Source organism: Gracilinanus agilis, chromosome 6, assembly GCF_016433145.1.
Source record: "Gracilinanus agilis isolate LMUSP501 chromosome 6, AgileGrace, whole genome shotgun sequence".
In the NCBI taxonomy this organism is placed as follows: domain Eukaryota; kingdom Metazoa; phylum Chordata; class Mammalia; order Didelphimorphia; family Didelphidae; genus Gracilinanus; species Gracilinanus agilis.
This window is the reverse complement of record NC_058135.1, coordinates 139476142-139620320: the sequence shown is the minus strand read 5'-3', so window position 1 is coordinate 139620320 and position 144179 is coordinate 139476142. Positions and strand designations below refer to the sequence as shown.

The window sequence follows — 144179 nt, the reverse complement described above, 5'->3', positions numbered from 1 at the left end:
CCCATTTGAAACATTTAAATAGACAGTGCTATAGGATTGGAGTTCAGGAGAAATACTATTGCTGGCATAAATAACTGTTAGTTGTATTTACTAATTTGATATTCATATTAATCATATTAAAATGGAATTAGATGTTTATTTATTTATTAACTTTTTAATATTATTATATTAAAATGGAATTAGATGTTTATTTATTTATTAACTTTTTTCCTTGTCATTTATCTCATTCTTTTAAAGACATTGTTCCTGAGTGAAGCCCTTCCCCCCCACACACACACACACACAAAGCTTCTATTATTATCCTTCCTATTTTTTTTGAATCATTTCTAAGTTACCATTTATATACTGCAGTTTAGGCTACAATCAATACTTTCTTCATGCCCACATACTGAGCTAGAGATGTAAAATTACAAATGAAAAATTCCCTGCCTTCAAAGATGTTCTATTTTATCATAGTGGGGGAAAAGAGGGTAGGGTTTGAACAGGAAAAACAAATGAATCAAATCTATAAAAAATAATGAAAAGAGATGGGCACTATCAATTAGGTGCAGCACAAAAGTCCTTATGGAGGAGATGTCCTTGACAGGAACCCTGAAGGAAATTAGGTATTCCAGGAGCTAGAATAAAGGAAGGACAATCTAGCCTGAGGGACAGTCTGGGCAAAGGCACAGAGCCTAGAGACAGAATGCTGTCTTAGGAGCAGCAGGAAGATCAGTCAGCTGAAATTTGTTAAACACCTACTATATTCCCGGTACTAAAAAGTAAAGAAAAAACAAAACAACAACTTCAACAAAAACTGTCCTTTCTTTCAAGTAGCTATTGTCAAGACACAATGTACAGAGAACTACATATAGACATAGCATATACAAGATAAATTGATCATAATGTACAAATGAAGTTTTATTAAGATTAAGTAGAAATGGGAAAGACTTCTTGCAGAAAGTGGGATTTTAGCCAAAATTTGAAGACAGCCAACCAAGGCAGGAGCTGGAAAAAAAAAAGGAAAGTGCTCTAGGATAGAGGAACAGAGTGGAAAAAACTCTCTGTCAGGAGTTATAATGTCTTGTTTAGGGAACAGGAAGGAAGCCAGTGTCACTGGATCATACAGTACATCCAGGGGAAGAAGGCATCAGAAAAAAAATGAGCAAGATAGTTGGTCCAGTTTATAAAGTATTTTGAAAATTATTTTATATTTTATTCTGAATATAATAGGGAGCCATAGGAATTGATTGAATGGGGCTAATAGAGTGAAACTTAGAGTTTAGGAACATCAATTTGACAGTTGAGAAGAGGATGGATTAAAATGGGGTAAGATTTAAGGCAGAGATCAGATTTAAGGCAATTTTCTATCGAAATATTCTAGGAATGAGGTGATAAAGGCCTTCACTAGGGTCTTTTGGTGTTAGAGGGGGAAAAAGTAGTTGTATATGAGAGATTTTACAAAGATAGAAATGACAGGACTTGTCAAATGATTGGATATGAAGTTGAGAGTCCAGTTTCATTGAACTAATGAGGTGGAGGAAAATCAGATATGCTAGACTTGGAAAGTTAATGTGGACCTAGGGTGTGAATGGATTTTCAAAGTCAAATGAAGGAATATGTATCTCTTTCCAGAGGAAATAGGGCCACTGGAGTTTATTGATCAGGCAAGTGGCAGGTCAGACCTGAGCTTCAGGTATTTGACTTTGGCAACTGTATGGAGAAGAGATTGAAAAGTAGAGGTATTCAGAGCAAAAAAGTCCATTAGCAAAGTCCATTAGTAAAGAGGAGAAGAGAGGTTAGACCAAGTTGGTGGCCACATGAATGGAGAGAAGATGGACAAATGCAAAAGACTTTTAGAGGTAGAATAAATAGGAAATAGAATATCCAAATCTATGATGGGGTTGGATTAGTTTCCAGCTCCTCATCAATGGCAATATTTAGTAAATGATTTGGTATATGGGGTGCTATTATGAATTAAGTGACTACACCTCAAAAAATGGGACATTTGGAGCAATGGATTCCATATAAAAGAAAAGGAGTTTTATTACAGTCATATCAATTTGAGATGACTATGGGATATCATTTTTGAAATGTCCAATAGGCGAGTTGGTATTGTGGGAATAAAGTTCCAGAGAAAGAACCTGGCTGGCATATGGGTAGCATGATGTAAAGAGTATGGGATCTCCAATGAGGAAGATAGAAATTAAAATCCAGCCTGGTTGACTAGCTGTGCGATCCTGGGCAAGTCACTTAACCTTGGATATCAGTTTCCTCATTTGTGAGATGGGGATCATGAGAGCACCTACCTCCCAGAGTTGTTGTAAGAATCAAATGACATAATAACTGTAAAATACTTATCACAGTACCTGGCACATAGTAAGTGCTATATAAATATTTACATAATTAGAGATTATAGGTGTAGAGCTTATTGAATCTTGACTCTAGAAGAGCTAACGAGGTTACAAAGAGAGAGAATGCAAACTATAGAAAAGGTTTAGTAGACCATCTCATTTGACTTTTATAAGAAAACTGAGTCATTATCAAGGAAGCTGAGGCACAGAGAAGTGATGTGATCCGATCAAAGTCAAATAGTCAGCTAATGGGAGAGCCAAGATGTCAAAGTAGATCTTCTAACTTCCACTCCAGCACTGCATCTCTATACCAAAGCAGTCATTCATTTGAAGCAAATAGTTTGGCTCCTAATCTCCTTATTGGAATCCAATAATCATGAAGAAATCATAGACCCTAGAATAGTAGATTATGAGTTAAGTAATTCATTTGCTCTAAAAATTCCAAATTCAAGATTTGTTTAGCTAAAGAAATCTTCAGATTTTGAATTTTCCTTAACTTACATTAGGATTAAGGCTTGATAGAATTAAAAGAAAAAAGAACCTTTTAAATGTGTCTAGTTCCAAACCCTCATTTACTAACATGAGCTAAAAATGAGTTGTTGTTTTTTTTTTCAAAAAGATAGTCATAGAAAAATTATGAGTATCCTGCATCCAGTTTATCAGGAATTTTGAATGACACAAATCTAAATTAATGAGTTTATATATGTGTTAATTAATAGACATATAACTACATGCACTCAACTAATTTTCATGGAGACGATGTCAAGTCTAGGATGTTTGGGATTTCTGGGTTACAGTGACCATATGGTATAGTGTGGCGTGGTATAGATTTAAAGGAAAGAAAAAGGATTTTTTGAGAATCTTTGATAAGAGAATATATGTATACCTATTCTAATTTTTCCATTAAGTATATACATCCAGCCTCTGCATCATTCTCAGTATTCTACTTGTTGTTCAAATACATTGACAAAAGGAAGAACAACAATTCAGCTATTTCCTATTCAGCCATGCCCTTCCCCCAAGTTATTTAAAACTTGAAGTCCATTAATTCAGAGAGATATTTCTAAAGTGACAGACTGTTTGAATAATTTCTCATATTTATGAAAATATTTCCAAGTACAAAATTTATGAATGACCAGTTGTTTTAAAGGCCAAAATCTTTAAAAAAGACATTGCATAAATTTTACTTGAGATATTTCACAGGATGTCTGTCCACAAGTGGACCACTATCATTAAACATTTAGTGAGAAGATTGAGAAGATTCATTTTTAAAATGCCATTAGTTGGTCACCACTTCATTTAATTACCATTGATTCTGAGAACATAATATAAATTTCACTGTTCTTTTTAATCACACTTTCTCTTCATATTGCAGTTGTAGTGAATCCACAGCTTAAATAATTAGAATCAAAATGTTCCAAGCAAAGCACCCCCTCCCCCAGTACTGTCTTTTCTCTTGTCTTCAAGTCTAAATTGTTTTAGATTTCCCTGGAGGAAGATACTGCACAAGAAGATGATGATAAAGTTTTTAAGGTAATTATGTTTCTTTAGCAGGAAAGTAAAATGAATGTTTTTGAAGGTTACTCTCTCTAGGGGTTTGCAAAGAGAAGCTGGGACTCTACTGCCTTCTATTCAATGTGATCAGAACATTTGTCCTGAGGAAACTAGACTAGTGTTTCTCTTAAAGAACCACAACTCAATTTTTTCATTTAATATATTTACCCTGGGCTGACTAGAAGATGCCTATTACAGGGCATTAACAAACAGTGTAATTTGCTGAGGTCAGCCAGGTCAGTTTCTCTGTGACTGCTGGAGCCCTCACAGATGATGTGATCAGCTTTCTAAACCTTAAAAGACTTAACCCATTTTGGCGCCACTGGTTTCTCGGAATCACCAATAGAACTCCAATCAGAAAACCACAGAGCAGCCAATCTGCTGCTATCAGAAACCTCAGGACAATTTTGTGTATTAATATTTCAGAAAGCATGTAGGAACACAAACTCCCTGCTGAGCATTACAAGTCAAGATGCAGGAACAGGGGATCTGGCTCGACAGTAAGCCTGGTCATAGTGGCCAAGGCTGTCTCTTGTCTAGTTCTGGTCTTGGCAGCTCAGAAGAGGAAAATGAAATGAATGGCTGAATTGGATTGATGATTAATAAATTCCCATAATTGGAAAGTTGGGTGACCACTAAGAAAGGGAATTTAAGGTTATAGGAAAAGAAGAATTAAATTCTGTAAATCTAGTCGAAGGTCAGCCTCCTCTGACCTGTCTTTGGTTTGGTATTCTTTCCTTAGGAGAGCGGCTTTGTGAACACTTTCTTTCCTTTCACTAACAGTCTTCTTCAGCTTTCAAAATGTTTTATCTACTGTTAACAATATGTCTTCTGAAAATATGACCTAGGAAAAAACCCACAGAGGGATGTACCTCATGAAAGTGTTTTATAGCTTATGGCACAAAAGGGTATTAACAAGGACCAAGTATTTGTAGGAAGGAACATGATTCCATGTGGGTTATTTAATGCCTTTCACAAATATGTTTACAACAGATAGAAATGTAATTGCTATGGTGAGAAAAACAGAAAATAGTAAATGTTAGAAAAGAAAGAAATGGAAACCAAAAGACAAATGCAATGTTATTTGAAGATATGATTATTGTAAACATGCAGAGAATTTTTTAAAGTGCTGCTGAACACCACTTTCCCAAAAGACAATATACAATGGAAGGGATCTCATTCCAGTGGAGATTTAATATGAACCCTCAGTGGAAATAATATATACCTCAGATGAGGAATATTTATTGGGACATTTAATCTCTTGCATCTAAAGTATTAAAATCAAATCAATAAACAATGATTAAGCAACAAGATTATATATCCTTAGACACTGGAGTTAAAAAGACAGAATCAAAAAAATCCTTACCCTAAAGTATCTTATAGTCTCCTGACTTGATACAAAACCTACAAAGGTAAGTATAATGGATATAAGCAGATATATAAGCCATTGTGTCAATGAACATATAGAAGTTGTAATATTTTTTTTAGATTTTTAGATTGCTTGGTTCTAAGAATTTCAACATATAGCTGATTTATTTTGAATGATTCAAATATTAAAAATTTAAAGACCTATAGTCTATTTTTAATGGCATTTTTTCTTATATTTTAAAAGATTGGGTCTCCTCACCTTACTAGACTAGATGTGCCTGTTTATTTTATTTTTAATCTTTATTTTTATTCCAATAAGTAATTTACACATAAGTATTCCATAATTATATGATCCATGTTCTCTTCCTTCCCTCTTCTCTCATCCCTCCTGGCACTGACAAGCAATTTCACTAGGTTAGATGTGTATTATCACTAAAAACTTATTTCCATATTATTCATTTTAAAAGAATAATCTTATAAAAGCAAAAATCCAAATGCTATACCTATAAGTAAGTGATAAATTATATGTTTTCTTTGTCATTTCTACTCCAACAGTTCTTTCTCTAGAGGTGGATAGCATTCTTTTTCCTAAGTCCCTCAGAATTGTCCTGGATCATCAAATTCCTGTTAGTAGCTAAGTATATCACATTAGATTACAGTTCTTTTTAGTTCTTTCTGAAATCATCCTGTTCATCATTCCTTATAGCATAATAGTATTTCACCATCATCATATTCCACAATTTGTTCAGCCATTCCATTATTTTCCAATTCTTTGCCACCATAAAAAGTGCAACCATAAAAATTTTTGTACAAACATGTCAACATGCCCTTTCCCACTTTCTTTTCTATTTAGGATACAGACGTAGTAATGGTATTGCTGGATCAAAAGGTATATATTCTTTTAAAGTCTTTTAAGCATAATTCCAAATCACTTTCCAAAAAGGTTAAATCAATTCACAACTCTACCAACAATGTCATTAGATTGGCATTTTGCCACATCCCCTCCGACATTTAGTGTTTTCCTTTAAAGTCATATTGGCCAATCTGCTAGGAATGGGGTGGAACCTCAGAGTTATTTTCATTCACATTTCTTTAATCAAGAGAGACTTAGAACAATTTTCATATGATTGATAGCTTTGATTTCTTCATCTGAAAACTGCCTATTCATATCCTTTGACTATTTCTAAATTGGGAAATGATTTGGTTTCTTCTAAATTTGACTTAGTTCTTTATCTATCAGATAAATTTGTCATTAAAGTTTTCACCACTTTGTTGTTTCCCTTCTAATCTTGGTTACACGAGTTTTCACTGTACAAAAGCTTTTAAATTTAATATAATCAAAATTATTCATTTTTCCTCTAATGATACTCTATCTTGTTTGTTCATAAATTCTTCCCTTCCCCAAAGATCTGCTAGGCAAACCATTCTATGTTCCCCTAATTTAATTACATTATCACTCTTTATGTTAAAATCATATACCCATTTTGACCTTATCTTGGTATAGGGCATGAGATATTGATCTAAACCTAATTTTTGTCATACTATTTTCCAATTTTCCCAGCAGTTTTTGGCAAATAGTGAGTTCTTATTCCAAAAGCTAGGATCTTTTTGTTGAGGTTGTTTATTGTTGAGGTCATTTATCCATAGTCTATTCCATCGATCCACTTTTCTATTTCATAGCCAGTGCCAGAATGTTTTGATGATTGCTTCTTTATAATACAGTTTAATATCTGGAACTACTAAACCATCCATCTTTTTTTTTTCATTAGTTCTCTTGATATTCTTGGCCTTTTGTTTTCCAGATTAATTTTGTTATTATTTTTTTCATTTTAGAGAATAGTTTTTGGTGGTTTAATAGGTATGACACTGAATAAAAAAATAATTTAGGTTGGATTGTAATTTTTATTATATTAGCTCTGCCTAACCATGAGCTATTAATGATTTTTTTCCAATTGTTTAGATCTAATTTTATTTGTGAGAAAAGTGTTTTGTAAATGTGTTCAGATGATTCCTGAGTTTCTTCTTGGCAAATAGATTCCCAAATATTTTATATTGTCTAGAGTGATTTTGAATGGAATTTCTCTTTCTAACTCTTGCTTCTAAATTATGTTAACAATATATAGAAATGCTGATGATTTATGTGGATTTATTTTGTATCCTGCAACTTCGCTAAAGTTATTAATTGTTTCAATTAGTTTTTAATTGATTTTCTAGGATTCTCTAAGTATCCCATCATATCATCCTCAAAGAGTGCTAGTCTAGTTTCCTTGCTGATTACTTAAATTTCTTCAATTTATTTTTCTTCTCTAATTTCCACAACTAGTATTTTTAGTACAGTATTAAATAATAGTGGTGATAATGGGCATTCTTGCTTCACTCCTGATCTTACTGGGAAGGCTTCTAACTTATTCTCATTGCATGATACTTGCTGATGGTTTTAAATAGAGACTACTTATTTTTAGGAAAGGCCCTTTTGTTCATGTAGTTTCCAGTGTTTTCAAAAGGAACAGGTGTTGCATTCTGTCAAAGGATTTTTCTGCATCTTTTGAAATTATGTGATTTCTTTTATTTTGATTATTGATATGGTCAATTATGCTGATCATTTTCTTAATATTAAAACAGTCTTGAATTCCTGCTATACATCCCACCTGGTCATAATGAGTAATCCTTGTCATATATTGCTATAGTCTCTTTGCTAGTATTTTATTTAAGATTTTTGCATCTATGTTCATTATGGAAACTGGTCTGTAGTTTTCTTACTCTGGTTTTGCCCTTCCTGACTTAAGCATAAGTAGCATATTTTTGTGATAAAAAATAATTTGGTAGGACTCCTTCTTTGCTTATTTTGCCAAAGAGAATATATAATATTGTTTTATAAATGTTTGATAGAATTCATTTGTGAATCCATTTGGTCCTGGGGATTTTTTCTTAGGTAGTTCATTGATGGCTAGTTCAATTTATTTCTCCAAGTTGGGATTATTTAAGCATTCTATTTCCTATTTTGTTAATCTAGGTAATTTATAATTTTGTAAATATTCAACCATTTCACTTGGATTGTCAGATTTATTTTCATATAATTGAGCAAAACAACTCCTAATAGTTGCCTTAATTTCTCTTCATTAGAGGTGAAATCACTTTTTTTCATTTTTGATACTGGAAATTTGATTCTATTCTCTTTTTTAAATCAAATTGACCAATTATCTATTTTATGTGTTTTGTTTTGTATTATCATAGAATCAGCTCCTAGTCTTATTTGTTAGTAGCATAGTACGTTTACTTTCAATTTTATTAATTTCTTTTTGATTTTTAGGATTTCCAATTTAGCCTTTAAAAAAAGAATAAATTAGAAATCTCCAAAATTGGGGATTTCTAATTTATTCATTTTTTTAGTTGCATGCCCAATTCATTGATCTTTTTCCCCCTCTATTTTATTGATATAAGTTTTTAGAGATTCATATTTTCCCTTAAGTACCTCTTTGGCTATATCCCATTAATTTTGAAATATCTTCTCATTATCATTCTGTTTAATGAAATCAGTGATTATTTCTATCATTTGTTCTTTGGCCCACCAGTTTTAAGATTTGAATTATCTAATTTCCAATTAATTTTTAATTTGCCTCTCCATGAACACTTATTGATTATGATTTTTATTTCATTTTGATCTGGAAAGTTTTCATTTATTATTTCTACTTTTCTGCATTTGCTTGTGATGATTTTATGTTGCAAAACATGTTCAGTATTTGTATACATAACATATGCTGCTGAAAAGAAGGTATATTCTTTTTTTCCCTATTCAATTTTCTCCAGATAGTTAACTTTAACTTTTTAAAGATTTCATTGACTCCCTTACTTCTTTCTTATTTATTTTTGTTTAGATTTATCTAGTTCTAATAGGGAAGGGTTCAGGTCAATCACTAATATAGTTTTACTATGTATTTCCTCCATAACCTCCCTTAATTTATAACTTAAAAATCTGGATGCTATACGATTTATTGCATATAAGTTGAGTATTGATATTTCTTTATAGCTTATACTGCCTTTTATCAAGATGTAATTACCTTCCTTATCTCTTTTAATCAAACCCATTTTTGCTTTAGCCTTATCAGAGATCATTATTGCTACACCAGCTTTGTCTCAGTTGACGCCCTATAGATTGTGTTCTAGCCTCTTACCTTTACTCTGTTTGTGTCTACCTGCCTCAAGTGTGTTTCTTAAAAACAATATATGGTAGAATTCTGATTTTTAATCCATTGTGCTATCTGGTTCCATTGTATGGGTGAGTTCATCCCATTTGCATTGACAGTTCTGATTACTATCTGTGTATTCCAATCCTTCTTGATTTCCTCTTTAAATTCTGACCTTTCTCCTTACATTCTTCCCCTCCACACCAGTGTTTCATTTTTAAACACTCTCCCATTTCCTTCTTCTTTATATTATTCCCCTACCCACCACCCCCTTTATTATTCCCCTTCTACTTCTCTAAAGGGTAATGTAAGAGGGAAATTAGGGTATTTTATAGATATGTATTTAAAGTGTGGCCACCAGGAATCAACAATTCATTGAGGGAGAGGCTAGTCCAGGCCTGTGAATGCCTGGACTAGAGAGAAGGTTAAAAGGCTAAATAAATGAAGCTGCAATCCTCAAGGCCTAGCAACCAGATAGGCTAGTGCCTACTTAAGGCAGAGTTTTGGAAGCAGCCTAGGTAGGCCAAGGAAGTCAGCCTAACTTACCCACATGACAATACAGAGTGTAAGCTGTCTGTGGTCTCAGGAAAGGTTCTTCAGCACCAAGTTCAGAGAGGGAACTGCCTCCACAGGAAGTAACCAACTTACTTAAAGAGATAGTGTCTTTCGTCACTTCCCGTGGGTCCATCTCTAATTCAAGTGGACAAATGGCAGTCTCTACATTGATTTGGACTGCCCAAAGGGCAGTCCCTTGTTCTTGATTTGTTACTTATTGTCACGTGTGTGTAACTTGTCTCCCCTCCCCACTAAGGAAAGTTGAGGGTGACATCATTTCTATGCCTAGGTTGAGTAGGGTTTTGACTATGAATGGGCTAGAGCTAATTCTATTTACAGAGTAAGATAGGATTCTGTATCTCAATGAATCTGATTGTTCTTTCCTCTCTTAGACAAATCCAATGAGAGTAATTTTTAAGTATTAAAGGTCACCACCCTCATTCTCTTTTCCATTATAATAGTATTCCCCAACCCTACCCCCATGCCTCTTTATGTGATATAATTTACTCCATTTTACTTCTCTCTTCCCATTTCTGTTAATACAATCCTCATTTTCACCTCTAATTATATATATATACATATATATATATATATAATCTTAAACAGCTTATAACCATGTTCTTCTGTCTATGTGTACTTTATCTAATTACTATGATAATGATAATGATAGCAATTTTTAAGAGTTATAGACATCATCTTTCCAAGTAGGAATATATATAATTTGACCTTATCAAATCCCTTGAATTTTTTTCTCTTTCTTATTTACCTTTTTTATGCTTCTCTTGAATTTTGTATTTGGCGATAAAATTGTCTATTTAAGTCTGGTCTTTTCTTTAGGAAATCTTGGAAGTCTGTTTTATTAAATGACCATATTTTCCTTGAAAGAATATAATCAGTTTTGAAGGGTAGATAATTCTTGGTTGTAGACCCAGTTCCCTTGCCTTCCAGAATATCATATTCCAAGTCTTTCGGTACTTTAATTTAGAAGCTGACAGACCTGTGTAATACTGACTAGAGCTCCATAATAGCTGAATTGCTTCTCTCTGGCTGCTTACAGTATTTTCTCCTTGACCCAAGAGTTCTTGAACTTAGCTATAACATTCCTGGGAGTTGGCATTTGAGGATTTATTGCAGAAGGTGATATGAGGATTCCTTCAATGTTTATTTTACTCTCTTGTTCAATAATATCAGGGAAGTTTTCTTGGATAACTTTTGTAATATGATATCTCGGATATTTTTTTTGGTCATGAGTTTCAAAGAGTCCTATAATTCTCAAATTGTCTCTCCTGGATCTATGGTATTTCATATTTTCTTCTATTTTTTTCAATCTTTTGATTTTGTTTTATTGTTTCTTTACGTCTTGTGAAGTCATTAGTTTCTATTCTAAATTTTAAAGACTTAATTTATTGCATAACCTTTTAACCCTCTTTTTCCATTTGGTCCATTCTACTTTTCATGGTACTCTTTTCTTCTTTGGATTTTTTAACTTCTTTTTCCATTTGACCAGTTTTGCTTTTTTAAGCTATTATTTTCTATTTGCACTACTTTCATTTCTTTTCCCCATTTTTCTTCAAATTGTCTTATTTGATTTTTGAATGCCTTTTTGAGTCCTTCCATATCATGGTTCTATTTTTTTCTCTTTTTACCTGTAGAAGTTTTCAAGGGTTACATCATGTTTTTTTCTGTTGTTTGCTCATTTTCCCAGCCTTTATTTTTTTTTCTTTTTGCCTGTGGACTGAGAATTCTGCAAGCTGCTTGCTGATTCCATCTCTCTTCTTCTGGTTTGCAGAATTAGGGACTGTGAGAAAATTGCCCTGGGTCTAAGTCTTCATTGCAGTTGGCCAAGGAGGTTTGAAATGGTCCAGGTAGATGTACACTTGGACCTCATTTCAAACTGGTGCCAGGACCTAGGATTTCAAATGTTCAGCCTAAGGTGCTCTATTTCTTAAAATTATTATAAATTTACTTATTTATTTAGAATATTTTTCAATTGTTACATGATTCATGTTCTTTCCCTCCCCTTTTCCATACCCCTTCCCTGGGCTGATGAGCAATTCCACTGAGTTATACATGTATCATTGTTCAAAACCTATTTCCATATTATTAATATTTGCAATAAAGTGATCATTCAAAGTAAATATCCCTAGTCATATCCCCTTTGAACCATGCAATCATATGTTTTTCTTTTGTGTTTATAGAACTTCCACAGTTCTTTCTCTGGATGTGGATAGCATTCTTTCTCATAAGTTCCTCTGGATTATGCTGGGTTATTGCATTCCTGCTAGTAGAAAAGTCTATTACATTCAATTGTTCCACAGTGTATCAGTCTCTGTGTACAATGTTCTCCTGGTTCTGTTCTTTTTGCTCCACATCAATTCCTGAAGGTCTTTCCAGTTCATATGGAATTCTTCCAGTTCATTATTCTTTCTGGCACAATAATATTCCATCACCATCAGATACCACAATTTGTTCAGTCATTCCCCAATCCATATATCCCCCTAATTTTCTAGGGATATTTTGTTTTTGTTTTTGTTTTTTGTTTTGTTTTGTTTTCTGCCACTATAAAGAGCCTGGCTATAAATATTTTTGTAGAAATATTTTCCCTTATTATCTCTTTGGGATACAAACCCAATAGTGGCACGGCTGGATCAAGAAGAAAGTATTCTTTTAAAACCCTTTGAGCATAGTTCCAAATTGTCCTCCAGAATAGCTAGATCAATTAACAACTCCACCAGGATTGCATAAGTGTTCCAATTTTCCCATATCCCCTCAAACATTTATTACGTTCCTTTGCTGTCATATCAGCCAGGCTGCTAGGTGTGAGGTGGTACCTCTTTGTTATTTTGATTTGCATTTCTCTAATTATGAGAGATTTAGAAAACTTTTTTATGTGCTTATTGATAGTTATGATTTCTTTATCTGAAAACTGCCTATTCATGTCCCTTGCCCATCTGTCAATTGGGGAATGACCTGATACTTTATACAATTTACTTAATTCCTTATAAATTTTAGAAATTAGACTTTTGTCAGAGGTTTCTTTTCAATAGAATTTTTCCCCAGTTTGTTGCTTCCCTTCTAATATTGCTTGCATTAGTTTTGTTTGTACAGAAACTTTAAAATTTAAAATCATCGAAATTATTCATTTTACATTTTGTATTGTTCTCTATCTCCTGCTTGGCCTTTAAATTCTTCTTTCCCATAGATTCTGACAGGTATGCTATTCTATGTTCACCTAATTTACTTATAATTTCCCTCTTTATTTTTAATAATTTATCCATTCTGAATTTATCTTGATAAAGGATATGAGATTTGATCTAAACCTAATCTCTCCCATACTGTTTTCCAATTTTCCCAGCAGTTTTTGTAAATTAGTGGGTTCTTGTCCCCAAAACTGGGATCTTTATGTTTATCGAATACTAGCTTGCTGACATCATTTACTCCAAGTCTATTCCATTGATCCTCCCTTCTGTTTCTTAGCCATTATCATATTGTTTTGATGATCATTGCTTTATAGTACAGTTTAAGATCCGGCATTACTCCATACTTCACATTTTTTATTAGTTTCCTTGACATTCTTGATCTTTTGTCCTTCCATGTGAACTTTGTTTGAATTTATTCTAATTCTATAAAAAAGTTTCTTCTTAGTTTGATAGCTATAACATTAAATAAGTAAATTAATTTGGGTAGCATTGTTATTTCAATTATATTAGCTCATCCTACCCATGAGCAATTAATGTTTTTCCAATTATTTAGATCTAGTTTTAATTATGCGGAAAGGGTTTTGAAGTTGTGTTCATATAATTACTGTTTTTATCTTGGCAAATAGATTCCTAAATATTTTATATTGGCTAGGGTGGTTTTCAATAGAATTTGTCTAACTCTTGCTGTTGATTTGCTTTGGAAATATATAGAAATGCTGATGATTTATGTGGGTTTATTTTGTATTCAGCAATTTTGCTAAAGTTGTTGATTATTTCCACTAGCTTTTTAGTTGATTTTCTAGGATTCCCTTAGTAGACCATTATATCATATGCAAAGAGTGATAGTTTAGTCTCTTCATTGCCTATCTTAATCCCTTCAATTTCTTTTTCTTCTCTATTTGCTACTGCTAGTGTTTCTAGTACAATGTTAAATAATAGAAGTGATAATGGGCATCCTTCCTTCACTCCTGATCTTATTGGGAAATTTTCTAACTTATCCCCATTGCAGAAGATGTTTGCTGATGTTTTAAAATATAAAATCCATCTTGCATTTGCTAAAAAATGAGAGGAAGATCAATGAAACATACTAGCTAAAGTACAATCAGAAACAAATGTAACTCAATATACATAAAGAGAAAATAATTTACTTACTTAGGATAGATTTTCCTATTTGATTTAAAAAATACTCTTGGAAAAACAAAAATTACACTTAAAAAAGCATCTTATATTAGACGGGTCAAAATTCATGGTTGTAAAACTTCACCTATGAGGGAACTGAATTAAAATGTCATTGGGAAATATTGAACAAAAGTAAAATTCTAAGTAGTTAATATTATTTTGTAGTGTCATAAGTCAATATACAGCAGAGATGTATTTCTATATCGTTTTATATCATTGCCATACCCGTTTTCTATATCAGAATACCTGATTTTTTTAAAATTTTAAACCCTTAACTTCTGTGTATTGACCTATAGGTGGAAGAGTTGGCAAGGATAGGCAATGGGGGTCAAGTGACTTGCCCAGGGTCACACAGCTGGGAAGTGTCTGAGGCCAGAATTGAACTAGGACCTCCCGTCTCTAGGCCTGACTCTCAATCCACTGAGCTACCCAGCTGCCCCCAGAATACCTGATTTTAATATCAAAGATGATATTATTATTAAAAATAGAACAGCAGGTAACATATCTATGAGTAAAAGATCTAGTCTTAACCAAATTATATAGTCAATTACAGAAGATAAATATCATTAACTGATTACATGAAACTAAAAAGTTTCTTCAGAAACAAAATTAATGTGCCTGTGACAGAAAATGAAGTATTTGAATGGGAATAATCTTTGTATAAATTTCCTCCTCTCATGTTTGGTATGTGAAATATGTAAACAATGGACAATATATAAATACATAAAAACATATAATATACACATTTACAATGACTATAGTGAAGTAAATGTAAAGACTCACAAAAATTAAAAATCAGATGTTTCAAAATTGGCTAAACAAAGTATGACATATCATTGTAATGGAATATCATTATTCTGTAAGAAATGACAAATTCATGCATAAAGAAAGGCATAGAAATACATATATGAACTTATAGAGGGTAAACAAAGTTCAGAAAACAATATGCACAATGATTATACAATGCCAATGGAACGAGTCACAATAAAATAAAAATTAGATGTTGCAAAATTGAAAATATTAGATGTGAAAAGAAGCCCATACTCTGCTCTTTTGTAGAGGTTTACAAATGTTTTACATTGCAATTATCTTTAGATTTTATGGATGTATTGATGTATGAATGATTAGTTATGCTACTTTATTCTCTTTTTAAATTTTTTCATCTTTTAAAAATACTATTTATTGCTTGAGATGTCTCTTTGGGAGAGTTTGATTAAGAATACTAGGATAGGGGGCAGCTGGGTAGCTCAGTGGATTGAGAGCCAGGCCTAGAGATGGGAGGTCCTGGGTTCAAATCTGGCCTCAGACATTTCCTAGCTGTGTGACCCTGGACAAGTCACTTGACCCCCATTGCCTAGCCCTTACCACTCTTCTGCCTTGGAACCAACACGCAGTATTGACTCCAAGATGGAAGGTAAGGGTTTAAAAAAAATTTTTTTTAAAGAATACAGGATAACTTAAGATAATGTAAAAATACTTCGATAAATATTTATTTAAGAAATTACACCATTTATGTTCATGTTTTTCCATAGGCTCTTCTCCATGTCTAAAATGTACTTTCTCCTCATTATTTCTTCTCAGAATTCTAAGTTTCTTTTAATTTCTAGCTAAAGTAATCTACTACATGAGTCTTTCTCTAACTTTATTAGTTTCTCAGTAAGGCTTTGTATTTACTTGATATATAGTTTTATTAAATGATTCCATATAAGGATGTAATCATAAAGAGAATATGATTTCCTTGAAGCCAAGGACTACTTCTTTGTCTCTCTATAATCACCTCTAAGCACTGGAATATATTAGGTATTAAATGAATGTTTTTTGAATCATGAGCAATAGTTATAATAAACATGTGCACATTTAGATAGATAGACAGATAGATGGATAAGTGTACATACATACAGGAATTTCCATTGCTAATCACATAATTACCTAATCTATATCTATTCAATAATGTGAAGTTTTGAAAAGACTAAAAATGAAGACCTTATGAGAGACAAAGGAAAAAGCTAACTCTAAATGAGTGATCTTAAAAAAAAAGCACACTCAAACTAAAATATAAATGCTTAGTTAAAATTACAGTGCAGAACAGAGCTTGAATCTAATCAATTATGGGAATTATCAAATTAAAGCCCATATCCATATAATTTTAGAATGATGTAGCTGAAATAAGAATAGAGAACAGTAATTTCCAGTTAACATAAAAGCAATTATAAAAGATCCATTTCAAAATTACTTTAAGTATCCCCCATGTCAATGCTGCTTAGAACATTATAGACAGATGTGAAAAACTGTTACTTGCTTCCTACCCTGCATGCCATGGTCTTCTGCTCATCTTTGGACTACGTGTCAGTCATATAGTAAATGAACAGTGGGAGTAAAATATCCATTACACAGGAAGATGAATGTCATTTAAATATGAATGTCATCTAAATATAAGTGCACAGTCTTAATTTACCTATTTTCCTCTGTGAAGTGCATTTATATGTATATATATATATATATATATGTGTGTGTGTGTGTGTGTGTGTGTGTGTGTGTGTATACATATATATGTATATATCTGTCAATCACATTTTAGATTTTAAGTTGCTCTTTTTGGCTTATTTTATATAGGAAGTAGGACATGATTAAAACAATAGATGCTTTGTTAAGTTCTTTATTTCTTGACCCAGCAAAATCTGGTTGTCTTCTCTGCAAAAAGAGATTCTTTTTGAGTAGTGTTTGAAGCAAACATAAAGTTATAAAGATGTTGTAGTTAAAACAAACAAACAAACAAACAATGACTTTATGTCCACAGGTAGTTAATTAATATGTTGAGGGTCCTGGAAATCATACTTTAAGACAATCACTTGTGAAAACAAAATATATAATTTTGGGAAAGAAATAGGGAGAATAGAACACCTTCCTATATTAATTTGAACCACAAAAATAATAATGACATTTAAAGAAACCTTAACATCTGCAAAATGTTTACTTAATTTCACTTTGTTTCTTACAACCACCCTGTTAGGTGGGTAAATTTTTATTCTAATTTTTAAGATGGAAAATATGAGAGGAGAGAAGATAAGTGGATTTTCCAGGGCCACACACTTATTAAGAGTCTGAGGTCGTGTTTAAACTATTTTTCATTGTTTCAAGTTCAACATTTTTGACTGACATTTATCTCTTAAGAAAGGAATAGGACTATTCCGCTTTGGAAGAGATGTAACAGGTTTAATGGGGTAAACACTGGAGTTGGTGTTGAAAATATCTGGATCCTAACACTGAAGGTAAAGTGTACAAATATAAGTAGGAAAAAATTGAAGACATTTTTATCTTAATAACAAATTTCCACATAAGTTTTCAAAAGTTATATGATCCAAATTGTCTCCCTTCCTATTTCCCTCCCCAGTATTGGAGCTGGCAAGCAATTAAATTTGGGTTATACATGCATTATCAGCCAAACATATTTCTGTATTATTCATTTCTGCAAGTAAATAATCTTATAAAGCCAAAACCCCAAAACATACTCAGAGAAACAAGTGGGTTTATATACTTTCATCTGCATTCCTACTCCAAAAGTTCTTTCTCTAGAGGTGGATAGCATTCTTTTTCATAAGTCCCTCAGAATTATTCTGGATCATTGTATTGCTGTTAGTAGCTAAATCTATCACATTTGATCATTCCACAATATTGCTCTTACTGTGTACAATGCTTCCTGGTTTTGCTTATTTCACTATTTATCAGTTCATGTAGGCCTTTCCAGTACTTTCTGAAATTATCCTGTTCATCATTCTTTATCACACAATAGCATTCCACCACCATCATGTACCACAATTTGTTCAGTCATTCCCAATTTGTTTCCAATTTTTTGCCACCACAAAAAGAGTACAAGCAGGTCCTTTGCCATTTTAAAAAATCTCTTTGGAATACGGTCCTTTTATTGGTATTACTGGATCAAGGGTTTGCATTATTTTATAGCTCTTTGGACATAATTCTAAATTGCACTCCAGGATAGTTGAATCTACTCTACCAGCATTGTATTAGTGTCTCAAATTTGCTACATCCTCTCCAACTTTATCATTTTCCTTTATTCTCATATTGGGCCATCTGAGAGGTGTGAGGTGGTAGCTCAGAGTTGCTTTAACTTGCATTTCTCTAATCAAAAATGATTTAAACATTTTTCATATGACTTTTGATAGCTTTGATTACTTCATCTGAAAACTTCCTATTTATATCCTTTGATCATTTATCAATTGGGAAATGACTTTTATTCTTATAAATTTGACAGTTTTTTTACATTTAAGAAATGACACCTTTATCAGAGATATTTGTTATAATTTTCCCCCCAGTTTGTTGCTTCCCTTCTAATCTTTTTTGGATAGATTTGTACTTGAAGGCTTTAGTTTTCAGTTTCTTCCTCCATAAAATGCAGCTACTGGTTCTTTAGCACATACCAGTTATTTGCTCCCAGCTAGCAAAACATGAAGCAGGGAGAGAAATTTCTTAGGTTAGGAAAATTAGGTTCAGAATAAGGAAAAAAAAGATTTTTTTCCCCAAGATATGAAATGGATTAGTTAAGCCAAGATCTCCCCTATGAACTCTAGAATACATTCATTAAGATGAATGTAAAAATTCAGACAAATGAAAATCTTCATCCATTTCATCTTTTATGTTTGGATGGATAGCTCAAATTCCATTGAGTGGTTTGATTTCTCTTCCAATAAGCTATGCTTATTATTATTCCAATAATCTTGGGGCTTGATAAGCAACCATCACCATCCTAACCTTGAACCAGAGCATCTGCTGTACTACGCCATGCAGAAGAAATCATTCTTTAACCTTGATTCTGAATTCTATACCATTCATCATAATAGCAAATATTCTTGGTGAACATACTTCTCCTATGCCTTACTTGGCATGCATTATTAAGAATTTTAAATAGTGTAATTTCTTCATTAACTCCCACATAGATCTCATATGATCTCGATATATGGAAGAGAGATATTTTTTCTGTAATCAATATAAATGATTATTACATTAGGCTCTAATGTTCCCTATATCTTCAAATAAATTATGAGATGATAAAGACTTAGTCGGTCACCAGCCAGATTGTTTCTTCTAATTTTCTCATTAAAAAATTCTTCAATACATGCATAGATAATCCTCATAGAGATTTTGTGCAGATGTGAAAGTAGATATATAAATAGTTCTTGAGGTTTATTTGTAAATAATATGGTCCAAAATGTTTTTCATGCCTTCGATACTGTCTTTTCCTTTTATGTTGTGACTTATACTTTTAATGTTCTCTTAAATATACTGCCCAAGAATCAAGCTATCTTCTCTATATTTCATCTAATCTGGTTGTTTTCATAATGTTGTTTTTTAAATGCCATTTCTGACTCCATGTAAGCATCTAAGGGAGTAATGTTAGGGACCAAGCATTCACTATCCTTTATTGTGAAAAACTATTTGTGTATACACACACACATACACACACACACACACACACACACACACACACACACACAAACTATTGAGTGAGCCCTAAACCAGATTAAAATGTAATAGGGAAATATTTAACAAAATAACAAAAATTATGATAAACCATAAGAAAGATTTCATTTTAAAATGAACTCAATATGAGACCTACAGGGATGCTTGTGTGTGTATGTATAATATATATATAATATGTATATGTATATATATAATAATTTTTAAAACAAATATATCTTTATGTTTTTGTTTATAATCTTTAGTATTTCATATTTGAATAGCCCTTGGTATGACTTTGTATAATTGGTTAGCTTGACAAACATCCTTTAGACTAGATTTATCCTCAACTTCTGAATATTTTATAGAATCATACTGCCTATAAGCATCAATGTTTCTTCTTTTGAAAATTTACAGTTTTCATCTAATAATATAAAATGAATGTTAGATGGTGTAAGAGGGAAAATTTAGGTATTTTATAGATATATATTTTAAAGTGTGGCCACCAGGAATCAACAATTCAGGTTGATTCCATAATTAAATCAGACCTAGGTCAGCATCCAGTTAAGGCACTTTATTTACAATTAGGAAGGTAAAAGTATAGGAATAAAGAGAAAGGGAGAGGCTAGTCCAGGCCTGTGAATGCCTGGACTAGAGAGAAGGTTAAAAGGCTAAATAAATGAAGCTGCAAGCCTCAAGGCCTAGCAACCAGATAAGCTAGTGCCTGCTTAAGGCAGAGTTTTGGAAGCAGCCTAGGTAGGCCAAGGAAGTCAGCCTAACTTACCCACATGACAATACAGAGTGTAAGCGTTCTGTGGTCTCAGGAGAGGTTCTTCAGCACCAAGTTCAGAGCGGGAACTGCCTCCACAGGAAGTAACCAACATACTTAAAGAGAAAGTGTCTTTCATCACTTCCCGTGGGTCCACCTCTAATTCAAGCAGACAAATGGCAGCCTCTTACACTGATTTGGACTCCCCAAAGGGCAGTCCCTTATTCTTGATTTGTTACTTATTGTCACGTGTGGGTAACTTGTTTCCCCTCCCCACTAAGGAAGGTGAGGGAGACATCATTTCTATGCCTAGGTTGAGTAGGGTTTTGACTATGAATGGGCTAGAGCTAATTCTATTTACACAATGGTAATGTTAAATATATTTGTTATTCCCTCATTTATATATATGCATATATATATATATATAAATTTTCCCTTTTCTGTAAAGAAATATATAATTGATATTCTTAACTAAATTCACATATAAAATAGAAAAGAGAGAAATAACCATACTTATTTTCAAATTCATTAACAGTTAATATCTATTATACTATTCATGGTGCTGACCTATTGTACTGAATCCATTTTACTGATTCTACCCTGACCTTTCTTCTTCAAAGGACCTATAAAGCATTACTTTTGGATGCTTTGCTTGAAATTTCAATTTGCTCTCTGATCTCATTATTTCTATTTCCTTCTTTTCCACTGTCTATTTGAATAAAAAAAAAAGGAAAGAAAATAGCTGGCAAATTTTAAAAATTCAACAAATTTCTGCAAATATGATTAAATTCTTAATATTTACAAGAAATTCTGGTAGGTACTGAGACACACACAAAATGGTCTACTTTGAAACATAGCTAGAGGGACAAACAGATAAACGCTTATTTAGTACTGATTGTGTTCCAGAGACTGTCCTAAGTTTGGCAAATACAATTACAAATAAAAGTTAGAGAGAGTCAGTCTACAACCTCAAGGAGCTTACATTTCAAGAGGGAAAGATAATATATAAAATTCAACCGAAAGGAGGTGTTGAGAGGGTCACAAGAGGGAGAGGTGTTGTGAGATATCAAAAAAATATTTCCAGTTTGTAAGACATGATGGCTTGCATGGATGCTTCCTCAAAGGAACTTATGTTCCACTGAAAACATGTGGTTTTTTTTTCTTCTAAATCTATATTCAGTAACTAGGTGATGTAGCGGATACAGTGCCAGGCCTGAAATCAGGAAGACATCTTCCTGAGTTTAAATAGGACCCCAGACACTTACTCACAGTGTTAACCTAGACAAGTAATTTAACATTGTTTGCCTCAATTCCTCATATATGAAATGTGCTCTAAAAGAAAATGGTAAATGACTCCAGTATCTTTGACAAAAATAAAACCTCAGATGGGATCATGGAGAATTAGTCAGAGATGACAAACAGTTAAATAACGATAGCACCAAAAGTCCATGCTTTCCTCCCCCATTTTCTCTCTCTCTCTCTCTCTCTCTCTCTCTCTCTCTCTCTCTCTCTCTCTCTCTCTCTCTCTCTCTCTCTCATTATGTTGGAAAGATAAATACACAATCAGAAGATACCGACTCCAGGGAAGAGAACATTGTTACCTTGCCCCAAAACAGATCATCTCCAACCTCTCTAACATGTTTAAGAGACTATGGAGAAACAGATTTCTTAGGAAATTTAATAGGACTTTTTGCACAATAACCTTTGAAAGCTTTGGGAAGTCGTGGTTCCTTCACTGACCAAATCTAATGAAGTCAGAATCAAAATCTTACAATTCCATTGGATTATATGAACATGAAGTATCATCTGGAATGGCAGTATAAAAGGAAATGTAGTTATGGGAAGAGTATAAGAACCAGAGTCATGAGAAATCAGGTTTTTAACCCAGCTTAGTAATTTATTAGCTGTGTGTGATCAAGGCCATTTAAATGTATAATTCCACTCCAAAAATTTGATGTATACATCATATTATTAATAACTGTGAATATTAATGTAGAACTTCATCAAAGGTTACAAAGTGTTTTTTTTTCCACACTGCACAAAGTAACTAATATAATGTTACCAATTATTTCAATGATTAAGAAGTTGAGATTTAAAGAGGAAATAATGACCTATCCATAGGTAAGAAAGGTTGAGGTCAAGATTTTAATTCACATTCTGCCAAATCCAGCACTGTCCTCACTATGTTGCACAATTTCCACATACAACCAATGTTTTGCAAGTCTTAGTTTAAATCCTTAACATTTCCTGCTTATAAAGAGATTTGAACTCATTTACTAAACATAGTATTGGTTTTAAATTTTATATTCAAAACCCAGAAATTATAATTTATGTGAGGATTGGTTCTTCTGACATGATTAGCAATATATATATAATATTTGTTTTCATGTGATAAACTAAGTTTGACTGTCTTGTGTAGCTAGATACTTATACTCTTTCTCACAGCACATATTTATAAAAAATTCTTTCTCAATAATGAATACAAATGGTGTTTCTCTCTCTACCTCTTGCTGCTGTGATGTGTTGGAAATATATAGAAATGCTGATTTATGTGGGTTTATTTTGTATCCTGCAACTTTGCTAGTTGTTGATTATTTCTACAAGCTTCTTAGTTGATTCTCTAGGATTTTTTAAGTAGACCATCATATCATCTGCAAAGAGTGATAGCTTAGTCTCCTCATTGCCTATTTTTACGCCTTCAATTTCTTTTTATTCTCTAATTGCTACTGATAGTGTTTCTAGTACAATGTTAAATAATAGAGGTGATAATGGGCATCCTTGTTTCACACCTGATCTTATTGGAAAGGCTTCTAATTTATCCCCATTACATATGATGCTTGTTGATGGTTTAAGATATATACTGTTTATTATTTTTAGGAAAGGACCTTCCATTCCTATACCTTCTAGTGTTTTCAGTAGGAATGGGTGTTGTATTTTGTCAAAGGCTTTTTCAGCATCTATTGAGATAATCATGTGGTTTTTCTTGGTTTGCTTGGTAATATGGTCAATTATGTACATGGTTTTCCTAATGTTGAACCTTCCTTGCATTCCTGATATAAATCCCACCTGATCATGATGGATAACCCTCTTGATCACTTGTTGGAGTCTTTTTGCTACTATTCTATTTAAGATTTTGGCATCTATGTTCATTAAGGAGATTGGTCTGTAATTTTCTTTCTCTGTTTTTGATCTACCCGGCTTTGGAATCAGAACCATATTTGTGTCATAAAAGGAATTTGGTAGGACTCCTTCTTTGCTTATTATATCAAATAATTTGTATAGTATTGGATTAAACATCCAGGAATATTATTGCCAAATTCCAAGCTACTAAAAAAAAATCATTCAGATATCAGGGAACCACAGTTAGGATAATAAAGGATTTGGCTACATCTGCATTGAAGGACAGGAAAGCATGGAACACAATATTCCGGAAAGCAAAAGAACTGGGTCTACAACCAAGAATCAATTATCCAACAAAAGTAACTATATTATTGCAGGGGAAAATGTGGTCATTCAATAAAATTGAGGACTTCAAAACATTCATCAAGAAAAAACCAGACTTAAACAGAGAGTTTGCTGTCTAAACCCAGAACTCAAGAGAATCAACATAAGGTAATTAAGAGAATGGGTGGAGGAGAAAAAAATTCTTTTCTTTAAGGGACACAACAAGTTCAGTCAATTTGTATCCCAAGAAGAAAAGAAGATATTGGGAAATATTAAAAATTGTTATTACCAACATGGTAACTAGAAGAAGTTTACATAGAGGGAACAGCAACAAACTGTATAGGATGAAATGTCAAGTGATACATACATACATACATACATACATACATACATATATATATGTATATATATATATAAAACTATGGGGGGAAGAAGGTAATAATAAGAAAAATAGGAAAATAAACAAAAAGGAATAAATTTATATTCCATAAAGCAGCACGTGGGTCCAACAGGAAAAAATAGCAATACACTGTACGGGTAAAGAGATTAGAGAAAAGAAATATTCAATACTTAATTGCATTGAAATCAACTTAAAAAGAGAAGAACAATCAGATCCACTGGGGCAGAGAATTGATTCATGCCCTATAGAGAAGTAGAAGGGTAACAAACAGACTGATAGGGAGGGAAGCAATACAAGGGAGGGAGAGGGCTTGGTGGGGAGCCTGGCATAGCTTTGAAGAACAATGAGAGGAATAAGAAAGGAGGGGGGAGAAAGGGAAGTACAACAAGGGAGGGGATTATAGGAACTGATTAAAAACAAAACACTGGTATAGAAGGAAACAGTGAAAGAAGAAAGAACAAGACTAGGAGAGAGAATCAAAATGTCTGGGAATGCACAGTTGATAATTATAATCTGAATGTGAATGGGATGAACTCACCCATAAAATGGAAGCAAATAGCAGGGTGGATTAGAAACCAAAATCCTACCATATGTTGTCTACAAGAAACACACGTGAGACAGACAGATAAGGAGTGAAAATGAGAGGATGGTACAAAATCTATTGTGCTTCAAATGAGAAAAAGAAGCCAGAGGTTGTTATGATCTCTGACAGAGTCAAAGTAAAAATAGATAAGCTTTAAAGAGATAGAGAAGGTAACTACATCTTAATAAAAGGCAGTATAAACAATGAAGAAATATCAGTACTCAAAATGTATGCACCAAATGATATAGCTTCCAAATTTCTAAAGGAGAAGCTAGTGGAGCTCAAGGATGAAATAGATAGCAAAACCATACTAGTGGGAGAACTCAACCTTCCCCTATCAGATCTAGATAAATCAACCAAAAAATAAATAAGAAAGAGATAAGAGAGGTGAATGAAACCCTAGAAAAATTAGAGTTAATAGATATATGGAGAAAAATAAATGGGGACAAAAAGGAATACACCTTTTTTTCAGCAGCACATGGAACATTCAAAAAGATAGACCATTTAATAAGGCATAGAAACATGGCAAACAAATGCAAAAAAGCAGAAATAATAAATGTAACCTTCTCAGATCATAATGTAATAAAAATCACTATTAGTAAGACTACATGGAGAGGCAAACCAAAAACTAATTGGAAATTAAATAATATGTTTTTCCATAATAATTTAGTGTAAGAACAAATCATAGGAACAATGAATAATTTCATTGAAGACAATGACAATGATGAAACATCTTACCCAAACCTATGGGATGCAGCCAAAGCAGTTCTAAGGGGAAAATTTATATCACTATGTGCATATATTAACAAATTAGGGAAGGCAGAGGTTAATGAATTGGGCATGCAACTTAAAAAACTAGAAAATGAACAAATTAAAAATCCTCAGATGAAAACTAAAATAGAAATACTAAAAATCAAAGGAGAAATTAGTAAAATTGAAAGTAAAAGAATTATTGAATTAATAAATAAGACTAGGAGCTGGTATTTTGAAAAAAAACAGATAAAATAGACAAAGTACTGGTAAATCTAATAAAAAAAGGAAAGAAGAAAACCAAATTAACAGTATCAAAGATGAAAAGGGAGACCTCACCTCTAATGAAGAGGAAATTAAGGCAATCATTAAAAACTATTTTGCCCAATTATATGGCAATAAATATAGCAATCTAGGTGATATGGATGAACATTTACAAAAATATAAATTGCCTAGATTAACACAGAAGAAGTAGAATACTTAAATAACCCAACATCAGAAAAAGAAATTGAATAAGCCATCAAAGAACTCCGTAAGAAAAAATCTCCAGGGCCTGATGGATTCACAAGTGAATTCTATCAAACATTCAAACCTGGGGTGGAGGGGAGCTTGAGGGAGTGAAGGGGAAAGTAAAAACATGAATCATGTAACCATGGAAAAGTTTTCTAAAAATAAAAAATTAATAAATTTTACAAAATGAAAAAAATTAATGAATACAAATACAGAAAGAACTCAATTACCTTCCTGTCTTCTTCACTGATAAATAACTTTTTAATAGTCATTTTTTTCATTATTAACTTTCTCACCCATTGACATTACTGAGATAACCCCTTCAGTCTTATTGCTCTATCTACAAATAATTATCTTAATTGAATTTCTTCCACAAAGATTTTTTTCTCCGTAGATAGAGTTATTCTTGATACCACTCTCACTACTAATTAGATTCACCAATAGTCACTCCATGACCAAGCTGCCAAAGATTCTATTTTGTTCTTATACTTCATTTATTACTCTAATTGCCTTTGACCATTTCTAATTTTCTCATGTCATTATGCTTCCTCAATTCTCTTTTCTCAATTCATTTGTTTAGAGAAATCTTACATTCACTGATATTTCAAAGATTGTTTTTTTATCCTGAGAAGGTAAAAAAAAATTATTATACAGTAGTAAATGCCAAAAGGGGGTTGCCATTAATTCAGAATACTCTCCATGTCCAACCCATCTTAGAAGTGTGATTTATGCCATCAGAATTTTTTGGTAACATGTAGTTTCAGAGATATAAATACATTGATTAGGTGAGCCAGCCAGTGTAAAGGTTCATTTTTTCCCTTTTTGTTTAAGTGACTTTAGGCTAGATATGTAGGCTTTTCTTTTCCAGAACCTGAATGGTTCCTGATTAGAAAAGTTGCATACATTTTCCCACATCAATTTGATATGTGTTTTTTTTTAGAATGGTTCAAAAGACCTGCTAAAAAAGGAAAACTTTATACTCATGATTAGGAATTTTATTTAGACTTAGAAAGAAAATGTTCTCTGGTAGCAATATAACCTTTATGCTACTCTGCTAAGTATTTAAATAATATTTATCCAATTAAACAAAGTATCCCTGAAAGAGCCATTTGAATCTAAAGAAAAAAATTTTTAAAGTGGTAATGTTTTTGCATTAAATCCCTTCCATATTTACCTGAACAACACAAATATTCATCTTTAGGAATGGTTTCTCTTTATATACTTTTATATTCTATGAATCCTAGCAATGCCTTATATTTAGCCAAGTCACTAAAAAGTAGAGACATAGAGATAGACTATATTTCTCATCTTACTTTTGTGTCTGGAAAAAATTATTAGAACAATGATCTAGTTTCATATCCAAGAAAACGTCCATCATTAGATCAAATCTACTAAATTCAAAATCATAGAGCACAATGGCTGAAAGGCAACTTAGGAATAATACAGCCAACTCTCTAATTTTATAGATAATGAAACTAAGGATCATTTAGTTGAAGGGAAAAAGAACAGTAAGAAATAATTTCCAAGAAAAAAATTAGAAATCAAGAGATGGGAAAGAGGAAGAATTTGAATAAAATTCCTTATTTTAGAATCTAACAATAATTTGGTGGTATGGTAGATATAATAGTTGACTTGGTATCAGGATGATTATTTTGAATCTCATTACTGAATAGAAATCAGCTGATTTCTATGCCTCATTTTTCCCATGTGAAAATGAAAAAAAAATCTATTTCAATGAGTTATTGTGACAATTAAATGAGATTTTTTTTTACATTTGTATAGTACCTGATGGTACTGTACCAGTGGTATCTCATTATTATTAGATACTTGACTTCTAGCTAGGGAAACTATCAAGAACTGAAACAGATATTTGAATCACTGATTGGTGGTATGTGGTTAATTAACAATTGTCTCTCAGTGGAAAAGGCATATATGACTCCTTTTTTTTTTTTATTATGACATACAATTAATCTGTATTATTAACATTTATTCCATCATTTTCTTCTGTTTAGTCAATCACTAGAATATTAAAACAAGCCCTGATTTATAGTATGTGAATATTTCCAAAGTATAAATGGTCATTTTGAAAATGTATAATTTCATTCAACTATGTTGAAAAATTCTAGAAGTATCCAGGACATCCTTGCTATGAATTTACATGAAATCTTCAATTACCTGGATTAACAGCTACATGATTTTAAACTTTTGAAAAATATACTTTGTGCATCTTTTAAAGCTAATAAAGAGAAATATTCATAACTTTTCTGCAACAAACAAAACAATATATTTTTCAAAATAATTAATTAATCATGTCCATGTTTTCAGAAAAATAGGGTTCAAAACCTGACTTTGCCATTTAGTACTGAAATTTCTTTTGAGAAGTTAGTCAACAATACCTGAAAGTTAGACAGAATTAGTTTAGGCTATTGTTAAGAGTTTCAAAGATAATTTACTACCTATGACCTTAACCTCATTAAGAGGGTTCTCTAAATAAATTCCTCAATTATGTGTCCTATATTTAAAACTAAACAATCAGGGAATTGATATCACCAAATATATTTACTCAAAAAAGAAATAGCACAACAATTCAATTACTCAGGAATAAAATTCATAAAATTGTAGCTTTATAAGGGATCTGATTCCATTTTTCCAAATATCTGATTCTAAACCTTATCTTTACAGAAACCCTTTTAAAAAATCCATTAAAAGTTAAATACTGTCAGTGATAAGGAAATTATCCAGTTCCCCAAAACTGTGGATTTTGATTAGTTCTAAATGTTATAAAGTTATTTTTTTTCTTAGAATTGAGTTAAACTTTTTTCTGTGACTATTCTAAGCATCCCTCTTATTTTTGTTTTCTAAGGACAAACAAAGCAAGTCTAATCTCTTTCTTGTTAGACAGTCTGTCAATAATTCATGATTTTGTTACTGTCAGGTATTCCTTCCATCAACAAAATTGCAAAAAGTATCTGTTTTTGTAGCCTTGAAGAGCCTTTTTGGATCAAAACTGGTTATGAAGCTTACTAGCTATGGTTTTCAGACACTCTTACTCTATAAGCAGATTGATCATCTAAAACTTTAGAACTTGATAAAAGGAGCTATCGCTTATACTGCAATGATACAACTTTGGAAACTCCAATATCACCACCAAGTCACAAGTATTTATCAAGAGTATTTTAGAATAGCACAATCTGAGGGGCAGCTGGGTGGCTAAGTGAATTGAGAAGTTCTTGGTTCAAATTTGGCCTCAGACACTTCTTAGTTGTGGGACCCTGGGCAAGTCATTTAACCCCTCTTTCCTAGCACTTATTGCTCTTCTGTCTTGAACCAATATACAGTATTGATTCTAAGATAGAAAGTAATGGTTAAAAAGAAAAAGAATAGCACAAATTAATAGGAAAAAAAGCTTCTGTTAATTAAGCTTATATTCATCTCTCGGATTTCTAATTTGCTTAAAAGAAGCAAATTTTTACATGATATTCAAATGTAGGAAAACATAAATCAATGATATATTTATAAAAAATGTGAGATTATATGAGAAAATGATTCCTGAGAACATTAAACACATTATATGGCAGATATTTTAATGAACTATTAGTTAATCTATTACCTAGATATTTATGTGAATAAAGTTTGCAAGGTAATAATTTTGTGCTTATTTCTTATTTTCCATTTGTAATAACTATCCCTCTAAAATTCTGGAATAAATATATTTCTGAATAAGTTTTAGCATTATCACCAAATCTAACCCTGACTCCACCCTAGGAACTCATAACTTTTCTGATGTAAGGCATAAAAAAAGTAAAAAAATTAAATTAAAAATCTAATACACCTCAAATTCCACAACAGTTTAAGCAAGTATATGTAAATACAAATTTGTTTTCCTCTTATTCTTATGACACCATTAAAAAATTCTTACTGGAAGGAAAAATAGGCTGGACCCCTGAGAATGAGGGTAACTGAGATACAATGCATCTTCTTCATTGGTATTCATTATTCATTTAATGTTGAAAGAATATAAGAAACCATTACTCCCACTCATCCTATATACTGTGTACAATCTCTGTGCTTTAAGGTTTACAAAACACTTTAGAAATATCTTATTTTATCCTTACAAAAACTCTAAGAGACAGGTGATATTATCATTTCCAACTCACGGAAGATGAAACTAAGGCAGAAAAAGATGCAATGACTTGCCTAGTTTCACAGATAATAAGTGTCTGACATTGGATTAGAATTTGTCTTCCTTACTCCAGGGCAAAACTCATTCTTTGAGCCTCCTGATCAGTGGTGGACAACCTAATAATTTATGTTCCTTTCTTCTCTCTCCCAGCTTCCTCGGGAAGTACCCAAGAGTGTGTAAACTGAACAAAAAAATACAATTACTATTTAAAGAATTATTTAAATAATTTTATTCTGCATCAGTAAATCAGTATTCAATGCAATTTTAATTCAACAAGATTCTACTAAAAGTCTGTTATGTGCCAGACACTGTGCTAATCTAGAAAGAGGAGGACAAGAATTAAAGTTTATCAGTCTGTGAAATTCACTAAATTTCAAATTCTCTTATGTAAGATTAGATTTCCAAATGGTTTCTAAAAAAGATTTCACATGCATTGAATTCTTTTATAATGTGGGTTGTGCTAAAATACCTGTAAAATAAAAAAAAAAGATTTAAATATCTGTATGTGATAATTCTGGTCATTTAATTATGCCAATTAAAAAATAATTACAAGAATAAAAACCATCTGTTATATTTTCCATGACAGCCCCAGCATTTCCTTAAGAACCTTTTGAAAAGGAAAAACACAACCCACATAGAAAAGGCTCCTCATGATATCATTAATCTATCTTATTTAGAACTTTACAAATACTTTTTTAAATAAACATGTAGTACTTGGTGAAACAAGTATTAGTGATAAGAATTCATTTCTTTCAAAGTAAGCTCCTATGTGGCTAAATGTCTTTATTATCCTAATATCTATGTAATGATTTTAGATTATTTCTCTTATCATCATACATATTTTCATGAGGATCCACATATTAATGTAAAGGTATAATTATGCTCTAGAATTCTAGATATAAAAGATTATAATTTTTTCACATTTCAATCCATATTCAAATAGGTATTGAATACTCCTACAGTATGTTCCTGATATTTATCTGAAAACATTTATTTTTTTAAAATTTCTATAGAAGGATAATTGATCCTACTAAGCATCAACTTCATATTTAACAAAATTGTCCAAAACACGAAATAGATCTTTCAGTTGTATCATTTCTAGTTTGAAATTAGGAGAAAATTTGTTGAAAGGGTAGTCCTCATAGTCACAGAATTTCCAAGTTGTAAGAAATTTAGTGGTTATCCACTCATTCATATTTGGAAAACAAAACAAAACAAAAGAAAAGATCTTTTCTGCAACATATCTGACAAATGATCACTCAAATCTTATTTAACATTGTCCTTTTCACTTTGGGATAGTTCTAATTTTTAGAATATTTATCCCTGACATTAAGCTAACTTGAATTTTTGCAACTGAATTCCTGTTCCAGAATAGCTTAATCTCTTTATAAAATTAAAACAAAAATAAAACAAAAAATATGTATAGGGGTTAATGGATTTACAACCTGAAGACAGACTGAACTGTTGCTGGTGTTTATCCCTCCCATCACACATCAGCACCATGTCTAACAGAAGTCATGAATATGCTAAGAAAAAAGATAAAACTAAGATAAGACAAGAAGATAAGAATAAACCACTGAGAAGAAAAATAGAATAACCCCAGGACTTAAGAAGTTCAGCTTAGCCAAGCCTCTGCCTCTACAACAGTGCCCAAACTAAGAATCTAATGGGAGTTGTATATGTGTTTAACAACTCCTCTAGCCCCTGGCTTGGGGTTGGATTCTATGGTAAAGGGCTGATTTGGGCTGGTATAGGTGTGCTCAATGGATAAAGGCTGTTCTGACTGCTATTTGAAAAATCCCTTCCCTAATTAGCTGTAGATGTTCACCAATTAGGAAAGGAACACTGGTCTTCTTAGGATTGAACTGCAAAAGGATGTATTTGCTTATCTAAAGGGTTAGGAACAAGGAAATAAGGATAGAGGTTTGGGAATGCTAAGCTAAATCTAAATGAATAAAGGTGATATAAATCAAATGGATGATGAGTTTGATAATAGATAGGCTGGAGATTTTCTTCTCCCTCTCTCAATTCCTGGCTTGACCAGGCAGTGGTACAAACCAAAGGATAAGGAAGTCTAGTGGTGTTCTTCTTGTTGGCTATGGTGTGTTTCTCTCAGCTCTATGAGTAGCAGGTATAATAACTTCCATGCACTCAGGTATGGATGCTGGATTGCAGGTCTAATGCCTACCCTCCCTTCAATCCACCCTCCTCCTAAGATTCTCAAAAATGAGACCCAGTGTGCTGAAGTCCAAGGATATTTATAGGGCTGGTTCCAACTGTGTTTTGGCCCTGGCTCACACCACCTGGGCACATTCCAAAGTCTTTAACCAACCTTCCTGTCACTCAAGATGTTCTCCATTTTGTCCCAGAAGTTCCTTATTACATCTACTTTCCTATAGGGTAAGATAAATTTCTATGCTCAATTGATTCTTTATGTTCTTCCCTTATGAAACCAATTTCAATGAGAGTACCATTTATTCATGTACTTCCCTGTCCAACTACCCCATCGTCACCTCCATTATAAAAATTCTTTAATGCTTTTTTTATGTGTAATAATTTATTGCATTCTCCCCCCCCTTCTCCCTTGTCCCAAACCCTCCTCTTTTTCATGCTTTAATTTAAATTGAATTTCTCCTTGACCTGGGAGTTCTGAAATTTGGCTACAATATTATCCCTGAGAGTTATCCTTTTGGTATCTCCTTCAGGAACTAATCAGTGGATTTTTTTTCAATTTCTATTTTTCCCTCTGTCTCTAGAATAACAGGCCAGTGTTCTTTGATAATTTCTTGAAATATGATGTCTAGGCGCTATTTTAAAATGGTCCTGGAGGAAACTCAGCAGCAGAAAGTGGAGTTACTGTGAAGCGACCCCGAAAGAGTTAACTGTTTGGCCAATGGTGAAGCCATCATAGCCCAGCAGGACCAAATTCAGCTAGAGATTGCTGTCCAGAACCTGCTGGTCTCCAAGCGCCTGGAGCTCTGTGTGCTATACAAGGATTATATGGAAAATGACAACATCTACCAATAGAAGATCAAAGACCTACACAAAAAATACTTTTACATCTGAAAGTCCAAGCCTAATGGCAACTGCTTCTACCAAGTCTTCAGGTTCTCCTACTTAGAGACCTTTCTGGAAGACAGCAAGGAGCTGCAGAGGTTCAGTCATCTCTGCCAAGAGCAAGGAGGACCTGATGTCTCAGGGCTTCACCGAATTCACAATTGAAGATTGCCACAACACGTTCATGGACCTGATGGAGCAGGTAGAGAAGCAGCCTCCGGTGGCCGAACTGCTGGTTTCCTTCAATGACCAGAGCACCTCGGACTCTCTGGTGGTCTACCTGCCGCAGCTCACCTCGGGCTACTTGCAGCGAGCAAGTAAGTTCTTTAAGCACTTCATCGAGGTGGAGTATGGAGTTCTGCCAGCAGGAAGTGGAACCCACGTGCAAGGGGAGTGACCACATCCACATCATCCCGCTGGCACAGGTCCTCAGCTTCTTCATCAAGGTGGAGTACGTGGAAGGCAGGGAGGGAGGCACCACCAACCCCCACGTGCTCCCAGAGGGCTCAGAGCCTCAGGTGTATCTCCTCTGTAGGTCCGGACACACGCACACACCCGCCCTATGGCCAGCGCCTCCTCCTTTCCCCCGCTCACTGGCGTTAGACATGGACAGAGTTTTCTTGTGGCTGTAAATGGTATGTTTCACTGTCCCTTCCTCTCCCTGTCACTCGTGACCCTGCGTGTTTTATTAAAGGAGATGCTGGTGGTGAGGCCGTGTGCGCGTGCCCTGAGCTGGCTGCTCGATGCCTGGGGGAGGACATCTGGAGACCTGCCCAATTCCTGATCTCTCATCCCCTTCCCAGTCCCAGGGGAAGGGGGTAAGAGGAGTTCTTGGCACATCCTTTCCCAGCCTCAGGTCAGTATCTGGACTCCCCTCCCCCGAGGAGCCCAACTGTGCTTCCACACTATGACTGCTCTGCCCACTTGGCCGCTGACCAGTCTGTGCCCAGAATCGAGTCCTGTGGACTAAGGGTGGGCAATGCCTTTGGCCCCTGTGGCAAACCCCTCCTTCCCCCCCAAACCCCCACCTTTGCTTCTACCATCCTGGTGCCTGCCCTGCTTTCACTTCTTAGAAAGAAAGGCTTGGTCTTAGCTCTGTCCCCAGCAGAGGGCAGTGCCACCCAGCAGCAGCATGGTGCAATCCCTTTCCTCTCTGCCCTGTGGCCCCTTGTGGCTTCTCTGTGCCTTGCCCTGGGGCTTCCCATCATGGAGGGGAGGGGCATTGCACCACTGCTGGTGTTTCTCTGCTCTCTTCCTATGTGTCCATTGCTTCCAACAAGGGTAAAGGCAGGCGGGTCTCCCTCCCACCAGAGTCATCCATGCCACAGAACAGCACCCCACAACCTCCACTTCCCCCACCCCACCCTGCCAATTACTGGTCTCCTCTCAAACTGTAAGCCCCTCATGAGCAGGGAGCACAGCTCCCTGTAGTCTGTGTTCTGTTCAACTTTATTGCCTCAATAAATATGTAGGTAATCCCATAATTATTAGGTTATCTCTCCTGGATTTACTAATAAGGTAGTTTTTTCCAATGAGATATTTCACATTTCTTGTATTTTTTCATTGTTTTTATTTTGTTTGATTGTTTCTTAGTGTCTCATGGAGGCATTATCTTCCACTTTCCCAATTCTAATTCATGATTTTCTTCCATGAGCATTTGTCCCTCCTTTTTTTTTTCCATTTGGCCAATTCCACTTAGTAAAAAGTTCATTATCTCAGGAAATTTTTATATCTTTTTTCCACATGGCAAATTTTAAGAACTTCTTCCCTTCAATGATTTTTTGTATAGCTTTTCTCATTTTGTCAATTCTGCTTTTAAAGGACTCTTCTTTTAAGGAGTTTTATGCCTCTTTTACTCATTTTACTACTTTCTTTTTAAAGATACAATAATTACCTAGCTATTTGTGATTAACATATTCCAGAAGGCAGGTGAAGTATCAAAAAGGTCAAATAGCAATGAATTTTTTTCCCATGAGGAATAATGTGAATTGAATTAATCCATTTAAGATACCAAAAAAACAAAAAAACAGAATATTTTAAGGCATTATATACTTCAATGGAGTTGTAGTTTAATTAAAAAAAATAATAAATGGACATAAAAACAGTAATTAGATTAAATGAAATAATTTTAACCTAACTTTTTTTTTCTTTTAAATTTCAGGTTTTTCACTATGGTTAAATAAGAGGGTCTTCAGTTTCAAGCTTCCACTTGCATTCCTACATAACTATATAGTTAATCTGGTCTTCATCAGTTTGTGCCCTGGCAATGCACTCTCCTCTCAAGTGATGTAGGTTCTTTTTGGCATTTTTCCCTCCAAAATAAGCCACTCATCTCAGTTAAACACTTTGATGGTTAATGATCCCACAGCTTCTCTATAATCTTTAAAATCATTTACAAATTCCTCAGAAACTTTTATTTTACCACTGGCTATCTCTCCAAACTTTACCACAGTCATTTCAGTTTTTAATATGCGACTTTAAGTATTTCACCATGATCAGGATTCTTCCCAGGCTTGTTTTTTTAATATAGGGTCATGCAGTAGTTTTGCCTTTTCATAAATTATACCCTTGGAAATCCTATCATCTGATGTTTTTCATTTACAAATCAATAACAATTTCTTTACTTCCTCTAAAATATCTGAGATATCTATTCCTTTACATCTTTCATTAGCAAAATCAGCTTCTTTGATGGCCTCCATTTTTGTTTGAAAGGTAGAAATTGTTATTCTTCTCATATGAAACTCTAATACAAGATCAGAAACATGTACTCCACTCATATTTCTTGATGATTTCATTTTTTAAACTATATCATGGTTCCAATTAATTATCTTTTCTCATGTGTGCTACCACTAACTTTAAGAGGACCTCTAGTAACTTATTTGCAAAAAAATATATATTTAAAATGTCACAAAACCCACAAAAAGTAAACACAAGATCAAGGAGTGTTCTACATAGTGAGAGAAAAACAAACTGAGACTAACACATCATCCTTTTGTTTCAACTGGAGTGAGCATATGCTTCCCAAGATCATGACACCAACAAGTTCTAGCAAGCACTTTGAGTGCCAAACCAACACCAAATACTGCCCTGAATTCAAACAGATATCATTCTGTCATTATGCCAATACTGATTTTATCACCCTCTTATTTACTATGAGGGCTAGTCCATTTCTACTATAGTATTCTTGCACATAGTCGTTTATATAATGATAACTTTTAATAATTTTAACCATTTCCATCCATTTAAGTTCACTGACATGCAAGATGTTGATGTTCAATCTTTCCATCTCCTATTTGAATACACTCAGTTTATCTTAGTTCATAGATCTTATAATCCAAGTTTCTATGCAATATTTATCTTTACAGCATTAGACTTTTCTTTTATCGGCAGATACATCTGCAGATGAGCTTCTTTTTTAGCTTTGGCACAATTGCTTTCTTCTTTCTACATATTCTTGCAGTTGTCCTCTGTACTTCCTTTGGAATGTGTGGGCCCTTTCTAACGTGGGGGTATCATCTTCCAGTGTTATACCTTTTACTACTTTAATATTGTCCCTGGGTTTTCTTCACAAAGATACTAAAATGGTTTGCCATTTCCTTTTCCAGTGGATTACTTTTTGTCTAAACTACCTTCTATAAACTGTCCATCTTAGATAATCCTCCACGGGATAACACATAATTTAATTGACCTATGCAGACTCTTCCACCATGTTCAAAGCATTTTTTCCCCTTTACCTTTCCTTGTTAAAATCCCTAGAGTAGGGTAGATTAAGGTAGTGATAGATAAGATAGAGTTAGTGTAGGTTGTTTTGTTTTGGGGGGTTAGAATTTTAGTTTAGCTTGTAGTGCACAAATACCCTGACCCTGTGGTTTGCCCTTAGTCTGGAAGTATAGAAACCCCTATTCCCATCCTTTAGACTATAGTTTTCTTTAATTAAACCTGTGTTTATAAACCCTCTTGTCCATATCATTCACTTGATAGTTTCTCAGACTCCCTGACTAGGTGGACCTGTGTTGGCAGTTAGGCCTTCTAACTGCCAAAACCCTTTCTGTTTCCCCAACCTGTTAAGCTGAACCCAGTGTATATATAAGTCCTTCCTGCCTCTTACACATCCTTCTACAGAACCCAGTTAATTAGTTATTTTAATTAAGTTTAATTAGTAAAACCCTTAACTGTTTTCCCTACTTACTTCAATTCATTTGCAAAATAAGAAGTGTTTAACTTGACAACTTCTTTGTCTTCTAGTTCTATGTTCCAGAATATTTTTGTATAGATCTGATCAATAAGTATTGATCATTTTTATGATCAATTAATCCAGTAAATTCAGTCTTCTAGTGAAATTGAATGGTTGCAAATCATGGAACATGAATATCTGTTAACAATCTAAAATGATAAATAAATCCAATGTCTGTGAAAAGATTCATGATTAGAGGTTGTATAAGTTTCAAAAGACAAGAAGCTGCAGAAAAAGTCATAATTGAGAATACATAGTATAAGAAAAGGGATGGTATGAGGACAGCTTATTTAGTTCATTAGTTACCCTTAAATATAAGATAACCAAAAGGTATCCAGCATATTAGATCTTTGGTAGGAAGTATTGAAAAAATATAGACAAAAATTATTATATTGTGAACTTGGATAATGCTCCTCTTAGGCATCATTTAATTAAAAAAAAAAAGGTTTTTCCCCATAACCCCATAACCCTTAAACCTTTAAATATCTAATCCTATGACTACCCACATTCACAATATGCCACATTATTTTTAAAACAACACAAGTTTTAATCTTTTACAATAATATGGTTTCCTCATAAAGTATGACAAAATTGGCTAATTTTAAAAAATTGACTCCTAATACATAGTTTGACTTTTTACCTAATATCAATCTTTGTCATGGGAAACACAATAGAATGAAAGGATAAATAATTTTCTGGTTTAGTTTTCTCCGACTGCTTTTAAGGATTTCAGTCATGAACTATACATACTAAACACACCCTTGTAATCATCACACTAACAAGTGGCAGACATCAAGCCTTTGAATGCTGATGTAATTTGTTCTCTATAAATAACCAACTGAATTATATCAGCACTGGCAAGCCCTGATACTAATGATGAATTGAGAAAATGAAAAGCTGAAAGAAATAGATGAACTTCATTGGGTCCATTGGGTTTAACTATCATCTCTATGCAAATAACACCCTGAATCAGGCATGGAATCTCTGTTGAGTTTTAGTTCTGTATCAAGAACTGTTTATTGGTCATTTCAAGCTGTATGTCCCACAGACATCATAAACTCAAAATGTTAAAAATGAAATAATTCTTTCTCCCTAAATGCTTCATTCTTCTGTTTTTTTTTTTATTTATTTTTGCCAAAGCACTATCAACCATCATTCCAATGTTTCAGGCTTAAAATCTTGGAATCACCCTGGACTCCTCACTTTCTCCATACCCACACTTCATATCCCACCAGTTGTCAAATATTTTCATTTTTACCTTCCAGTAGCTTTCCCATCAGTCCCCTTTTCCACTTTTTTCCCAGGCTCTCATAATTTCTTGACTAGAAAAGTATAATAGTCTCTTAATTGTTTTCCCTTACTTTTTTCTCACCTTTGCCAGCCATTTTACACATTGATACCAAAGTAATTTTCTTTAAGCACAAATCTAATTTTGTAACCCCCCCCCCTCCACCAAACTCTAGTCATCCAGTTGGTTTTACATTTAAACTTCTATTACCAATAAGGTATTGGCACTGTATATGTCAAAGTGTTTCTTATGTCACTGAATTCAGCTGAGATTTTTCTTTAAATAGTGTCAAAAAGAACAGGACTCGGAATTAGGAATCTTAGGCTAAAGTTCCAAATCTGACACTTTCTGGCTCTGCTGATATGGACAAGACACCTTGATATTGTTCGACCTATATCCTCTTTCATGAGAATACATGTACAAATTATGTAAAGTTTATCATGAGGAAAATATTCTGTAAATCTTGAAGTTCAATAATAAGATGAATTATTACCATTATGAGCCTTTTATACTTTTAACTCCTCAGAAACTCATAAAATTCAAAAATTATTCTAGAAATTCTCTCAACTACACTCTAACCCATTTTGTTACTGCATAAAAGAGAGTTAAGATCTACATGATGCTGCTAAGTTTCCAAATGATAGCTATTTAGCTGCAATAAAAAGATAGATTTGCCAGAGGAGTCAAAAAGTTTCTAACTCTCTGTTCCTACTCAAATTTATGTGGGAATGACTGTGTATGGGTGCATGCATGCATGTGCATGTGTATACTAACACCCCTTTACATACACAGTTGACTAAGTAAGCTTCTCAGAAAATAAATTTCTTCCTCATCTGCAGGGGCTATCTGTTTTCATTTTTAACAAATTTAATTAGTAGTTTATCTGAGTGGGGCTGGAGAAACCTATTTTTTTTCTGAAACTATTTAAAATATTTATGAGCTCTGTGGAACACTGTACAAAGATGTTCTGCTATGTGTGTAGGCCCTGGTGCACTAAAGGTAATCACACTTGCTTCCTCTAAAAGCCACATCTGTTTATCTAAGTCCCACTGCATCAGGTGCGCTAACTAAATCTGTCTAATTAAGAAAGCCCAGAACACAATTTAAGGCACATTGACTGGATATATGTATACAGTTCCATTTAAAGTGAAAAATAAAATGAAGTGGAGGGAAGTTTTCTGGTTGGCCTTAAGCAGAGGAGCTAATAGTTCTTTCAGCTCTTTGGGGGCAGGAAAGCAAAATGGTATCGAAATGTGAGATGTTTAAAAAGTCTGGGATAGTAAGCTAGAAATACTGCAGAGAAACATTTCCAAATGTAATCTTGTGACTCCATTAAGAATCTGGAATTAATCTTAGTTTTGGTTGTAAATACCAAGATTAACTGAACATTGCTGTAATTAAGTCAACATTTATTCTAGATACCTGCTTAACAGGATATCATCCCTTATATTGAATGGAAGTATGATAGGGAATAACACCTCTTCATCAGACATGCTTTTCCAGGAATTCCTGACCCTTTTGGACATATTCAGTCCCATTTCAGTTGCTACAGGTCAATTACCATTTTCTTTGATTTACTTAGAAATTTTTAAAAGTTTATAAAATTTTCTCTAAGTATCTGTGATGTTCAATCTTAACAATAATTACCCCAGGATAGGAAAGGAGAGAATTCTTCTCTAGGTTTAGGGATAGAGAATTTTCAGTGCCTGGAAATTTAGCCTCACATACACTGGTGAGATATTAGTTCTTTAAACATAACATAATTATATTAGCACACTTGAAGCATTAGCACTAAAGAATAGAGAAAAACAAAACAGAAAAAAATAACCAAAAGAACCCAAATACAATGGGTTTTATTATATTTTAAAGGAATCCCAAAAGATAATATTGTAAAATATGTCATAAATAAAATTTTTTAAAGAGACCATGTAAACTCAACCTAAACGAGTCTGAAAACCTATAATTTGTCTACAATACAGTAAACAAAATGTTACAGGCATCCAGGTCCCATTAAAGAGGCTTTTATCACTAAATCTTAAAGTGAAACACATTTCCACCTCGTTTTTTTCCTAGAGACATTTCATCAACATTTTCTTCTAACCAAACTTTGATCTGACATAAACAGACATCAAAAAGTTAATTTATTTTATTTTACTTTTTTCATTTAAATTTGTGTGTCTATGTATATTTTACTTGTATAAAGATGAATTATTTTTCATTAAAATTGTACTTCACCAGCTTCTCTCATTTTTATATGTTCTCACAGAGGCGAGACACTGTCTCAATGTCCATAATTTTTACAAATTTCAAAGTTAAGTCCCACAGATATCTCTAAAATAGAAGCCAAAGTCATTGGTGCTCTTGTTCAAAGAAAAGTTTCAGATTTTCAAGCATTACCCTAAGCCCAATAGGTCATTTCAAGTTATTTATTTAATGACAATTTGAAAAATAACCTAAAAGCTGATCTTTGCTTCTAGTTTCCATTAAGCAAGGTCTCACTTTTTTTATTCCAAGTCCATTCTCACAACTGGTTGGAATTCTCCATTGGTGCTATAATTCATTCACAGTAATATAATATTTTAAGGTTTATAGAATATTTTCCTTAAAACCAACATGTAGGTAAAGTAGCATAAGTATTGCTATCCTCATTTTATAGATGACCAAGTAATGAGCTTCAGAGAGAAGTGAAGACATATACCACACCGAAAAACCACCATATAATCAAATAACCAATTCACATCTTAGCCACAATCTAAAGCCAGTTCTCCTGACTCTCACTTGTATCATCTTTCCAATATATAATATCACCTTGATACCAGAAGTCAGCAGAAAAGCTAGAGGGAAGAGAGTAGGGAAAGGTACTCATTAGGAAATATGTTGTCATAGTCTATAAAGTCATAAGTAGGGCCAGAGAGGGTAGGTAGTTTGTCTGGTCTAGATTCCTCCCCAAACTGGACACCGGGAGCAACTCACTGAGAGAAGGCTCCTGGGATAATAGAGTAACATACTAGGGTGAATAAACAAATCTTCACCAAAATAATTCCTGATTTGAAAGCTAAACTTCTATGCCTAAACTGTCTGTATGTGTGTATACATTTATTTCAACTATACTTTATATATTTTTTCCTTGTTTATGTTGTTTCTCTCAGCAAAATCTAAGCTCCTAGAGGACTGTGTGAATTACATTTTTGCTTTTATCTTCTTATTCCCAGTGTCTAACAATGTGTCTGGCTCATGGAGGACACTTAAAATATGCTAGTGAATTGAATTCATTTAATTGAGTAGTTAGGTGAAAAGGCGATAGATCTATGGATCTGGAGTCAGGTATACTTGAGTTCAAATCCTTCCACAGACACATTAATTATGTATGTAACCATGGAAAGGTCAGTTTAAACTCACTATGCCATATTTTCATGACCCATAAAAAGAGAGATTTGTATTTAGGGATACTCAAAATTCCTTTCAGTTCCAAATCTATGATATCATTCTATATTTTAAATCCACTCTCTCAGATAGGGTTTTAATTGCCTACTCAAATCAATGAGTATGCTATTCATTAAAATTATCTGTTTAACAAGTTTTCCTTAAAGCAAATTTTATTAGCTCCCAATTGTTGTATTATACATAGGATGTGATAGCACAGATGGGTTGCCCTCTTACTACTGTAAGGAATAATTATATCCATAATATCATGAGTCACTTGATTTAGTAGTCTTACTGTCTATACATTAAAAATGTTCTCTTTTTTCTTTCCTTTCCTTTCATGAAAGAGATTTTAAGAATCAATTGTCCTTAAGTAAATGGCCAAACTACTCGGCCAAGTAATATGATGAAACAAATAGCAACTATCTTCTATTTAGGTTTTTCTTTTCTTTTCTTTTTTAAAATATGTTATAATGTAATCCTTCCAGGATATTAATCTAGAAAAATTCCAAGGAAGTCTAGTAGACAAGTTTAAAGAATGGAAAGTACATTCTTAAGCAAACAGTCCCCATGAGACAGGAAAGTCAGACTATCACCACCCTAAGGGAGTTGTCAGCATGGAGATAAAATTAGAAAAGAATGTCTCTTCCATTTCTTCTTGCAGGTGGCCATCTCTATTTTAAAGGACAATTATTTTTTTCTTCTTACCTCTCTGGGCTTTAGGGTGTTTAAATTGAATGCAGAAAGCAAAGAGGATGTAGTTGAAGAAAAAGATGGAAAGGAGGTTGGAGAGAAATGAGAATCATGGCCAAAGGCCTATCTATGAGATAGTCTCATTACACTGGTTCCTCCAAGAGATATTAAAACATGGCAAGAATAGTAAATTAATTAATTAATTAAAAAGTTAAGTAAATAAATTTCCTAAATTGAAACAAAAGAATTCTGAGAAATGAATTAAATTTTCTAGGAAAACTTTTATCTGGGAATCAGAAACGAATCCCTTTTACACTCACAGATTTGGGAAGACAGGAATATATTACTAGCATGAAAATAATATCTAGCGTTGTAAATAAATAGGGGCCTCAGATAAATTTTGTCCCTCTCATGAGTACCAATGGATCATTCATTTTTTAGTTTCAATTCTACTTCTCTGATCATCTCCCCAGCTCTTTTCTCTTGCCTATCCTTTCTAGTATACTGGAGGAAAGGGGGAGGTTTTGCTTGTGCAGACTCTTATCAGTTTACTCAAAGGATGCATCTCCTCCACATTGAGGAATTTAGTAAGTTTGTTTCTGTGAAATTCATGATGATATGTAGCACCTTACAGAGACCAAAGAGCTTGCATAGATTTCATATAATGGTTCTTTGTCAGCTAATGTTAAACTAAATGATTAGTGGACAGAAAGCTGGGCCTCGGAAGATTCATCTTCCAGAGTTCAAATCCAGCCTCAGACACTTACTAGCACTGTGATCCTGGGCAAGTCACTTAACCGTGTTTGTCTCAGTTTCCACATCTATAAAATGAGCTAGAGAAAGAAATGACAAACCATTATAGGATCTTTATAAAAAATAAAGTCCAAATGAAGTCATGAAGATACAACTGAAAAATGACTATTGTGTGGGTGAAAGTGAAGGGATGGAGGTAGGATGGTAGGAGAAAGGAGAGAGGAAGGTAGAGGAAGGGAAAGGAAGAGGTAGAGGTCCCCAGCCCCAGCAGAGAAATCCACCAGAGCCCGCAAATGAATGATCAGAGAGCAACTTTAGGGTTTGAATAGCTAGGTTTTATTTTAATTAGAAAGGGAAAGGTATAGGGAAAACTAGGAGGTAGGAAGAAAGGGAAAAAAGCACTGAGAGAGATCAGGGTTCAGGGTAGAGAGCGCTGCTTCCAGGGTGGAGAATAGACCCTCCTGTGTAGAGAGGGATCAGAGCTCAGGGTTGAGAGAGCCCTGCCAGCCTCCAAGGTCTGGAGAGAGAAAAAGCACCAAACTTTCCCTTGTATACTTTCCCTGACACCTCCCCCAAAGGAAGTGGGAGTTGTCAGGGGAAGTGGTAGCAGAGAGAGTCCTTGGAGGCATAGTCTTCCAGGGCTTACAATAATTTCAAATGACACACTATTCAATGAAAAAGGGCATAGTTTGAGATGTTTAGATTAGCCTCAAAAGGTTGCATTGCATTAGGCACCTCTTTTATCTTAGTCACTTTAAGGTATATCAATGATGCTTTTACTCAGAGCATAGAGCAAGAACCAGGCTGTAAGGAAATAGACCTTACTCTATATTCCTCTCTCAAACCACATGACCCCAAGAACGATGTCTTGGGCTTTTCTTTGCCTCTTTTACATTGTAGGTTTAAAGAGAACCATAGACCTTTTGAGTTTAAGGCATCTGGAGGTCACTTCAATGGCCCAGAATTTCAGGGTGGGTTTGTAGCCAAACCAGCATCAATGTTTCAAGGACTTTTTTGACCCATGTGTGTGAAAGGTGAACTTCTTGATGTGAACATAATAGAACAAATTCTATGTAACAACTAAACTAAATTTTGAGCTGCTTCTACTAGAGTCCTAATTTTTGAAGGATAAAGAATAGCAGAAAGTATTTTGAGATTATGATCAACTTTTTTTCTTTTTACTTTCAATTCAAGTTGATAAATATTTATTAAGCAATTACATTGGTCCAGTTGCAATGCCATTTTCAGAAAATGTAAAAATAAAAACAAAATAGTCCCTGCCTTCTAAGACTTTATATTGTACTCCAAGAGGATCTTGGTCTTTCCCAGAGGAACATCTATTTTATTTTTTCCTAAAGTTTGAAGATCATCATTTCCAAAGCTAGGCAACTGAGTAAAAGTGGGAAGGTATGTAAGTCATTCTGATAAGCTTTACAGAATAGCCAATTAGATATTATTAGTGTTGGAAATCTATTGTTTTTGGTTTGAAAGACTTGGTCTTCACTATATACCTTTCAGTCCAAAAACAATAGATTTGTCTGTGTGAAACAAAAAATGATTTCTCAATTAGAGTATCAAAAGTAATAACTGGATAAAATAGTGAAACTCTAGATCTGAAGTTCCAAAAGAGCAATTGTCATATTTTATTCCTTTTTATATCCTTCACTAATAATTAGTCAATCCACTTTTTATTAAGCATTTATTATGTTGCAAAAATCATGCTAAGGCCTGTGATTACAAAGGTCAGAATCAGTCCCTGTCATATAAAAAATTACAACCCAATGGAGGAGATAACATGTGGATTTAATAGGTACAAGCCAACTATATACAAGAGGACAAAATGAAAATAATTACCAGAAGGAGAGCATTAGACTTAATACTTATTAGGAAAGATATCCAGTAGAAGGAGAGATTTCATCAGGAAAATAAAAAAAAAAAAAAAAGCCAGAGAAGCCAGGAGGCAGAGATGAGGACAGAGAGAATTCTGAACATGGGGGACAGTCACTTAAAATGCCTTGAGATGAAATGTCTTGTTTGAAGAGAAGTGAGCAGTCTAACCTTACTACTATTTGGAATAAATTAAGCATTTGGGGATGATTAGGGTCAGATTAACTTTAAGGCACAGCTAGAATCTTGGAGAAGATTCTTGCAGAGAATCTTGAGGAGCTTGGAGTCTGTTGGGATCCAACTGCCAACTCACTCTAGGAGGTATGTTTGCCTTGGGAGGATGCTAATGGATCTGCTCACTGGTAAACTGGAAAACTGAGTGATAGTTGAAAGAGGAAGCAGGTTGGAGTGTCGGGAATAAGGTTGTGGAGAAGATCAACAGAAAGAAGAAAGACAGAATGTGTTTCCTGTGTGTGACTGCAGACAGAGGCAGGCCATTTTTGAGGCCTCTCTTAGGCCCACCTAGGCTGGAAGAGTGGCACTTGGCAGAGAGAGAGAACTATCAATCTGATTAAAAGCTAGAAGAAATTTACAGAGACATTAAAAACTTAATTATAACTAAGAGGATTATTAATTAGCATAGTGTATTTAGAAAAGACAATGGGAATTAGACTAGATTAAGGAATGTTAAGGAGGCTCCTGGAAACTTGAACAAGAAGAAAGTTCTCATAAAATAGAGGGAGTGGGTAAAGTTTAGATCCCCTTTTAGATTAGAGAATCAATCCTAATCCTCAAACCTTTGTTTACCTTTCCTTTCCTACCTTAAACCTTTTCAATACTTATTAAGTAGGTTTGTTTTATTTAATAAATAAATAAATTCAATAAACAAATTTAATAAATAAGGCAATAAACACACCTAATAAATAAATGTGACAGATAAATTAATTTATTTAATAAATGAATTTAATTTTATTTAAATTTAATAAATAGATAAAGTAGACTGTCTCCAAGTAGTTTATTTGGCCATTTTTAACTAGGCCCAACAACTACACAGAGCCTCTGCTCAAACTCAGCTGGCAACTAATTGCCTTTAACAACAATAACAACAAACAGAGATAAAAAGATACTGTGTCCCAATTTACAACTAACACTACATCAGTGTAACTGAGTTTGTAGTAGGATATAAGAATAGAAAGTTCAAGAAGGAGAGATAGTATAGGAAGGCTTTGAATGTTAGAAGATTTTGTATTTAATTCAGAAGTTAATAAGAGCTACTACAGTTTATTGAGCAAGGAAGTGACAGGATAGGACCTGTTCTTTCAGAAAATCCATGAATAGAGGATGGACTCCAGTGTAGAGACATTTGTGGCAGGAAGACCAACAAGCAGCTTATTGTCATCATCCAGGTATGAGGAAATGAGGGTTTATACAAGAGTGGCAGCAGTCGTATTTGGGAGGTGTTGCAAAGGTGAAATTGACAGGTCTTAGCAAAGTATTGGGAATGAGGAATAAGAGATAGTAGGTCATGAATCTGGGAGTGTAATGAGTAAAAGGTGATGTGACCAGAGTTATAATCATTTATTAATAAAAAGAAAGAGAGAGAGAGCAAAGAGACAGAGGGAGAGATTCAGCTTTACTGATTTAAGATAAGATCAAATCCTAGATTTCAGCCCATTGTGGTTATGCTGGCTAGCTGTTTGCCAAGCAACAGCCCAGGGAGTTACTGTGTTCAAGAGTGGAAGTAAAAAAGACTTTCTCCTTCCTACACTTGTCTTTTAAACCCTACTAGATCCTCCCTTGGTAGTGCCTTTTTGTACACTGATGCCAGGGGATGCCAGGCCATCAGATATGACATTACTCTGTAACACCAATTGTTGCACTGCTGTGGGATGGAGTTATTTTACTTCACAAAGAAGACTAGGAGGATTATGGTGCTTTAAGCAGTAATAGGGAAGTATGAAATTATGAAGAGTGTGTAGGGGAAAAATGCAATGAATTATATTTTGGACACATTGAGTTTAATATCTAGAGGATAAGTCAGAGTTTGAAATGTCTACTAAATAATTTTACATATGAGACTAGAGGCTAGTAGGAAGTAAAGGGGTAAATAAAGAGATTTTAGTATTATTACCATAGAAATGATAATTTAATTAATGGAAGATAGATATGATTAACGATTAAAGAAGTATAAAGAGAGAGAGGGAGAAAAGGGACCAAGATAGAGCCCTATGAGATAACCAGTGGTTACTGGACATGATCTATATCTGTGTTGGCAAACCTATGACAGTTGTGCAGGAAGGAGCTGTTCCCTTTCCCCTCTCCTCAAGTACCTGAGGATATTTCTCACATGACTGACCCCTCTGCCCAGCAGTTCAATGGGAATGCTTCCACCCTCCACTCTCTGGGGTAAGGTAGGGGGCTTACATAAGGCAGTTTAGGCACTTGGTCTTTTGAAGATGGAATTAATCCTACCCTGCCTATTTCAAGATTTAATCATCAAAAGTGTAAACACCACCACTTAATTCTCAAGTGGAGAGGTCTGTGACCCGTGTGTGCAAGAGTGGGTGACAAATCAGAATAGACTGACTACCCTCTGGGCAGTCCTAAGCAAAGTCTTTGTTATGATTGGTACACGTAAAATGAGAGGAATGCACAGGAAATAATGCAAAAGAAGAGCCTTTAAAAGGGAGTTAAAACTGTCTCTGAGGCAGTTTTTCTTGACTCTTCAGTCTGGAACTGGACCTGGAGGGGCTCTGACTGAGACTTTGGACTTTATGAGACTGTTCTTAAATCTCTCCCTTAGAACTACTCCATGGTGAATGAAAAAAGACTGACTCCCTTCCTTAGCTTCCCTGGAGCTGCTAGCCTCTGGAGGGGCCCTTTATTGAGAGGAGGCCTTATGGCTAAAACCCTTGTTAATTGACTTTTAGGCTCTCTGGCTAGGGCCTCTGGAGCCCTGCTGGAGAAAAGCCAAGACTTGAACACATAATCTAGTTCTTTAAGCTAGATGTCTTACTCTACCCTCTTCTCATTTCTCTACTTTCACTCTCTCCTATATTTTATAAATAAATTGCTAAAAGTCATTTTTGAAATTGATATTTATTCAATTCTTGGCAAACATACCTTTTAGTTCAACCAAAACCATAATTTTACCTTTTACAGTCTCTAAAAGGTTTTCCATCACTGATGTATATGAAGATGCAGCAAAAGAAGCTAAAAAGGAGCTGTCAAATAAGTAGGAGGAAAACCAGGAGAGTAATGACATGGAAATCTAGAGAGAGCAAGTATCTAGTTGTAGAAAAGTAATCAACATTGTCAAGAGCTACAAAATAGTTTGAATGGTTGGATACTGAGAAAAGGTCATTGGATTTGACAATTGGGAGATAATTATTAATCTCAGAATGAAAAGTTTTGGTTGAATGATGAAATTAGAAATCAGATTATAAAGAATTAAGAATACAATTTTAAAAAGAGGAAGTAGAGGCACTTATTATAGATATCCTTCTCAATGTGTTTAACTATAGACAGTAAGAGATAGCTGAGATCTCAATAAATATATATTCATAGATGGAGGAGCCAAGATGGCAGAGTAGAAGAAGCAGCTAATCTCACCCAAATTATCCTCCAAACATGTTTAGAAATAACATCTCAAATTCTAGAGTTTGAAAGTCAACAAAGGATTAGGGCTAAGTATTTTTTTCCAAATCATGACAACTTAGGAGACTGGAAGGAAAAGTATTTCATACCAAGGAGGAAGGTGGTCCAGATCCTGAGTGGTGGCAGTACTAGCAGTAGACCTTTGAAGAAGCAATAGGAACAATTTTGGGAGTTAAATAAGAGAGTCAGAAATTTCTGTTTAAGAAGAGACAATAGAGAAACTGTGTGCTAGTATTGGGTATAGGACAAGGTGATGTTTAGCAATTCACTGACTATACTGACTTACTAGCCACAGTTCCAGAGTGGATGGAAGCTTTTTCGTTATGACAAAGGAATAGAGGGCCTGAGTAGTAATATAACTTTTGGTCATAAGAGAGAAAGAGACTTGAAGGGCAATAATGATAATAGTCATAAAAGAGTAGTGACTACATCTCTGTCATAATTAAATCACCTTGGAAGCATAGAAAAAATTCAAAATCCCAGAACTAGTTCTGAAAACAACAACAAGAAAAATAACGAAGCATGGGGTGGCCCACTCCCACTACTAGAACAGAGTTGAATTTTAGCATAAATTTCAAAGTGAAGAAATATGCAGAAAGATGAGTACATAACAATCACAGAACCAGATCATAATAATCTACTGTGGTGATAGGGTCACAAACTCAGAAGAAAACTATTTCAAAATAGTTACAAGCAGTATCTCAAAGAAAAAGATAAATTTGACACAAGGCCAATAGGAAAACCTGAAAACTAAAAAAAATTAAATCAACTAAGAATAGAAGAGAAAAAAAATTAGAGATAAATGAGTGATACAGAAAAATTATGGAGAAAAAACAATCATCAATATCTTGGAAAAAGAGATACAAAAATACTGAAGAAAATAAAAATGAGAAATGAAATTGGTCAAAAAGGTTAAAAAAAGTTATAATCTTTCATTGAAGAAAGAAATTTAAAAATAAGAATTAACCAAATGGGAAAAGATTTACAAAATCTCAGTGAAGAATATAATTTCTTAGAAATTAGAATTTGACAAGTGAACACTAGTGACTTGGTGAGACATCAAGAAACAAATAAAAGTTTAAAAAATTTTTTTAAATAGAAGAAATGTGAAATATCACATTAGAAAAAAACAAAAAAGAACAAAGTGAAATAATTTTAATATTATTGTACTGCCTAATAATCGTGATCAAAGAAAGATCCTAGGCATCATCTTTCAAAAATTTTTCAATAAAAACTGTCCCCAAATCCTAGAACCAGTGGATAAAGTAGAATTTGAAAGAATATACAGATTACCTCCTAAAAGAGATTGAAAATGAAAATTCTCAGGATCATGATAATCAAATTCCAGAGCTCCCAGGTCAAATAGAAAACACAAGTAAACAAAAATAAATCATCCATATACTCTTGAGTCACATAAAGGATCACACAAGATTTAGCAGCTCTCAGAAGATCAGAGGACTTGTAATATGGTATTCCAGAGGGCAAAAGATCTAGGATTACAAACAAAAATATCCTACAAAAATGAATATAATAATTTAAGGAGGGGAATGGATATTTCATTAAAAAGAGGACTTCCATGCATTTTTATTATAAAGGCCAGAGATGAATTTAAAAAAATGACTTTAAAATATGAAACTCAAGAGAATCATAAAAAGGCAAACATAAGAGGAAAATCATAAAGGGACTCAATGAAATGAAACTGCATTCCTATATGGAAAGATGAAACATATAACTCATAAGAAGCTTTTTTATTATTATTAGATCAGTTAGAAGGTCTTGATATAGAGGGAAAAGAGAGATTCTGAAATATCAGCTGCTATTTTAACATCATAGCGCCATCATGAGAGCATGCTATTGTGGCTCTAAGTTTACAAAAAAGTTTTCTTATTAATAAATTTATAGGGAAGCTAGGCATTAGAAGGAAAAAAAATGTTAGAAGTCCCACAAACACCATTTTAGGGGAAAGCTTTTGGACCTTCAGCAGTGCCCCAGACACCCCTACTACATTTAGAGAATCAATGGAATCACAATCAGAATCCGTTGTACTCATCAACACCAATCTACAGTGACCAGTATTTAAGAGCCTATATCGATGTTAGTCTGGTACAGTACTCTGGTTAGTTGATATCAGGCTGTAGGCCAGTATGGTAGGCCTCACTAAGCAGAATGACAATTATAATGCAATCTGACTGCTTGACTGAGTGGGCTCTAATGATGAGGGAGTGTTGAGAGATAAATGTCTCTTCTTGCTCCAGGGACTTTTCAAGCCTTTCTCAATGCTTTTTATATCAGCCATGAGATCCTCCAAATTCTCCTCTAGCTTCATCTCAAGGTCACTTGATATTTTTTTGATGTGAGCTCTTAGTTCAGCTCTGAGGTAGAAAAATATTATCATTTTGTTTTTTTTTCCTGAGAAATAGGTAGAATGCCAGGCCTCTTATAATTATAAGTAAGGCTAGGAACAGTGCTATATAAAGCCACCGTGTAATATTCGGTTGGATAGTAGGCCATTTTAGATAGACAAGAAACAGCATCACAACTTGAATTAGACTTCTCAGAATCATAGTTAATCTAATTGTTAATTTTGTTTGCAGTTATACTTTCTGTTAGTAGATGGTGCTGTTTAACATGAAGGATCAATAGCTGTAACATAATTAACTGCTAGGAACTTGACTTAGGGATAGTTTCAGTAAAAAAGTAAGGAAAATGATTAGAAGATTGAGATTTCATGTCCCATCTGGCTCACCAATTAAATGTAAGGGTTAAAATAGGGGTTTTGACAAAATAAGAGAGCAGCTTTTAATAACCTAAGTTATAGTGAGAATATAGTAGAGTTGTAAATTTATATTATCCCTTTAAGCCAGAGAAAAGAAAACTTCTAGAAGCTTTTAACAATTAACAATTTAGTTTAATTAAAATAGAGGTAGTAAAGAATATAGTAAAATGAATGTAGTAAAGGAGGGAAATATAGGAAAGAGGTAGAGAAAGAAATTTCCTAATGTCTATACTAATTATCCTATAGCTATCTATAACTACCTATAATTACTATCTAAAACTGCCTATAACTACCACTAATAACAAACACCTCACAAAGTTCCAACCCAATCAAAACCAACCCAATCAGTGTTTAATTCAATCCCAATTAGGTCTGTCAGTGAAGACTAGCCACCTTCCAAGAAGTTCAAGGAAGGGAAAAAAACCTAAGAGGCCAAACCAAAAGCCCAAAACCCGAAAGGCAAAAAACCCTCTCAAGGGCTTATATATGATTCTGTATTGCAGAGTTTTTGCTACATCATGGGATTTTGCGGCACAGGATTGACTGATGTAATGAAAAGCAACCAACCACAGTATTGTGTTCTATGTCGTGGGTGCTGATTGGCTCAGTGACTGTAGGTTAATAAGAGTGTGGAAAAGGTTTATAGAAGAGTGGTAAGGGTTTTATAAAGCCTTAAAATAGATATAAATAATAAAAAAAATGTAACTTGGCTACTTCAGGGATTTTAACCTATGGGAGTGGGGGTGGTCTCTGGAACAAACTCCCACCATAGATGAGGGATCACTGTATGCTGAGAAACTCAAATCCTCCAGTACTTCATACAAGACCATCTACCTATCAATCAGTTCCCTCTTATGCATAGCCAAAAGGACTTCCCCTCTGAATTGACAAGTCTTTGTTCACCTCTTGATGTCTTTTTTTCCTCAGACTCATGAGTTCTTTAAACTTACTCTAATATGGATGGTTCCTTATATGTATTCACCTCTTAAGTCTCTCTAAAAGAACTATGCTTAATTTTTATACTATATTATATCACCAGGAATGGATGATTTACCTTTCCATTGCACCAAAGAACTAATTACTGTATTAGTCCACGATCTCTCCCTTCCACTATCACCACTTAAAATCAACATTTTCTTTGCTATGAAGTTCCCTTATCCTTTGTAGTTGTCTGATAATTATATGCATTGAACAGAGCTCTGAGATACTTTAAGCACTCACTCTCAGCAAGTGGTTTGATTTTCATGGAGTTACTTTTTTTGAAGTTGTTTGAACCCTAACTTTTTTGGGTAGAGTTTCCCAACAGTTGACAATGAATTAAAGTGTTTAAATATCATTTTTTTCATGAACTTGTTTAATTGAATATCAAAAGTAACCCAGCCTTGCCCTGAAATTAGGTATTGTGCAGAAGGTTTCTGGAATACCATTAAGACAAAAATATCAATCTTTATTCTTTATTTTTTTCTATCAAGCAATCACTATGATGTACTTCCCAACACTTAAAACTGGCAACAATAGTAATGCTGATGATCTTGAATTTTGATGCAAATGAGATTTGCACCTTGCACTCATCTTGTAGAAGGGTAGAATCAAACAACTTTTAATAATAGTAACTGGATGAAGCCTCGAGGATTTTTTAAAAGAAAAAATGATAGCTTTTATAACTGTGATAATCATCTTTAATTAAACTTCTAGGATCATTGGAGCATATGTGCAGTACATGCCTATCTGCACACCAAACAATTGGAAACTATTTAATCCCTTACTATAATTCCCTTTACTTCTTTCCTCAAACCAAAAGAACACGTTCAGCTTATTTTTCTTTCTATGGATATAGTATTCCCACAATGATCTAGACCAGTGATGGGCAAACTATTCCCCGTGGGCCAGATCCAGGCCTTAGTTTACCCATCATTGCCTTAAGCAATTCCCTAATCACTAGGCCCCCAAATCTAGATGTAGTGATTAGGGCATTGCTTAAGGCAGTGATGGGCAAACTAAGGCCTGGATCTGGCCCACGGGGAATAGTTTGCCCATCACTGGTCCAGATCATATGTTCTTTTCATGAGAATTGGAAGAATTGAAATAGCAATGATGGTGGGTCCTATAATTGGTCATGTCAGTAGTATTCTCTCATATGCTTACTCAAAAAAATTTTAGGCAGATTCTGTTCTACATGAACATTTGCAGTTCCTACTGTTAGAATAGCAAAGGCAGGACTAAAGTAGTTGAGTTCGTGAACACCCAGATATGATCAGAAACAGTGGTAAGTTTATGGTTAGGCCTGTACTGTCATAATCAAAAACAGACAAACTCCTACCAATTATTTGAAGAAGAGAAAGTAGATATAAGAAATTACTAAAAGAAAACTGCTTGGATGGATGTGATTATTTACCAAGTATATGAATAAAATGTAAATGCACACCAAAAGCCTGGCATTTAATAAAGCAAGTTAGATTTGCAAAGTACTAACAGCCCTGTAAAGTGTTGCAATGGTTGTTGCATGGATTTACTTTATTGTCTCAAATTTCACATGAGGAAACTGAAGCTCAGGGTAGTTAAGTACTTTCCAAAACCCGAAGAGCTAGTAAGGTTTAAGATACACATCTCCTGATTCTGAGTCCACTGATTTTATTAACTCCATCTCTATGTCTCCAAATGCCAAATAAAGGTTATCATAGGTGTATTATGCTGACTAATCAGAGTGATATTTTGCAGTTATGATGGGATGTAATTGTATTTATTATCCGGGGAAAATCATTTTTGATAAGGATGAAATGGAATTGCTATTCATATCTAGTTTTAAGATATGGTGATTATCTTCATGATATGGTTTAGAATACAAAAGAATTAAAGGCTTCCTGAGGGATTCACTTCTACTCTAAAGGAATCAACAAGTAAAATCTATTCACTCCATGCAGAATAGAAACAATGAAATGGAACCTGTATGACACAAAGCCATTGAGACTTAGTGACAATGCAGGTTTTCACCAAAATATGCCCTTGAGAGATTGTTTTTAAATCAATGAATCAATGCAGGTTACCCATATCCAATATTCATTTTCCCATTCCCCTTAGGGAAAATGACACTTTACTCTTCCAAGATCATGTTATTACATAATTCAGAAACATATTCATGGCATTTACAAATAAGAAGGCAAGAGTTTCCATCATAAAGATAAGACTTTTATAGTAAGAAATACCTTGGGATTACTAAATACTGCACAGTTTCCTAAATGTGAGCCAATTTGACCTTTTTGGTTAATCATGTAGTTTTAAGGCCTCAAAGATATTAAACAATAATTAGAAATATTATAATGCTAGTGTCTTTATCTGAAATTTTTGGTTTCATTTTAATGGAGGACATAATTTGTCTTCCTGAAATAATTTAAACATTCAGTTTCAGGGAGACATCTAAATCTCCTAAGGATAATATACTTAGTCTTATTTATGGTGTCCAAATGAAGAATGGAAATTTCTTGTTTAATCTAATTAAGAGAAGCCTTCTTTGTTCATCTGGCATCAAATTATAAGGTGAACACTTAAAAGGAAGTATAAAAGTGAGAGTAATTGGTAAGAGATATATCTAACATCACTATCATTCAGTTAGGTAAATTCACAATCCCCTAAACTCAAACTATGGCTCTGTTTCATTTTGCTACAAAATTGTGTCTTTTATTTTAGAATTATTGCAAAATATAAGTAGAAATTGTTTGGGACAGAGAGAATTCCAATTAGCTAGGAGAACTTTGCCCCTTTCAAACCCTTTTTAAGCAGAAGTGATGGTGTATTAATAAATTCTCCCTGACAGATTTTGGCTAAAATTCAGAGTGGAGTTTTTCGTCCCCTCTCCCCACCAACATTTTTCTATTCAGTTTTTTTAAGGTTTATGTATGTGTATATATTCATTCAAAAAGCATTAAATAAATAATAAATGTATCATTTGTCTCCTATGTTTTAGACACAAGAGATAAAAACAAAAACAAAATAGCCACCACTTTAAAGGAATTTACATTCTACTGAAGGAAACAACTTATATATAGACAAATGAATACACATTATACACAGCATTAATGCAAATCCTTGTGTTAGGATGAAGGCATCAGTAAATGGATTAATCAGGGAAGATTCAATCCGGAAGTAGAACTTGAACTGAATCTTGAGAGAATATAAAGTTTCTAAGAGGCAGAGGTATAAAAGGAATGTATTATTGGAATCCTGGGAGGTATAGGCAAAGGAAGAAAGATACCTCAGATCTGATAACCTTGTTTTATAGAATCCCCAAATTTTCCTTTTCCCTTGGGAACTTTTCTTCAGGTAAGTCGCAGACTGACCCTAGACTTAGAACAATAAACCTTAAAGAACCCAATGATCTCAGCTTAGATAGTGACATGGGCATTGTGCAGAAATGGCAGGGACCCTGTACCCCTTAACTCAGGCAGGCTGTCAACAAGGAAATTCCCTTCCCCTTTCCTGCCCTAGTGACTCAAAAGGCAAAGACCATTATCCTTGGATGTCCTTTAAGTTGAGATAGAAAAAAGAGATACACCTCTGGGACACACCTTGATAGCCTAAGTCCTGAGGGTCTTAGACAGACCCCCACCCACCCACCCATGGAATGCCTGAGTGCGAGGAGTCATGCCCACACTACTGGAAAGAATATAAAAAGCCCAGAACTGAGGTACTCAGGGAGCAGCCTCCCATGGCTGTTCCACTCATGCTGTCTTGCTGGCCCTTAATCCTATCTTACTAATAAATCTTTCTTTTTTACTTTTAAGCTAAGCCTGCAATCCTCTCATTCTTGAGAATGGTTTCCTTTCTGAAATCAGGGGTTCACCATTTGCAGTCCTATAACAATAGAATTAGTAGATATGATCAAATCTTAATAACCCTTTTACCTTAGAAGTTTCTCTCCTTGTATCTAGGCCTATCCCAGGAAGTCTAGCCCATGACTGGAATCTTCCTTCCCTGTTCTCCAAGTAAGCCTGATTGGCTTTACTGTCCTTCATTCCCCAGAGTGTGTATAGGACTCCAAGTTCGTTTACTTCATTGGAAAATCACCTTTCTAGGTACATTTTCCCAGAGATTGTGTTCCCAGAGTCCCAGAGCTTGATTGTGTGGTATCTTGCACTTGACTCTGTGTAGTGACCTATCAGAGAACTGTCTTCCTTGCCCTAATTAAAGACTTACTCTTTCTAAATACTTTGTTGGTTCAATATTTTTCAAGATTGGCAGGTCCATTAAGAAGACTCATGGAAAAAACTAGAGCTTATCCAACCTTGCACTCTCCTAGCTAGTTCCTTTCACTATCCTTTCTGCACCAAAGAGTCCAACTTCCTTTTCTAACCTGAATTTATAATTCAGTGACAGACATTAAAGCCAGAAAAAAAAAAAAAAACTTTCACTTATAAGAAGCCCAAACTTAAGTGATCAATATAAATTATTAAAGGAAATGGCAGAACTTGTTATAAGTTATGTTTGATTAAAAAGTTTAGCATCTTCCTCCAACCTATCTAAAATGGTTAGAAGTGGCAATGAACCCAAAAGCTCCCTGTCTTTCAAGAACTAATAGAATATAAATTTCCATACCATAAATACTAACCTCATGTTAGAAAAGAAGTATAGCACAAAATTGTACTGACCAGACATCACAGATCAAATGTTTGCTAATAATCAAGTAGGTATAAAATTGATACATTAAATTTATTGAATCATATGTTTTTTTTTTTAAATGCTGCCATACCAAATCCTCATAACCTCCAAACTCCAGGAAACAAAAAGTTGTAAACATATACTGACCTAGCAGAGGAGATAAAATCATCTGAGTACAAGATGAGGTATACATCATCACTTATGTTCTGTCTGCTAACACAAAATGTTCTCATAAGTGTACTTGGAATGAATTTAGATCCTACTAGATTTATTTAACCACAAAATATAGTAACCTCTGTAATATTCCAATGTCAATTTTTATATTATATGTAAAAGAATACAAATGAATAATATCAGGCTACTGACTACTATGATGTTTCTTCTCAACACTACAGAAAGAGATAGGAAGGAAATGTTTTAATATTAATTGTTATTAGAACTCAATTACATAGCACTTTAACTCTCACAAAATGTCTTATACACATTAACTGATACATCTTGCAAATAACTCTGATAATAATTGCATTATTATGATCCTCATTTACTTTTGAGAAAGCTAAAGCTCAAAGACATTAAATAAGTGGCTTTCCTATGATCAGATTAATAGTATATTTTAGAGATTGGAGTCCAAACCAAGTCCATACCAAATCTATCCTTGTTTCTATAATATAGATAAAAAAGAACAAATACTCTTATTTGAAATAGATGAATTGTATTGAGTTCCTTATCCAGAATCAAACTTCTATATTGTCACTTCTTCCTCTATTCAGAATTTATATTTCACTGTAAATCTCTTTGTATACATTTCATATTTCTTCTTCCTTTTCATTGATACAAAAGAAATATGCTGAATATTTAGCCCCAATGTACTCCAGACTAGATGTCATATCATTAAACCTATTTACATTTTTAATTGATATAAAAATATCAAGAAATACTAAATTAATAATTTAATAAGAAGAATTCATAAGCTAAGTTCAAGGAAGGCGGAAAGAATGTATTTAAAAAGTAATTACAACAAAATTCCCATATCAGTAGTCATTTCTCTATATATTTTTTCCTCTCTTCCTTTTTATTTCCTTATAATTTAAGGAACTTACTTTTTCATTTCTGCAACCAATATTCCACTCTTCCACAGAGAAAACCATCAGTGGGATGCTTATTATTTTATTTCCTCTCACATTTTATCAGACTTTATATTCTTCTATTATTCAGCTTTCCTAAAGCCAATAGATATCAATAAAAAGCTTGAGCTCGTGATTCTTTCACACATATTCCTGTTTTCAACCCTGCCACCTTGCTAACAATATATAGTGCTCAAACAAAATATGGAACTGTGGATTTTCTTTTTTTTCCTTCTTTTTTTTTTGTTCTATCACTTGAAAATAGATGTAATCATTTGGGAATTTCTACTTTGTACCTGTTCAAAAGATATCCAGCTATGGAGAAGCTTTGCAGGCTCATTCAATACAGTAAATGTCAGAAAAGGTATGTCATTCTTGCTTATAGCTATGAAGTCCCATCATGTGGCCTAAAGTTCATTGTTATCTTTAGGAGACCATAACCTCATGTCAAGAGTCTCTCTGTGATGTGGGACTCTACAAGGAACCTGAAGTAACAAATGCCAATCCACTATTTGTAACTTGAATTAATGACCTTCACACTAGAAGCTTACAAAATACCATTTTACCAGTAATACAAATGGGGAAAAAAATAGAAGAATGTTGTAGAGACTTCACTTAGACTTAACATGAATTCTCTTGAGAGAACTGGAAAGTGAAATCCTTCCTATGTATACTTTCCTTTTATTTTATTTCCCAATATTTTCTGTATTTCTAAATTCCAGTGATTGTTGTGACAAAGATCTATTTTCCAATCAGATTTCCAGTGCAATTTGGGAAACTCAAGTGACATGGGTGATTATTATATGTTCTGATGGGCAAGTAAACCTAAGGGCTATGTGAAATAGAAAATTTTTGAGTCTTATTCATTAATAATGATTATTTATCCATCACAATAAGAAGGGGAAAATAAAACAGAAACTAGAGGATGGGAGACTAAAAGCAGGACGTAAAATATATCAATTTTGCTTTAAGATATAGTCTTTCTTTAATATTTACCAGCTTCTAGATAGAAATAAATACCAGCTAAAATGTGATATGTTCTCCAGTTTAAATAATAGAAACAAAGGCATAAAGGTCAAGTGTATAAGAATTTCACCTTTCATTTTGCCAATTCTCCAATCATAAGCCAAATTACATTAGGCATAAGCCAAAATTGAATGAATACTCCAAAGATCAAGGCAGCAGGATTCTCATAAATGTGGAACAAAACAATTAGATATGGCTTATGGCATTCTGTGGTCCATTATGCCAAACAATTGGGTTGTTCCAATGCATTCTTTTTAGTTGAGAGCTGTCTAAACCAGTTAAATGTTTAATTCATTTTTATGTGTGAAATTGAATCCCCACATAGATGAAAGAAAAGGCATGTTTTGATGTTTTGGCAAACTTTTCAGAAAAAAAAATACACTTTATAGTGTATTTGAAAACACTGAATGCAAAATATACTTTTTCTTTTCTGATCAAAGGAAACAGAGAAAAACCTAACAATGCAGAATTCTGGGGAATGAATGCTATTGGTTAAATCTTTCATTTAGTGTTCCTGAAAATCTTCATATTCTCCAGGAAGCAGAAACAAGTGGGTGTTAGATTGGCACTTGTACATTCAAGACTATTTAATTCTACACTTAGTTCATGCCATGTGCACTGGTGGGGGTTCAGTGAATTGTAAAGAAAGGAAAGGAAGGAAAAGATGTAAAAACCTATTGCAAGAAATGAAAAACAGTCAATAGCACTGAGTGACTTATTTAATAAGGTGAGGAAGGCTGAAGAGTCAGCTATGGCTGAGATCTTAGCCTGGATAACTAAGGGAAAAAAAGTTACCATACATGCAGCTAAGGGAGTTATGAAAAGTAGTCAGTTGGGCTTTTTGAGTAAGAATGAGATGTATTAAATTTTTACATTGCATGATTGAGATTCCTAGTGTAAAGACATGATTCTTTGATATGGAAGGGAAGTATCTTTGGATTCTCAAATACCATTCAAAGAACTATAAGTTCTATCAGGTTTTAAGATGCTAGAAATTCTTTAAGTTTATGCCTCATGATGAATTACATTTATTTCTATTTTCTGACGACTAGGCTAGCAAAGTTCATCAAAACCCATGATCAAGTGGTCATATGGTGATAAAGTTCTTTTGACAGCATAGCTCTTGATGATATACTATAAGATATGAAAAGGCCATGATTTATGTGTGTTGTGATGCCTATAGTGAAAAATGGAAAATTTTTTAGAATCTCAAAAATTAATATTGATCTTGAATTATATGTAGCATCTAAGTAGAAATAAACAGCAGAGGATTAGACAATTGTGATGATCTTGGGAGAAAAAATAGAACTAGATTTACAGGTATATTATATTTTGTCAAGAGATGAGAATTAAAAGCTGTGGAAGTGGAGAGAAGGATGTTTGGGAGAAATAATATATATAGAGAAGGACAAAGAACAAGAATATATTTTGAGGGAATAACTACTTTTAACATCATAAGAAATGATATAGGAGACAAAAGAGTAATGGAAAGAGGTAGAGAAAGAGAAAATCAGGAGAAAGAAGAAAAATCCAAAATCAAGAGAGTCATCAATGATCTGTCAAGGAACAGAAAATAAAAGAATGAAAACAGAGAATCATACCATTCATTTGAGGCTAAGAGGAAAATGTTATATTTAGAATTTATCTGGTCATCTGGAATTCAATTATGGAGTTTTCTAATAGTTTCAACCATAGGAAGCCTGGAATAAGAGATGAAATCTTCTATGAAGAAAACTAATATAGGATCCATATATTTTGTAAGAAAGGGTAATTTGTTACCAGATTGTGTGTGTGTGCGTGTCTATATATCTCTTTCTTATATGATGTGCTTAACTACTCCATACTAGGTACCATCATCAACATTACCTCCATTGACTGTATTGGATCTCAAGCTGTATAATAAAGTGGCAATTATCAATATAATCTTGTCTTTACTAAGGAATAGAATAATGAATCAATAGAATAGATTAGGCACTGAACATCTACTAGTAAATGACCGTAATAACTGAGTGTAAGATAAAATAAAAATGGATACATCATTTAGAAATAAAGGGTGATACCATAAACATATTAGGGCACCATAGGACAGTTTATCCATCAGACCAATGGAAAATGGAAGCATTTATGACCTAACAAGACATAAAGAACATTATGAGTTGTAAAATAAATATGTTTAACAACATTAATTTAATTTTTAAAAAAAGGGTTTTGCACAAATAAAACCAATGCAATTAAGACAGGGAGGGAAACAAAAAACACTGTGTAAAAATTTGTAGTAATTTCTATGACAAAGGTATCATTTCCAAATATATGGAGAACTGAGGCAAATTCATAAGAATTCAAGTCATTCCTCAGTTGATATATGGTGAAAGGATAAGAACAGGTGGTTCTCAGATGAAGAAATTAAAACTATCTTTAGTCATAAGAAAAATGTTGCAAATCCCTATTAATTAGAGAATTGAAATCAACACAACTATGAGATACCACCTCATTCCTATGACATTAACTAGTAGAAACAAAACAAAACAAAACAAAAATGCATGTTGAAGGAGATATTTGGATGTTGAGAAACTAATATGCTGATAGAGTTGTGAACTGATATATCCATTCTTGAGAGCAATTTGGAATTATGCCCAAAATGCCATTATACTTTGTATACATCGTGACCCAGAAAAATGACTACTAGGACTGCATCCCAAAGAAATCAAAGATGGGGGCGGAGGGTAAGGACCTACTTGTACCATGATAGCACATTTATAGCTGATATAATATTGCCTGCCATCTCAGGGAGAGGGTTGGAGAAGGAAGGGAAAAGAGAATATTAATCTTAAAACATCAGAAAATTATTATTAAAGGTTGTACCTATATGTAATCTGAAAATATATTAAAAACAATTTATAAGGCAAAAAATTACATTTGTTTCATTATCACAAATTTTTGTTATTTTTCTAAATTTGTCTCATTTATATACTATAATATCTAAAATTGAATCAAGTATAAGAATGCAGAAATATTTGATATCTACATGGAACAATGTTCTTTATGTAAAATAAGATGAAACAATTTTTTTCTGTAGACCTGAACCAAAGTCATCTGGTGGTTGAGAATGACATCTGGTACAAATTGTATGACAATAATTTTTGTACATTCATGTTCTTCAATATTTTTCAATATCTTTTTTGTTGGTGACTTTTAAAATTAGGGGACAATTTTCTGTATGTACATCAAATGCTAAAGTCTTCATATTGTGCTTATTTCAATTTTAAAACATTTTCAGTAAATATGTAAAACATAAGTGCCAATGTATCTACATGTAATTGGAAAAAAATGTTTTAAAAAAATTACCTTCACTGATAGCTAAGGGCATGGAGTCAAATCAACAAGCAAACAAACATTTGTTAAACACTGTGATAAAATGTGTGAATATAAATAAAAATGAAAAGAAATGACAGTGTCTGACTTTCCAGAGTTTACTTTTTAATGGAAAAAATTAACATATAAAAGGGAACTAAAAATCAAGTGTAAAGAAACGCTACCTATACATGAGGTATAATGGAGACATTTGTAGAGTTAGGAATAGAGCTCAAAAAGAATTAAATGTGTGAAGAAGATAGGCCTTCTTCAAAATGGTAGTTCCAGAAAGAAATCACCAATAGAAGGATGGGCCATGGGGATAGCAGGAACCTCAAGGGAGAGAAGGGTTATGATGGAAATGTCATTACTAGTAATAGAAGACATTGGAAAGGCATTAAGGGTCCTAGCCAATGACCACTGCAAATTTCAATATTCTGAATAGATTTATAAAAATCCTCAAATTTCTGGCAAAGTTTCTAAAATACAGTTTGATATGGAAAGGACCTGAAGTATATTGGTAGAAGATTCAAAACCCAAAATCCAATTAAATTCATTGTCCATGAAAGAATTCAATAAGAAATTCACATGGTGTCATTTCCTGGTAATGTCAAAATAGTATCAAGAAATTTTATCTTCTTATAGTTTTTCCACTCATTCCCTTCAATACTGAATTATATTCACCATCTATTAATGCATTTAAATACTTAGAAAGCACATCAAGGTATAGTGCAGTTAAGTTTGAAGAATGCTTTAAATTTTACTGTTCCCAGGAGAATTTGTCGTTTTACCCCTGCTACCTTCCACAGGGCCTAGAATCTAGGAGGCATTTAATATAATATTGGTGAATTGAATTGGCTTGGATTCAGGCAAGCCAGATGGGAAAGACTGGAAAATGGGATTCCAATTCGAAATTATTTGGAGAAATCAGGGTAGTCACAAAGAATAAGAATGATCATCCAACAGAACAATTTTACATTTTACTCCCAATAGTTCACACTAAACTTTGAATTTGTTTCCTTTTTTTGATATCCATATAGAAAAAGAACATATCTAGAAGCTATGTGATTTTAAATATAAATTGCGTTGTAGGACTGAAGATGACCATAAATCTTGTATATTCAATTTACTTCAATTCAACAAAACCTGGGAAGAAAGAATCTGAGAAAAATATGTAAACCACACTTTGTAGTACTTAGGATAAATCCAAATAAGTTGATAGACAATGAGAGGTATCAAAAGAATCAATTTCTCTGTTTCTTTATAAATTGTCACCTAGAATAATTAACATGATCATTTCTCAATGGTGTAGAAAATGGTATATTTAGACATAAAATAAGATAATGTTTTATATTGCAAGGATCAATGACTTTATTATTGTATATACCTTCTCCATCAGTAAAACTTTATTACCTTTAAGCATTAGTAGATTTTTATGAATTGTTGTAGACAAATAGATAACTAAGGTGTAGCTACAGGGTCTATGACCCAGGAATTTGGTGAATTCCATTCCATTAGCAGCATAGAAAAATAATTAAACTTAAAATCTACCACAGTTAGCAAGAATAACTGGTTCTAATAGGGATTTAACAATGGTGTCTCCTCTTTAGCTCCACCTTGTCTTACTTCTCCCAAGAGTCACCACTATGAAACCACCTTCCCCCAACTCAATTTAGGGCATGTTTGGAATCACTTGAGCATGGTACAAATAATGCTAATTATAGATCTGAAATATATGTGGGGGGTATATTTGCATGTACACAGGTAGGTGTACATGTATAGACTTGCATGCAGACACACATGTGCATGTGTGTGTATGCAGTGCATGCCTGTGTTTATGTGTGTAAACATGTATACACACATGTATGTCTGTGTATAGTTGTCAAGGATAGGGACTGTATGGTAAGTTGCCATGGAATAAAAGAGTTAAGATAGAAAAACCAGGTCATTGGTAACATCCAAAAAGGCAATTCTATAACACTTGGTGGTGAAGGAAAAGAGCAGAAAAATGGTAGGCGTAATGAATAAATAGCTGCCTGAGGTAACTGGAGCATTTACTTTGGATTTTTCATGAGAAGTGAAATAGGGAAGAACAAATTTCATTTTATATTATGAGAAAACTGAAGTTGAAAGAATTTCTCAAGATCATACAGCTAAAGTAAGTAGAATAAAGTAAAAGAGGTCAGGTTGGAAACACAGATATACTAACCCCAAATCTAACTCTCTTTCTGTTGTATCATAGTCTCCCATTAGAGCAAGTTCTATCCAGAAATTTTCTTTTAGAACTGTTTATAGATGATAAATTCATACCTTTGACCCCATACTCCTAGTTATGACTACCTTGGAAAGGTGGGGTTACCACTAATAAAAAAGGGAATCATAATTACAATTTAAAAGTCTAGACTAATTATTGGCTAAATGTTTGATGGAGCTGAAGGGGCCAGAGTTTGGAGGTAAAATTCTAAGCAAAACTCGAAAACTCGAGTTCAATCTGTGACTTGTATTTAGTCTGTACTAAGAAAGGTGTGTGATTTTGTAGCTAAGGCTTTATCACAATTTTCCCTATTTGTTTGGTTTGTGAGGTTGCAATTTTTTATTAATATATTCTATCATTGACAATAGACTATACACTTTAGTTTCTCTTGAAGCCTTTTTAGTTCACAAGTAAGCCCATATAGTGTTGGGTGGAGGGGTGTTCATTTATGAAACTTGGTTAACAGACGTATCTGTGCAGAAAAAAACAAACCCCCTTCTCCACCCTAATTACTAATACTTTTTAAAATGTGCATATTTAAACTTTTTTTCCAAAGAGCTTTAGAAATAAAATATAGACTCCAAATGTCAAAATTGGTGAAAATATTAAAAATCACATATTCTTTCCATCTGGAATGGTCACTTTTGAAGGCCAGCACTCATCCTATACATTATGTATTGTGCAAAAATTATATTATGGTCCAATCTGAATGCACATGTCACATTTTACTCCAAAGAGTTCTATCTTGACACTTTCCTTTTTCTACTATCTATATATTATTGATGCTCTTTCAGGAAATTTCTTTTCATTGTTAAAGTTGGCATTATTTTGTATTTTTCTAGATACACCAAAAATTTTAGTTGAGAACTTCGGATGTTATTATTATTATTGTTATTGATGATAATCATTATTCTGATGAAGGTAAAGATGATGCCATCTGATAGTGAGTTTACCATTCAACAAGCATTTTTTAAAAACTTACTACGTGTTTAAAAATGGAAATAGAAAGAAAAGGAGAATCAATCTCTGTCCACAGGGAGTTCCCCCTGTAATGGGGTGAAAATGGGGTGCAAATAATTAAGTATACAATTTAAGTACTTAAATGATTGAGAATCTTAGTGGGAAGAGTGAGTGAGGGAGTTAAGACTACTGAAGGTCTGTTCTAGAAAGTGAGTTTTGAGCTGAATTTTAAAGGAAGCCAAAAGAACCCAGGAGGAAAATGTGAGGAAGAAGTACATTCTGATCATGGAGACAGTTAGTGAAAAGACATGTATTTGGTAGGTGAAATATTCATCAATGGACACAGCTAATTAAGAACCAGAAATAGGAAGCTTAAATTAGGCTCTGTCTTGATGAATACCATCAGTCCATAAATATTTGCAGTGCTGATTCTGAAACTAGAGCAGGAAAATGTCTGAATAATTGAATTCTGGGCATAACTATTAGCCAGTGAAGGATGAATTGATTAGAGAGAGGAGGTAAAAGCATTGCTTTGTTGCAGGGAAGGCCCAGCTGAGATTATATTATCATGATTTTGTAGTATACAGAAGCAACATGGTTTCATGATCTTTTCCAAGTCTATTCAGCAGCATATTAAAAGGAGGAAAGGTAGTAGATGTTTAGAGATTATCATGATTTGATCCATAATAGGACAAGGAGAAATAGGATTCCAATGTAAGATATATATATATTTAATTGATTTGCCAAAATGCTTACATAAAGAAAGGATAATATGGTATATAAAAATGATATTATAAAATGGTAAAGAGTTGGTGACTATTGAAAGAGGCAGCAGAGTAGGAGGTAACAGTACAAACAAGAGTTAGGGTCATAAGGCAACGGGAACTTTAGAATCATAACAGTATTCATTTAATATAGTCACTAGCTACAGTATCTAACAGTAAATATTGTGGACAGGAGCTACAAGCTGGAGGAAGACTAGCCTAGATTAATCTACAAAATGATAAGAGCAAAAATCTAATAAGTCCAGGATCATGTGAGGATTCTTGGGAGAATTGAAAAACCTTTCTCCCTCATCTTGCTTTCCATTTCAGAATCTTCTAGATTATATTTGAAATATTCCATGAAAATAAAATTTACCACTCCTTATTAGATTCACTTTATTCATCTGCAATAGAGTACCTGAGGATATGTGTTTGGCCTAATGATACTTAATTTTTTTTTTAACTGAATGGATATTGAGGTTTGGTTTTTTTTTTTTCCTTCTCCATGTTCTACCCACTCTTCCTGAGAAATTAAGAATATTCAAATTGAAAAATAAAATTTAATTAAAAATCAGACAAGGATAAAGGTATAAATCTTGATATGCTCATGAAATCTTCGGGTAGCTCAAAATTTGAAACATTAGCTGGCACATGATAATATTAGGATCCCAATGATCTTGATAGGCTTAAGTACAAAGTGAATAAAACAAAATAAAATTCAATAGGTATAAATAAAAATTCTGGACAAAAAATACAAACTTAGTTTCACAAGAGTAAGATGGGGGAAGTATATAGACAGAAGCTATTTTTAAAAAATCTTAAAAAATATCTTGGTACATTAATGGAATAAGAAACTCAGTACAAATTATATACTTTATGCCCTTGTTCTCTTTTTCCTTCCTGCCTTTTTTGCCCAATAAATGAGATCCTACAAACCATTTCACTAAATATATGTTATAACTTGAAGTCCCATACATATGTGAGTTATCATCATCATCATTGTCAAATTATCCATTCTGTTAAAAATGAAAAAAAATGCTATCCCATATTTGCTTCCTTGTAGTAAATCAAAATTCTGGCTCAAATTAAGCACACGTGCATACATTGCACCCATCTCCCCCAGTATTTGTAATCAAAATATTTATCAGTGGCTCTAAAAACATTATTTTAGCTCATTGACAATATAGAAGAAGGCTCAGGGAATGAAGTTATCGCCATACTGGTAACTGGAGGTTAAAATAATAATGATGATGATAAAGTATTCATATAGCACTTTAAAGTCTGCAAAGTTTTGACATCAGTTTTCTCATTTGTACTTCATACTACTACTGATAAGAATTCTAATAAAGGCCTAAAGACTGTGTATAAAAACATATCTGCTAGTCCTAAAAAATGTCCAGAAATGACCTATCTTGAGATAGGAATGAAGCACACCTTTAATCTGTTGTAAATTCAAGTTCTATCTGAAAGAAAGGAAGAAAAGGAAAAAGGTAAGAACTTGCCCCCCCCCCAAAAAAAAAAAAAAGTACTTCATCAACCAATTCGATAAGGCAATTGTAAAGGAAAGCTCAAAGCAGTCATTTATACAATGGGAGCCAACAAATTCATTTTGGGATAGTCTTCCATCAATGGCATGTCCATAAGAAAGATATAGTACAAATCTAAGTCATAGACACTGCTGTGTTAACCTTCCAGTGACCTGGGAACTCCCTTCTTCATCAACTCAACAAATCCAATACCACAATCATTTAAATAGTTAACTTCAGTGTGGTCCTTTTTGAATGAATTGCCTGGGAGGAGGAATGACATTCTACTTTCATGGAATATTTTCAATTTTAGTCTACTTGAAGAAAAGATAACTATGCTAAGAAAAATATCTGAAAGTCATCCCTTCCTTTTCAATTTAATTCCATTCAACTGATATTTATTAAATACCCTACTACAGACAAGGCAGAGCATCGGATGCTGGGGAAAACAATGAAAAGGTCCTTTGGAAGAGACAGAGTTGAAAAAGTATGTGCATGCAAATATAAATATATACATAAATTAACATGAAATAATATTGAAGAAAACACAGAGTTCTACCAGGAACCATATTTCAGACCTGGTTAAGGCAGGGAGGTGGGAGAGGCAGGAGGGAGAAGGTAGCACCTCAGGAAGCCTCAAGGTCAGACCGGGGTCCAAGGAACCAGGGCTGATGGCCTGGGTCCAGCCTGATGGTGGGTAGCCAAGTCTTCCAGCTGGTACAAGAGAAGGGGGGGGGGAGGTTAAAAGGGAAAAGGATGAAAGGGGGCTCAGGCCTATCAAGACTTATCATTAGAGTTATAGGAGAGGAGAGAAGTGATTCCAGACACCTAGGTAACATCTTTCCAAAGACAAGAAAGCAAAATTTTTTTAAAAAATTAAAAAAGCTTGACAAAGGCAACAGCTAGCAGGTCAGTTTGACTGAAATTCAGGGCTCAATGGGAGAGTACAAGACAAAAAGCAGGTGAGAACCAGAATATGAAGGACTAATTGGAGACTGTTTTGAAAAAAAAATTATCCTTGAATCTCTAGGGTTTGTCAGTTAAAATTATTGACTGGAAATGTAGCAATAATACTTTTTAAGCTTTGGGAAAGATAGATTTGGATTTGCGTTCTGAATATATGCTTTTCAATTGTATTTATGAATGCCAAGGATTGTTATAGTATAAATGTTATGGTCTTGTTCCTCATATATTCTGATCTATGGTATTTCTTTGAAACTCCCATCATATGGAATTTTATGCAATGTGATAAGATTTCAGAGCATAGAACATTAGCACTCATGTTAAAAATATGTTTAATCCTTCCCTATCTGAAGGATACCCAATGCAATGTGTTAACAACCTGAACCCCTAGTGCTAAATACAGTGCAAAGTTATTTGTGGCCAGACAACATTAATGTAATAAACCAAAAAATGAAAATTGAATCTATCAGCAGAGTTTTAAAGACAAGCATTTTCTAAACCTGATAATCGGCTTTTAATATTTCAAGAGGTGCACATTCTTGCCACAATTTAAAATGTGATTTATACATAATTAAAAAAGACAGAAATAAATACAAAAATACACAAGATGAGAAGATAACTGAACACTTTCTTTTTGCCTCTGTTGCAAATTAAATGTCAAAATTGTCTTCTCTAACTATAAAGGGTATTAGAGAAGAAATCCATATATTTTCCTTTCCTATCCCAATGCTTATAAGAATTTCAAAACTTTCATTTTTGTGTATGTGAATATATTTAATTTGAAATTCTTATGAGGTAACTATTCTTACCAGGCATTTTAGATATTCATTTTGGGAAACTGAATTGGCAAAATATAATGATCTGGCACCAAGTTTTCCATGTGAACATGACATCACCACTATCATTTTTCCAAATTTATGTCTGCAAATGCCATTCTATGGCAAATAAAACTCATCTTAACTTATTTATCAAAAAGCATTACATTCTGGACTCATTTATGACATTTTTCATTTTAAAAAATCAATGAGCTTTTGAGAAGTAGAATGGTCTCTATTCAGGTACAGGTGTTTAACAAATCACTGATCTTTAATTACAGCATAATCACTGTGTCCTCAACTACCTTATTCAGGTTTAGCTTTCCTTTGCTCCAGGACTGAAAAGAAATGGTGTCAATTTATTTTTTCTCACATCTAAAACACCCATAGAATGAGCTCTTCTAAATTGGGTAAGTGCAAACAATGAAATAGCTAAAATCTTACGCAGGCTTTCTGATTAGACCATTTATTTCCTCCTAGTGCTTCCCTCCCTAAACCCCTTCCTGTGCAGTAGAGACATTCAAATATTCTTCAGGGACCCAGAATGCTGTCAGCCCTAGATTTCTGCACGTGTGCTCTATCAAAGGGGCTCCTGCAGTAATTCTGAGTGTTTGCAATTTTCAGCCCAGCTGGTAGTAGAGGGGCTGCAGTGAGAGAATGGAGGCCCTGCTTCCATTGACAATAAACACACTGAACTCCTTGAGGATTAAATGCAGCCTCCTTTACCCTGGTTTTACCCTGAAGAATGGTGTATTATTTTCATTATATTAGTCTACTGAAATTTCATCTCTTTTTTTAAAGGAGGAAAAGAATTGTGCTTTTCAAAGACACTCAAAATCCCTTTAAGTTTCTGAGTGTCCTACAGAGCTGGTTTTCTTTGGTTGAAAGCTATCTTAAATTGCTTGGTACTAATAACTCTTTGGCTGTTCTTGGATCAACTAGAAGAGGTGTTGAATTGGTTGTTCATATATGGGGAACAGTCTAGGTGGCCTTTCATCTGAAAGATCAAGGTCAGTTATGAATTCTTTTCTATATTAAGGTCCCTTGCCTCAACAGGAATTACCGTCATTTAATTAGATTAGTATTTTATTAAGTATTAACTATATGGAAGGAGAGGCACTGCCCTCTATTACTTATATGATCTTGGGTTTTTTACTTATCTGTCTGATCTCTATAAAATTAAGGCATTATAATAGATAACCTTGCAAGTCCCTTCCATTTCTGAATCTTGATTCTGCCTGTGATTCTGTAAATCACTATCTCAAAATATCCCAAGTAATAGCCTAAGACTATGAATTATAGAACTGATCTACATTAGTAGAGAAAGCTTCTACATTGGAATTTACCCCATGCTCATGAAATCTCAGATATTTACTTGGGAGGAACAGGGTACAAGATATTGTTATTCACTGAGGATAGAAAGAAACCCTTCTCACTCCCCTCACCAAAAAAATAAAAATAAAAATAAAAAATCTCTTCCCTCAATTTGGTTTCATTATACTGGGTGAGGATGGGAGAATAAATAACAAGATAATAAGAGTAAGTGGTAACAACTGAGGAGATGTAATCATTCAAGAGCTAAATTAGATCCAGTAAACACAACCTTTATTTGTGTTAACTATACCATTTTCCTCTTTGCACATAAAAATAAAGAGTAGTCAAGTCATTAAATTCAGAATCAGGTACTGCATTGAGTGCATATATTAATGGAAAGTGATAACTTTATTTGAACTTTTAAAAAAATCATGGTATATTATATTCCATAAGGGGACTTAATCTTATTTAAATGTCATTTATTTTACTCTAAACTATTCCTCTGGCCAGAGCTGACAGTCACAGGAAATCTTGTTTTCCTTCTTTGTTGCTGAGATTGTTGACAATGAGCTCTGGGAAAGGGCTAATCCTGTCTCATTGAGCTCCAATGCAGAATCAGATGACTATTTATTACTGAAATTTGTCCCAATGTAGGGCAAAGTGCACATCTGCTCAATCACTCAAATGGTCCATTTTATAAATGGATTTGTTCTTTGGTACCTATCCCTTGGAAATATACACACCCAGATACAGATTCACAAATATACATTCTGTAGTAGTCTCATGATTGATTTCATTATTTTAATGGGTTATAATCCAAAATACTCAGCAGCAGAGATCATGCTGAATAAAGCTTTCTCCTTCCATTTTACCAAGAAAATCTAGTCCCATCCATGGATTTATATATAGTACTGGAATGAGCTCTAGTAAAACAATCTAAACCAAATCTAAACTTTACATTATTAACCTCATTTGCTAAAGAATGCTCCTTATCCGAGACTAAGATACTCATTCGATCCAGACATCTTCAAAGAAAAACAAAGAATATTATATAAATCAGAATGGCTGTAATGACTTATTAACCAAAGAAGGCACTTTTACAGTGGACTATGAATAATTCATGTAAAACCATGGAATATCACATCAGGAAACAGACCAAAGAATCAGGTTTCAATGTTCTAATGGTAGGATTGCCAATAAGTCCTGATTTGTGTGCATGGACAAACTGCCTATTTCTCTCTTATCTCTATTATTTATCTCAAATTATCATAATATTGCTGAATCCCATAGATTATGGATATTCTATAAAGATATTCTCTCTGTCCACAAATTATGCTACATTTACTTATCTATACAAATGGTGAATTCCCTAGTAAGTTCTTCGGAGGTTGAGATTGTTTTACTTTATTTTTCTTTGTAATATTACAACTAAGTCATTTAAAATTAAGTGCACTTCACATTTTTAGATGCATTATAAATGCTTTTTTTGTTGTTGTTTCTGAATAAAGAACTTCCATGCAAAAAACATTTTCTTTCTGCTATATGGTACAATTTTAGTTAACAATATTTTGAACTATAAATATGTCTATTCGTTATCTGAAACAACCACTACTCTTATTTCACTTTAAATATCATATTTTAAAATTTTTGACAGAGAGGGAGAAAAAACTTAGTTGAATTAATCACAAATAGCCAAGTAGAAATATGATGCAAAGAATCAAGATAGACTAGAAAGGATTTGGTAGTTATTACATGTCTAAAGAGGCTCAATCCAAAGTTAAACAAGTCAAAGATACTAAATAGTATTGGGCAACAAGGAAGTTCAGTTCAGTTAAGTAAACATATATTAAATGTCTAATATATGCCAGACATTGTGGAAAACACTGGAGATACAAACAAAGAGTAAAAAGAGAAGGAACTTACAATCTAATAGGGGATATAACGGAAAAAGGATAGACGATAGACATAGGATAAGATTTAAAAGAAGTGGAAGGCTGTCTTTAAGGCACATCCTAGGAACTCAAGGGAAAGGATTTTAGCAGGTAGAAGGCAGAGGAAGAACAGTTTGGAAGTGACAACTGGTAGTGTCAGGGACTTCCTGGAGGAGGCTTTGGGCTCTTCCTATTCAGAAGGGTAGAGGAAAGGCAGTTCGTTGGAGCTTAGCTACCCCAACCTGACTGTGGAGAAGGAAAACCCCTAAATCATCTTTGGAGGTATTCTATTTGACTGAGAATATCTAGAAAAGGATCTGATCATACCTGCTATGTTTTCCAGAAGGGTTTTATGTAAAAGTCCTGTCAGATTGGCTTTGAGGTTTTTACCTCAGGGGTCAGACCCCCTGGGGTAGACTTAGCTGTTTGAGAGTGGGTGATCCTAAAGGGTTTTGGAGACAACTTTTTAACTAAATCAAACTAACTACTGAGGGTCATAGATAGGTAGTTTAGCCAGCTTTAGGGGAACACCTAGATAGAAATAGGGAGCTGGTAAGTTAGCCAGAAGACCCAAATGCTCTCTCTTGCAAGGGAAGTAGGAGGTTGTTGGGTGAATAGTTAGATCTCTGAGAGTTAGGGACCCCTTGTTTCTGATCCTCAGTTTGTATCCCTTCTTATAATAAAAGAGATGCTGATTTTATAAATCAATTGTCTCCAAGGTGTTTGCACAACTAGTCCAGTGAGAGAAAGTGATTCTGCTTCACTCTCATTAACCAGAGGTTAGAATACCCAGAGATCCTGGTTGGATATTCAGGGGGATCCCTAAGTTGATCTACCACTATCCCATCTGGATTTCTCTCTACTTTTTATCTTCTTTTAGGGAAGACAACACAAGAAAGGAAGTTGGAAACCAGGGATGGTGGGATATGGGAGAAGAATAAGGGTTTATCTTGCTTTGTGGAGTTAAAACATCTGCAGATCAGAAATTAAGGAATCTGGATGTTCAATTTGTGTCCTCTATAAAGGAATTTTTGGAAGAAGTTTTATACCAACAAAGAATATTAAACAAGTGCTTAAAAAATTACATGCAAACCACCAACTATACATTGTTTACAATTTACTTACAAATATGTAGTTACATATATATCCAGATCCTCTGTCTTTGAGTTCCCTTGCATTTGTTTTACATGGAATAAATTATTTTCTTTATTTTTTACTGTAATTTTTTAAAAAAATGTAAAAATAATATGTATATTCTTATTCTCTTTTCTTCTCTTCATATATTTACCTTATTTTCTTTATATTTCTAATATTTGTCATTTCTAATAACATAATACACCCCATTAGTTTCAAATATCACAGCCTAGTCAGCCATTTCTTCCATTCATTGAACTGGTATTATTTCTAGTTATTTTATCATTACAAACAAAGCTTCCATGAATATTTTCATACATATACACATTTTTATCCTCTCAGTAATGCCCTTAGGGCATAAACCTACTAATAGAACCCCTAGGTCAATAAGTATTAATAGTTTTGCTGCTCATACTGTATATTTCCATCTTGTTTTCTATACAATAAAAAAAAAATCACAGATGCTCTATCAATGTGGTATTGAGTCCATTTCTCCATGTCCCTACTAGTATTTAATTTGATCATTTTAACCTATTTGGGTACCTTAGATTTTTTTTTTAATTTGCAATTCTCCAACTATTAGTGTTTTAAAATATTTTTACATGACTATAGAAAGCTTTAATTGCTTTGTTTGAGAAATGATTTGTAATCTTATCCATTCAATTCCTTTCTGTATTTAAGAAATCAAATCTTTATTAGAGAAACCTGTAAGTTTTTTTCACACCATTATAATTACTGCATATTACTTTCCATTACATTACTGTTTATTTCTATTTAGTTTCTGACCACCATCTCCCCCAGATAATCTTTTTTTCTACCAACCCTACACTTCTTATCTCCTTCCCCTCCTACTTTCCTGTAGGAAAAGATAGATTTCTATACCCAATTGATTGTGTATGTTCTTCCCTCATTGAACCAATTCTTTTGAGTGTAAGGCTCACAGGCAGCCTTCTTTATTTCCTTCATCATCCTATACATTGTAAAAGTACTTTCATGACTTATTTATGTGTGATGATTTACCCCATTCTATTTCTCCCATCCCCCTCCTCCCAATGCATTCTTATTTTTTTTATATCACTTGATCTTATTCAGCTCACACCCTTGGCCTCTATTCATTGGTCCTTCTAACTGCGCTAATAATGACAAAGTTCTGAGGAGTTAAAATAATTGTATCATTATATTGTTATATAAACAGTTTAACCTTATTGAACATCTTTTGATTTTCTCTTACTGTTTACCTTTTATGCTTCTCTTGAGTCTTTTATTTGAGAGTTAGATTCTCCATTCAACTCTGTTATCAATAATGTTTGAAAGTCTTCTTTCATCAAATAATCATTTTTGCCTTGAGGGATGATGTTCAATTTTACTGGATAATTTAGTCTTGATTGAAGTCCTAGTTCCTTTGCACTCTGTACTTTCATATTCCAGAATTTCAGATCCTTTAAGGTAGAAGTTGCCAAATTTTGTATTATTCTGACTGTGACTCCAAAATATTTGAATTGTTTCTTTTTGGCTGCTTAAAATTTTTCTTCTTGACCTGAGAGTTCTAGAATTTTTTTATATTACCAGGAGTTACACTTTGATATCTCTTTGAGGAGATAATCACTAGAATTTTTTCTCCATTTCTACTCTATCCTCTGGTTCTAGACTAACAAGGCAGTTTTCCTTGATTTTTTTAAAATGATGTTTAAATTTTTCTTTTCATCATGGCTTTCAGGAAATTCAATAACTCTTAGATTATCTCTCCTGGATTTACTTTCTAGATCAATTGTTTTCCAATGAGATATTTCACATTTTCTATTTTTTCATTTTTTGAAATTTGTTTGATTATGTCTCATGTACGCATTAGTTTCCATTTGAGTGAGCTTTTATACCTCCTTTTCCATTTGGCCAATTCTATTTTGTAAAGAGTTCTCACTAAATTTTTATATGTCTTTTTCTATGTGGACAATGTTGCCTTTTGAGAAATTCTTCTCTTCAGTGCATTTTTAATATATTTTTCCATTTGGCCAATTCTATTTTTTAAGAATTACTTTCTTCATTGCATTTTTGTGCCTCTTTTTTACCAGTCATCTTATTTTTTTAAGATATCAATTTCTTTAGTATTTTTTGTGACTCCTTTTCTAAGTTGTTGATACTTTTTTCATGATTTTCCTGTATTAATATCATTTCTTTTCCCAATTTTTCTTCAACTTCTCTTATCGGTTTTGAGTTTTTTTTTAATTGTTAGCTCTTTTTATAGCCTTTTCTTATTGTTTAATTTATAAAACTGTTAAAAGTTGGGCTTTCTAACTATGGTGAAGGAAGCACTGTTCCAAGCTTTGTTCTTTGTGCAGCTGCCTTTAGAGCTGGCTCTAGAAAACTATAAGTGTTCAATTCTTCCAAAGTGGTATGAATTAAGGAGAGATGTGTTTAACACTGTACTGGCTTATCCTCTGGTCTGTGAGTAACCTAAAACACTCTTTTCTGTTTTGGAACTGTGACCATGGTCCCAGGATTCCTGTGGCCACAAGTGCTGGTGTGTAGTAGTGTTACTTCTCACCCTGAGACCACACCTATAGACTATGACATGTTTTGGACTAAGAGCATTGTGACAAAAGTCTTGCACCCAGAGCCAACAAAGGGACTCCTGTAATCTCCTTTTGAGCAGTTGTCTCCCTCCCTCCCCATAATGTCTGTGGCTGAAAGCTCAGAAAGCTTTTGCTGCTAATTCAGTTGTGTTCAAGGCCTATTGTCACCATGGGGCCTGCCTTGGTATGCTGCTTTGAATTTCACTTCCAACTTGCTATATTAGATCTTTCATGGCAGCCTTCTAAGTTGTTTTGGGATTACACATTATGGAACTCCATTTATTTGTGAGTTAATTTCCTCCTGAATTTTTGTTGCTTTTTTCTTAATGTTTTCTTCAGTCTTTTTGCGAGAAGTTTGATGGAGCATTGGCAAAATTGCTCATCTTGAACTCTACCATTTTACATCATCCTTCCCCAAAGAATATCCTTCTAATGAAGATGACCACCTTCTAAGAAACTTAGAACTAAAATGTTAAATGACTAGCAGAGTTACACAGCCATTAAGCATCAGCAGTTGGACATGAATTTATTTCGTCCTGCTTTCAAGGAAATCTATTATTTCATTCTGCCTCTAATATAAGCAACCATATGGAAAAATGCTTCAAATCACTAAAATAAATGCAAATTGAAACAACTTTTACATTCCAGCTGACCCTGAACATATTGAAAATTAAAGCAAAAGTCAAGGGAAAAAGGAAAGAAGAAAAATGAGAAGGAAAGAAGGAAGGAATTTTGAGAAAGGCTACAGGAAGATGATGACACTAATGTACTACTGATAATGCTATAAATTGATCTAAGCATTCTTCAAAGATATTTATATCCCAAAATTCACTAAACTGTACATATCCTTTGATTCAATAAGATCATAAACAGTAATTTTCCAGAGTGATGAGAGAAAGGAACCATATGTAAACTATTCAGACCTGAATTCTTCTTACACAAAAGATGGTTGAGGCAGTGGATAGTATTGCATTTAGATTTAAGAACTAAATTTGAATAGACCTTCAGATGGATAATCATTAATGCCCCTAGTTAAATAATTTAACGTCAGTGTACCTCAGTTTACTCATCTGATAAATGATATTTGAGGACAAATAAGAGGTAAAACACTTTGCAAAACTTAAAACACTATACAAATTGTACCTATTAATAAGAAGAGTTGATAAGAATGTTATAAAACCGAAGAACAACATAGATCTTCTAGGTTAGGACTGGGAAAAATCCGTTTCTAGAAAGAATATTAAAATCAATTTTTTCACCCTACTCCCAAACTCCTGGCACTGTTGGACTTTGAATATACATGTATAAATAGTGCCTGGGATTTTCATTGTAGAGAATTCTTATACAAAATATTTTATGTAGCCATATTTTCAAGTTTATGACTAAGTAATTGCATATTCTGAATGTCTGAGCAAAGCGAATTAAAATATTTAAGCTGGTTTGAGTTTCCATCTCATCTCACAGGTGCTAAGGCATTCTGAAGTAGCTTGAGGACTCTATTTGTATGTATTCTATAGTTTTAAGTATTGTACAGCTGTGAATGCCCTTATTTTTTTCCCTTAAACATTCAACTAGGTTTTTAGCTTCTTCACAAATGCTATAATTACATCAGGCATAAAGGATGTAAAGAATAGGACTCTGAATGAAGTAGTGCTCTGTGGATTTGTAAATCTAACACAGATGTGCAGTAAATATTGTTAGCTTTGAATCCAAAGGACACCATATAAATACAACAAGAGTTAAGAAGAGGTATAATTTGTCAGTGATTTCTGCTAAATATCTAATCAGTAATAGAGATGTAAGATCTCTACATGAAGAGATGAATAGTTTTTCTTAAGGGATTTTTTTATATTACTTTTTTCTCTGAGGCAGATCTGTTCATCCTTTAAATATATTCAAACTTTCAAAGAATAGATGTTGTATGTTCATAGAAGATGGATTTTTTTAACATTTTAAAGAATTAAAGCAATTTGAAGTATATTTAAAAGATGTTTGTAAATGATTGGAAATAGTCTTCAAAATGTGATACCATTTGTACCCTTATTTGAATAATATACTTAAATTTCTTAGGCAAGAATTAAAATGTAGGATAACTTTAGCATACAAAATGAATTGGGATGAGAAATTGAATCTGTACAAGATTTTATTTTAGGGCAAAATTAAATATGACAAAGACTGGCGGAGAAATTTCATCAACTATAATTTCTTTATAAATTATAATAAATTTGAGGAAATTCATATTCTGGAAAATAATGTAATGGAGAGGAAAAACAATTAAAATATTTCATTTCCCTGATAGGTCATTTCTTTGAAGGTTCAAACAAACATCTCTCTTTATAAATCTTGAATAGAGAAAAATCCTACTTTTATTACTATTGGCTCAATTAATATCAGTTTTATAAGCTATGACAAGTTAACTTTTAGGTCTTTGAGGAAGTTATATATATGAGAAATATCTGTGTTTAGGAATTGTGGAATTTGGAGAGTTGTACGAAGTATGGAGTTTGTGATTCATCTCATGTAGGAAATTTAACTTTCCTTTTTGTCTTGCAAAAAATAAATTGATGTCTGTTATTTCATCAATACAAATTGTAATGCCTCTTTGACTTATTATGTGGTATGATTCTCATTCATACAAATTCTCTGTGGAAAAATTATATAGCTGGCATATTGTAGCCTTTTGTATTTTAAAAATTTTTTGTGGGGGGTATGGTAATACAAAATTCTTCTAATTCATTGATCATCCTCTCTCCTGCTCATCCATCCTTCTAACTGGGCATTAGCTTTAATCCTCACTCAAAACATGACCTCATACTAATTCTTAAATGCCTCACAAATTAAATTACCTGATATTTTTTGTTAGATATTATCAGTTCTCCTAAATCAGTGATGGCGACCCTATGGCACAAGTACTTTGTCACACGGTGAACTCTCTGTGGGCACACAGCTGCCCTCCCCCCACATACCTCCCAGAGTTCATTACTAGAAAGGCAGCAGAACCCCAGGTAGAGCTGCTCCCCACCACCTTTTCACTGTGGCTGATGACATATTTTTTTCAAACCATTCAACCTTCCACCCAGCATTCCAATGGGAGTGCACAAGAAGTAAGGTGGGCAGCTTACAGGCAGCAGAGCTAGAGGGTAGCTGAGTGCTGGAGCCACACCCATACCTTCTTTATCCTCACTGAGGACATGCAGCCCTTCAACCACTTCTCTGTCCTGCAGCCCAATGGGAGATCTTCCTTACTCCCATGTGAGGTAAAGAGAAGAATGGGGTACACCCAGCACTCAGTGGGGAGAGGGGCACAGCTCATGGTCTGGGGTGGGGACAACACTCAGTCAGGAGGGTAGAGCATGGAACTCCACCTCTAAAAGGTTCACCATCACTGCCCTAAAGTCTTGATATGTTATATTCTTGATATGTCATATACTTCTGTGGTAGTTAGTTAATATAATTCACTCACATTAAGTTCAGTTTTCTCAGACATTTGACATATTCTTTTGCTTTTGTGTATCTACAAGAAGGGGGGGAAACAACAAAACAACAACAAAAATCTCTTCAAGAGTAGGAGACCTGTTATCATTTGTCAATGAATAATGACAATAAGACCAAGCCATAGCCCATTTTGGGGCAGCTAGGTGGCTCAGTGGATGCTTACAATGCCCAACCTGAAATCAGGAAGATTTGAGTTCAAATCCTACCTTTGATACTTATCTAGCTGTTTCCTTTGATAAGTCAATTATCCTTGTTCATCTCAGTTTTCTCATACAAAATGAACTGGAGAAGGAAGTGGCAAACCATTTCAGTATTTTTGACAAGAAAATCCCAAATGGGGTTGTAAAGAGATGGGTATGACTGAAAAACAACTGAACAACAAACTTGTGAAGAAGGCAGGTATTGGGAATCTTCAGAAAAGAGTGAAGTAAATAATGAAACTTGAAAACCTGGGAAAGAGTTATATCCCCAGATGATCAGATCTTTCTTGAGAATATGAAAGAGCAAGAGATAATTCTATAGTTTAGTTCTATAGTTTAATTCTATAGATACAACAAAATAGTTATATCTGATGATTAAACTTAGAGAAATGGTTGTAGAATGAATATATATATATATATATATATATATACTTAATAATCCTCATGAACCATAATAAAGGGTGCTAGAAGCATTTTATGAAAATCTGAGTAAGCTAACCTTCTCCAATTGAATCAATGTTGAGGGAAACAAAACTGAGTGAATATCAAGGCCAAATAGGGATAGAGGTAAGTTAGACAGGAATAAACTAAAACTAATAGGAAGGTAATAGTATAGTGGACCAAGATTAACTATATTATTTTTTGTAAATTGTGAAACCTGTACATTTTTTTATATTGCAGTAATGCTATCCCCTAAAATTTTTTGGAGTGAGTTCTCATTAAATTACCTGAGTGGTAATTGTTAATAAGGAATATTGAATTGGTGATGAAGGAAAAAACCTTATGGTTTTTTCTTGGAAGATAAGTGTCTGGAAAGTAAAAAAAGAAAAAATGGTGATTAATAATGAAAATGATGCCAGTGAGGCCAACCTATATTGGATGGCAACTAAAACAGTCAAAATATGAGGTGCATCAGGACTAAATACTTAATAGAACTACTGAAAAATAGCCCATGTGTTCATTGTTTAACTCTATTTGAAAATAACAAAAATTAAGTCATTAGATATAAATTATTGGAATATTCCTTTCATAATAAAGTCACTATATAAATACAAAATAATAATAAATCCATTAGATATCTATGATCATGCACATGCACACACACATATGCACACACATATACACACACAAAGAACTTGAAATTTGAAACATTCACCTTTACCCAGGGAGCCAATTTAAAGTTAGCAGCAAATAACAGATAATTGGTTAATTAGCTACAATTTTACACATACAACAAAATATCAAACAGCCTAGTGCATTGCAGTGTTAAACAAAACATTAACAAATGTTCCATATGATTGCCAAAATCTATACCTTCTTCCTTATTTATGTGATAAATATATGTGGTCAATAATTACTGTTGTTGTTTTATAAAATGTTTATGATTATCTTTTGATATAGTTTCCAAAATATTAAAATAGGATTCCATCTATATTGCAAGCTTTTCTAGGGCATTTCTTTCATCATTTCTGAATCATTTTTCTAATATTCCTTTTTATCTTTCTTAGGAAAAATATCATTATCCGGTTTACTAGTGGAGCTTTTTTTCTGTTACCATCTACATGGTTCATTCGATTGAAACAAAAATGAAAACAGTGTTTATTTGAAACTAAAATTAATTCTAAGTATTCGAATTAAATTTTTTGCTTTGATTTTAAATTTCAATTTCCATTGAAGTTTGGAAAGCAAGGATTTTATATGTGGGCTTACAAATTGGATGCATAACTATCAAAATACTTTATTATGTATCTTTTGAAAAACTTTACATTGTAAATAAATAATGATAGAGGAGAAATGAAGTTAAAGGATGCCAAAAGGAACTATAATAGGGTAATGCATTGATGAATTATGAAGACTGAAGGATAAGTCATAAATACTTTGTATCCTATCTAAATTGGTCAAAAGTTTCAGAATTAGGCCCCAACAAAAATGTTGAGTGGACCTCCTATGAATGATAAACAAGAGGACATAGAAGAAAATTTTAGAGATTGTGTTGGAATTGGTAATGTGTGACTGGAATGACTTGAGAATATATTCCATGGACAAAATTATAGGTAGATTAAATATAAAAGTATGATAATAAAAGCAAAATAATAACTCATTTGATGGGTAGTTACATATTTGGTTAGTAAGCTCCCTGAAGAAAGAGAATACATCTGGTTTATATCCTTCAAAACTTCTAGCAGAGGATCTAGTGCTATGTTGGTGAACCTATGGCACAAAAATGGGAGGGATTGCTCCCCTCCCCCTTTCCATTTATGCCTGAAAACATTTCTCTCATTACCAGCCCCTCTACCCACCTGCCCAATGGGAGCACGCTTCCTCCCTCCCCTGTCTGTGGTAAGGCAGGGGACTGGCATGCAGTGTGCAGGTTGCAGTTTGGGTACTAGGTCTCTAAAAGTTTTTCCATCACTGTTTAATGTTGTAAGCTTTTCTTTCTCTTTTCTCTTTCTTCCTTTTTTTTTTTTTTTTTTTTTTTTTTTTTTTTTGGCTTTCTTCCCCTCACCTTTTCTCTGATTTCTTTTTCCTTTTCTCTTCATTCTTTCTTTTCTTTATTCTAACTTTCCTTCTAACTTTTCTTAATTACTTGGAGGTAGAGAGATGCAGTTGGAGGTAGAGAGATGCAGCTAGAAGAAACAATTGAGAATTCATGAAGATAGACATAAAATTATTGACATAGTAATGAAATGTTTGCCAAGGGTAGTCTATCATTTAATAGTACCTACTCTCCTTTAGGTATTGTGATATTGTGTTTAAACAGTGATCCTTTCAAGATCTGAATATAGATTTATTCAATGTATTTTTGCACTAGTTCAATTATTCATCCTATCATCATTAGTGTCATTGTCACTTTTACATAAAACAGATCAGAAATTGAGATACTAAATTCCACTTTCATCAATGCTGAAGAGAGATTATTAATAAACTACTAATAGATCTTCCCTGCTTTCCATCTTTTTGAATCCATGTTAACTTTGCAAGGGGGTCACCTTCAATGGTGTAATGGATTATAGCTAGATTGCAAAACTGAATTAAGAGTGGGTTATGAGTTAGTTTAAGTATCAGATGCAAAATTATTTTTCAAGAAGCTTGAGTATTAAGAAAAAAAGAATAAGGACATAGTAGTTAAATGTAGTAGATGGTTTTGAGAAATCCTTTTAAAATTATGAAGATGAGCACATTTGAGAATCCTTTAAGAGGCTTGTGATCATAGATAATAGAAGGAAATAGAATGAAGCCTGTGAAAAGGAAGAGATTAATGATTGATTGAAAAGCAGAGATTTAAAATGGGCTAATGTGGGGGACTAGCTTTAATAAGGAATAAATAATCCTTTCTTCATGTAGACATGAAGAGAGAGTAGTTAATAACAAAGATAAGTTTTGAAGAATGGAGAAGAATTAAGAAACATATGACAGCCTCCACTTAAATCCCTATTCTTTTTTTAGAAACCAAAAGTCATATCCAATGTTTGCTAAGGATTAAGAAAGGCCTTGAGGGGAGATTAAAATTTTGAAACAATCATTGTAGGGAAATATTTAGAGAATTAAAATGAACAGAGTAGGACTGTCCATTTGAGGTGAGGTATGTATACCCTGAGTATGTTGATAATTATAGTGGAAGTTCCAAAATGAAGAGAGAATCATCGTATGACTCTATAGAATTTTGATTTTGTCTTTGTCATTGCATTGTAACATCAATCCACAGACCATTTCAGAGCTGTCTTAAAGAGATTCAAACTCAAAAAAATCCAACCAACAATTTTCACAAAAATTCTTATTGTTAAGTTTGCTCAACTTAGCATTATTTTACATTTACATATGGTAACATAGGATTTTGCATATGATACAACTCTCGAAGAAATAAAGAATTTATATTATCTATGTTTTAAACAAGAATAGATTGACATTCAGTTATTACATAAGTTTGGATTATATGGTAAGAATATCACAAATTAAGAGAAAGAAGGGATTTAAAAAGTCACCTTGTTAACTTCTGAATTTTAGACAGGAGGAAACCAAAGTTAATGGAAGTTAAATAGTTTTCCCTGAGCCACACAGGCAAAAGAATCATGGAATGGTCTTTTGACTTCAAACATTTACATCTTTACTATGTTTTGTAAGGTTACACAGAAGAACCAAGACTTCTTATCCATGAGCTCATCTAATATATGAAAAATGCATATGTAGAAAACAATAAAATTGGTCATCAGTATTAACACCAACAAAGGAGATAGTGGTGGTAAGGAATTTAGGAAATGTAAAGTTCTAGCAGATAAAGTTGTGAATCCTATTATGTGAGAGAAAAATATATTTAATGTTCAAATTAATTTGCTAAAATCTCTTAAGTGTATTTTGAAACATCAGCCCAAATTCTAGTTTACAATTAAATAAGTAAAATTTAAAGTTCTTGATTTCCATCTGTACTCTTCAAAAGTATAGATAGTTGGAACCTTTACTCTTAGTTTTTTTTTCTCCTAAAATTATCTTAACACCCACTTAATATTTTTCCTTTGCCAACTTTTTTTTCCTCCTTTGGAACATAAATACAGAAGATGAAATGCAAACTGAAATGGCATACTTAATTAAGACACCCATTGGCCTTTATGTATTTCCTATTTTCATGAACTAAAAGTGCTAAGTGGAAAGTTGCTAAGAGGAAAAACAACTAACAGCAAAATTTGTGAAATGACACTAGATAAAAAGTGAAATATTTCAGCCTTGTGTGATACTTGAGAAAATTTACCAGTTTAACCTTATATGTTAATTCCTTAACAAGGGCATTCACAGATTGGGAAATTATACCTCAAGAGTGTTAACTCCCTGCTCTCCTCCCAAAGAAAGAGAAAGGGAAAGTATGAGTCTTGAAATGATTTAAATTATTTTACCATTTCTGACATAGTGGATGTATGTGGATTACAACTACCTAAATAAGCCAGAGGAACAATAATTTGAATAGATCTAATACCAATCTAAGAAAATCTGAGTATGGATCTGGTAATGGATCTTGACTCTCTCTTTCAGGGATCAACATTGCTTTCCATTACACAGCTGATTAAAGAGTGATGACATTTTAAAAAAAGGAAAAAAAAAATATATATATATATTTAATTGTTCTTGTGTTCAAAGCAATATACTAAGTGTTGGCATGAAAATATAAATAGAAACATCAAGATATTCCATGTTTTCAACATCACATTTTCTAATAAAGGAGAAAGCACATTAGTATGCTTAAGCTATAAGTTGGAAAGGTCTCATGATCCTTAGTTATATGAGGGGTGAGATTGGAGTTTTGTCCAAAGAATTAATGACTTGGGCAATCTCCATGGTGAAGTATCAAGCTTTGTTGAGAGAGGAAGGAAGTCAATGGAATGGCCCTAGTAATGGAGTGGCCATGGTAATGGAAAAACTTGACTATGGGAAAGGGCTTGTTGTAGAAAGGCTCTGAGAAGTTTTCAGGAATGCTTTTTTATTCTACTTAGTTACTAAGGAAGTAGTCATTGGTTTGGGCAGTGGTTGCCCTGTGTTTCAAAGGAACTAATGTCACTTTATCCACTTTGGTCTGCAGAGCTTTATCCATCCTTCACTCTCTGCCCACTCAGGGGTGTAAATAAAGTATAATGTAAATGGATGATAATGGTAGGGTAAGTATCCTGGGGCAATTTTAGGTTGTTTTGCCCTTTTCTGTGCAGATTCTAAGAAAGGCAAGTAAGTGTGGAAATCCAGTTTGGTTTGAACCTACTCCTGTATGCTGGGAAACTGAACAACATCTATGTGCTGTTCAGAGACACCAACCAATGACCTAGGTTATAGCTAAAGATTGATGTGAGGAGTTTTCTCACAATTGTGAATCAAAGCAACTCATATGTTTTATATGAAAAGTAGCACCATTCTAATCAGCTATTGTTTCTCTGTTCTTTTGATTGCATACAGATACTTGGCAAGTTTTGTGGGACATTTCAGCCCACATCATTAGGATGGAGTTAGAAAGCAGATGGTCATGCATTGTTTTTAATGTCACTTCCACTCAAAAAAGTATCTCCATTTCTGACATTGAACATCTGATAGTGTCCGAAACTTTGGAGGCTAATACTTTTAGAGTACTGGTTAGTTGTTAAGGAATAAGGAGCTATTGAAACTATAGAAGTTGTCAGATCCTGTCTGCATCAGAATTGATTCTGTAAAAATTGTTTTGAAGAGAAGTGGAAATGGGGTTAGTGATAGCTTCTCTTCTTGAGTCTCTTGTGATCAGAGTCCTGGACTATCTTTTTTAGATCTGAGGGTAGGTTATCATGCTTGAATGACTTATTTGGTACTAGCTCTAAAAAAGAGAAGTTAGAGATGAATTTTAAATTCTCATAACTAATTTGTACTAACAAAAATTCTTTTTTCATAAAGTTCTCATTTAATTTTCCCCTTTTACACTTTTTTCTGAAATATTCTAGTATGGTTTTAAAATATTATTATTATTATTATTATTTTACTTTTTCTTTAGTTCTTGCTTTAAGGGGAATTGTTGGATTTGTGTCAAATCTGCATTTTACTTTAAGCCTTTACTTGTCCATGTTTTCAAGTCAACATTTTTTCTTTGTTAGTTTCTTGATCCTCCCCTTCCCAATAGTAGATTTTTAGGTTCAGGTTCTTTTTCTTTGTGTGATTCTTTGTTCATTTTTCCAGATTACTTCTTGGCTTTGCACTTTTATGTTAGTGTTGGGCTCTACTCACTTCTGGTAGAGAAGTCAGATCAGAGCTTCTGCTGCTTTCACAGCTGAGGATGGGTATTTGAAAGTTTTTAATGCTTCTAAAATGATGTGATGGGGAAAGAGTTTTGGTACTTAATGACTTTTTTGTTGGTTTTCAATCAAGAATTCAGTTGAGCAAATACTCTATATCAGTGCAGATGAGGCATACTGAGCAAAAATAATGTCTCTCACTGTCATCTTAACTCCAGCCTCCTTATACTATGCTAACAATTCAATGCATTGTCTCATTTCCCAATTCAAAATGATCACTTTTCCCTAAACAGTGAATATTCCAAGATTGTATGAGCCATATAGTTTTTGCATTCTATAGAGTAGAGAGAATATCAACTCTGAACATATGGTTAGTCAATAATTAGCATTTATTAAGTGCCTACTATGTGTCAGGCACTTTGGTTAGTACTGAGAATATAAAAACAGTCAAAGAAAGTCCCTGCTCACATAAAGCTCACATTCTACTGGGACAGACAATAAGCCAAGAATATGTACCAATAAGATATACTTGATAAATAGGAAATAATTATAGGAGAATTCTGGATTTAGTGGGGAGTTGGGAAAGATTTTGTGTTTAAAGTGAGATTTTAATTAAAACTTAAAGGAAGTTAGTGAAGTCAGGAGGCAGAGGAAATGGGTGAAAGAATTCTTAGCATAGGGAACAACCAAAAAAAATGTTCAGAGCCAAGAGATAGAGTGTTTTGTTTGTGGAACATCAAAGAGACCAGTGTCACTGGATCAGACAATATGAAGAATACATGATAGGGTAAGAAGATTGAAAAAGTGGGTGTGGGGTTAGTTTATGATGGACTTTGAACCCCAAATGGAGGATTTTATATGATTATGAAGCTAACAGGGATCAACTATTCTTTTTTTTTAACATTTATTAATATTTATTTTTTAGAAAAGTTAACATGGTTACATAATTCATGCTCTTTCCCCTACACCCCCGAGCTCCCCCTCCACACCATGGCTGATGCATATTTCCATTGGTTTTAACATGTGTCATTGATCAAGACCTATTTTCAAATTGTTCATAGTTGCATTGGTGTGGTAGTTTCGAGGCTACATCCCCAATCATGTCCGCCTCAACCCATGTGTTCAAGCAGTTGTTTTTCTTCTTTGTTTCCTTTCCTGTAGTTCTTCCTCTGAATGTGGGTAGCATTCTTTTCCATAAATCCCTCAAAAGAGGATCAACTATTCTTAAGGAAGATCACTGACAGCAGGACTAGATTGAGGATATGCTTATGGCAGACAGAACAATCATCAGTCTGTTCAAATAGTTCAAGACAGAGACAGTACATAGCAGTATCAGAAGAGAGAAAGAAATATGTTTGAGAGAAATGGCAAAGTTTAAATTAACAGACCATGGTAACAGATTGGATATGGAGGGTGAGAAATAGGGAGGAAAGGAGGATTGCATGTAGGAGATGAGGCTCAGTAATTTAGGAGATGATGGGCCACTCAAAAGCAAAAGGGAAGGGAAAGATTTTAGCAGAAAGATAATGAGTTCAGTTTCATACATGTTAAATATAAGATGGCTACCAAATATGCAGGTTCAAAATACAATCCAAAAGGAAGTTGGAGTTATGATTCTAGAGTTTAACCGAGAGGTTAGGGTAGAATAGATTGATTTGAGAATAATCTGCATAGATACTCATTGTAAGAAAATGGTTAGAGAAGGATGTGAAGCTTCCTTTCCCTGAGAATACTCCCCACAAATAACAGAAAATAACTACAAAATCAATACTAAAAGTCACAAAAACAGACAGAAGTTAAGAGTAAAGCTGGATAGCCAATGACCACTAGGAGAGGAAGGCTTCTGCCTTCCCTTGCCTTAGTCTCACTGTGATAGGGTCTGGGGTAAGATCAAATAGAGTAGAATCAACAAGGTAACCCATAAGGGCAAGATTGACAAACATCTTATTTGCTGAACTCCAGAGCCAATTATCCATCCTGGAGGATGCTGTTGGAATCCATAGATGGGGGGCGTGGCTAGAAGCTGCTGTTGTGATGTGGGTGATAGGAGGAAGGAGGAAGGGAAATAGGAAGGGAAAGGAATAGGAATGACTAGGAGGAAGGTGGGTAGGGAAAGGAAGGTAGCCCTTTAGGAGTTGTAGTCTCCCAGGACTTAGAACATTTTTAAACTGCACACTGTGTTATTTGTATCCTTGGCTCAGAATACCTCCCTACTGATCCAAAGCTAGGAATTAAAGGAGTTGATACCACAGAAATGCCCAGCTGTACCAGACCTTAAGGGCAAAACCTTAAGCCTTGTTGCTGAGAGGCAAGAACTCTGGAGACCCAAGGAACATGAACTAGATGATTGCTCTATTCTGGGATATGGCTGTGGAAGAGGAGGAGTGAGAAAGGAATGTTCACCAATCAGTGTGGTTGTTATGGATTGGGGCCCCATCAACTGTTATCACTCCCAGGAGAGTGGGGTCTCTGGTTGCCACAACAGGTGGAGATACCTGTCTGTTTGAACCTGCTGTGGCAGAACTTCTTGCCAGCTTTGGTTAAAGAACTGGATACAAATCATAGACTGTGGCTTGAGCAGGGGACCTAGAATTACATTATAATAATAAAAATAAAAGAGCATCATAGTTGGGGATAAGGTAGGGACTTTTGGGTGGATAGAATAGGAACTAAAAAGTAAGGGAGAAAAGACAAGAGAGGGACCCCCAGAAAAGTCTGTCAATTGCAATTATGAGCGAAAAGGAAGGGGATAAGGGAAAATTTCTAAGAAGGGGTGAGATTTGGAAAGATAGCTGACAGAAGAAATTGGACATCTGAGGAGGGATATAAAAAAAAAAGAAGGAAATATAAGGAAAAGGAATGAGGAAAAAAGAACAGAGGGAACTACACAATAGCAACTAATATATCAAATGTAAATGGGATGAATTCACACACAAAATGAAAATCAATAGCAGACTGCATCAAAGAAAAACAAAACCTCACAATATGTTGTTTATCAGAGGCAAGCTTAAAACTGAGTGACACATATAGAGTAAAAATAAAGGGCTGGAGAAGAATATACTATGCCTCAGTTGATACAAACAAATCATGAGTAGCAACCATGATCTCTGACAAAGTTAAAAGCTAAATAAATAAAATGAAAAGAGATAAGCAGGGAAACTATATTATGTTAAAAGGTATAGATAATGAAGCATTACCAATTTTAAATTTACATGCAACAAATGTTATAGATTGCAAAATTTAAAGGAAAAATTTAATGAGTTATAGAGGGAAATAGATAACAAAACAACAATAGTAATGGACTTTAATATCCCCCTCTCTAAACTAGATAAATCTAACCAAAAAATAAATGGGGAAAAAGTAATGGAAATGAATAGAATATTAAATAAGCTAAATATTATAGATATATGGAGATATTTGAATGGAAACAGAAAAAAGTATCTCTTTTCCTTAGCAATACATGGCATATTCAAAAATAATAATATATTGGAGCACAAAAATATTATAATTAAAGGTAAATAATCATAAATATTAAATGCTACCTTTTCAGGCCATAATGCAATGAAAACTAAATGTAATAAAGGACAGTGAAACTACATATATATGTATCATTATGTATATATGTACAATACATATAAACTAATTGGAGACTAAATAACTTAATCTTAAAGAATATTGGCTTAAAGTGCAAATTATTGAAACAATAAATAATTTAATTAAAAAGAATGATAATAATTAGAACTCATACTAAAACCTCCAGGATTTAGCAAAATCCATAATTAGAGAGAAAAAATTCTATCTCTAGATGCTTATTTTCATAAAATTGAGAAAGGGGAGATAAATAAATTGGGAATATAATTTAAAAAACTAGAAAAAGAACAAATTAAAAATCCCCAACTAAACAACGAGTTAGAAATTCTAATAATTAAAGTTGAGTTCAATATATTTGAATGTAAAAAAAAACCATTGAATTAATAAATTAATCTTGGAGTAAGTTTTATGAAAAAATGAACAAAATTGACAAATCATTGTAAAGAGAAGAAAACCAAATCACTAGCATTAAAGATGAAAAGGGTAAAAATACCACCAATGAAGAGGAAATTATTATTAGGAATTATCTTGCTGAATTATATGAAAACAAATTAAACAATGAAAGAAAAATAAAATACTTACAAGAAATACAACATTTAAAATAAACCTATTTTAGAAAAAGAAATAGAATACTCCATGAATGAACTTCCTAGGGGAAAAGCATTAGGACGAAATGGATTTATAAGTGAATTCTACCAAATATTCATAGATCAACTAATTCCAATATTTAAAAAAATATTAGTTGAAATAACAGGTAAAGAAAGAATTTTACCAAACTCCTTTTATGAAACTAAGGTGCCTTTACTGGAAAGGAAAAAAATGAGAAAGAAAATTATAGACCAATCTCATTATTGAATATGAATACAAAAATTCTAAACAAAATACTAGTGCATAGACTACAACAATATGTTGTATAAATAGTACATTGTGACCAAAGAGGATTCATACCATGAATGCAGTGACGATTTAAAATAAGTAAAACTTTCAACATAATTGGTAATATCAATAATATGTAGGGGATAAAATTAATATGGTTTGATTGAATATAAGGGAATGTGGTTGCCAATATTCTAACTCAAGTCAAATAATTTTTTATTTGGCAGCTTTATTTACAAAATAGAGGGAAAGAGTAAAGTTGAGAAATGTGAAAAAGGGTAGAGTAAGCAGTCTAGCTTAGTACCTTAACTGTTTCTCTGGTGCCTGGCTCAACTCAGGTTGGGCTAATTAGCCCTCCACCAAAGGGCCCTCAGCCAGAAGGTCTTTTAGCCAGAGGTTCTGAATAACCATGTGGCCTCTTTCGGAAACTAATCTCTCCAAAAGTCTGAAAGGAGTCAGCTTTTTCACTCACCAATGTTGTAGTCCAAAGCAGAAGATCCAAAAGCAGTGTTACCAAATGCTAGAGTCCCTGGTCCATCCTCAAGAAGGTCCTCCACCAGCCTCTAAAGCCTTGAAAGAGCTTGAAAACCTTGTGACAGGAAGTTTTGGCCACTTTTAAAAACCATTCTTTATGTCACTTCCTGTTCCTTCTTCCACTTTAGGGGACCAATTGTAGTCTTTAAATTTGCTTAGGACTGCCCAGGCAGTGGTCAGTGATTTATGGAGATATAAACCACTTTAGTAAGTGCTTTGTGGACTTCCCATACTTTAGAGTTAAGTAGGAGTATATTTGCTTTTGTTGATTAAATTTAAAAGTAGACAAGGGGAGAGTTAATCCCATCTTCACTAACAAAAATAATAAAAAAAAATACAATTAAATCAATTGCTGGAAAAAAAGTCTTTGACAAACTATAATATCCATTCTTATTAAAATTGCTGGAAAGCATTGATATAAAACAATGATTCCCAAAGTAGGCACCTTCCCTATGATGGGTGCTGCAGTGATCTGGGGGGCAGTGATGGCCACACTTTTTTTGTATTACATTCTATTATGAGTTCAATAAATAGTTTCATAATTTCCAGGGGGTGCTAAGTAATATTTTTTTTTCTGGAAAGGGGGCGGTAGGCCAAAATAGTTTGGGAACCACTGATATAAAAGGATTTTTTCCTTAAAGTGAAAAGAAGCATCTACTTAAAACCATTAACGAGTATTATTTGTAATGGGGTGGATTCACACCTTGCCAATAAAATTAGGAGTAAAACAAAAATCACCAATATTGTTTCATCATATTAGACATGCTAGGAATAGTGTAGTAAGAGAAGAAACAGGAATTGAGGGAATCAGAATGGGGAAGGAGGTAATAAAACTATCTCTGCTGATGACATTGATATACGGAGAAAATTGTTTATAATATAAATCCACATAAATAATCAGTTTTAAAAAAATATTACTGAGAAAGTCATATAAGAATAGATAAAAAGAGATACTCCATTTAAAATAACCATACTTAGCATAAAATACCCTGGATTAAACCTGTCAAAATAAACTCAGGAACTACATGAACATAATTATAAAACACTTTTTACACAAATAAAGTCAGATCTAAAAAGTTTGAGAAATATTAATTGTTCTTGGATGGACAGAGCTAATATAAATAAAATGACAATTCTGCCTAAACTAAACTACCTATTCAATAACATCCCAATCAAATTATGAAAAATGATATTTTATCAAGATAAAATAATAATAAAATTCATTTGGAAGATTAAGAGATCAAGAATATCAAAGGAATTAAGGGAAATAAAAAGTAAAGGAAGGAGATCTAAGAATACCAGATTTTAGAGTTTACTATAAAGTAATAATTATCAAAACTATCTAGTATTAGCTAAGAAATAGGAAGGTAGATCAGCGGAACAGGACAGACATAAAAAAAATAGCAGCAAAAGATTATAGTGATCTTGTATTTGACAAATTATAGATCCAGATTTTGGGAAGAAGAAATTGTTGTTTGATAGAAATTATTTGGATAACTGAAAATTAGTTTGGCAGAAATTAGGTATCTATTACTGTCATTCACCACTCGCTAAGGTCAGATGAAAATGGATAAATGATCTGGATGTAAAAGAAGATACTATAAATAAATTAGAACAAGGAATATACTACCTAGTTTATGAATAGGAGAGGAATTTATGAGTCAACAAGAGATAGAGAGCATTGTGAAATGTAAAATGAATAATTTTGATAATATTAAATTTAAAAGTTTTTGTACAAATAAATACTGCCAAGATCAAAAGGAAAACTGAAAATTGTGGGGGGGAAATTTAGACAGCCTCTCAGAGGTACTATATCTAAAATTTAAAGAAAACATTGTCAAATTCATAAAAATAAGAGGCATCCCTCAGTTGATAAATGAGCAAACCATATAGGCAGGCAGTTTTCAGATAAAAAACCAAAGCTATATATAGACTTTTGAAATATGCTCTCAATCACTACTGATTGGAGAAATGCAAACCAAAGCAATTCTGAGGTGCCACCTCTTTATACCATCAGACTAAAAAAACAAAATGGCAAACTGACAAATGTTGGAGGGGATGTGGAAAAACAGGGACACTAATGCACTGTTGAAGTTGTGGAATGATCCAACCATTTTGGAGAGTAATTTGGAATTTAGAGAGTGAACAAACCTGTGAATGTCCTTAGACACATCAATAGAATTGCTGTTTTCTAAGAAGTTCAGGGAATGAGAAAAAAACAAACAGCAACCAACCTCATCTGTTTCAAAATATTTATAGCAGTTATGTTTGTGGTGACAAAAAAATGGGGAATGGCTGACAAATTGTGGTATATGTCTGTGATAGGATACTCCTGCTCCATAAGAAATGATGAGTTGATTGATTTTAAAAAATACTTGGAAAGAACCACACGAGATAATTAACAGTGAGAAGAGTAGAACTAAGAGAACATTATATACAGCCACAGTATTAATCATGGAAGAATAAACTGTGAATGTTACCACAGAAAGTAAACAGAAAGGTGAAATATGAAAGATTTAATTTATATGTATTTGTTGGCCATCTTGATATCTTTTTTTTTGATGAGGGGGAGGGGGGTAGGTAGTGGGAGGTTAATGGATGGGATTTATTATGTAGATATGAAGAAAAGTAAGTTAAACATATAGAAGATTTGTCATATAATCTGCATACTTTTTTCTTTGTATATGGAAATGTTTATTTTGTTTGGTTTTATAACATTTGGAATAAAAAATTCAGTAAAGTACAAAATCTAGTCATATAAAAGAAATTAAAAAATGAATGATTTATAGTGCAAAAAAGAGAATAATCTGAATATAAATTATAATTAAATATATACAACCTAATGAGATTCACCAGGTGAAGTAGCATAGATGGAGAACAGCAGAGCCCAGTGGGATACCTGTGGTTAGTAGGCATAACCTGAATGAGGCTCCAGCAAAGGAAATAAAAGAGAAATCTGATAATTAGGAGGGAAAAAAGGAAAGATAGTAATATGGAAATAGGAAGAAGTGATTATCCATGTGGAGAGATAAATGACATTGTCAAAAGTTTCAAAGAGGTTAGGAAGAATGATGCTTAAGAAAATGCCATTGGATTTGATAGTTAGGAGATCATTGGTAACTTTAGAGAGAGAAGTTCTAATATTAGGAAGATAAGGGCAGAAGGTAGACTTTAAGTAAGAGAATAAGAAGAGAGTGACAGTAGAGGAAATGGAGACACCTATTGGTTATAGATACAGAGGTGGAAGGAGCCTTAGAGAACATCTAATCAAATTTCCTTGTTTTATGAATGGGAAAAATAGAGTTTAAAGTCTCTTTTATAATTTGATTGTTAATAAATTTAAAATGCAAGATTTCAGCCCAAGTCCACTAAATAATATAGAAAAGTAAAAATATGCCTCAAGGATCAAGTGTAGGTTTTCTGAGAGGAAGGAAAAAGCCCATTAGAGAGAAAGAAAAAAAAAATTCAAATGCCAGTGTCTAAGGTGGAATGTGTGTGAGGGGGAAGGGGGACAGGGCAAAGGAATATCAGGCCAGCCAAAATGTGATACTTGACTATTATAATTGCATAATTATAATTAGATATGTATTACATTAATTATAGATATCATATACTTGTATAAAAAGTATTCATTGTATTTGCGTTTGGACTAGATGGTTTTTTAGGCCCCTTCCAACCCATATTAACAATAAGCCCAACAGAATCTACAACAAATCAGGCAGTTTCCTCTAATTTGAAAGGAATCAAACTTTCTCTGAACAAGTGCATGCATGAGTGTATACACCCACCCATCACATCCAATGAGGCAAAAGAAGGTTGCGTGATGGGCCCAGGTGAGAGCTGCCAAGTGTCTGAGGCCAGATTTGAACTCAGGGAGAGGAACCTTCCTGACTCCAGCAGAGCTCTCTCTCCACTAGGCCACTGGCTCCTGGTCTTCCTCAGTTCCCAGAAAGCAAATGGACAAAGAGACCTTAAACAAAGAAGGACACTCAAGATCTTCAACAAGGAGCAGGTCATTTGAAAGACAGATTTGGAAGTAGGAAGATAAAAGGTATATATGTTATGTGTGTTTTGTGTATTAATGTATATAAATACACACACATATATGCACATGCATGTGTATATAGATGTATACATTGTGTAATGTCATGTATGCATGCATATATACATATACACACATGTACACACAATGTATATACTAGTATATGTGATGTAATTTAATATTAAACATTTTAATATAGGCTTTTAATAAAATATGTATGTATACATATAGCATACCTATGTTTAAAAATATATATGAATATACATATCCATCAATCTACATATGCTTATATATACACAAGCATATATACATATAGAGAGTAACAGAGAAACAGAGACAGAAAGAGAGAGAAAAGAGACAGAGACAGAGAGAGAGGGGGAGACAGTAAGAGAGAGAGACAGAAAAAGAGATACAGAGACAGAGAGGAAGAGATAGAGGGAGAGAGACAGAGACAGAGACAGAGAGAGGGAGACAGAGACAGAGAGAGAGAGACATAGAGGAAGAGATAGAGGGAGAGAGACAGAGACAGAGAGAGGGAGACAGAGACAGAGAGAGAGAGACATAGAGGAAGAGATAGAGGGAGAGAGACAGAGACAGAGAGAGACAGAGAGAGAAAAGAGATAGAGAGAAAAGAGACAGAGAAAAGAGACAGAGAGGGAGACAGAGAAAAAGAGAGAGATAGCTTTTTTCTTCCTACTTCTCTTTTAAATCACCACTGTAATAGGCAACTTCTGGGAAGAAGATGGAGACCAACTTGAGTGACAGACTGTCAGTTATAGAATTTAGAACTTACCCAGAAGCCATGAGCCAAGGGCAAAAGACAGTTGTTGCCACCACTATAAAAGCCCAGGGGCAAAACCCTTCAGGGCTTCAGTCTTGAGAAGGGCCCTGGGTGGTGGGGGGTGGGTAGGTCTATAGACCTACAACTCCAGCATTTCTACCTGATTGCCTCAAGTAATCAATTCACCTATTGCTGATTAGAGCTAAGAGATACACATCAAACATCTACCAAGAAGAAGAAGATCACAAGCCTCCTTTCACCTGGTCTAGGCCACGGCCCGGCCTGACCAGGGCCTGTGAGGGAGAAGAACCTCTCCAGCCAGCTGCCAGCTTGCTAGTGATTGATTAGCTTCCTCCAGCTCCCATTAGATTAGCAGAGCCATGCCCAGCTCCACTTTCCTTATCCTGAATCCTACCCCTTTGAGTTTAGTAGTATTAAAGCCTTGAACTAAATCAAGTGAAGACTGGCGTCATTCTAAAGGACAACCTAACAGATACCTCTAAGGGGGAAGGAAAGAGCAGTGTAAATCGCAGTCAACTGCATTAATACAACCTTATCAATTGCTATCTTTATTATAAACCTTATCCATGAACCCAACCCCAAGCCAAGTATCCGGAGGGGCTGCGTGGATAGATATCTACCTTCTCCCCTATTCGCTTTGGCTTGGGCACTGTTTGTGGGGTCCAGGACTCCGCTGAGCTGAACCTGGGGGTTCCCAGCACACCTTTGTGGCCCCCCCAGGCCTCCTTCTCCTCACTCAGCCTAGATCCATGTACCCTCTAGGATCTTGGGCCGCCTCCATCAGGCCCATCCTATACCCATCACCACACCACTCTGCATGACACCACCTGCTCCCGGAGAACTATGGATCTCCTTGTTCATTTTAAGTTTCAAAGAATTTTACTTTCTAGGGAGCGAGGCTGATCTTGAGTGGATTCCCTCGTGGTCCTTTTCCCAGAGCCCAGCATTCCAGAAATGGAGGCACATAGAAGTGACTCTTGTCAAAGTAGGTTTCTAAAATATTTGTGTTATATCTATCACCGTGAGTAACTGCAACTCGGAGCTCTTTCACACATTTCAAATTAATATAACTTGGGGTGAAAATGCAAATATGTTTTAGTAAGAAGACATTTTCAATTAACAGCTTGAAAATGAATGATGTTAAAACGACAACAATTTTTCCTTTCTCTGAACGGTTCCGTGGCACCCGATATTTCAAATCTGCAGAAGCAGGCCTTTGTTAATGTAATGTGCCACACTATGAAAAACATCCACAATAATGCTAACAGTTTCACTGTTACCCAATTATATATTTATCTTCTTTCCAAATAAAAAGACATGGAGTATGTTTGTTGATATGCTGGCAAATACTGCGTTAAAAACAACTTATTTAAATATGATTTCACTTACATTTTGAACAAGAACTGTCATGTTGTAAAACTATGTTATTGAGCCTTGGAATTTTAACTTTTCATTTCAATAGCATTTATTGAGCTTCTGTGCTCAGATATTAATGTGGGTGTCAAACATAATACATTCTCTTAAATCAAGACAAACCAGGCTTATCTTAAAATAAATCAAAGAAAGCCTTTTATTTCAGTTTTGAAACATGTGATAGTCATGATAAAAATGCATCAATGAGCATTCCTAAAGCACCACTAAGGGCATCTCACTTCCAAGACCATTTGTAACATAATATGCCTTCATTAGAAGATAGTTGTCCCATGGATATAGAGTGAGGTTATTTAGAAAGAGAAGTGAAACAAAATGTTTTCTGTTTAAAATATTATGCTGTAAGAGAAATATTTCAATCATCTCTGAGAGAAAAAAAAAAGATTGTACAATTAGTCATTAAGACAATTCTTAAAGAGCACCATTATAAATTTAAAAGATCACTTCTTACAAATAAAATAAAAATCAGTTTTTATTCTAATACCATCCTGGCATGTAATAGACTGAACTTGTATTCATCAGAATTAAATTTTGAACATATAACATGAATCATACAGAGGGAAAAATTGTAATTGAATGTACTGAAATTGGACAAAATCTTTAAAAGGCTCATTTGTAACAATAGCCCAAGGGCCTATCTAAAGTTTTGCTTGAAAACTTATTAGTAGAGATATTTTTAACTCTGTAAATGTGTCATTCTTTACTGACCTTTAAATCAAATAAGTCATGATTCAAGCTGAAAATAAAGAAATTTCTATTATTTGAAGGTCTCCTTGAAATCAAGATAATTTCTCTCCTATGCATCCTTTTCTCTTTCCCTAAGTACTACTTTTCTTTTCCTACTCTAATTATCTTGTCTTGTTTTGTTCTGTTTTGTTTCATACTAGGCCTATACTTTCAACTGTGTTAAGTCCTCCTGGTAAGATTAAAAAACATTATTTCCCCTTCACTGTTTTTAATCTGTCAGATTTGCTTTGTTCATTGCTTTAGTGACTGTCTCAGGGCCAATTAGCCAGTACATGGCAGAGTCAGGACTTGAATAAAAGTCTGTATGGCTCTGAGGACACTCCCATTCACTATTTATCTAATTCTGTGAGAGGAAGGTTCATGTCCCCTATCAATATTGTTTTATTGTCTATTTCCTCTTGTAACTCACGTAATTTCTCCTTTAAGAATCTGGATGCTAGGATATTTGATACACATATGTTTAATATTAATATTACTTCATCATATATATTTACTTTTATTAATGTGTACTTTTCTTCCTTATCTCTTTTAATTAGGTCAGTTTTTACTTTTGCTATGTCTGAGATCATAATTGCAAGCCTTGCCTTTTTTAACTTTAGATGAAACATAGTAGATTTTGCTCCTGCCATTACCTGACTTTTTATCAATTCTTATGTACCCAGATTTATGGGTGAGTTTATTCCATTCACATTCACAGTTGTGATTACTGGGTATTTTCTTCCATCTTATTTCCATCTGTATATCCTCCTCTTTCTCTCCTTTCAGCTTTTTCCTATTCACAAATATTTTTGCTTCCATTTACCCACTTTCCTGAGGTCTCTTTCTCTTTTTTCTGTCTCCCTTTTATTTATTTATTTATTTATTTTTTTGTTCCTCCTCCCCTTCCTACTTCTTTAATGAATAAGATAGTTTTCTCTACCTCATTGTGAATGTTATTCTCATTTTGGGCCAATCCCAATAAAAGTTAGGTTCATGCATTGCCCACCTTCCCCATCTTCTTTTCCACTGTATTGACTTGTATATGCCTCCTCAAGTGAGATAATTTACTCTTTAACTTTCCTTTTCTCTTTTCCCAATTTATCCCGTGCTTGTTTTATTTTTTTTTTATCATCCCATTATATTCTGCTTACTGCCTGCTTTCTGTCTACATATACTCTAATTTATTTCTCTAACAGTGATAAAATTTGTTAAATATCTGTAGTCCCTTACATATCATTAGTACCTTAGATATCTTAGGTACTTCAGATATCATAGATATCTTAGTTATTATCTTCTTATTAATGATATAATCAGTTTGACCCCATTGTTTCCCTTGATTACTTCAAATTACCTTAAGTATCTTAAATATCTCATGTACTGTAAGTATCAAGTATTCTAATTCCCATAAAAGGAATATAATCAATTTAATCCCAGTATTTCCCTTGCTTGTAATAATTATATTAAGTACTGTAGATATGTCTTGTACCATGGAAATCTTAAGTATCCCAGTTATCACTTTCCCATGCATGGATTTGGACAGTTTAATCCTACTGACTTCCTTGAGTTTTTCTTATTTATATTTTTATGCTTCTCTTGAGTATAAAATTTGCTCATCAATTTTTTCTAACTCTGGTCATTTTTTCAGGGATGCCTAGAAGTCTTCTATTTCATTAAATATTCATTTCTTCCCCTGGAGTATTAAGCTCAGTTTCACTGGTTAGGCGATTTTTGGTTGAAGGCCTACATTCTTTTCCTTATGGAGTATCATATTTCATATCTTCTGATCTTTTAATATAGAAGCCAGGTCTTCTATAATCTTGACTGTGGTTTCACAATATCTAAATGTGTTGTTTTTTTCCCTGGATGCTTGTAGTATTTTTCTTTAGCTGATGATTTCTTTAATTTGGCTATATTAGTCCTAGAATTTTTTAATTTGGGATTTCTTTCAGGAGGTGATGGGTGGATTCTTTTGACTTTTGTTTTCCTCTCTTTTTTCAAGAATGTATGGGTAGTTTTCTCTGATATTTTCTTTCAATATGGTGTCCATATTCATTTTTGATTGATTTGGATTGTTTTTAGGCAATTTAATTATTCTTAGATAATATCTACTAGATATATTTTTGAAGGACAGTGGTCTATCCAGAGAGCAATTTCAGATTTTCTTCTGTTTTCTTCATGATTTAGAATTTTCTTATTGTTTCCTGATATCTTATGGAACCATTATTTTTCATTTATTCAATTATAAGCTTTAGGAAAACATTTTCTTCTTTAAATCTTTATACTTCCTTTCTAAGGGGGTTATTTTCCTGTTTCAAGTATTGTATTTACTTTTATAGTAAACTGTTTTCTTCAGTAAAGTTTTGTTCTAAGCTACTGATTTTGTCCTATCATTTTCCTTTCTAATTTTTCTACCAAGTCCCTTAGAATTTGTTCTTTAATCCTTTTATTCATTTATTTTTTGGAGCTCTAACAGGAGTTCATTTTGGACTTGACATTCTTTCACATTTTCCTTTGAAGCTTCATGAGTTTTCATTTTTGGATTGCTGTCCTCTTTTGAGCTTGCAGTTTGGTGATCTTTGTTGCTGAAATATTGTTCTAGCATTGTGTTTATTTTCTGTCTTCTGCTCATTTTTCCCCATTGATTTTGTCTATATGCTGAAACATAGCTGGCTTCCTGGGACAAAAGGGGTACTGTCCTGTGCTTTTACTGTGTCAAGGATCATCTCAGCTGCCTTGATCCCCAATTGAGCACTCAGCAGAGGTGGGCTGGGTGATCTGCTGTGTGGAGGTTTGCAGTTGTTCAGTGCAGATGATTTTCATGCTGGGTTGAGATGCTTTCTGCCTCGTGCCATTGAGGCTGGATCATGTTAGGCTGAATTCCTCCCACTTTTGCCTGTACTGTGTCATGCCCAGCCTCTGTTACAGCTGAACTATTCAGTGCCACTTTCCTCTCACTATTGCCTGTTTTTTATTGTGTTGACTTCTGCTCTTATGCTTTTGAAGCTGGACTAAGCAGGCTGTGTTCTTTCCTCTGCCACTTGTGCTGGATTCCATCTGAGTTCTGCTGAGGCTTGATCAGTACTCTCTCCTTATACCCCAGGCAAGGTCTATTCTTTTTGCTGCCTTTCCACATTTTTCTGGGACAGAACATTAATTTATCCCTTCTTCCATTGGTTTTGCTACTCTAGGATTTTTTTTTTTTTGAGATGTTTTGTTCTTCTATGGTTGAAGGGTGGTTGATGAGCTTCGAGTATTTCTTATTTCAACTGTCTTCACCTGCCCATTTACTATTACTCTGTCTTCATCTTATGGGAATGTAGCTTTTTTTTAATATGTTATTTTTTGAATGAAAATGTAAGTTCTTTGAGATGTAATGGTTTTGTTGTTTGTTGTATCTGCAAATTTTAGCAAGTTCTTTATAAATAATAGGCTCTAAATAAATATTCAGTAAATAAAGAAATTAAGAATCAAAGAAGGAATTTCTCTTGAATTTAGTTTACATTGAATATTAATTAAATTTAAAGTTAATATTCCACACTATATACCTGTTAAACTATAAACACATTCACATAATTTAATATTAAACTCACATTTTTACTTTTTTTATAAATACATGTAGATATAGATATACATGTATACATGCAATTAATTAGATATATGTTATATTGTATATCATGACACTTACTATATCTTTGTGTGCATATTTAAGAATCAGTGGTTTTCTAGGTTTCTAGTGCAATCAATACAATGCCAAATCTAAACAGGAATACCTAGACCATTTCTCTACCTACAAATAGCATACAATTTAGAATATTCTTTTTTATATTAAGGAAAATATCCTTACCTTAGAACAAGATTTCATTTAATTGCATTTTCACACCTACAGTCATGTCTCAGACAAGCAGACACTTTGAAGTAATGTTCCCTTAAATCCTTTGTTTAAAACAAAATAAACTAAGTTATATATTTCATACTTCAGTTGATCTTTGATTCTATCAATTTGTATCCTACCACTAGGCGAATATATCAAATTCATCCATGCCTTCTCATTCTGAATGATCTTTCTCTGTGCTTTTCCAAAATCTTCCATGGTACATCCCTCCAAATTTTTGCAGTTCTTTCTTACAGTCGATCTATTCATCTACTCTCTCTCTCTCTCTCTCTCTCTCTCTGCCTTGAACACCTCATTTGCTAGTCCTACAAGTCTGATCTTTTCTGCCACTTATGTTTAAGACACTCAGGATTGTGCTAAAGATAAATTGTAACAAGTATACTTGATGCCATTTCCCTCTGGGTGACAATAAATTGTGATTTTTGGAGATGATGTCATAGCTACATAGAATCTCCAGAAGAATATCCATAATAACAACATAAGATTTTATTTTAAAGAGAAGCCAAAGATCTGATACTTGTTTTCCTACACCGTCTCCTTCCACATTTACAATAGATAATGTTTTATTAGCTACCATTACTTTCAAGGTATTTTATTTTTATGCTTATTATGAATATCACATGAGTAGCACTAATTATAAATTCAGTTCAAATATATTGAAGTGCCTACTATACACAAAGGACATTTCTGATTGCCTTGAAGTGCATGACAAAACCAATTCTTATTTTTGTCTTGCAAACCTTTGATCCATCCAGTCTAATTCAATCCAATGAAACTTTTATTAAGTGCCCACAACATACTAGGCATGCTGCTAAGTATTAATAAAATTAATTAATAAAAAGAAAGGTAGCCCTGGTCCTCATTGAGCTTACAACTTATAGGGGGAGAAAACACTGAAAAGCAGGCAGGAAACAAGTGCGTGTGTGAAGGGATGGAAAAGAAAGAGGTACCTGGCACAGGGCATTTTATTTCCTGGAGTTGAAAACAGGCAGGGCTTTACATGCAAGGTAGAATGAAGTCATTTAACTTAGCCAGAAATTAATGAACAAATGAACTCTGGTTTCATTTGTAGTGCTAACACCAATATCAATATGATTGGTTTCTTCAATAATATATAAACCTAGTGGTTATTAAATAAGGATTTTAGATTTATGCTAGTAACAGCCAAAATTAAAATACATAGGTGATCACAAATGGGTTAAATCTTTACACCATCAGACATGTTTTATCACTGTCTCTCCAAGGCTATAGTCATTATTGCAGATTATAAGAGGTAAAAAATAATAATAGAAAGAGGTAAAATAGAGAGAAATCTATATATATTTCTCTTTATTTTAATAATATATTAATATATAATATATTATTGTTAATAATATATTCATACACAATATATTATTGTTAATAATATATTCATACACATATGAATATATTATTAACAAAAATTTGTGTGAAAAGAAGACAAAAATTATCAAAGAGATATTTATGGTAATTAATTGTGTTCCTTCCAGTAAGATACTAGGAGTGAGACTTACAGACAGATATCTCAAATGTTGTACTGCCAGGAAATCTAGAAAATAGTGTTCAGTATATCTGAGGGTCTTTTATAGGTAGATAATTTATGGGGAGATGTTGATGAGGGTGCTATATGTGAAAAGGTATGGGTAAGTACCAATATTGATATATTATAGATTTTTAAAGCCTCTGTGTCTTAAGCATAGCCATAAGATTTTTATAGATCTTCCAGTATTACATTTAGATTCTGGAAATCTCCATTTGGAAACTCTAGTTCCTATTACATTTAATTACTTTTCTCTATTGCTTCCTATGAAAGGCAGAATTTCTAAAGTAGGGCAGATTGTAAATCAAAGGTATGTTACCAATTAGGAGGAGTCCTCTCTCTGATAGCTCTTATGGTGTTTTTTCCTGCACTCCTACAATGTTTCCTTCTTCTTTGCATGAATTCCTCGAGGCTTTCACTTGTTTTCCTATACTGTTTTCAGATATTTATGATGCAAAAGTGGATTTGAAAATCAAATTTCTAGTCAAAAATATAGCTCTGGAAATCAAGCAGGTAATTGAAAACAGACAGCAAAGACAATGAAAAATTAAAACTCTTTAAACTGAAGGCAGTCAAATGAAAATTTGCATAATTCTAGTGGAAAAGGAGCAAAAGAAAACATTAAATATCAGGTAAACCAGAAGCAATAAATTAATAAGCCACAAAATAGAAAATTACATAAGAAATAAGATTTAATTTTTTTCTTCTAGCAGACAACTTACCTTAAAATCAGGTGAATTGTGTATTGAATATGGTTTAAGAAACATTGTGATTATACCCAGAGAACTATAAAACTGTGTATACTCTTGGACATAGCAATACCATTGCCAGATCTGTTTCCTAAGAAGATCAGAGACCAGACCTGAATAGAAAAATTAACTCTCAAATACCAGACTAGAAAGCATGAAAAGGTAAACAGGAAAGAAAAATCAAATGATATTCAATAAGATTAAACTGTGTATATCCTTACACAGGGAGATGATTCTTTAACTCTAAAGAACTTTATCATTATTTGGGCAGTTATAAGACAAAAGGCAAGGGTGTGAGTTGAATATGATGGGGTGATATAAAAATTAAAATTAAGACATGAGAAAGAGGAATCAATTAGTAGAAGAGGAAGGAGAAAAATAGAATGGGATAATTTATCTCACATAAAAGAGGCATGAAAGCTTTTAAAATGGAGGTAAAGATGGGAGAAGTGAAGAGAGGGATATGGGAACCTTACTGTCATTGGAATTGGCTCAATAAGGGAAGAACATACATAATCAATTGGGTATAGAAATCTGTTTTACTCTATATGATCGTAGCAAGTGAAGGGGATAAGAGAATGGGGTTAGAACTGATAGAAAAGAAGGCAAATTGGAGGAGGTGAAGGTCAGAAACGAATCAGGGTGAAATAGGATGGAGACTAATACACAGTAATCATAATGGTGCAAAAGTTTTTTATGTTTTTTTTTTAAATATCTCTAATAAAGTCCTCATGTTTCAAATACATAGAGAAATAAGTCAAATTTATAAAAATACAACTCATAACCCAGTTGATAAATGGTCAAATGATATAAACAGGTAGTTCTCAGACAAAGTAATTAAAGCTCTATATTGTCACAGTAAAAAAAAAAAATCTAAAAACTATACATTGCTATTAATTAGAGACATACAAATGAAAATGACACTGAAGTACCACCCTCACACCTATCAGATTGGCTATTATGATAGAAAAGGAAAATGACAAAACTTGGAGAGAATGTGGGAAAATTGAGACACTAATGCACTATTAGGGGAGTTGTGAGATGATTTATTAATTCTGGAGAGCAATTTGGACCTATGCCCAGAAGAGCTGTAAAGCAGTACATACCCTTTGATACAACAATACAATTACTAGGATGGTATCCCAAATAGATAAAAAACAAAAAAGGAGAGTGACCTATATGTACAAAAATATTTAAAGCAGCTCTTTTATTGTGGAAGCAATGAATTAGAAAGTGAGAGGACACCCATCAAATGGGGAATGGCTGAGTAAGTTATAGTATATGATTATAATAGAATACTATTGTGCTATAAGAAATGACAAGCAGGAAGAACTCAGAAAAAACTGGAAAGATTTTAGATAAACTTTAGCAAAGTGAAATAAGCAGAACCAGAAGAATGCTATGCACAGTGACAAGAAAACAGTAAAATGAACAACAGTGAATAACAGCTGTTCTCAGCAATGTAATGATCCAAAATTATTCCAGAGGACTCATGAGGAAAAAAATGCCATCTGCTTCCAGAGAAAAAGAATTGGTATAGGCTGAATCTAGATCAAAGAAAACTTGTTCTACTTCCTTAATTTTCTGTTTGAGTTTTCTTCCGTAGAAGTATTAATATGGAAAATGTTTTTCATGATTTAACATGAAAAATATATGAGATTGTTTGGCATCTCAATGTGGGAGGGGCTTTTGAGGGAGAGACTTGAGATTCAATATTCTTTGGGAAATGTTGGGAACTGTTTTTACATGTAATTATGGGGGAAAAAAACAAAATAAAATTTAGAAATAAATCAAATGGATTTTATTTTGAGTACACCCAGAGAGTTATAAAATTGTGTATATCCTTTGACCCAGTGATACTATTGTGGATTCTATTTTGCAAGGAAATGAGGAAAAGAGAAAAAAGAACCTATATATTCCAAAATATATATAGCATCTCTCTTTGTGGGAACAAAGAATTGGAAAGTAAAGAGAGGTCCGTCAATTGAGAAATGTCTAAACAAATTGTGGTATACAACTGTGATTGAATACTCCTGTCCCAAAGGAAATAATGAGTGGACTGATTAAATAAAAACAAAAATTTGGAAAAAATTACATGAGATAATGAAAAGGGAAATGACTAGAACCAAGAGACCATTATATACAGCCACAGAATCAATCCTGGAAGAATAAACTGTGGATGATGTGTCCAGAAAGTAGACAGAAAAGTGAAAATTGAAAGACTTACTTTATATGTCCATGTTGACCTCCTTGACAATATCTTTTGTGATGTGAGAAGGAGAGGAGGGGATGTGACACATATGGATGGGAATTATTACATAGATAGGAAGAAAAGTAAGCTAAACATAAAGGAGATTTGTGATTTTATTTGTGTGCTATCTTTTTTTTTTATTTTTATGTGGAAATGCTTGTTTTGTTTGATTTTGTAAAATTTAGAATAAAACAAAAAAGTATTTTTTAAATTTACATACAATAACAATTTCTAACAACAGCAACAACAAAAGTGAAATGTACTAAAAAGCCTATACATGTATGAGTTCTTACATAGGCCTTTCCTGATTTCTGTCTCCAATACCATCCCTACCCCCATAATTAGAACCTCTTTTTTCTCTTGAAATTACATTGTTTATAATTATTTGTCTTTATGGATATTATATCCCTCTTACATAATGCAAGGTCCTTAAGGGTAAAGGATAATTTTCACTTCATCTTTGCTTGACCATTACCTGATTTAATTATGTACATATTAAACTAGGCACTTAATTCATGTTCTTTGAATTTTTTGTTGGTGATAAAGTATTTTTTCCCCTTTTTCTAGTGTGGACAATGCATTTTCAAATGACATCAGGGCTGGGCTGGAACTTGTTTCAATTGGCTATTAAAATTAAATGTTAAAATTCAGTGTAAGCATTTACATCTCAGAGGGGCAATGCTATAAACCAGAGTTTGATTTATTGCTTTGTTGATCATCTTGACTTAAGAAAGTGATAGAGAAAATATTCATAATGTAGATTAAACTTAAAAAGGTGTCATGGGACTTCAGAGAAGTGGTTGTTAAATATTTACCCAGGAGAGCCCTATTGACACCCAGCTCTATTGTAGGCATGGTAGTAGAAAAGGTACACACATTCCAATTTCTTAAAATAACAAATTCAGTCCATTAAATGTGAGCATCATGAAAATGAAGGGATAATAATGTAAAATATTCATAAAACTGAAACATTTATGTGATTGAAACTGTTATGGAAATGTCTTCTGGAGTCTTATCTTCTTGGACAAGGGGATTTCAATAAATCAGAGCATATTACACTATAATAAAATGTATCAGAAAATCCTGGTTATGATATGAACAAAAACTAGCACATCAGTATTTTGTAAATGTGAATTGGGGACTTTCCCCTTTAAAGTCGGTAAGTGTGAAAATGAGGGGGATATATTCCTGAATGTTACAGAATAACAATCAGAAAAAGACTCACAGACTGTACAGGTCAACTTATACTAGAATAAGAGTTTCCTTTCAATGAGCTTTAATTGTAGCCTTGATTGTAGCTTTGCTGGGAGACATCCAGTGAGGGGAATTCAATACCATCTGAGAAATTCCATCTCATATTTTCAACTCTGACGGTTAGGGATATTGTCGTTTGATTTTTTTTTTCTTAAATCAATCCATATTTCAACCTCAGTCCTCTGGGACAAGTGTAATGAATGTTTCTAGATGAATCTTCTGAGGCAAAATATGACTGTCTCTTTTCCTATATAAGATATTTGAATACTATTTGATAGCTCTCATGGAAAATATGCACAAACAAATTTATATTTAAGGGAAATCTTATAAAGATTCACAGGTTAGTGATCCTTTCTGTTTTTTTTTTTTAATTTTTTTAACTTTCCTAGGACAATATCTTTTTTTTCTACAAGACTATAAGGCTTGACTATAGCCAAACTCACCTCACTTAATTTATAATTTGGTAAAAACAATCCTGATTGGATACCTAACAAATCTGTGATTTAATATAAAATTGTCTTCATTTTTTTTAAACCCTTGTACTTCGGTGTATCTGTCGCATAGGTGGAAGAGTGGTAAGGGTGGACAATGGGGGTCAAGTGACTTGCCCAGGGTCACACAGCTGGGAAGTGGCTGAGGCCGGTTGTCTTCCTTTTTTAACAGATTTTCCTTCCTTATCAATCTAACATGTAATAATGTTATAATTATACAATAGGGTTTTTTCCCTATTCTTTTCAGTCCAAGAGGGGAAAAAAATACATGGCCTAAGCAGGAGTTCTAATTGTTTTCTTTCAGTCTTAAAGACTCTACCCACTCTTAAGCTGTTAAAGGAATAGCAAGGAATAGTGATCAAAAGTCACAATCAGGTGACTACCTGGAATAGAAATTTGGGATAAATTAGTTATGGCAACAAAGAATTAATATACTTTAAGATATCTTGAATTTCATCTCTAGTCCTTGTTTTCCTGAAAAATTGAGGGAAGAGGTAGAAGTTCTGTCCCAAGTTAAGGATTCCAAATGGAAATAATTACTTTTGTTCTTCTTTCTCTTTCTTTCTCTCATTTAATTTTCTAAACTTTCACTTGTCTTCTTTTTTGTCTATTCTTCCTCTACTTTTTCTTTCCTACTGGCTCACTATTTTTTTAATCCCAGACTAAATTGTATGTGAACCCTATCCATATGACACTGGCTTTAACCTTTTATCCACTCACACCTTGCATCAACAGATTTTTAAATGAATGTTATTTATCAAAAAATTGCCCTTTAAATACTCAGAACAAAAGGGCTAAGGTTAGAAAAGACTTCTTTTGAGTTGCCAAAATGAAGAAAAAGGAAATGAGTCCTCTAGCGAAATGAAAGAATTTTTTAGTGATCTACTTGATTATTTATCATGAATAAAAACTAATATGTCAGAAACAACCAAGAAAGAATTACAGAAGAATAAATGATAAATATAGAAGACACAGGTAGGTAGGTAGAACAAGAGACTGCAATATAGCACAGTGGATAAAATGCTGGCCCTGAAGTAAGGAGGACACAAATTGAAATTTGACCTCAAATATTTATTAATTATGTGACCCTAGCCAAGTTACTTAACCCTGTTTGCCTCAGTTTCCTTATTTGCCAAAAGAGCTGGAGAAGAAAATGGCAACCAATTTAGTATCTTTGCCAAGAAAAACCTAAAAAATGTTTATGAAAAATCAAACATGACTGAATGATAGAAAAGTAGGGACTAATGGAAAGTCTGGATTCAAGCCATAGTCAGAGTATACCAATACCAGCAAATGACAAATTACAAATGAGAACTGAAGTAATTTTAAAATTAATGAGTTAAATTAGTCTTTCACCTCTGTCTTAGGATTCCAAAGACTTGATTAACATAAACACTTAGAAAACATTATTATTTATGTTTTTTATATATGTGTGTGATTATATGTATTCAAGGTGTCACCCAAATTGTACTTTCTTATTAAAGCTTAAAACTACACTGAGGGGGGCAGCTGGGTAGCTCAGTGGATTGAGAGCCATGCCTAGAGACTGGAGGTCCTAGGTTCAAATCCAACCTCAGACACTTCCCAGCTGTGTGACCCTGGGCAAGTCACCTGACCCCCATTGCCTACCCTTACCACTCTTCCACCTATAAGTCAATACACAGAAGTTAAGGGTTTAAAATAAAGAAAAATCTTTAAAAAAAATAACTACACTAAGACTTTTGGGAAATACTATATATGGAAATTTCCAATACAGCGCATCACCTTCTCTTTATTTTTATTTAAACAGTCACCTTTACCTTAGAATCAATAATAATTATCCATTCCAAGGCAGAAGTGCAGTAAGGGCTAGACATTTGGGGTCAAATGACTAGCCTCACTTTCTATTCAATGAGTCACCTAGATGCCTCTCATTACCTCCTCTTTAACTTATCATCTTTGAGAAATTACCTAGAGACAGTTTGGTGGTTTAGTGGACTGACAACCAGGCTTAAAAATAGGATGTCCAAGTTCAAATCTGGCCTCAGACATTTCCTAGTTGTAAGGCCCTGAGCAAATCACTTGACCCCAGTTGCCTACCCCTTACTTCTCCTATGCCTTGGAGCCAATACAATAGTATTGATTCCAAGATGGAAGGTGAGGGTTTAAAAAAGTTACCTACGGAGCTGAAAGAGGTTCAGTGACTTCAGTAGAATCATACAGGTGGTATATATTAAAGATGGGACTTGAACCCAGGTCTTCCTGAGCTAAGGCCAGCCTTATACACTTTTTTCACCTTTACTCAAGAGAGAATCCATACCATTTTATCTAGAGATTAAACTGCTGGACATATTCTTCAAGGATAAAAATGACTCAAAGAAAGGTATTATATACAAACCAAAATACTTACGGGAGCACTTTGTGGAAACAAATACTTAGAAACAAAGTAAATATAAATCATTTTTTGAGTGGTTAAACAAACCAAATGGTCTACAGTATTACTATTATATAAGGAACAGTAATGTGATGAATATATAAACTCATCCAAAGTGAACCAAATTGAAGCAAGAAACAATAGACACAATGACAAGCAATCATGTGGATGGAGTGAAAAAAATAACTAAACAATAAAAATTGAGGGCTAAATTGACTAATATGATTAAAAAGGAAAATGATAAATGTTGGAGGGAATGTGAGAAAACTGGGACACTAATACACAGTTGCTGGAAATATGAACTGAAAAAAATACATTCTGGAGAGCAATATGGAATCAGGCTCAAAGGGCCCAAAATGTATACATTCCCTTTGATAAGCATTGCCACTACTAGGTCTGTATCTCAAAGAGATCAGAGAAATGGAGAAAGGACCTACTTGTACAAAAATATTTTTATCATCTCTTTCTGTAGTGGCAAAAAAATCAGAAACCAAGGGGATATCCATTATACCAGGTAATAGATGAAAAAGTTGAGGCATATAATTGTAATGGAATCTTATTGTATCATAAGAAATGATGAACAGGGTAAATTCAGAAAAACAAAAACATCAAAAGACATATGAAGTGATCCAAAGTGAAATGAACAGAATCAGGAGAACACTTTATCTTTGGTAACATGAATACTACATGATGATCAAGTATGGAGGATTAACTATAATAAGCAAAGTAAGGTTCCAAGATAAATCCAAGAGACTCATTATGAAAAATGATATCCACAGCCAAAGAAGCAACCGTTAAAGTCTGATTGCAGATCAAAACACCCTGTTTTCACTTTATTTATTTCATGAGTTTTTCATTGTATCATATGTGTCTTCTTTCACAGCACGAGTAATATGAAACTATGCATTACACAGCCCCAAAAAATGAATGCTATAAAGTTATATTGATAAAGCTTGACCACAAAGACAAAGTACTAGAAAGCACCTTTTTCCAATTATTTGTAGAGACTGGAGACCATGGCTGTGGAAAATTATATTTATAATTGGATTTTTTCTGATGTGTTGTTTAATTTTGCTGATTTTTTCTATTAAAACGATTTATTATGAAATAGATATCTCTCAGAGAGATTAGGGCAGGATTTAGTGGGAAATATGTGTAATGTAGAAGGATATTACTGATTTTTAAAAATTGAGACAAAATGAAGTTTATATGCCATCTATGTTGTCCCACTTCTTACTATTTTTTTCAACCAATTCAATTCAACCAATAAGATTGGCTTATTCTCAATTTTTCTGATTCAATATGAAGGAAGGAAGGAAGGAAGGAAGGAAGGAAGGAAGGAAGGAAGGAAGGAAGGAAGGGAAGGAAATTGTAGTGTATTGGGTCATCCCATGGCCAAGGGTCCAAACTCTCCCTCCATAAGTCTTTCCTTTCTTCACTTCCCCAGATGTGTACATGTACACACACACACACACACACACACACACACACACACACATAATTGTTCATATACGCTCACACATACCAGTTCATATGTTCACTCACAGATACATAGATGATCTCATTTGGTCCTTACAACAACTCTGGGAAGTTGGTGTTATTATTATCAACACATTACAGTTGATGAATCTGATACAGATAGAGGTATTGACTCATCTGTATTATACAGTTTGAAAATAGCTGAAGCTAAATTTCAACTCATGTCTTCCTGACTTTAGGGCCAGTGTCCTAACCACTTTGTGCTTAGTGGCCTTTATTTTAGTAGGGGGAAAACAATTTATATTAGATAGAGCCTCTCACAATTGTGAGAATTAATTTTTCATATACTATGTTTATTCTTATATATTAGAGAGAATTACCATGTATTCCTGTGTCAGAGATCTGGATCAGAGATACCATCTAGTCTGCTACTATTCTCATTTTTTTTTGTCCTTAGGAATTCCATAAAATGTCTTTTTTTTTAAACAGAATTTGGTTAACAAGTCAAGAAGACATGGGTTCTTTTCTAGCATGAGTGACCTGTTCACTTGTGGGGATAGGGAGGGGGAGATAGATTGATGGACTGCCTTTTGATTAGCTATCACCAATTAAATATGTTTTGGAATGGTCAAAGGAGAGGCTGAATAATGAGCTCCTAAACATCTATTTATTAGACTCCCTGACCCATCTTGAATCATCTCTGGTTGTGAGAGTCACTTTATTCGTTATGATGCTGACCTAATCAATAAACCTGATAAAATGAAGAAATATATACTCTTACTCAAAAGTGAGTCTCAAGATAATTTAAATCACAACACAATGTATTATACTGAGTAGATGCTTAATAAAAGTTAATTAAATGAATTTTATTGCAACTCCTCAAATTTAGGAATATACAAAATTAAGTAGATTTTGTCCTAGTATTTTATATATCTTCACATGCCATTAAGAGTTTTACATTTTTCTAGAGCCAATTGTACCTTTTTCGGAGTATACAATGATGTATATTAATAGGAATGCCTTAATCAAAATGAAATAAATATGGAAGGCTTGTGGTTGTTAGATAAAATATAGAATGCCATTTCAAAATTACTAAAATTTTGCTTTCAGAAAGAAGAGGCATATTCCCTGTCCTATGCCCATTTTAACATTAAAGATTATTTTAAAGGACATCTAGGTGTCTCAGTGAATAGAAAGCTAGGCCTAGAGATAAGAGGTAGCAAGTTCAAATTTGGCTTCAGACATTTCCTAGCTGAATGACCTTGGGCAAGTAACTTAACCCCACTTGCCTAGCCCTTAGCACTCTTCTGCTTTGGAACCAATATTTCCTATTGATTCTAAGAAGGATGGTAAGAGTTTAAAAAAATCAATTTAGTAGTAACTGAGTGCCAACTATATGCCTAGCACTATGCCACCAAAGAAGCCTAAGACAATGATCCTGACCCACAGAAACATTCTAGTCTAGAGTAGGAGTTTCTGTGTTCAGTAAATTATTCATGAGCAATAAAAATCAATTTTTTATGAGTGCGGTAAGTTGTCAGCTGGTACAATTCTTCTGAAAATTTTATCAGTACAGTTTTGTCTGTCAGCTAGTGGGATATAATTGAATTAGATCATGCTTAATAGCTTCCAGGCAATTGATCAACTTGGGATGTGACAAAATATTCCAAGCTTTACTATCAGTCTTAATTAGAGTTGTTAATATTTAATTGTCTACCTTAAACAGGACTGTCTGCATAAGAACATCATTAGTCATATAAAGAGTATATAAATCTTTAAAGTTTCAATATGCTTACTTATTGACTTGAAAAACAAAGGAGGGAAATGTGTTATTATCCAGGGAACAGAAATATGTAGAGCAAAAGGATCACTTTTAATTCCTGATGAGAATAAGGTTAAAAAAAAAAAAAAAAAAAGCTATGTGTTTCCATGGAGTGGACCTTTAAAAAAATGAGAAGGAAAAGCCTCATTAAAAAAGACCTTATTACAAAACTTCCAATTATACTTCTTTATTGAAGCTAAATCAAAGATGAATACATGGCTTAGATAAAATAAGACTCATCCAAACCTGTATTTATAGTCTAAATGAAGATGATATTTTAGTTTATAAAAGAAGATATTTTAAAATAAATTTTGTAAGAAAATTTTAAATGAAATATATGTATATATTTCAAAATAAAAATAAAAGAATGGGAACTTCTCTGTTTCCCACAAGTATTATATTTTATGATGCTCAAGTATCCTTCTTGATTTGGGATGTAATGGAGGTATTATACATATATGAAGATAATATTCAAACCATGAATACAAATATTTTTACCTAAAGCAATAATAGTTGTCTTTGGTATAAAGGGCTGAAGAAGGGACAAGTCTTTTAACGAGAAGGGTCACAATAGGAGAGGGTCAGTTTGATTCCCTTTACTGTAGGAGCTGAGAGTTAAGACAGCACCCCTTGATAGTTGCATCACATTCCTTGGAACTTGTTGCTTAGGGGCACTTTTACTAAAGGACAAGAGAGGTTTGAGGAAGATTACAGAGCAAAGCAAAGGGATGCCACAGGGAGAAAATTTGCCTTTCTCCTCACATTGTCACCCTGAGGCAAAGCCCAACTGAGTCTTTGCTAGTCATAGCTCTATTAATACTATTCAGAGAAGCAACGTATCTAGAAATTGGGAAGTGATCACCCTGTAGAAAAATGCCTTGATCAGTTAGCAATCTAGAATATTATGTTCAGTTTTGAGTGCTAGGTTTTAAGTATTACTTTATTAAATTATGGAGCATTCAAGGATAAAATTCAGAGAAGAGCAACCAGTAGAGCAAAAGACTTCGATTTTATGTCATATTAAGGATGGCTGAAGGAATTAGGAATATTTACACTGGAGAAGAGAAAATGTAGCATGGAAATTATAACTTTCTTTAACTTTCTTGAGGATTATGAGAATGGCTATAAGTTTGCCAAGAGATAAATTTAGCTTTTATGTAAGATAGAAAAATAATTCTAGCAATTAGAATTATCAAAAAGTAGAATATATCATGATAAGACATTCAAACCAAGCCTGGATTGTCCTTTACCAGTTGTACAATAGAGTAAATAATACATCACTTGTGTGTTGTACTAAATTTACATGGTTCATTCAGCTTTTGATCATATTCCTATGTCTGAGAAGTGAAAGTAATAATTAGACAAACAATCAAGACAACTTTGAAAATATGTGTTACATAGATGAAATGAATTAATCTTTATCTCAACTCTGTTAGTAGCTGGAGACTCTAGCATGGAAAGATACTTTGTTGAATAATTAAATTCAACAAATATTTATTAAGTATATAGTAGGAAAAAAATCAATGGATTTGAATCATGTCCGGATTTCTAGTTCTTGTTTTACCACTTAATTAATTATGTCATACTGGGAAAATCCCAAACTTTTGAGGACTTTCAGTCCTTCTTCCAGTGGAGACACTATGCTGACATCCTTCCATTTAAAAAATGAAGCAGGTTGTATTCTCTAGACAATGTCCCAAAGTCCTTCCCTCCACAGTTCTGCATCTTAGTATCCTGAGATTCCCTTTAAGTCTTAGGTCAAAAGTCACCTCCTTCTTTAAGACTTTCTAGTCCCAATCCTTCTGCCTGCCCTCCCCTTCTCTATCCTCCACTGAAGACTTTCTTTTTCCTAAAATGGTTTCACATTAAATTTTCCATAATAGCTAACATCTAGATAGCACTTACTTTTTCCCCAAGAACTGTGTTAAATGCTGGCAATTGTCTCTATAAATAGCTGTATCCACTAAGGGAATGTAAACCATTTCAAAGCAGGTACTGTTTTTTTATTTTATTTGCGCGTCTTTCACTCTTGGTACCTTGTACACACTAGGTATTTGATAGATGCTTTTTTAAAACCCTTTCCTTCCATCTTAGAATCAATATTGATTCTAAGGCTGATGACTGGTAAGGGCTAGACAATGGGGGTTAAATGACTTGCCCAGTGTCAAAAAGCTAGGAAGAGTGTGAGGCTAAATTTGAACTCAGGGTGTCCTGTCTCTAGACCTAGCTCTCAATCTACTGATGCACCATTCTGCCTCCTTGATGAATGCTACTTGACTTGAATTTCATCTCTGCATAAAGCACCAAGTAAATTTGATTAAAAAAGAGGAAAAATAGAGTCAAATTGCCAGTATTAAAAAAAGAAAAGGGTGAATTCACCTCCAAATGAAGAGGAAATTTAATCTGATAATCTAGGCAAAATGGATGGAAATTTACAAAAAAATATATAAATTGTTTATATTAACAAAAGAGGAAATAGAATATTTAAATAATCCCATCTCAGAAAAAGAAATTGAACAAGACATCAATGAAATTTCCAGGAAAAAATCCCCAGGGCCAGATGAATTCACAAGTGAATTCTATCAAACATTTAAAGAACAATTAATCCCAATACTATATAAAATATTTGGCAAAATAAGTAAAGAAGGAGTCTTACATTTTTTTATGACACAAATATGGCACTGATAGCTAAACCAGGAAGACTAAAAATATAGAAAGAAAATTACAGACCAATTTCCTTAATTAATATCGATGCCAAAATATTAAATAAAATAATAGCAAAGAGACTCTAGCAAGTTATCACAAGGATTATTCACTATGACTAGGTGAGATCAATGCCAGTAATGCAAAGATGGTTTAATATTAGAAAAAAACTATCAGCATAATTGACCATGTGTAAGACACAGAGGAGAAATCAAAGTATAACATGCAAGTGATTTTCTCTGACTCATGGTATAGAAGGGTAATAAATTCATGTATCAAAGATTTTGCAAATAATAATGATAAAGAAACTAACTGCTTAATATTTGCAGATATCTTACATTTTGCAAATGTTTTTTATATATCATTTCATTTCATTCTTATAGTGACGAGCAAACTGGCACTATTGTTATCCCCTTTTAATAATGAGGAAAGTTGGGTATATGGAGAATATATAAAGCACACTTTGGTAATGAGGTTGCTTCTTTCATCAAAAAATCTAGTGTTTCCTTTTTAGTGAAATATATGTAAATCTGGCCATGATACAGTTACTAGACAAGACTTTCATTAGTCACCCTGCTAGCTCATCAGCTTGAATTTCTCATGCTCTCTTTATTAGCTCAAATATTCTCATTCATATGTAACTTTTCCTTAAGGCAAAACTCTAAGTTTGGATTGCATTACTCATCTCCCTCTAAAAGACAAAGTTTGTTCATCTTTTCATTCACCCATTGAATTATACATATCTTACATCCTGTATCTACATTGTTGTTTTGTTTTATTATATTGCTTTGTCTTATTTTTAGCATTTATTTGGTCTCTTTGCTTCTAGTCTTTTCATTCTCCAACTCCACTTCTGACAGTGATCAAAATTATTTTCCTCAGCTATAAATCTGTTCATGTCCTTAACAGCTCAAGACAGTCCAATGACTCTCTATTAATTCTTGGATAAAATACTAACTCTTCAACTTGATTTTTAAAACTCTTTACAACCTCAGTGTAGCCTACCTTTCCAGACTTTGACCCACATTGCTTCAGATAAAATTGGTATACTCTCTATTCTCCAAATTTGACTTTCTCTCTACTTTTGTACAAGCTATGCATCATATCAAGAATGGAATTCTTCATCTTGTTATTCTCTAAGAATTTGTGGCTTCCCTTAAAGTTTAGCTCAAATGCTACCTCCTACAGAAGACCTTTCTTGATCTCACTAGTTGTTTAACTATCAAAATTTGTTTATATTTTCTTCTCTGCTATGAGTTTTGTATGAAAGCTAAATTCTTTGGAGGCACCTAGGAGACTCAATGAATTGAAATTATGGAGGTCCTGGGTTCAAACCACATTGCTTAGCCCCTACCACTCTTCTGTCTCAGAACCAATACATAATATTAATTCTAAGATGGAAGGTTAGAGTTAAAAAATAAAAATAAGCACTTAGAGGCCAAGGACATTTTTTAAAATATGTATCTCCAGTTCCTAGAATAAAATAGATGTGCAATAAAGCCTTGTTGAGATAAATTAAAGAAATATTCAGGCTGGGCTTTGGGCTTCTCAGCTAAACTACAAAGAATGGGTTTTGACACCAACAAGAATGATGGGTTGTTCAGAAGACAGACCTGTGACCTGGCCATCAGGAATGCACAACACCTTTCCAAACAGTTTCATTTTGGAGTGATAACCCTGAATCCACTCCATCTGCTTCTTAGCTATAAACTGTGCCTGCCACTCTTCATGCCAGTGATATAACTCCAGGGCAGAGCTTCACTTGGGCGCTGTCCACAACGTGGGGCTCATCATTACTGTGATATACCGCCTGTGGAGAGCTCTGATGCAGGATCTGCCTGCCCTGAAGGCAATAGGCATAACCGTTTTATTTTACCTCTTACCTCCAGAGCCGGCTCTCAACTCATCCTCTTGGAGAGCTTTGCAGGCTCGGGCATAGAAAAGGTTGACGGAGTAGCAGGCAAAATATCTCTGTCCCGAGCTCCCATAAAATGAGCCTTGCCTGGAGGGACCTGCTTGCCTTCAAGGCAGAACATCAGAGGGCTGGGAAGCATTCTGGCTTTGCTGTAAGGAGCGAAGTCACAAAGACGCATCGACGTCGGCTCGCCGCCGCAGGTTTCCCACTCTGGGCATCTTTCTGTTCAGCCTGGCAGGTGGCCTAATGAAAGTCGCCGTGCTCAGGGAAGTCATTTTCTGAGGTAGCTTACGGGACTGGACACAGCACAGCAGCAGGAAGGACGTCCTTACGGCTCTGGGCCGCTGACGCCTGGAAGGATGCTTTCGCTATGTACACTGCTAGGGGAGGAAAGGATCCAGCAAAGCTGCAGTCTGGCCCAGAGACAGAACTGTCTGATAGAGGCGATGAAAGTGTCTGAACGTCTCTGTGTTTCTGAATGAGATATTTTCAGGCGCTGAGCCTTCCTCTACCCAAGGCATCTACTCAGCATCTACTCCAAACTAGTAGTAGGTTTGCTGGCAGAAAGGGAGGGAGGATTCCTCAAGACCAGACTGAATTACAGAATTTCATTCAGGTAACAAGCAAAACTGTTTTGCTCTAGAAAACAAAGCAGGCGATGTGTATGGCTAGTTAACTAGTCACATCCAGTGTAACATTTAATGATGACCAACATTCTAGAATCTAGAGCAGTGGTTCCCAAACTTTTTTGGCCTACCGCCCCCTTTCCAGAAAAAAATATTACTTAGCACCCCTGGAAATGTATTTTTTTTTTATTTTAATAGCAATTAAATGGGAAAGATGAATGCACCTGTGGCCATCACTGCTCCCTTGGATCACTGCAGCAACCACCAGGGGGCGGTGGCACCCACTTTGGGAATCACTGATCTAGACGGTACTGAATCATGTTAGGGAAAATTATCTATTTTTTTTAGACTGTATATATGAGACATATAAATATAGCTGTCATTATGATAATTTGGCAGTCCATTTCTTCTTTTAAAGTTTGGCAAATGAAGAGACGAATCAAATTATCAATAATTTAGAATTCTTTTTTTTTTTTTAAACCCTTGTACTTCGGTGTATTGTCTCATAGGTGGAAGAGTGGTAAGGGTGGGCAATGGGGGTCAAGTGACTTGCCCAGGGTCACACAGCTGGGAAGTGGCTGAGGCCGGGTTTGAACCTAGGACCTCCTGTCTCTAGGCCTGACTCTCACTCCACTGAGCTACCCAGCTGCCCCTAGAATTCTTTTTTATAGAAACGAAAATAGTTTCTCAAATTTAATAAAAGAGGACATGTACAAAGTAAATTGAGCTTCAGGATAACTATAATGCTAACTGACATTTATAGAGTGTGTTTCATACATTACTTCATTTAAGTCCCACAAACATCTTGTGAGGTAAGCATTATAGGTAATATCGCTACAATTTTACAAATGGAGAAACTGAGGCTCAAAGAAACAGGGTGTTCTTTTGGACAGGGGGTTGTTTTTGCCATCACAAGAACTGGGTTGGAATGCCATTTCTGCTACAGATCATTAGTGTGCTTTAGGACAAAAAAAAATATTTTATACGAAATGAGGGGGTTGGATTAAATTATTCATCTTTTAAAGGTTTTGGTGATGCAGGTTTATCAATTTTTAAAAAATGATCATTCACCTTCATTATGTATACATTTACTAATTTACTTCCAATAATTATGTATAATATACAATTATACAAAAAATCTCTGTTTAGGAGATAAAGATAAAATAAAAATTGAGCCCAGAATCAATTGGAAGGCAATGGAGTTTAGTGAGTGAGTAGTGACATGGTCAGTCTTATGCTTGAAGAAAACACTTTGTTAGCTTCAAGGAGGGTGGATTGGAGAAGAGAGAGCCTTGAGAATAGTATGACCAATGGTAGGTTATTGCAATACTGCAGGTGAGAGATGAGGAAGGCCTAACTTGGATAGTGATTGTGTAAATGGAGAGGAGAAAGATGATAGCTAAAGGCCAAACTGACAAAGATTTGGTTACTTATTGACTATACAATGGAGAGGTGGGAAATGAGATATCAAAAATGACAGTGAGGGTAGTGGGAATCTGGGTGAGTGCCTAGAAGGATAATAGTGCCCTTAACAGTAATTGGTAAAGTTGAAAGAAGGGTGGGTTTTTGTTTATTTCTTTGTTTTAAGATAAGGTAATGATATCTACAGATCATACTCCAGTCATGTTCACTTGGTTTGTTTAGGCTTATTCTGACCCAATGGAAATGAGAAAGAGGAACATGATGCTCCTATTCACTGGTTACTACCCTTGAGCACAAAGCTTACGTGTCCCTTTCAATTTAAATCTATAATACTTTGATTTATCTAGTCATATAACTGTGATTGCTGTTCATTTTCATTTTTGAAGAGGACTAATGACATCATTGGGTGACATCTTTACTTGTGTTTTAATTGGATTTAAATAAGGCAGAGTTACACAAAATCATCAACCTCACCTTCTCTTCCAGAGTCATCTAAGTCCAATGGCAAGACAAAAGTTGACATAATTTAGAGATATAGTTCAGGATGTAGTGGATGACACTGGCTTCTTTCATGTCTGACTGGGCTTTAAGAATTTCTGAACACATGCTAGATCAGCTTTCAAAGCTGTTAGAACAAACTGACATATGAAATTCTTCTAAATTTCTATATTGATAAGGAGAACCATCAGGTTTTGGTGTCCAAATGTCCCATCCTAGTAAACAATGATCAGAGAAGTAGGCCCTATGTCAAATTGTGAAAACATATCAAGATAGTAAACTGTCCTACTCTTCCTCCATAGTTAAAAAGAATACAAAACCCTATAAATAGTGAATGTGGAAGAAATAAAAGAATACAGAAGTCTTAAGAACCTTGGCAGGCCCCTGAAAAACAACATGGTATAACCTAACCTCATCTTAAGTCAGAATCTAAATTTTTGTCTTGCCTGGGGGCTTATACCAAATAGGCCTGAAGGTATAATCCATTTTGCCTTGGGCCTCCCAGAAGAGTATTAAATACATGAACTCAATAGACATTTTAGAAAATTAATTTAACAGATTGCAGCATATTCATTTATATGAAGTCTATATCTCAATTTAAGGAACCTAATCTTTTGTAAAATGTGAAGGAACAACTTATACCATATGGAGTTATTGTTATTATAGCACCCAGTTCCCCCTCCCCATGTTATTCCAATTTCAAATACACTGTAGGTGTGTGTTAACATTTCATTTAAAAAATAATAATAGCTCAGAAGCTTTCACAAATATGTTTCTTTTAACATTAACCAGAGGATATTAGTTTAAAGAAATGTCATTTAATTTTATAGTAATGTAATATAAGTAACAATGAAGGTTTCCTACATATACTCATTAGATATGTCCTCCTAGAGAAAGTGATCAAAAGTGACCAGTGAAAAGGAATAGTGAGATATACACAGATAGAATATATGTGGCCAGAGAACATATGGACAAAGTTCACGTGTATACTTCCAGAATAATAACTGACTTCAACTCTATATATCTGCTGATGTCCTATGGCTGTGTTGGTGAACCTGTAGCATGTGTGCCAGAGGGGGCTGCTCCCTTCCCCTTCTTCACACGTGCCTGAGGACATTTCTCACATGACCAGTCCATCTGCCCAGCAGCCCAATGGGAGAGCTTCCTCCCTCTGAGGTTAGGCAGGTGACTCACATGACCCGCCCCTCTGCCCAGCAGCCCAATGGGAGAGCTTCCTTCCTGGGATAAGGCAGGTGACTCACATGACCTGCCCCTCTGCCCAGCAGCCCAATGGGAGAGCTTCCTCCCTCTGAGGTAAGGCAGGTGACTCACATGACCCACCCCTCTGCCCAGCAGCCCAATGGGAGAGCTTCCTCCCTCTGGGATAAGGCAGGTGACTCACATGACCCGCCCCTCTGCCCAGCAGTCCAATAGGAGCTCTTCCTCCTTTTCCTATCTGGAATAAAGCAGTTGCCTCAAATGCAGTGTGAGGATTTGCAGTTTGGGTACTTGGTCTCTAAAAGGTTCGCCATCAGTGCAATGGTGTCCTGGTGATACTGTTGTATGGTGCCTTTTTTCATTGTGTTGAGATCTCAGGTACAATGGTACTATTACCAGGTGAGCTGCTTTCTTAACTCCTCCAGTGTTCTGACTGACATACTTACTGGAGAACTTCTCTGCTGAGCTTTATTCTCACCGTTTGGTTTTTGCTGGACAATATCTGCTGCCACAAGTTCTTCCATCTGCTCCTGCTGCTCTCTGCTACCATCTGCTGGTCTTTGCTGTACAATGTCTTTCCTTTGGGAAGATGTCTCTGCAGATGTTTTAATTTTATAGCCCCAGCACCAAATTAGCTCTTTTGTGATATAAATTTCAGCCAATTTACCAAGTTGCTAGCTGGAGAAGATGTCATCTTTAATTCTTTCTCTGAATTACCTCTTCAGCTGCCTTCTCTGACTCACTACTGAATTCTTATATGAGTTTTGGTTAGAAAATTGTTTTTAATTATTATCATATCCCCAGTCATTTGTGCATTTGAAATTATCCCTTAAATTTTATTGAACGAAACTGCAGACATGCTAGCTATATTGGTGATCATGTGATTTTTTCAATTCTATCATCCTCCTACTTACCATGCAAATATGCTGTAAAGAAACACAGAAAACACCTGGTAGATCTAATGAGAAGGTAGAGAAGGGGAAAGTAAGGGAAAAAGTATCTATTCTCTGCCTAATATGTACTAGAGCTTTACAAATTTTATCTCATTCAGCCCTTACAACAACTCTGAGAAGTAGATACTCTCATAATTTCAATGTTGCATTTGTGGAAAATGAAGTAGACAGAGATTAAGTGATTTGCCCAGGATCACACCATTACTAAATGTCTAAGGATGGATTTGAAGTCAGGTCTTTCTGATTCTAATAACAATGCTCTATACCAGTGATTCCCAAAGTGGGTGCTACCGCCCCCTGGTGGGTGATGCAGCGATCCAGGGAGGGCGGTGATGGCCACAGGTGCATTTAACTTTCCTATTAATTGCTATTAAAATTTAAAAAAAATTAATTTCCAGGGCACTAAGTAATATTTTTTCTGGAAAGGGGGTGATAGGCCAAAAAAGTTTGGGAAACACTGCTCTATACATTCAGCCAACTAGTTACCTCATCTATTGGCACTCTTGGCACCATTCATACCCAACTTTGTTTTCCTTTTCTACAAGCAATGAAATAACTAGTTTTTTTTTTTTCCATAAGGATAAGATAGGAACAATACTCATGAATTAGTCTGGATAAACTGTATAAAAAATAGGAATCACTGGTCTTTTCTTCATTTTCTTTTTCCTTGGTCTTGCTATAATTTGACATTTGAAACTTAGCTTAATTATTACGACTTGACATGGATCTATTTTCTTTTCAACTAGATCATTTTTCTTCTTTTGTTCCTTACATGCACACATATATTTTCTCTCCCTTATAAAGCTCACCTACTCCTATAGCCTCATAGATTCAGTTATTTCTTCAACAGTCTTGCTTGGTTAGGTAGGATTAATGGTGGAATACCAGGTCTAGTCAGATGTAGGAATAAATGGCATTGGACTTGAAGTCAAATGACCTGGGTTTGAATTATGTCTTCCATAAGTCATATAACCTTTCACTGATTTTTTTTAATCTCTAAATTGAATGATGCTACTTGCATTAATGCTACATGGGATTGAATTCAATTATCTCTATCAAGTATCTAAATATCTAAGGTACTTTCCACTTCTACTATTCTCTGATTCATGATAGGGAACTACTTTATATGCCACATATTGCTTTGTACTGCATTTATAGGATAATAGACTTAAACCTTATTATTCCACTCCCTTATTTTACAGATGAGGAAACTGAAGTCTCATGGGTGGGAAGTGAGTTATACAATATTACATAGCAGATCTCCTAAGTATCAGAGTTACAACTTGAACCTGGGCAGACTAACTCAATCCCTCTATAGTTATACTATATAAGGGAAAGCTAGTTGGCACATTGGATAGAGCTGAAGTCAAGAAGATTTGAGTTAAAATTTGTCCTAGATACTTACTCTCTCTATGACCTTGGGCAAATCACTTAACCTCTACTTCCCTCAGTTCCTCATCTATAAAATGATCTGGAGGAGATATTAAACCACTTCAGTATCATTGATGAGAAAACCACAAATGGGATCACAGAGAGTCAGACAAAATTTTTTTTTTAAAAATAGCTGAACATAAATGATTTAAAAAGAATCATATCCATTGAATTTCATTCTGTGAAATTAAGCCCACATTTTGGGATTTCTATTAATTTTGTTGTGAATAAAACTTGGTATTGTGATATATTTATAGCAGGTTTCAAAATAGTCAATACTAGGATGAAATTTATCTTCATAGGCAAAAATAAACAAAAATCAAAGAAACAAAAAATAAAGGTAGAAAAAAAGAAAAACTTAATCAAGACCTATACTGTACTATAAAGCTGGTATAGTAAAATATTTTGGTAAGTCAAGAATAAAATTTCAAGCAACCATAATGTCTGAGATAGTTAAAGTTAATGTAGAAGCAAACATAAGGTTTCCAGTGGATCAAGCTTCAATGAGCGATTCATTTTATTTATAAATATTGGCAATAACTGCTTTAAAGGTATATCTCATATCCCAAGCCCAATAAATGTAACTAACAAGATTCTCTATACCCAGTTCTTTTTATCAAGTAAAAATGTACATTTTAGACTGAGTTATATAGGTAATCATATATGGAAAACATCTTAGACACCTATATTTAAGCAATCTGCCTGTTCATACAAAGCAGAAAATAATTAAGAAAAGTCTAATTAATCAGCTTGGAAGTTGTGAATGACTTCATTAAATTATATCAGATTAGTTATTCAGACTGAAGTCTTAGAGTCCAAACCTGGTTCTAAACATTTACTAGGTGTAGGACCTTGGGCAACTCACTTAAACTATCTACTTTAGTTTATTCAATTGGAAAATGGGTATAAGAATAATAATATCTACTTCTCAGAGTAGCAATCAGGATCAAATGAAATAACATTTGTAGAGTGCTTACCACCACGTAGGAGAAGAGGTGCATTTTTTTTCTGAAAGGAAGAAAACTGGGGACAAAGAAGTTTCCATCTGTTTGTAGAATTGTTGAACTTTGCTGTACATAAAAGAACTACATTCTAATAGTAAACAAGTGCAAGAACTGCAAAAGTATTCTAAGAAACCTTTTTCTTTCTTTTAACTGATATAAAATGAAGAGGACAGAACCAGGAGAAGTGAATACACAATGGCTATGATTATATAAATAAAAAACAACTCTGAGCAGCAGATAAACTTAGAAGAAATTTGGACATAAAAAATAGTTGATGAAATAGTCTTCCTTTCTCTTGTTAAACCAATAATGAACTTTGGGTATGGCCTATCATACATATTATCAAGAGTAGTTTCTGGATTAATCAATTTTGTTTCACAATTTCTTAAATTATGAGGGAGAGTTCTATGATGTGGGAAAGCATTGTAGAAATCAAAATGTACTAATACAACTTTAAAAAAAGAACACTTCTAAAAAAAAAAAAAGGATCAAGTTAGAAATAAATACCAACAAAATTTATCCCTTTTTTGTGTCATGTCTCACAGTTATTTGTTCCATGAAAAAGATACTTATTCACACTTATAACAATGATATGGTCAAGTGTGGAAATATAATTTGATACTATCCTTCAATTTTTAAGTACTAATAACTTTTAAAGAAAATTCTTTAGGACTGAGATTTTTTTCTGTATCTTATCTCTACAAGTGATTCAAAAATATTAGTGTAAAATGCTGCCACCTAGTAGTTTAGGGATGAATTCGAGTCCATAATCTAATTAGATTATAATATTTTTGTTAAAAAATCAAAGATGACAACTTAGATGAAGAAAAAAAAAGCAAGTTATTTAAAGAATCTAGCCTTGATGTAATCAGAGTCTGGGGAAAAAAGTACTTAATCATTTTTTTTAGTAATTAATCATTCCTGGATTGATGTTGTTTCCAAGAAAGTTAGTCTGTCTTACCTTTTTATTTTTTCTATCATTGGATTAGAATTAGAAAATAATTTTGAGACCTCTTACCCCATTCCATTTAACATATTAGGAAACTGAGGCTTACCTCTTTTACTATTTTTGAAGCTAGTATTATTTCAGATTTCTATAAAAAATATATTCTAATTAGCTAAGAACTATAAAAAAATCTTTCTACTTCTCTACATCTATAACCTTTTAATCCAATTATCTTTTTTACAGATTATATGTACTACATCAAATCCCATTAGAATTTCTAGGTAAACAAAGCATTAAAATTGAAACAACTATCACTTTATACCAAGGTAAACATATAGAACTCAATTAACTTCTCAGGACCTCAGTCCCTTCATATGTAAAATGAGAAAGTTAGATTAGTTGACCTTCTAAGGTCTTTTCTAGGTGGAAAAAGCTGATAATAGAATCCACTAAATCATGAATAATCAGAGGTGGTAGAGGGATTTTCCACAATTAAAAAAGCAAATGCTGAAACCTATACAGACTTGCCATTTTCAGTTCAATTGCATGCTAAATGATTCACTTCTATGATAATTATATTATCTTGTCTCCTCTTTACTTGTCTTTGATAAAGAGGATAAATGATACTTTTCCTAATAAAAACTCTATATTCAATTCATGTCAATTAATTTAAATAAATAGGATAGTAACATTCCTTTGAAATGTTTCCCTCAAGTGTAGAAAGAATGGATTTCACTCCCATCATCAATGTACTAGACTGGCTTACCCTTGAAACATGTCAGGCATTGTTTTGAATCAAGGAGAATTATTCAATGCAACCAAGAAAAGATTCAACAAACTGAATAGAAGTGCTTAAAAGAGACCATTATGACATGCATAAATATTTATCTGACACTTTTTTTTTGGTTGTTGTCATAGGTTGAGTTCTGTTGCTAAGAGGGATGGCAATGTTCAAGATATAAAGTACTTTTTTTTCTATTCTAACAGAAAATCTACATGAAGCAGAAATATTTCCTATCTACTTCTGGAGCTGAGAAGACACAAAACTACAAAGGTAAGTTTTCTTATACTATGGCTCTTTTCTTGATATTGGATTGGTGTTGTGGGTGGGATAGAGAAAAAAATGGAAAGAAAGAGAAAGAGAGAAAAAAGAGGGAGGGAAGAATGACAAAGAAAGGAAGAGAAAGAAGAAAAGAAGTTACCATGATTCAACTTGATTCAGTTTTTAAAAATAGCCATTATACATCTTTGTACCCAGTTCCTCTTTTGGGTTTTAAGGAAGGGAATAAAATTGAAAAATGATAACTCTCTTTAAGGTCATAATATTGTATTAAAGGGATTCAACACAAACAGGACTAATTTAATATAAAATAATTTGAGAAGGGAGTGAGAGAACTTGAAATTATGTATGCCATTAAAATCTTTTTTATCAGATTTTTATTTTTTATTTATTTTTTTCCCACCAAATTTTAATATTTTATTTTTTTAGAAAAATTTTCCATGGTTACATGATTCTTGTTTTTACTTTCCCCTTCACTCCCCTTCACCCCCCAATCATATCCAACACGAATTTCCACTGGTTTTAACATGCGTGATCAAACGAGACATTTACATATTATTGATAGTTGCATTGGTGTGGTAGTTTAGTGTCTACATCCCCAACCATGGCCGCATCAATCCATGCATTCAAGCGGTTGTTTTACTTCTGTGTTTCCACTCCTGCAGTTCTTCCTCTGAATGTGGGAAGTGTTCTTTTCCATAAATCCCTCAGAATTGTCTTGGGCCATTGCATTGCTGCCAGTACAGAATACATTCAATTTTACCACAGTGTATTGGTCTCTGTATACAATGTTCTTCTGTCTCTGCTCCTTTGACTCTGCATCAATTCCTGGAGGTCTTTCCAGTTCACATGGAATTCCTCCAGTTTTTATTCCTTTGAGCACAATAGTATTCAATCACCAACGTATACCACACTTTGTTTAGCCATTCTCCAATTGAAGGGTATCCCTTTGTTTTCCAGTTATTTGCCACCACAAAGAGCGCAGCTATAAATATTTTCATACAAGCAATGATCTCTTTGGGGTACAAACCCAGCAATGCTATGACTGGATCGAAGGACAGGCAGTCTTTTAGAGCTCTTTGGGCATATTTCCAAATTGCCAGCCAGAATGGTTAGAACAGTTCACAACTCCACCAGTAATGCATTAATGTCCCAGTTTTGACACGTCCCCTCCAACATTCATTACTCTTCCCTTCTTTCATTTTAGCCAATCTGCTAGGTGTGAGATGATACCTCAGAGTTGTTTCTATTTGCATTTCTTTAATTATTAGAGATTTAGAACACTTTCTCATGTGCTTATTGATACTTTTGATTTCTTTATGTGAAAATTGCCTATTCATGTCACTTGCCCATTTATCAATTGGGGAATGGCTTGATTTTTTTATGCAATTGATTTAGCTCCTTGTATATTTGAGGAATTAGACCTCTATCAGAGTATTTTGTTATAAATATTTTTTTCCCAGTTTGTTTTTTCCCTTCTGATTTTGGTTGAATTGTTTTCGTTTGTACAAAACCTTTTTAATTTAATATAATCAAAATTATTTATTTTACATTTTGTAATTTTTTCTAACTCTTGCTTGGTTTTAAAATTTTCCCTTTCCTATAGATCTGACAGGTATACTATTCTATGTTCATCTAATTTTCTTATACTTTTCTTCTTTATATTCAAGTCATTCACCCATTCTGAATTTTTCTTGGTGTAGGGTGTGAGATGTTGATCTAAGCCTAATCTCTCCCATATTGTTTTCCAATTTTCCCAACAGTTTTTTTTTCAAATAGTGGATTTTTGTCCCAAAAGTTGGGCTCTTTGGGTTTATTATAGACAGTCTTGCTGATGTCACTTACCCCAAGTCTATTCCACTGATCCTCCCTTCTGTCTCTTAGTGAGTACCATATTGTTTTGATAATAGCTGCTTTATAGTATAGTTTAATATCTGGTACTGCTAGGCCACCTACCTTCATATTTTTTTTTCATTATTTCCTTGGATATTCTTGATCTTTTTTTCTTCCAAAAGAACTTTGTTATAGTTTTTTCTAATTCAGTAAAGAAGTTTTTTTGGTAGTTTGATAGGTATGGCACTAAATAGGTAAATTAATTTGGGTAGAATGGTCATTTTTATTATGTTAACTCATCCTACCCACAAGCAAGCAATGTTTTTCCAATTGTTTAGATCTAGTTTTAATTGTTTGGATAGTGTTTTGTAGTTGTGTTCATATAATTCCTTTGTTTGTTTTGGTAAATAGATACCTAAGTATTTTATATTGTCTACAGTGATTTTAAATGGTGTTTCTCTTTCTAACTCTTGCTGCTGTGATGTGTTGGAAATATTTAGTAATGCTGATGAGTTATGTGCATTTATTTTGTCTCCTGCAACTTTGCTAAAGTTGTTGATTATTTCTACAAGCTTCTTAGTTGATTTTCTAGGATTTTTTGAGTAGATAATCATATCATCTGCAAAGAGTGATAGCTTAGTCTCCTCATTGCCCATTTTAATACCTTCACTTTCTTTTACTTCTCTAATTGCTACTGCTAGTGTTTCTAGTATAATGTTAAATAATAGAGGTGATAGTGGGCATCCTTGTTTCACACATGGTCTTATTGGGAAGGCTTCTACTTTACCCCATTGCATATGATGTTTGTTGATGGTTTTAGATAAATACTGTTTATTATTTTAGGAAAGGTCCTTCTATTCCTATACTTTCTAGTGTTTTAAATAGGAATGGATGTTGTATTTTGTCAAAGGCTTTTTCAGCATCTATTGAGATAATCATGGGGTTTTTGTTGGTTGTCTCATTGATATGTTCAATTATGTGAATGGTTTTCCTGATGTTGAACCATCCTTGCATTCCTGGTATAAATCCCACCTGATCATAATGAACTACCCTCATGATCACTTGCTGGAGTCTTTCTGGAGTTTTCTTTCTTTCCCCTCTGTTTCTTATTTACCTTTTCATGTTTCTCTTGTTTTTTTGTGGTTGCATATTGAACTTTCCATTTAGTCCTGGTCTTTTCTGTGCAAATATTTGGAAATCTTCTATCTTGTTCAATGCCCATACTTTCCCCTGGAGGTATATAGTCAGTTTTGATGGGTAGGTGATCCTTGGTTGTAGACCCAGTTCTGTTGCCTTTCTGAATATCATATTCCAAGCCTTGTGGTCTTTTAGTGTAGAGGCTGCCAGATCCTTTGTGATTCTTATTGGTGCTTCTTGATATCTGAATTGTCTCTTTCTAGCTTCTTGTAAGATTTTTTTCTTTTACTTGGAAGCTTTTGAATTTGGCTATTATATTCCTGGCAGTTGTCTTTTCTGGGTCTAGTGTAGAGGGAGATCTATGGATCCTTTCAATTTCTATATTGCCCTCTTGTTGTAGAACTTCAGGGCAATTTTGCTGAATAATTTCTTTTAGTATGGAGTCCAAATTTCTATTAATTTCTGCTTTTTCAGGAAGACCAATAATTCTCAGATTGCCTCTTCTAGACCTGTTTTCTTGGTCTGTCACTTTCTCATTGAGATATTTCATGTTTCCTTCTATTTTGTCAGTCTTTTGACTTTGCTTTATTAATTCTTGTTGTCTTATGAGATCACTGACTTCTAATTGCCCAATTCTAGCCTTTAGGGACTGGTTTTTGGCTAAAATATTTTGGTTTTCCTTTTCAGTCTGGTCTGTCTGGTTCTTCAAGACTTCCAGCTAGTTATTTCTAGTCTTCAATTTGCTTATCAATTTATTTGATTTCTGAGCCTCACTTTCCAATTGTGAAATTCTGCCTTTTAAACTGTTATTTTCTTGCCAGATCTCTTCCATCTTTCTCATGATCTCAGGTTTGAACTTTTCAAGATCTTGTGACCCATTTTCGGTTTTTTGGAAAGGTTTGGATGTCTTTAATTGTTTGTCCTCCTCTGTTTTCTGGGTTTTTTCTGTGCAGAAGTTATCAATTGTTAGAGTTTTTTTCTTTGTTTTCTTGTTTATTTCTTGGGTTTTTCTTGGCATCATTGTGCTTTATCTGCCAGAAGTCTGAGTGAAGCAATCTGATTCTCTTTGTATGGAATTAGGGAGCAGTTTTTGCCTGAGGCTTCTTGGTAAGTCTCCTGGTTTCTCTGTGGACCCTCCTGGGGTCTGTAGTCTAGCTGTTTTCAGGGTTGAGCCCCCGTGTTCCTAGCCAGCTCTTGAGAGCCCAGAACTTGGCCCACATTTGCTCCTCTACCTGGGGTTTTCCCCTGAGTCTGAGCACACTGGGCACTGCTGCTGCCTCTCTCAGCCCCACTCCTGTGTCCAAGGTCTGAGTTTTCCAGCCACCTGGGATCTCAGGTCTTGCTGCTCTCAGGGGCAGCTCCTAATAGTGCCAGCTAGCTGCCAAGGGGCTAGATTTTGTGCCCCCGCTGGCTCTAACTCTGGAACGCTGCCTCTGCCTCTGGTACTGTGAGTGGGATGGGGAAGGGGTGATCCACTCAGATTTTGATGGGAGCTATTTCCCTCCCTTATAGGGTGGAAGTGCCCAAATCCCACGTACCTTCAATACTGCATCCTATTGTGGGATTCCTTCTTTAATCTGGATTTTGTTTTCTTGTCCTTTGGAGGTATGCTATATCTGTTTGTAAGGAGTGAAAGTCACCCTGCCTCTACTCTGCCACCATCTTAACCCAGAAGACGCATTAAAATCTTCACATAAGAAATGGCATTGAAATTTAACCTTCAAGGAAATTAATTATAAAAGGTGAAGGTGAGAAAGGAGTGATTTCCAGGAATTGGAATACAGATACAATGAGAATCTATGGAAATGCATAGAGATTGAAGATGGAAGGTCAACCTCAAAGAACAATAAGTAGACAAACACATCTGAGTCAGTTATACAGTTTTGATCTCTCAACAACTTCAGAGTAATATATAAATATAATGGTTCTCTACCTATTTCATGGCTATTCAACTTTTTCAGTAGAAAAGAATCTTAATAGTAGTAGTTAGCATTTAGATAACACATATATGTTGCCAGTCACCATGCTAAATACTTTCAAAATATTATCTTATTCAATCTTCATGATACCCTTTGGTAATAGGTATTACTATTATTCCCAATTTTGAGTCAAGGAAATTGAAACAGTGTTAATGATCGCACAACTAGGAAGTATCTGAGTCAAGATTTGTGTACTCTCCTTTTTGACTCCTGACCCAATATTCTATTCTCTGTGCCATCTAAGTACTGCTTATATTTTCTTCTAAAACATATTCACAATGTAATATTTTCAATAATTATTTATGTGGGTATCAGTATATCAAGCTTTCAATTATCCACATTAATATTATGGAGAAATTTATGTTGAAATAAGACTGAGATATCCTGCCAAATCTTAATGTCTATTTTAACTACCATCAGACCTTTATCTATAGTTTCTCATAGGCAATAGAAATTTAGTTTCACTGTCTGGAACTGACTGAATCTGAAATATCACATTTTCATTATAAATCCTGAAGTGTTCTCTGTTTTAATTTGAGAAGAAAAAGGAAGTCATAAATCACTTGACACAACTTCTTAAATAACTTGTGGGTCAAATCACAAATATACTGCCACATAATATATAATTTCCAAAAGCCTTTGTCAGGCTTGGTAAAATGTGTAGGATTTTGTACTTAACAGTTTGACAAATTTAGTTCCTAATCTTGCCTCTCATTGTTTTAACATATAAACACCGACTAAGTTGCCATACTCTTTTTCTGCCTCAGCTTATTATCTATAAAATAATAATTACAACTGCGTAGCTTGCAACTATGTTTGTTAATGTAGCTCAAATTAAATAAGTTATATAAAGTGATATGCAAATCTTAAAGCACATAAAAATGCCTATAATGTCATCCATATTTTTAGTTCTGTAGCAATATGATGATTATTGATTAGTTATGATGGAAAAAAGTCTGTCTTTGATCCTTTCCTTTTTTTTTCTTCTTTTAATTGTAGGCACTGGAAAGTAATAAGAAAATGAGAACTGTTGTAATTTTTTGCTAACTTCAAGTTACTCTCTTCCCATTTTATACCAGAAAATATACCCTGTGATTATAAGTGGTCATCTTTTGATGGTGAACTGAAAATTGCTATGTGTCATGATTTAAAATGTTACCCCTTATATTTCCTTGCTAAAATCATCTTTATCACACATGGACTAAAAATTGAAAATATTCTTGATTCTTCTTCAGGGAGAGACATTAGATCCATTCCTGGCACTTAGTAGGTTCATTATAAATATTTGTTGGCATAATTTGCTACAAGAATCAGAATTTTGTTGTTTTGTATGTCCTTAAATGACCATGGTCTGCCACAATGTCTTGTCCACAATAAACACTTGAGAAATGCTTGCTGAATCCAAGAGATATGGATCACAATTCAACACTGTGTAGTATACAGAGAGTTGACCTCCAAGTCAGAAAGCCTAGGTTTAAATCCCACAGTTAACACACATTCTGTACATAGCCCTGGGCAAGTTTCTTAGCCACTCAGTAGAGTCTAAAATTAGAAATTTGAGAGAATACCTACCTGCATTGGTAGAATGAATTTATTCATCCACCAGTTCTTTATACTAATGAAATCACACATCCCTCCCTATCCTTATAACAAATGAAAAGAGAGGAAGTAAGATTAGACAAAAATCTGAGTAAATCAGCACCATCTCTTAAATATATGAATTATTTTATGGTCAGCAAGTTAAGGGAGTAGGTATTTCCTACAGTCTCCCAAAGTAGAGCTTGATAATAATAACTGGCATTTATATAGTTCTTAATGTTTTGTAAGGCCATTTACATAATCTTCCTTGACCTTCACAATAACCTATGAAGTACATACTGCAGAGAGTATTATTTGCATTTTTACAGTTGAGAAAACTGTAGCTTTGAGAGGTAGAAAGGCTTATCCATGGCCACATACTTAGGAGGAGTCAAAGGAGAGATTTGAAAGTGAATTTTCTTACCTCCAAACCTATCCTATGTGATACATCACCGAACACTACACAAAGTGAATACATCAGTTGAATAAAATGGCAATTATGTTTATATATTTTTTAACTTGGAAATATGCAACTAATTTGATTTTATTATGAAATTAACTTTAGCCAATGTTAACAATTCTGCCTACCAAAGGAGATATTATGAATTAGCTGTAAGTTGCTTTGAGGTTTTCCTGCAATCAAGTCGTGGAGTGGATCCAGTGCTGGACTGGGATTTAGTCTGAGTTTGAATTCAGCTATGTGATCCTGGACTTAATTACTCTGGCTCTCAGTTTCCTTATCTGTAAAATAAAGAGGGGTGAAGGTTCTCTCCAGCTCTATCTCTGTGATCCTATGAGACCTTCACTCTTAAGTCTTACCAGATTAGGTTAGTGGTAGTTACCCAGGATGTGGGCACAATAATGACTCTTAAATATATTTGTTGAGACAGCTTCTAATTGTAAAACTCTAGAACTGTTTCTAGAAGTCAGTGACTTTTCCGCCTTCTGCTGGGGTGAGAGAATAGTATGGGTAGGAAGGAAAGATTTCAGGAAAATGATGAGACTGAAAAGATCCAGGAAACTATAGGGAAAGAAAGGTCAGGAAGCTAACTATGGGCCACTGGAGAAAAAAAAAAATCATCCACATGAATCAACCTTGCCCTGTGGCCCTGTCTGTACCAATGATTAAGTACTGGAAGTGGTTACCAAGGGAGCTTGCTGAGTCTTCATTCCCTAGAGATGTTTAAGAGTAGGATAGTTTGCCATTTATCTTGAATGGATTAGGTGCTCCCTTGCCTGGAGGAAAGGAACTGTAACAAATCCCTTCAAATTCAGTGATTATTGTCTGTAAGTGAATAAAAGAGGAAGTACATAGCAATAAAATGAAACTGAGGTTAGATATCACTATGGAATCATCAAATATTTCTTTGCAAGGTGAAAATGTAAATTAATATGACTGAATTTTTGCTCTGTGCCCTAAGGAATCATAAAATCAAAGATAAAAATTTGGCCTGTTTCTAATAATAGTAATGATAATAAGCATTTTAAAGCAGTTGAAGGTTTAGAAGAGTCTTTACATGTAATATTTTATTTTTATTTGATTCTCACAACCTTGTGAAGTATGTGCTATAAATATGTATATTTTAAAGATAAATAAGCTATTTGCCCAAAGATAGCATAGAACTTGAACTCAGATCTTCTCAATTCTAAACCAGTACTTTCCCCCCCAATAAGCCAAATAATGTAATCCCTCATTTTATAAATAGCAAAGGACTTGTGCTACACTTATTGACTCTCAGAGTAGATACATTTTCTCTCTAAAATTAGAGAATGTGCTAGAAAACACCTTTGAAATCCTTGAATCTAACCTGCTTGCAAATTTCATATGTACCCCATGACTGAAAGGAGCAGCTTTCCTTTTACACTGACCTGAATTCACATATCAGAGATTTCATTTTTTTTTTAACCCTTAACTTCTGTGTATTGGCTTCTTGGTGGAAGAGTGGTAAGGGTGGGCAATGGGAGTCAAATGACTTGCCCAGGGTCATACAGCTGGGAAGTGTCTGAGGCCAGATTTAAACCTACAACCTCCTATCTCTAGGCCTGACTCTCAATCCGCTGAGCTACCCAGCTGCCCCCTTATCAGAGATTTCTTAATCCTTATATGTGTAGTGTTTTTCAAACCTTTTGATATCATATAACAAAAGGGCTATTATTGATGTTGGTGAAGTTATTCTTACTGTTATGTGTTTGTTTTAAATCTGTGATTTCATTTGTATAGTGATTTCCTGGTGAAGAAATTCCTTTAAACACTATAGGAACACCTGCTCAGCAATTTATGCCTTAAAGAGCTGCCTTATGGAAGGGACTTTGCCAAGGCCACATAGTCAGTATATATCAGATTCAGGACTTGGAAATAAGTCATCCTGACTTTGAACTCAAATGTTCCTTACCTCATTAATTATTATTATTTCCATCAAAGAAACTATCCCATAGTGGATAGAGAGATGATGTCAAAGAAAGTAACTTAATTTCTCACTACTCTAAGTAACTCTCTAAGAGTATAACTTGCATTGATGGTTCTAGCTTACATTGGCAAAGGGTTTCCTATATCTGTCATGTCACAGATCCAGTCAACCATCTTATTTTTTATGATAATTGTTTATTGTTCTGACCCAGTATTTTTCCAAAGAATACCTGAATTTGGTTTGTTTTAGTTCTCCTCTATAGGTATTCTTTTTTTTCCTTTCTGCAATTCACTAAAACTACAAAGATTTTAAACTGAAAATAACTTTATTACAAGGTATATAAGGAATATGGATGTCTCTGTGTGTTTCTCACTTAATAATGTGTACCTACTCTATGCTAAGCCAAATGTCTAGTCCTTGCAAAGAGTAATGTCATAAACGATATCATAACATGCCCAACTGCCTCCCTTCTCTGCTTCTTAACAGGGAAAGAGAAGAAATAGCAGCCAACTATCACCTGCCAAGAGTTTTCATACATTCTTCTTTTTCAAACCTTTTCCTTCTGTTGTTGTATCAGTTTGAAGACAATAGCAAGGGTTAGGCGATTAGGGTTAAGTGACTTGTCAAGGGTCACACATCTGGGAAGTATCTGAGACCAGATTTGAACCCAATTCCTTCTGACTCCAGGCATGGCATGATCAACTGCTCCTCTTATGCATTCTTGCTACATATGGAAAAAAAGAAATTAAAGCCTGGAAAGATCCACCTGCCCAGGATTATTCAGTGATTTAGTGGTAGAGTGAGGACTAAAATCAAGGTCTTTTATTTGGTGCTCTATCCATTGTGTCAATCTGCTTCTGAGGCTATAGTGAACAAAAAGGTCAGAGGAATGCTTCAAGTAATCAAAGGGCTAATAACTTACTCCAGGCAGAAATGACTTGGTCCTTTCAGCTATTATCTCCATTGCTAACCACTTCCTAATTCATACAAATTTTCTCATTTGACAAGTGTCTATCAAATTCACACTCTGTGTCAGATATTGTTTTAAGCACTGGGGATTTAGACGTAAAAACAAAATAAGCCCATGCCCTCAGAGAACTTAGATTCTATAATCGTCTGTAACAGGAAAGAATAACAGCATCTACATGAGATTTATGTACCTCCTCTGAAATATGATAAAACTTCATTTCAGTACAGTTCAGCCCTGATTGAGCATGAAAGGGTTTTTTTTTAATCTTTCCTCTAAAAAGACTTTGAGCACTAAAAAAATAAATAAATAAAATAAATCAAAAGCCAAATAACATGCCCCCTCACCCCTGCACTACATGAGGCAACTTTACAACTGGGGAATATAATACAACTGGAAAAAGAGTCATTTGAAATTGAAGGGGGCGAAGATGAACTCCTGGAACAAAATTTTAGGGATCTTTAAATTACACAAAAAGTCCAAAAGCAAACCACAGAGTCTACCACAATGGAATTTTGTTTGTCTTTGTAGGAAGCTCTGAGTACTCAGTGTTGCCAGGTTTTGAACTTTTAATGGTGCCAGGATGTCTGTGAAGCTGATGGCTAATCCAGGAAGCCATCCCTTTTGGCTGAAGCTAAAAGGTTTCCTCAATATCCCAGAAGACAACGGCAGCTTGGAAAATATTTTCCTTTATCCTGAGAGTTTGGCACAAAGAGGGTTAAATCCTAAACTTTGTTTGGGGGAATATATTTATTTTTATAATAGTGATGATATATAGAGAATCTCAGCTTTTTATCTCAATACCTGGGTTAGTTCCTAACCTGGATGCTTACTGTGTGATTAATTTCTTGGAGCCCCTAGAACTCAGGCAGCTCACTAGAGTAAATGTACAGATCTGCTGGGCATCTCAGTTACTGGGAGACAGTTCCAAACTGAGATTTCCCCAATTGATGCAACAACTAGTACCCACTTTCCCGATGGAGACATAGAGATGATCATCACAGCTAGCATTTATATATTGATTTCTTTGTGCTAAGTACTTTTCAAACATTGCCTCATTGGGTTCTCATAATGACCCTCAAAGGTTTATTAAGCAACTATCATGTGCTAAATGTGTGTAAGCATGTTATTTACCTACATAAATGTGTATGTGTAGCATGTATATGTGTGTGTGTGTGTGTGTGTGTGTGTGTGTGTGTGTGTGTGTGTGTAATATATCTGGGGATAGCTAGACCTCACTCCTCATGCTCCGGTACATTTGCCAAGAAAACCCCAAAGGAGGTCACAAAGATTTGGACATGAATGAAATAACTGAAATCACAAAATAATATGCTTATATGATGATACACAATAACAATATAGTGTGCTTATGTGTGGGTATAGGTGCATAAATGTGTATCCTGTATGTATATCTATAGCAGCATTATAGCCATATTCACATCTGTGTGACATGTCATTTGGAAATGATTGCAAAGTAATCAATGATAGGAATGATGTCATTATAATGCAGTGATTCCCAAAGTGGGCGCCACCGCCCCCTGGTGTGTGCTGCAGTGATCCATAGAGTGGTAATGGCCACAGGTGGGTGCATTTATCTTTCCTATTAATGACTATTAAATTTAAAAAAATAATTTCCAGGGGACACTAAGTAATATTTTTTCAGGAAAGGGGGCAGTAGAGCAAAAAATTTTGGGAACCACTGTTCTAATGGATGGAGGATTATTTGTATATATGCAGACACAAGTACACCAGCATTCATGCGATTGAGAAAATATGATATATGAGGCACCTTGGCCACTTTGCTGGTGATCCAAAGACAGAAAAGAAATGTTCTGTGTTTTCAAGGAGATTTCATTTCTCATTTTAGGAGGGGAGGCACAACAAGTGCACAGAGAAGAATAAAACAAACAAATACATACAAAATCATAATTGATCATTTTGGTTGGGAGCAGGCACCAAGAGCTGGAAAACCATCACTTAGATGTAGGATATAAATTGATTTTGGGAGAAAACTAAAGATTCCAGAAGGCAGAGGCATAAAGGAAGCATCTTGTGCATCGTATGCACAGTGGCTTGGAGAGGAGAGGGATAGGATGTAGAATGTTATGGGTTAGGAATTGAAGGAAGGACAGATAAACTAGACTCTAAATGGCATGAGGGGGAGTAATCAATAAAGTTTAAAAGTTAGAACCAAGTTGTGAAGGACTTAAATGCCAAACAAAGGAGCACATATTGTAATCACAACAGGGAACCACTGGAATTTATGAGAATTATGTGTATTTGTATACATACATATATGTGAGTACATATATATATGTACATATACACATATACAAATTTGTTTCTTTCTAAAATATTATGAAGTATGAAAAGGTACTGTTACGATAAACTATTTTATGGAATATTTAATAAATTAATTTAATGATGTGAGTCATTTGATTAAAGATTTAAAGTCTACATGGAAACAACATAATATGGATGGCATTATGAAGTGAATAAAAGACATATGTGAAATGTGTGGGGGTAAATAAACACACATACACATATGTGTATATATATATATGTATATACACAAATATCTATTGAGAGAGATAGAGACAAAGATAGATGGAAAGAGAGAGAGGGGGAGAGAGGGAGAGTGAGACACAGAGGAAGACAGTGGGGGAGAGAGAAGGAAAGAGAGGGAGAAAGAGAGGAAGCTTAAAATTACTCTAAACCTATTTTTGGGTTATCCTATAGTTATTTTGTCTATATATACATTTGTGTGTACACAGGGAGATCATTATCTATCTTATACTAATGATTCAAAGTCAGATATTACAGCCATTAAACACATACAATGTCTATTAAAAAAGTGACATAGCACTTTAATAAAAACAACTCTTACTTTCTTAGAATCAATGTTGTGTATTAGTTCTTTTTTTTATTTCTTTTTTTTTAAAAAACCCTTACCTTCGTCTTGGAATCAATACTGTGTATTGGCTCCAAGGTAGAAGTGTCGTAAGGTTAGGTAATGAGGGTCAAGTGACTTGCCCAGAGTCACATAGCTGGGAAGTGTCTGAGGCCAGATTTGAACCTAGGACCTCCCATCTCTAGGCCTGGCTCTCCATCCACTGAGCCATCCAGCTGCCCCAGACATATCACTTTTAAAAGAAAAAAACACAATTTTCCTACATTTTTATAATACTAAATTTCAAATAAAAAAGTTATTGTAATCTTTAAGCATTTTATGGGGTATTTTATGGCCACCAAATACCCTCCCACATGTCATCACTTAACCATTTTTCTATTTAGACTAAAGACATCAAATAAAAAAGAAATATTATTTCTACAAAGCCTATGGTATTTAAGTGTGATTAAATTATTCATAGTAATGGGCTGCATTCCAAAGAAAATCTGGAACCAGCATTTCAAGCTCATAAATTTGTTCCAAAATCTTTATTGCTAACTATCTGCTAATTTTGAAGGCTATCTACAGTTTAAGACACTTGAAAATTTTATTCTTAAGAATTTACAGCATAAGCATGACTACTTAAAACCCATATAATTGCCCTGTCAATCAAGACAACAAAGAGTCACTTCAAGAAATCTCAACAGCAATAGAACTTGAGTGGTGATCAGCCAAATTCTCTTTATTAATTGAGAGGCATAACTTCTTGTGAGAAAGAAAATATTAGATTTTCAATGAGAGGACCTGCCTCCAAATCCTGATTCTGTTACTTACTTACTTGTGTGACCAAGGGCAGAAGACTTTTCCTTTGTTGATCCTCAGTTTCCTTCTCTCTAAACTAAGATGTAGATTAAACTTCCCAGGTGACTTCCAGCTCCAACACTAGATCTTATAAACTCCAAAAAAGCATTAGGAAATAGATATTCTCTTACCAATTCTCTTCTTGATGCTTCTTTGAAAAAAAATTCAGAAAGAAATGATATTTTGGGCAACCTCTGTAGGTATCAGCAAGTTTATACTCTAGGGCAAGAAAACACTCCATAATTTAGTAACCAGATTAAAAGAAATAAACAAATAAAATTTTAAAAGCCTTCACAAGTCACACAAGCTATATTTGAAATCCATAAGATCTGGGTCTATCAAGCTTCTGACCCAGGCTAGTTGAGGAATGTCTCAAACTTCTCATAAGTTGCAACTCTATCTTGGTAAAGAGATTTTGCCATCATAGAAATTCCCCATTCTGATGAAATTATAAGTTTATTCCCTGCCCTGCAATTTAAAAATAAAAAGAGAAAAGAGAAAAAAAAATATATATATATATATTAAAAAAGAAAGAAAAGAGAAAAAATGTTCTAAGTATTAAATAAACAAACAAAAACTGAAACAAACAATGCCTACCATAAAGGGTTTAAAGGTCTTGGGAGCAAGTCTATATATAGATAAAATCAAAAGGAATTACAGAAAAAGAAGAACTAACACTGTGTGCTATTGGTAAAGGTTTCATAAAAAAAAAAAAAAAGTGTCAGCTGAGTGGAGCCTTAAATGTAGGTAAGGTTTCTGAGAAGCAGAGATGAGGAA

General features: G+C 34.0%; 1 pseudogene; it reads left to right on the top strand.

The window, feature by feature from the left end:
• The first annotated feature begins 33301 nt into the window (after positions 1-33301).
• Positions 33302-34173, top strand: LOC123252365 (annotated as a pseudogene).
• Positions 34174-144179: the final 110006 nt, after the last annotated feature.